General features: G+C 46.9%; 6 protein-coding genes, 2 long non-coding RNA genes and 5 pseudogenes across 34 annotated transcripts; 8 read left to right on the forward strand and 5 right to left on the reverse strand.

The window, feature by feature from the left end:
- Positions 1-3995: 3995 nt before the first annotated feature.
- On the reverse strand, positions 3996-16608 carry RGD1562683. Its single transcript, NM_001108314.1, has 4 exons — positions 16488-16608; positions 14453-14578; positions 4451-4643; positions 3996-4114 (listed from the first exon to the last, which is right to left on the reverse strand). The coding sequence occupies exons 2-4, from the start codon at positions 14551-14553 to the stop codon at positions 4103-4105; spliced, it is 306 nt and encodes a 101-aa protein (NP_001101784.1). The 5' UTR covers positions 14554-14578; positions 16488-16608; the 3' UTR covers positions 3996-4102.
- A 14041-nt stretch (positions 16609-30649) lies between these two features.
- Setd4 (SET domain containing 4) lies at positions 30650-58603 on the reverse strand. Of its 16 annotated transcripts, none has more exons than XR_015632598.1 (13): positions 58381-58603; positions 56296-56421; positions 53805-53903; positions 51079-51116; positions 47769-47857; positions 45809-46238; positions 44929-45050; positions 44282-44431; positions 43434-43515; positions 42008-42088; positions 40165-40288; positions 38415-38607; positions 37367-37630 (listed from the first exon to the last, which is right to left on the reverse strand). XR_015632598.1 is itself a non-coding variant. In XM_087575448.1 (11 exons), exons 4-11 carry the CDS (start codon positions 51097-51099, stop codon positions 38473-38475), a joined length of 1137 nt encoding a protein of 378 aa, XP_087431574.1. In that variant the 5' UTR covers positions 51100-51116; positions 53805-53903; positions 56296-56421; positions 58381-58603; the 3' UTR covers positions 38387-38472.
- LOC120095803 (U4 spliceosomal RNA) lies at positions 46429-46581 on the forward strand (annotated as a pseudogene).
- A 1860-nt stretch (positions 58604-60463) lies between the features above and the next one.
- On the reverse strand, positions 60464-86632 carry LOC148002541 (uncharacterized). Of its 5 annotated transcripts, none has more exons than XR_015633332.1 (6): positions 86501-86632; positions 83818-83916; positions 82791-83089; positions 80223-80448; positions 67639-67737; positions 66660-66946 (listed from the first exon to the last, which is right to left on the reverse strand). It is a non-coding gene; the product is annotated as an uncharacterized LOC148002541 (long non-coding RNA). The 5 variants fall into 5 exon arrangements; XR_015633333.1 differs by lacking the exon at positions 86501-86632 and adding an exon at positions 84066-84109; XR_015633335.1 differs by lacking the exons at positions 66660-66946; positions 67639-67737; positions 86501-86632 and adding an exon at positions 84066-84121 and having other exon boundaries at positions 80254-80786; positions 82793-83089.
- Positions 60934-63382, forward strand: Cbr1 (carbonyl reductase 1). Of its 2 annotated transcripts, none has more exons than XM_087575969.1 (3): positions 60934-61339; positions 61824-61931; positions 62431-62575. In XM_087575969.1, the coding sequence occupies exons 1-3, from the start codon at positions 61051-61053 to the stop codon at positions 62526-62528; spliced, it is 495 nt and encodes a 164-aa protein (XP_087432095.1). In that variant the 5' UTR covers positions 60934-61050; the 3' UTR covers positions 62529-62575. The 2 variants fall into 2 exon arrangements, with proteins under 2 accessions (XP_087432095.1, NP_062043.2); NM_019170.3 differs by lacking the exon at positions 62431-62575 and adding an exon at positions 62837-63382 and having other exon boundaries at positions 60958-61339.
- Positions 72402-73656, forward strand: Trub2-ps1 (TruB pseudouridine synthase family member 2, pseudogene 1; annotated as a pseudogene).
- Cbr1l1 (carbonyl reductase 1 like 1) lies at positions 77243-79691 on the forward strand. 2 transcript variants are annotated; one of them, XM_087575280.1, is made up of 3 exons: positions 77243-77648; positions 78133-78240; positions 78740-78882. In XM_087575280.1, the coding sequence occupies exons 1-3, from the start codon at positions 77360-77362 to the stop codon at positions 78835-78837; spliced, it is 495 nt and encodes a 164-aa protein (XP_087431406.1). In that variant the 5' UTR covers positions 77243-77359; the 3' UTR covers positions 78838-78882. The 2 variants fall into 2 exon arrangements, with proteins under 2 accessions (XP_087431406.1, NP_001396145.1); NM_001409216.2 differs by lacking the exon at positions 78740-78882 and adding an exon at positions 79146-79691 and having other exon boundaries at positions 77267-77648.
- LOC148002542 (uncharacterized) lies at positions 77513-79238 on the reverse strand. Its single transcript, XR_015633337.1, has 2 exons — positions 79091-79238; positions 77513-77897 (listed from the first exon to the last, which is right to left on the reverse strand). It is a non-coding gene; the product is annotated as an uncharacterized LOC148002542 (long non-coding RNA).
- On the forward strand, positions 88476-89730 carry Trub2-ps3 (TruB pseudouridine synthase family member 2, pseudogene 3; annotated as a pseudogene).
- On the forward strand, positions 93312-110648 carry Cbr1l2 (carbonyl reductase 1 like 2). Of its 6 annotated transcripts, none has more exons than NM_001432615.1 (3): positions 93312-93717; positions 94202-94309; positions 110501-110648. In NM_001432615.1, exons 1-3 carry the CDS (start codon positions 93429-93431, stop codon positions 110584-110586), a joined length of 483 nt encoding a protein of 160 aa, NP_001419544.1. In that variant the 5' UTR covers positions 93312-93428; the 3' UTR covers positions 110587-110648.
- Positions 96032-120603, reverse strand: LOC148002543 (uncharacterized). Its single transcript, XM_087577270.1, has 5 exons — positions 120438-120603; positions 115466-115564; positions 110484-110582; positions 99873-99971; positions 96032-96857 (listed from the first exon to the last, which is right to left on the reverse strand). The coding sequence occupies exons 1-5, from the start codon at positions 120586-120588 to the stop codon at positions 96811-96813; spliced, it is 495 nt and encodes a 164-aa protein (XP_087433396.1). The 5' UTR covers positions 120589-120603; the 3' UTR covers positions 96032-96810.
- On the forward strand, positions 104545-105515 carry LOC148002544 (pseudouridylate synthase TRUB2, mitochondrial pseudogene; annotated as a pseudogene).
- Trub2-ps6 (TruB pseudouridine synthase family member 2, pseudogene 6) lies at positions 125971-126910 on the forward strand (annotated as a pseudogene).

Raw genomic sequence — 141356 nt, forward strand, 5'->3', positions numbered from 1 at the left:
CCCATCCTCCCCAACCCAAGACTGCCCGTGCTCCCCAACCCAAGACTGCCCATGCTCCCCAACCCAAGACTGCCTGTGCTCCCCAACCCAAGACTGCCCATGCTCCCCAACCCAAGACTGCCCATGCTCCCCAACCCAAGACTCCCATGCTCCCCAACCCAAGACTGCCCATGCTCCCCAACCCAAGACTGCCCGTGCTCCCCAACCCAAGACTGCCCATGCTCCCCAACCCAAGACTCCCATGCTCCCCAACCCAAGACTGCCCATGCTCCCCAACCCAAGACTTCCCATGCTCCCCAACCCAAGACTGCCCATGCTCCCCAACCCAAGACTGCCCGTGCTCCTCAACCCAAGACTGCCTGTCACAAACACCCAGACCAATGATCTTGGATAGCCTCGCAGTGCAAGTCACTGATTAGGCCAACTCTGCCAAGCATTTCCTGGCAAAGCTTTGCTTCTACTTCTGGTCTGAGATGCATTGTTTGCTTGGTGAAATCCAGAGACATGAGACCCTCCTATGGTAAATGTTGATATTAGAAAAATATCCTAGGTGACCAGCCATATCTATCAAGGTATTATATCCACCACCTGCATGGAGTTTACCAAGTAGGTGGGGTAGGGTTGCTATCTTGTGTGCGTTCAGCTTGAGTTGCCTGGATACCATGTCTTGTGCTCAACAGGGCACATAAATCTAATTGGGCCTCTCTTCACTTCAGCCATAGGAATTCCAAATTAGATCACGTCACCGGGCCATGGGAACAGGCCCCGTGCATTCTAACTCTCCGTGTGGCTTGCCCAAGCTGCCCTCTGCAACCAAAGGCAGGAAGCATTCCAATTAAAAAGATGTCTTAGAGTCTCATCATACATGGCCAGCTTTCAAGACTCCCTCCCTTCTCAGGCCTCCATCTGAGGTTCATCACTTCTAATTGCTGGTAATAGAAAGGAACTGACTGCTGGTTCCCTCTCTGCAGCTAAATTGCGGGCGCACGTTAATAACATCCTCATAGAGTTCCATTTGTGGTCGACCATCAGGGCCCATTAATTCTAAGATATGTTTGGCTTCCATAAACCAAAACAGAGAGGGAATTTGGAAAGATCAGCCTAGAAAGGGGTGTGGCTATACATTCCATGGTAGAGGCAAAACTTGACAGTTGTTACTACTGAGACAACTTAGAATACTACTAAACACCGTGGAGAAAAAGTGTGTGTGTGTGTGTGTGTGTGTGTGTGTGTGTGTGCATGCATGTGTGTGTACATGTGTGTGTGTGCATGTGTGGGCATGTCTACCTATGTGTATATTCACTTAGAGGGATCTGTTGTTGCCTATTTCTGCCCTTGGGTAGAGTGGGCAGAGATGGTAAGGGAGTGTGTGTGTGTGTGTGTGTGTGTGTGTGTACATGCATGTGTGTGTGTGCGTGTGTGTGCATGTGCACCTGTGTATGTATTCATCTAGAGGGAACTGTTGTTGCCCATTTCTTCCCTTGGGTAGAATGGGCAGAGATGGTAAGAGAGTATATACATGTGCGTGTGTGTGTGTGTGTGTGTGTGTGTGTGTGTGTGTACATGCATGTGTGTATATGCATGTGTGTATGCATGCATGTGTGTGCATGTGCACCTGTGTGTGTATTCACTTAGAGGGATCTGTTGTTACTCGTTTCTGCCCTTGGGTAGAGTGGGCAGAAATGGTAGGAGAGTGGTGGCTGCCACAGCAGATCATTAGCACACTCAGTCACAGAGAGCAGTTGAGGGCAGGCGGAACGGCAGGGAACAGAGGCACCTGGGCTAAAAGAGGAGAGCAGGGCAGTTGAGACAACAGAGTCAGGCTGTGGAAGGCAGAAGGTTGTGAAGACTCAAAGATGGGAGGCAGTAGCCTCCGGTCACCACAAGAGTTCGACACCATCCAGCCTCTAACAAATGCCAGAGAGCCTTGATGCCAGCTGCTGCTGTGAGCTAAGGGTCCCAACATCCAGAGCTTAAGAGATAGGACCTGAACCACTGAATCCTGCGGCTATGAGCCATACATGAGGGTGGCACCACTGTCCGGGCCCAGGGCACTAAGCCTCTCGACCTGAGCCTCTGAGGCTTGGGCCTACATGCCCAGTCATGGTAACGCAGATCCAGGACTCAGAGCTAAACGCCTCTGGGTCTGTTAGTCCAGCCCACATTTGGGACGAAGAGACCCAGAACTGCCACTGCCACCATTTGCTTACTTGCAATTTAATCCAACGGAAACAAAGGAGCCCAGACTGTAACAGAAGGGAAAGTCCACTCACCCCTGTACATTTTTTGTAATTTCTTACGAACCTATGATTATTTCCTAACATAAGATTAAAGGCAAAAAAGAACAAGTTTCCTGGAACCCACTTTGTAGCTTCACGGAGGTGGTGGGGACCGGTACTTACACCGTTCTTCATACCCACCTTTCTGATCTCACCAGAAAGATGGGTCTACCCAGAGCCACTTCGGGAATCTAATTATGACTGCATGCTCCTCTCGGCTCCCTTCTAACCATTCACAAGCCAGTTCACTGTGCCTCCCCTCCAGAGACAGCTGCTCAGAATGTCGAGTATGGTGGCAGCTTGCAGTTTCTCCCTGTCTCCCACACACAGAATTCCCCACCCCAAGTTGTCACAACACCTAGCTGGAACATGGATGAGGAGGAAATGATCCCCTCAAGCCAGTGATCCCCTCAAGACTTCTGGTCAGCAGTAAAGCCCAGGGCATGCACACCCAAGTTCACAGGTGAAGAACCACAAGCCAACATTTTCTTTCACCTCATCCAAAGTATCTTACTATTAGACAAAGAACCAAGCCACCACACCACTGCCACCACCACACCACTGCCACCACCACACCACTGCCACCACCACACCACTGCCACCACCACACCACTGCCACCACCACACCACTGCCACCACCACACCACTGCCACCACCACACCACTGCCACCACCACACCACTGCCACCACCACACCACTGCCACCACCACACCACTGCCACCACCACACCACTGACACCACCACACCACTGCCACCACCACACCACTGCCACCACACCACTGCCACCACCACACCACTGCCACCACCACACCACTGACACCATACCACTGCCACCACCACACCACTGCCACCACCACACCACTGCCACCACCACACCACCGCCACCACCACACCACTGCCACCACACCACTGCCACCACCACACCACTGCCACCACCACACCACTGCCACCACTACACCACTGCCACCACCACACCACTGCCACCACACCACTGCCACCACCACACCACTGACAACCACACTGCCAGGACTGAACAAAGAGCACTAAACCAGCAGAAAATCTTTTTGCGTTGTAACGCCAGGATAATTTCTCATCCCTCTAAACTGTCCCCACGCCCAGAGAAAAGTCTGACAGGACTGGTTTGAGTCCAACAAGCAGATTCAGGTTTTCAAACAAATGGCCGAGCAGTCACTCAGCTTCCTGAGAATCTAAGTGGACGCTGCACACCACTGAGCAAGAGGAGGCTCTGCACCTCGAGGTGGGACTGAGTCAGGACTTCGAAGCAGAACAGTGAGGTGTGTGTACTCCAATCCTGCTCCATCATGCTTGTGCCAGACGTCCTGCTCGAGATACCATTCCCCACAGAGAAAGAAAATCTTTAAGACGTTTTTAAAAAGAAGAACCCTCCAATTCCCACCGCTCCACTCTTAGCGCCTTCAGTGAGTACAGTAAAGACAAGTGAAGGGTAGATAATCAGGAGGACCATCCTGAGGGGCCTCTCCTAATACCCAACTCCCAGGAAAGAAAGAAGCAGAAACCAGTTTTCACTGCCTCCTGAACACAGTGCCCAAGAGGAAAGGAGAGAGAATTCATTGTTGTTTGTCTTAAGTATGACACGGCCAGACTGTCTGATCCCTGGGCAGCTGGGGGTGTTGAGGGAGACACAGGAGACACAGAGAGAGCCGATCCATCCTGTCTCCATGTTTTGTTTTATTTGGTTTGGTTTGGTTTTTTAGCAGAAAGAGCATGCGTGTTGGCAGAACATTTCCAAATCAAACTCAAGACTTAGGCTCCAAGCTGGTAATTGGGTAACAGTAAGACCGTCAGGTCCGCAGCTGGATAGAGATAAAAGAAGCAGGTGAGAGATGTTGTTCTTTTGGAGAAGGCAACAGACTTCAGGGGCTGAGCGTGTGGGAGGACGCACCTCTATCTTTAATACAGACCCAGACTACTGAAACGGGCCCTCAGATGGCTACACTTATCCTGACCCTAAGCCGATAAATTCTCATTTCAAAGGTGACTCATAGGATGTCGTCTCCGGAAAGAAATTCACTCGGAAACGTGAGCCAATCATAAACAAAGGGCCCAGCTGGCACTTGAATTGGTCGGCACCTCAAATGGGACATAGGCTTTCGTCAGAGTATCAAAGGGCTTTAAAGCAAGCAGCCCACCTTGAAGTGGCGGTGGATATGACCTGAATCCCAGGCGGGTGTCAGAGACTGGGCCCACAGCAGCAGGAGGGCAAGTCTTCCAGAAAGCTCAGCACAGGCCTCTCTCTCAAACTTCAGCCACAAAGAAGGAAAACAGAGGCATCTCTCCATTGCTGAAATAGAAGTTTCTGGTCCTCGGGCTTCTGAAAGTACGCTGCACAGAGAGGTGGGGGAGGGGCAGAGGGAGAGACGGGAAGAGACAAAGACAGCGAATTTCTGCAGTGCAAACACTGGCTTTAGGGGGCACAGCGGGTGGGAGGATGGGCAGGAGCAAGCTGCAGGCCATGGGTGGGAGTCAGGGCTCTACCTGCTGCTCTCCATCTCTCCACCTCATCACTGGGAATAAAAACCAGGTAACCTCACTGCCTCCGGAAGCCGCTACACAAAGCTAGCTTTCACTGTGGCTCTTAAAACACAGAAAGGAAAGCTTCAACTCAGCCTACCCTTTGGTCCTTGTTTTGTTTTACAAAGGCTTGTGGAATTTACATCCTAATCTTACGTGGTTTTTTTGTTTCTTTCTTGCTCTTGTTTTAAGAGCTCATCTGGCTTACGTAGCCTAGGTTGGCCTTGAACTCTCAATCCTCCTGCTTCAGCCTCTTGGAGATGGACCGTGCACCTTGAGACTGCTAAGGAGCACCTGCTGCTCCTCCCAGCACCGAGGTCACGTGGTTCACAACCTACGGCTCCCGCTCCAGCAGACCTGAGGCCTCTGACCATCACAGGCCCCTGCGGCCCACTCACTCACAAGCAGACACACACACACACACCTATTTAAAAATAATAAAAATATTTAGGTGTGCCTTTCTACCAAGCCTCTAACCATTTTCCATGTGCCCCTCTGTAGTGTTGGGTACGTGCCATTCCTGTACGGCCATTGACACACTCCGTATCCAGGGCCCTTCTTGTTTTGCCAAACTGAAATTATGATCCATCAAAGAGCACACACCTCACACACCCACCCACAACACCCAGACCCCATCATAAAACCCAAGCACCCACACCCAGCACACAAATCTCACATGTACCCTAACACTCATAACACACACCCCAATTTATGTGGACCCCACAACTCTCCAATCCCCTATATTCACTCGACCCAACTCTCCCACCCCAACATGCTCTCACATAAGTTCATATGTGCCTGATACCCCGACTCTTCGCAGCACCCCAGCTCCTAAACACTTCAACTCTCACACACGCCAGCTCCCATAACCCAGCTGTCACATGACAACATGCCAGCTCACATAACCCAGCTGTCACATGACAACATGCCAGCTCACATAACCCCACTGTCACATGACAACATGCCAGCTCACATAACCCAGCTGTCACATGACAACATGCCAGCTCACATAACCCCACTGTCACATGACAACATGCCAGCTCACATAACCCCACTGTCACATGACAACATGCCAGTTCACATAACCCCACTGTCACATGACAACATGCCAGCTCACATAACCCCACTGTCACATGACAACATGCCAGCTCACATAACCCCACTGTCACATGACAACATGCCAGTTCACATAACCCCACTGTCACATGACAACATGCCAGTTCACATAACCCCACTGTCACATGACAACATGCCAGCTCACATAACCCCACTGTCACATGACAACATGCCAGCTCACACACACTCCAAGATGCTCCTACCATGTCTGAGGACTCCTTTACAGAACAGCTCCCCTGCCTCACACAAGTACTCACCACCACTCCCCAGTCTCCAGGAATGACCATCATCCCATTCCTGTTCCCTACCTCTCTGTGCTCTTGAAAATAGAATGCTTCCTGACTCTGCCATGTAAGCAAGGGAAGCTCTAAGCCTTCTGAACAGGAAGCCTGTTTTTCCCTTAGACGTGGGAAACAGGGTGGGAACGTCTCAAAACTCATCCGGCATCATAAAATGTAATGCTTACTCTAAATCCCGCTTTCACTGGGGGGGGGGGGTCCCATTTTTTACTACAACATGTTCACTTTGCATTCAAAAAGAAGAATCTGCTTAAAACATATTTAGGCATCCTAAATCAGATCATCCTGTCATGACCCAAGTTCTTGAATAATAAAGGGGACAGAGAGAATATGAAGGGAGGGAAGTGTGTCTACAGGATGCCTGCAGCCTGGAGGAAGCCATCTATATGGCTGGTGCTCTTGGAATAGTTGAAGGAGTAAAGAGTGAGGGACAAGAACAGAAAGAGGAACGGAAAGAGCAAGGGTCTTATCAGGTGCCCATGTGCCGTGACTCAGTCAGGACAAGCTCAAGGCAGGAAGACACTAGAAAAACCTGGTGTGGGTGACTCCAGTGGACCTCGCCTCCTGGCTTTCCTCAAAGTAAAGAATGAGGAGGAAACCTGCAAGCAGAAGACGCTAAGACCCAGCTTCCTCTGACTCCAGGGGCAAATGAAGTCTACCTTCTGTCAGCACTGACCAGATAGGAGGACCACAGCAGGGAGGACTACACAGGTGCCGGGTAACCAATGGGACAGATTCACCTTCATCGCCTGTCCTGAGTGCATGCAGTAAGCACAGGAGGAAACTGGCCCCAGATCAGAAAAGAGTCCTTAGGCCCAGGTCATATATACATGGACAAGCTCCACCAAGCCTGTGAGAGGTTACAAACCACACACACAAGGAGCACAAAACAAAACAGACCAGCCTTCAAAGACCATCATGCTTCTCAGCAGCCTAGGAGGAAGGAAATCTGCAGACCAGTCATTACAGGCTTCTCCTGGAGAAAGCCAATCAGTGACAACTCAGTAGATCATCCCTCCACTACCTCAACCAAACATGGCTTCTTCCGTGGCAGGCCTGCGGTTCTGCACTGGTGTGGGCAAGTGCAACTCCACCAGCTTCCAGCTCTGCTTCCTAGCTTGCGTGAACTTGAGGCCATAGACTGAAAACCACGTACCACAAACCAAAGCTTACCTACACGGTGCTTGAGGCTGTTGACCTCCCTCCTGAAGGAAAGGTTGTTATCAACTTTCATTAGGGAAGTCTAGCAACTGGGCTGGGGAGATATCTCAGTCCGTAAAGTGCTTGCCACACAAGTATGAAAACCTAAGTTCAACTCTCACAACCCAGATAAAAGTCCAGAAGTGATGGTGTACAACTGTAATCCCAGAACTGGGGAGGCTGAGACAGTAGGACCTCTGGGACTCGCCAGACAGCTAGTCTAGCCAAAGATGTGAGTTCTAAGCCTACCAGAGACAGTTATAAAAGTAAGATGTGCAACACCTGGCAAATAGCGCCCAAAGTTGGTCTCTAGCCTGTATAGGCACTTGTGCACACACCCATGCATACACACCACATACCCATATCACACACACACACACACACAGAGAGAGAGAGAGAGAGAGAGAGAGAGAGAGAGAGAGAGTATAGCAACTACAGAAATACTGACAAGCAACAAGCACCCTACTCCCCTCTTCCAGCCATCTCTCCACAGCAACCAAGACCAGGGAAGAGTCATTAAAGTCCACAAACAAAATTGTGTCAGCACCGAGGGTTTTGTGGTAAGCCAGGATGAGGTCCCTGGAGTTTCTGCTGTTCTGCTGGGCTACTCCCTCCCAATGTGGCTGTGGTTTGGTCCTCAAGCAAGTTGAAAGAGAAGCAAATACTCTTCCTCCCAGGGTTCATTTGCCTGCCTGCCCTCTGCACCAGCCTGTGAACGCCAGAAGTAGAAGAGAAAGCCACAGCGCAGCTACCCCGACCACAGAGCCTCAGCTACTGGAAGCCAAAACTGCAACAGAGTTGCCCAACCAAAAGAACAATGAGGAATTTGATTTCAAAGAGCCAGCCTCTCAACCACTGGCCTTTTTGAAGTGGGAGATGTCAGAATTAGGGATATGTGATCAGTAACTCAAACCACCATAAAACCTCAACAGTGCCAACATCAACGATTATAGTGTGTTTATCATCTGCTCTGACTGTCAGATTCCGTAGTCACACCATGTGTACCATGTGTAATCAAAAGGGTCCAAAGCTTACAATTTGGCTGTTTGGTCATGCGAGGCACACATTCTGGGTGCTGCCTTGACGTGTGTGGCCAGCGGGTGTCATGTAGGAAACAGAAGATCTAGAAACTCTGCCATCACAGACAGCTCCCCTTGTAAACCAGGATGGCTGATTCCCAGGTGTTTGCTCCCTGGCCCTGGCCTTTGGCTACAAAATGTGTGGTCTCGGTTGTCGATTTGTCTGGATTTTAGAAATGTCTAAGAGTGGCGAAGCATCTATGTAGGAGTGTTTCCACAGAAAACTGTCCGGAGGAACAGTGGTGAGGAACTCAAATGTGAGTAGCACTATTCCGTGGACTGAGGAACAGAGGGATGGGGAACGGCAGGAGGGAGCCACCTCTGAGTATGCACATGGCTCCTGCCCTCGTCCTCTAAGGTCAGGCTGCAACAGTATCAGACTTCTAGTGGGGACACCAGGATCAAGGGATCAGTCAGTGTTTTGGCCCCAGACTGGACTAGGACTACTGCAGTGGCCTGTTTATTTAACTGGATAGCTAAAGGGCTGTGGGTCTTTGTGGTACACGGATGTCCACTTTGAGGTTGTATAAGTCAAGCTAATAAATCCTATTATATATTAGATATCATGCTGTATTAACACATGTGTTCGTTGATTCTATGTTCCTAAGCTACCTGTAGATAACAGTAGATACAAGGTTGTGCTTTCCCACCTGTGGGATTACATCCACAAATCGGATTGGCTCAGAACCTAAAACATGGAGCTAGAGTATATACTGACAGGTTATTTTCTTGTCATGATTTCCAAAACACTTATTCTAGTTTCATTTCTGTTGCTACGGTAAAATATCCTGATGGAAAGCAACTTAAGAGAGAATGGGGTTACTTGACTTACAATTCCACATTACAGCCTATCTCTGAAGGGAAGTGAGGCAGAACTCAAACAGCTACTCACATCACATCCAAAGGCAAGAGAGGAGAGAGAAATGAATGCAGGCCTATCTGCTTGCTTGATCTCAACTAACCTTCCCCTCCCCGGAACTGTTTAGGACCCTCTGCTTAGGGAATGGTACCACCCACAATGGACTGTATCTTCCTACAGCAGTTAACAAAGTCAATCCCCGGCTGACATGCCCATAGGCCAACCTGACCTAAATCATTCTTCAAAGGGCTCTCTCCCCAGGTGATTCTAGGTTGTGTGCAGTTGACAGTTAAAACTAACCAGCACAAGGATACAATGTAACAACTTTCACATGGAATTGACATTAACTTGAGTCCTACAAAAGGTATACAAAAGACATATATGGAAAAGAGTCTGGAAAGTCAACAGATTTTGGTAATCATTGGTGTGTCTTGGTGCCAATACTCCTCAGGTATAGAGAAACTAATGAGCTAAGAAAAGGAGAGAGAATCCACATTCCTGCAATACCAGTGCTTAGGGGGGCTAAGAAAGGGAAATCATGAGTTTGAAGCTGCTCCACTCAGCAGAGGGAAAGGGGGATAAAATAGAAGGCTCTGAAGAGGCTCCACTGCCTGAGTCATTGTGTGGCGCTCTGAGGACCTGTCTATAGGTTTACACAAACACTAAACACCAGGCTGATCTGTTACGAGACCCTGAGGCCACGACGATCAGTGTCATTCCACAAGGGGTGGCTGACACCGTGATGATATTATCACAGCGTTCAATTGGGTGACAGCAATGTCCTTTGGCAGAAGCTGCCCAATGGCCTTGAGCTCTCTTTGGTCATCCATTTACTGAGGGGACCTTCTTAGATGTCCCTGAAAGGGAACAAGCAAACATTCCGCTTCCACTTCAAGCATACCTAGCTTGATTTATCGGACCTTTCCTCTCTGTAAATGTTCATAACTGTTACAGTGTGGATCGCAAGTGCTCCCCCAAAGGCAGTGTCTTATGCCTTTGTCCACTGTTGGAACTATGGGAGGGTGGGGACATTGGGAGGAAGCAGGTTACTGTAGACATGACATAGAAATGTATGTTGGGACACAGACTCCTTTCTCTTTGTCTCTTGGCCACGGCAAAGAGAACTGCTTGGCTCTGCATATGGTTCTGCCTCACCATTGGCCCAGAAACCACAGTCACATGACCACAGACTGAGACAAACCTTTCCTCCTTTTAGGTGTCTGCTTCAGGTATTTTGTCACAGCGATCAAAAGCTGATCAACAACCAGATTTGGGGGAAGGGGTTATACTTCTTAGCACAAGCATTTGTCCCAGCACCGGCCTAACTCTGGATTCCAGTTGTGGAACTAGAGATTGTCTCAGTCAAGGTTCATCATATGAAAAATACTACAAATTAATTTGTGCTGCCTTAGTCACAAAAGGAACTTGGTAAGAAGGTTACCGTTGTCCCTGGTGGAAGGCACGGATGAGGAGACTGGAGGACCTGGGACCTCACAGTTTCTCCGCCCCTCGTGTCTGTGCCTGTGTCTAACTGTCTGATTCTCCCAGATCTTCAGAACATTGGTCCCTGCTTCCACATTCACAGAGCAAGAGAGCAGTGTCCTCGCAGCATCCCAGAAACATGAGGTCATTCCCAAGCCCCTTAAACTCAGAATCCCTGAGACCCAGCTCCTAAAGGTCCAAACGACCATGGGGGAGAGTTGACCACATTTGTGTAAGATGTCCACAGAAGCCACAGTGTGTAAGACAGCAGGAAGAGACAGGTTCAGGGGAAGGAATCATGCTGTGGACAGTGATATGAAACCAAAAGGGTAAGGGCAAAGTGTAACTTTAAAAAAATAAAAGGGCCATCTTGCATCTAACCCAAAATATAATTGAGTGTCTGCAAAATGAAAACACACTGATATTAATCTCCGGGTTGAGGAGGTCCCTCAGATGAGCCTACTTGTCTGTTTCCAAACTCCACGGGCACCTGCGTATGACATGCTCACCCTAAGGCTGAACCTCCCACTACCGTGTTCGATGTGTTCTAAAGCAGAAAGTTCTAGCAGCCACACTTCTCACAGTATCCGTGACAGGCTGAGGTCCATCTTATGCCTATATTTCTGGATATGTGTTGTTTCCCTACAAAAAAGTAAACTAATCTGTGGAAACCATGGCCATTTCCCACAGTTTTAAGTTAGTGTTTCTGTACCCGCCTCTATTTTAAGACTTCTCCAGGGAGTGAACCTAGCCAGGGGCTTCCTGCACACTAGGCTAGGACTCGGCCCCTAGCACATCAAGCCCTTCAGATGAAGTTGACTTCGTTATGAGTTGCTTCTCTGCATATTTGGTTTTTCAAACATTAAATATTGACATTCTTGAAGGAGATGGAAACAAAACAATAAAAGTCAAATTACCGTCTTTATACTTTTTGTCACCCCCAGTGAAAACACTCTGACAGTGTGTACAGTTTATAAAAAGAGGGGGTACACTGTGCAGTCCTCAGGAGGCAGCCCTTAAAGAAGAGCCTGGGAAGGAGACCTGGAGAAGCTGGACAAGGTTCCAAGGCGCCAGGGAACTTGAGACTCCAGCACAGCCAGAGACCAGACAGCGGCAGACAGTGCCCTCTTTCCACTCCCCAACCCCAGGCCAGGGCAGATGGCAAGTCTTCAAGCCCACAGGACTTGGCACTCCTGACGTCAAGTCCAGCTCTGGCTTCACATATCTAACGTGAGAAACTAGAAAGTCACTAACTGGCTTTGCTTTTGCTATGTGACAGCTTCCGTGGGGCGATTTGCCTGCCAAGAGGGATGTGACACCAAATTCATGTGGTGCCATAATGGATACCTGAGTCAAGTCCACTATGCTCACATGCCAGACCCAAATGCCAAAGCAACAGACACTCAGCTGAGGGATCCAGCCTGAAAAGGTCAAGAAGTCTCATAAGAAGATCAACAGTGTAAACTAACCTGGACCCCAGGAGCTCCCAGAGACTAAGCCACCAACCAGAGAGCATACCCTAGCACATATGTAGCAGAAAACTGCCTTGTCTGGCCTCCGTGGAAAGGAGGCACCTAATCCTATAGAGACTTGATGCCCAGGGGAGAGAGAGGGAGAGCCACCCTCTCAGAGGTGAAGGGGAGAGAGAATGGGGTGAAGAACTCTGGGTGAGGGGACTTGGAGGAGGCCAACATTTGGAATGTAAATAAATAAAATATTAATTTTAAAAAGCCTCAATGTGCTGATATCATTTTAAAGAGGAGTATGGGGGGTGGGCAGTGCTTCTAACGGTTAACTGAAGAGATGCTACGGAGAAAGATAAGGAGCAAGCAGGACATGGGCAGGAGCAAGGATGAAGAAAAATGACCACACTGGAGAGGCTCCTGGCCCTGCATGTGTGACACACGGCATCCCCCAGAGCAGTACTGTCTGAGAGACTGTCACCCCAGCCAGACATGAAAGCCCTGGAACTTCAAAAGGTCAAATAACCCACCCAAGGCCATCCGTCTGCTCTAAGGGGAACTGAAATCCAAACTAGGTTCAATTCACCTCAGTCTCTCCCACATCTTCATGCTCCCAGGGCCTGCAGTTCCAAAGGCAATTGGGAACTTACAGCTTGCAAGCATTTTGTGGGGATGGGTGCATGGTTTTGAGCATGCCTGTAAACACACGCATGCCAAGGGAGGGAGGGAGGTGCCAAAGGTCAGCTGCGGGCGTCAGTTCTCACCTTCCACCTTGTTTGAAACAGTATCTCCTGCTAGCAGCTGACTATCCAGGCGATATGGAAGTCCATGAGCCCCACCCCTATCTTGCTATGGTGCTATTACAGGCTCATCACTATACCCTGCTTTACCTGGGCTCTGAGTATCCAAAGTCGGATCCTCAAACACGCACAGCAAGTACTTAACCACTGAGCCACCTCCCCAGCCCTCTGAACTAGGAGAAAACACCTCAAGTTAACAGGAGCTCACTTCAGGAAGGCGTGAGCAGCAGCTTCTCAGGCTGACACTGTTAGCCTCTCTGGTTAAAACTGCACCTTCCACAACCTCCTCTCCAGAGAGCCCAAGTCTTCGGGCCTGGGGTGAGGCCCCAGGGTCCCAGCTTAACAGACACCAGTTCTGGGACAGCTCTTCAGAAACTCTGGTGGGAAACAAGGGCACGGACAGTGGCGGGGTGTGGAGAGGAACCGGAAGAAGTTTAGGTTGTAACATGGATGGACAGACGGAGGCTGGAATGAAAGATCCTGGCTAACTGCTCCACCCACTTCTCTGCTTTTGCAGAGGCCTTGTCTCAGGAAGAGAACATTCTGGAATCGCTGAGCAAACATAGAGGGAAACGGGAGGAGTCTCCAGCATCACCAAGTGCCAAAGTACCAAACCTAAGCCAAGGCTTAAAGTAATCATGAATGCTTGATCTAAGGTTATAGATGAATAAGGAATGAAAATAAGGGAAGGAACGTACCGAGTCGATGTTATTGACTTACACGATGAGAGGAATGCCAGAGCTATTATTCAGATGTCAAAATAACTCCAAGAAGAGTACAAGGCTGTTTTGATAATTTGAAACCCAATACCTGCCCGCTTTGAGACAGGGCTCTCAGACACCCAGCCTCCGTAAATCCCGCTGCACCGCTCTGAGCAGGTCACATTTCGTCTTCCAAGGTTATACCGTGTTAAATTATATGCAATTTCAAAAAGAGCAAACCCTTGTCCTGCACTAGAGTCCCTCCTCTTAAAAGCATGCTTTGGATCAAATTAATTTATAGCCCGAGGGGATTTGGGGAGAGAGAAAGCTCAAAATTCCAAGTGAAAATAGCCCAGAATCCGGTTGCTTCTTAAATATCAGGAGATGTTGTCTGGGGGCTGGGAAGGGCTGTGCAGAGAGATACAGGTAAACGGACCAACCGGGGACTGTCAGGGTCTGGTAGACGCTTCATAGGGAAAAGGTCCAGTTGGATGTCAGAGAGCATGAAGTAGGGGCCCAGCACCCACAAAACGCTAAACACAGCAGAGGCGCTGAAGCAGGATAGACAAGGGCAGGGAGTATCATGGGGATGATCTCGATGCCTGTTCCCAAAGCCCTTACCAGTCAGCCGGTAGCTCCAGCCGGTGGCTCCAGTCAGCTTTCATGAGGGGCTTGCTCAGAGTAGCTGCTTTCTCTGTGTCCTCTCTCCTCTCTCCCACCATTGAGATGCAGCCTAACTGGAGGCCCCTCATGGTTAGAATCACAGTATTAATTCAGAATAATCCTCTCAATGAGTAACCTCCTGGTCTGAAGTCTTATCCAGCTCTCTCCTAAGTAAAAGGACTTAGTTTCCTCCAACTCTGCCATAGAAAAGTAAACACAGAGGGATTCCCAAAAAGAAATCCAGTGGGGTTGGGGATTTAGCTCAGTGGTAGAGTGCTTGCCTAGCAACCACAAGGCCCTGGGTTCGGTCCCCAGCTCCAAAAAAAAAAAGAAAAGAAAAGAAAAGAAATCCAGTGTTAAGGGCTGTGTTTGAAGTAACTCCTTTCGTCACCCGTGAAGTTTAACGAAGGTCACTAAAACGTATACAACTTTTAAGGATACCAAAAGTGAAAATCTAGAGCAATGGTCCTCAACCCGTGGGGTACGACCCTTTTAGGGGTCAATCAACCTTTTCACAAGGGTCACCTAAGACCGCTGGAAAGCACAGATGTTCACATCACAATCCGCAACAGTAGCAGACTACAGTTACAATGTAGCAACTAAACAATTTTACCGACGGGGTCACCACAACATGAGGAACTGTATTAAAGGGTCTCACACAGCATTGGGGAGGTAGAGAATGCTGCTTGAGAACAGTCATTTGCGGGGTAATTGAACGCACACACCAAAGCATGCTGTGTGCTAGAGTACCAAGCCATGTGCTACCTTCGAACAGTGGAGAGATGTTCTCTGGCATTTAAAAAAAAAAAAGCATGACTATAAATTTCCATTATAATCACCAAATATCTGTTTTCTGACTAGAACCATGGAGTCTTGAGGCAGCCCCATGGCAAAGGTCCTGAAATAGCCCTGACTGTATAAAATCTCAAGAACGTGGCATGTGAGAAAGGTTTCATTCACCTTCACTTATAGATTTTTCTACATCTCCGAGCTTTTCTAAGGCACTCACAGTACTGCTCTCACCTGACCCACAGCTTACACTCTCAGTAAGAACATACCTGTGCCTTCTTGATTTAACCAATCCCTTAAGTTCGGAGTTCCCATGCATCTTTCCGGTCTTTGTTACTTTCTCCTTGTTTCTAATACTGGACTAGTTTTGAATCTATAGTTTGGCACACTAGGTACTCTTGGTGGTTTGAATAAAAATGGCCACCATGGGCCCAAAGGGAGTGGCACTGTTAGGAGCTGTGGCCTTGTGGAAGTGGGAGTGGTTTCGTTGGAGGAAGTGCATCACTAGGGGGTGGGCCTTGAGGTCTCAGAAGCTCCTGCCTGGCCAGCGTGTCACTGTCGCTTCCTGCTGCCTACTGACCTGGATGTAGAACTCTCAGCTACCTCTCCTGCACCAAATCTGCCTACACGCCACCATGCTTCCTGCCATGATGATAATGGACTGAACCTCTGACCTGTAAGCCAGCCCCAATTAAATGTTTTTTTCTTTATAAGAGTTGCTGTGGTCATGGTGTCTCTTCGCAGCAATAAAGCCCTAAGACCCTACTCAAGGTGTACTCCCATTCCATGGACATTTCCTCCACCATGGAAAGGTATGATATCCTCAGGAAAAGCAAACCTGTGCCTGTGGTGTATTTTACACACCTGTGTCCGATAACAGCATCTGGGTTAGGAAGGCACTCTTGACTAACACCCTTGGGTGGGCAGGACCATATTCAAGGACTTCCTGTCACCAACACCAAGACCCTAGCGAATGGCAAGAACCATCCTCTTTCCTGGTGGCTGACCCAGACGGCCGACCTACCAAACGAAATGGACACTAGCTGTATTCTCCTATTGCTGCCTCAGAGACACTTTACACTGAGGAGGCTGTCCAGTGAGCTTTATAAAACATGATGCTCTCACCGAATCCCTGAGGAAACCACCTGCCCTTTGCTTTGTGGTTTTCCCAGCTTTACTCAACTTAAGACCATCTTATACCTACCTCTAGGGGCCTATCTTTGCTTCTTTTAGAAAGTCTGTCATGGTTAATTCTATCTTAGTCACTTCAAAACTCATAGCTATGTGCCTGATATGTTGGTGTGTATACAGGTCTGTAGTCAAACACTTGGGAGGCAGAGGCTGGAGGAATGTGAGTTCAAGGCCAGCCTGAGCTAGATAGCAAAATAAAAGTGATTTTATGAAATGTATTAAAAAATGTTTCTAGTTTGACAACTCGCAAATGTCTTTCTGAAGGACCTGGGAGCCATCCCTTTGAAACAGAGTCATTGTGACAATTCCCCCTCTCCGAGTCTCACTTGAAAGTAGCAGCCTACTTGGACAGGCATCAGAAAGACTAACTCTGTGTCATTGTCCTCAACCTCTGGCCTTTCTCCTTCACTAAGGCTCCCTGAATGAAGTCTCCCTTATGTATTTGGCTTTGTTCGGCACGGTTTTCTCTTTAACAGGAGCTTATTATTCCTATGACATTGTACTTCACGGAGAAAGGAGAAAGCTTTTCTCTTGCTGCTCCAAGGAGTTATTTCTCCGAGAACACAGGATTCTTAAGTTCTTCATGGCAAAGTGCCCATGCCAGTTATGAGCCATTTGGGAAACAGTGAGATGTGACTCAGTGATGTTGGGTGTGAGAGCCATGATATTAACAATTTCGCTGTCACATGAACATGACAGAGACCGCTTAGGCACACTGAAGACTCCAGTGTCACCAGGTGGCAGAATCCTGTGAAGAGAACAGAAAGGAGATTTATCCCATGTGGCCACTTTGGGAGGAGAACCCATAAAGAGGTCTAGTGACCCCAAGTTCAGCACTGGGACACTGACATGAAGTTCAGGTTTAATCGGAAGGAAGGAAACATATACACCTGAGAGGTCTTGGTCATAGCATGGACCTGTCCACCACTGATTCTCTGTCTCATCTCTGGTCTGGCCTGCAAGATAATCCAGTCAGTTACTGGAATGGGGTAAAATCTCTTCCAGGGGATCAAGTTCTCTCTCTGGCTAGCAACAAGGCTCAGCCTGTTCCTTGTTTCTGCAAGAATTCTTAGGTGAATTCCAATTCCTTCGGAGCCATTGTTTCTTACATCAAGAGTCTGACAGCCAAATGGACTGTGTAAGTGTCTGTCTTTAGAATTGCCAGGGTGGATATATGTCTGTACAAGTTTGTGTAGAGAACTAGTCATCCTTATCACCCATTCATGCACTCATCAAATACTCACTGTGTGGGGTGGATTGAATGAAAATGGCCCCCATAGTTGTATAAGGGTGGCACTATAGGAGGTGTGACCTTGTTGGAGAAAAATGTGTCACTGGTGGTGGTGGGCCTTGACATTTCATATGCTCAAGCCAAGCCCCCCTCCTTCCCCTCCCCCACCCCCTCCCCCCTATCTCCCTCCCCCCTCCCCTGCTTTGGATTTGGATAGAGAATGCTCAGCCACTTCTCCAGCACCATGTCTGTGTGTGCCGGTATGCCACCATGCTCCCTGCCCTGATGACAATGGACTGAACCTCTGAACTGTGAGCCAACCCCCAATTAAATGTTGTCCTTTATGAGAGTAGCCGTGGCCACTGTGTCTCTTCACAGTGACAGAAATCAAGAAACCAAATTAAGACACTGTGTTTTGACAAGAGGCTGTTCTGGCATCAGGGTAGATTAGATTACAAAGAGAGAAGTATGCAGAGTATTGGCGTGCTTTTTGCCCTTGCCTTTCTTTGCTTGATCTTAGAGGTTTGCCCTTGCCAAGGGCAAGGAAGATGACGAGATACATAGGAGTTAATGGAGGGCACATCCACATCTGTACACTGAAACAGATGGTTTCTGCTGTAGTAGTTCATTAGTATTCTTGGGGTTGCTGCACCCTTTGTTGACTTTGAATATCTGCTAGGGGTTTCTACCCCACTTCAGACCATATTATTCCCAGATAAAAGACACAGAAACCTTTAGATTTATTTTTAAAAGAAAACCAAAACAAAAAACAAAGACAAAAAATGTAAAAGCACCAGAGTTGGGCAGATATCAACCCTCTATGCTATTTTGTCTACCTCCCTGTGGTGATTCCCGAAATATCACTCACCATGTTGCATCTGGGCAGTTCCTATCCCATCAAGTCAGCCCTCACGGCCATGAACAAGTTCCTGGTCCATCTACCCCATGGTGACTTCCTTCTCTCTCACTCTTATGACCCAAGCCCAGGAACCCCTGCCCAGCCTCCTTTCTTCTGCCCAGCGCAGGCTGTAGGCATCTTTATTAACCAATCAGGGATAACTTGAGGGACAATGTTTGTACAACAAAAGCTGGTGTGCAAGAGAACTGACTGGTCTTGAGCAGTCAGGTCGTGGGAAAGAGTGTTTAGCATTTGGATACACAGCAACGCAGCAGATGAACCCCAGCACTCTGCAGACTGATGCACTGCGCTGCCGACCTCAGAAAGACCGCCCTTGCTCGTCCCCTGTGCAGCATATAAAGAGCCAGGTATAGGGGACTAAACTGTGCAGTATTTGGAAGGGAAGATCCGCCCCTTCCTGGCCCTGAGTGAAGTGTGGTAAGGAGAAGAAAACACAGAGCCAGGAGGTCAAGAGAAGCCAGCAGTTGCCCCACTTTCAAATAGGGATATCCAGACAGACACACCCATCCGAGCATGAATATGTGCTGGTGATTCTGACAGCTCCCAAAACATGATCATTCTAATGGAATGCCTTAAGATTCAGCTGCAACAGGGGTCACTGCAGCCAGCCCCCCAACCCCCTAGGGCCAAGAGCCAGCAGACAAAGTAACTCTCCACTAGTGTGTGTTCCCAGCCTGGGGCTAGGTGAGAGACAGTTTCAGAGGTCTGCAGGCAACAAAATACTAGCAAGGGAGAGATGGCACAGGGAGAGATAGCACAGGTACCTTAGAGGTGATTACTATCTGAACTGAGAGAGAAAGAGAGAGAGAGAGAGAGAGAGAGAGAGAGAGAGAGAGAGAGAGAGACTCCAGTGATCCCTCCTCACCCATGATCTTGACTTATACAGTTACCTGTGATCAGTCACAGCCTGAGGATATTAAATGAAACATTTCCGAAATAGGTAGTTCATACCTGTTAAGCTGTACATGAATTGGGAGTAGCATAAATAAATCTGATATCCCATTCTGACCCACCCAGGACATGAATTGTCTAGTATGTCCACACAGGACACAGTAGTTGTCCATCAGTCATTTAGTTCCCAGTTCAGTTATCAGATCAGCTGTAGCAGCTACAGCAAAGCAGATATCCAGGCAACCCCATCATCCTTCATAAGGGCCCCACAGTAAAGAGGATTGACACTGGCATTGGAAGTGCCAGGGGGAACCATGAAGTACCAGGCAAGGGCAGATGGTAGAGTACTTCTCATGCCAGCATGGGGACTTGGGACTGGATTTCTAAGACTCACCTAAAAGTGACTGTGCATGCCTACAATCTGGGTGCTGAGGAGATGGGGACGGGGTCCCAGGGCGTTGCTAGCCGGTATAGTTGGCTATTGAGTTCCAGGTGCAGAGAGAGACTCTGTCTCAAAAAGTAGAGAAGCAGTTGAAGAAAACATAAACATCAACGTCTAACCTCCACACACTTGCACATGCACACACCTGCACATGTACACATATATGTGCACATACCTGCATGTGTACACACATATGCACCACACACACCTGCACATATACAAAAATACACACACATACCTGCACATGCACACACATATACACATACCTGCATGTGTGCACACATATGCACACACACACACACCTGCACATGCAACACATACACACACACACCTACATGTGCATATGAGCATACACAACCAGCATGTGTGCACACATATGCCCACAGCTGCACAATCACATGCACATACAAACACGCAAACTTACACATAGGCGCATGTATCCACACACACCTGCACATGCACACACACACACACATGCACACACACGCACATGCACACTTGCACACACCTGCACATTTACTCACATATGCACACACACCTGAACGTGTGCACATGTAGATTTGTACACACAAAACAGCTTTTCTAGCAATATACTAATTGGTTTTATTTTGACAGAAACCACATTACCATAAATTCTCTCACAGTGTGTATGATAACTGTCCTCTCTTTCTGTTAGTCTCTGCTGATAATCTTACAGTGCTTAACTTATAAAATAAATTTCATCTTAGGTATGGATGTAAGAAACAAAACAGAGCACATGGAGTTGGCATGCATAATTCCAGGATAGTGGAATGGGCAGTTGGGGAGGGAGAACAGCTGGAGGCAGGGAAGCCAGCATGGGACATAAGACACATGGATACCAACGTCCTTCTCACACCAGAACCCAGGTAGGGAAAAATACACTGGAAGGCTATTTAAGCCTACTTCTCCTTAGACAGCTGCCTACAGGTATTATTTTAGTTAAGCCAAGGTTTTTAATATAAACTGGATGGTACAGGAGTCATAGATAACCCAGAAACCTGGGGGATGGACACAGAGAGAGAGAGACCAAAATTAAAGGAGTGCATCTTCTCTCTAGTGTGAGTTCAGCTGATAATTCCACACGGTATTGGCCCTACGGCATGGCTCTGGCATGGGTGCTCTGTGGGTCCCCATTTACACAGGAGGAAGGGACACAGGATAGAAACGTCCAGCAGAACTAGTACCAAGGGCACTCAGAGTTAAACCCAGAGGAGCATCTCTAACCATTCCTCACCAGTCCTGAGCAGAACAGAGCTAAGGCTTGAAGTACCTGAGCCGCTGAGCTGCCCCGGATGAAGATGCCCTCTGGAATGTTCAGTATACACCGGTGTCCCTCAGCAGTAAACAAAATACATGATGTCTGCGTATGGTGGGCTCATTGACACAGTCTCCCTTAAAAGAAAATGAAAATTTGTAAAGCGGCAAATAAAGATGAGGCGGGAATGAGAAAGGGAAAGGCCCGGCAGAGGAGGCTCCTGTGAGAGGTATACATTTAGGGGAACAAAGAAGGATGCGAAATGCTCTTCTCTGTGTCCAACTGTGAAGTTTGGTTAAAGACGTGCCCTTGAACTGGAATGATCAAAGACAGCTTCCAGTAAGTACAGCTTGGCGGACGTGCGATTTACTTTTTATTTTTAAACTGAATTCAGTAGAGACCTGCATGCATTAGGTTAAGATGATTAACAGCTGAAGTTTGACCTTGAAATAATCTTTACATTGTAAATTCTTAATGATCAAAACCGTGTTCTCAGTGATTAATACATATTAGTGATTAATTATTAAAGAAGAGTAATTACAAATACATATTCTTAAAATCTTGAGGCTTTTAAGCCATTTGTAGAAGTGACTGGACATTTTTTTCAAATTTGCAGGGAAAAAAAAGGATCCCATCTGGTTCTCACGTTCATTGCCAGTGTGTCGACAACCAGAGATGGTATTTCTCTACCTCTTGTTCTCCGTTGTCTCATAAGCAGGAATTCACAGCAATTGCATCCCATCAAAGCCAAAGAAAGAAAATGGCTCTACAGAAACCCATAACATTACAAAGTAATCCTGGGTTAAGGAAAAACAAAGCAAACTGGCAAATATGTACCAACATGGTATAATGAAATGTGTTATTTTGTATACTGACTTAATAAAAATAAATAAACAGAATAACACATACATATATACATACACACATACACACACACACACACACACACACACACACACACACACACAGGGGTCTGGGAGATGGCTCAGTCAGAAATGTGCTTACCATACAAGTGCAAAGGTCTTAGTTCAGTTCCCTGCACCGACATGAAAAAGAAGGTTTTGGTGTCATGTGCCTGTAATCCTGGAGCTGGGGAGACAGAAACAGCATTTCTGGCCAAACAGGTGATCTCCGGTTCAGTGAGAGATCTTATCACACAAAAAAGTATAAGCCAGCAATTCCAGGTTAGCATACAACACTGAGAAGTCAGGCAGGAAGGTCAGATGGTCACATCATGCCCACAGACGAGAGCAGCATCGGTGACATGTGGAGAAAGCAGACGCCCGTACACCACCGAGGGGGAAATGTGATGGGGCCAGATGCAGTCACTCTTTAATACAGCCTGAGGTTCCTCAACACACCACGCTAGCTATGTTCCCCAGAGAACTGAAAACACGTGGCCACGCAAAGCTGGTATAGAAGTGCTCAGCAATGCCCAATAAAGGATAAGAAATAAAAAACAGTGTGAGGGGCCATCAGTTCGTGAGCTGAATAAAGTGTGGTGTGTGTGCGTATACAATGGAAAACCGTCCCACACAGAAATAAACCAAGTACTGAAATAGACCAACCTGTGAATGAACTTGAAACCGTCACATCAAGCACAAGAGTCAGTCAGGAAGGACTCTTGGTGCAGAACAGAACAGAAAAGGTCATGGGACAAGATCAGCCATCACCGGACACTGAGGGATGGTGCAGTGGGTCATGATTCCTAATGGGAAGGTTCTTTGGGTGTGGGTGTTCTGGTTTCATTTCTGCTTCTATGATAAATAGTAGCTAGAGACAGGGTCTGCTCCTGAGAGCACTGGCTGCCCCTGCACGTAAGGAAAACTAGAGACAAGCTCAGCTGTTGTGAGCACTGGCTTCTCATGCAGAGAACCTGGGTTTGTGTCCCGGCACCCACATGGTGGCTCACAACCATCTGTAACTCCAGTTGAGGGAGATCTGATATCTTCTTCTGGCCTCTGTAGGCACACAGACATATGCATAAAATAAAAAATAAATGGATTTTAAAGCAACGGAGCAGAGGAAAGGACTTACATGGTTTACAATCCCAGGCCACAGTCCATCACTGGGGCTTGAAAGTCAAGGCATCCAGTTAGACCACGTCCATTCTAATGGCCACAGCCAGTCAAGAGCAGAGAGAAACATTTACAACCACGCTGCCTGTGTGATTGCTTTCAGCTAGCAGGCTTCACTGTGTTTAGAGCCCAGCCTAGGTAATAACATCCAGGGTGGGTGTTCCCACACTCAATTAACTATCAAAACAATTACCTGAAGATGTGTACACAGGCTAAACTGATCTGCTAACTGCTTGACAAGACTCTAGGCATTGATTCTAGGTTGTGTCAAACAGACAGCTGGAACTATCCAACACAGGGGAAGATGCCTGAAGAACCTCCTAAGTGTACGAAAAACACAACTACTTTCTCTTGGGGGTGGAGGTTTTTTGAAACAGGATTTCTCTGTGTAGCCCTAGTTATCCTGGAATTCACTCTGCAGATTATGCTGTCCTCAAACTCATAGAGATCTACCTGCCTCTGCTTCCTGAGCCTGCACCGCCACTGCCCAGAATAAGTATCTATTTATAAATGATAATTTTTATGAGATGTGGGTTGTATCTCTCAACCTTTGAGGATCTGGAGTTCCCAAGGATATTCTCAAATTAATATTGTGAGGATAAACAAGTAGGAGATGTATGGAGCACAGACTCATGGGTTGAAGCCAGAACTAGATAATGTACACCTTCGGGGTGTGTAGAAGAGGTTCTCCTTTGGGACTGAAAAGCTAAGCCAAAGGGCAGCTGGGAGCCCTTAGTCACCACAAGAAGAAAGGCGTGGTCTCTTAGTGACATTGAAGGGACACACTAACAGTCTGTGTCTTAGTATCCATTGCTGTGAACAGACTCCATGACCAAGGCAACTCTTAAAAAGACAACAATTCATTGGGGCTGGCTTTCAGACTCAGAAGTTTAGTCCATTATCATCATGGTGGGAAGCATGGCAGCGTGTTGGCAGACATGGTGCTGGAAAAGCTGAGAGTTCTGTATCTGGTTAAGCAGGCAGCCAGGAGAAGACTATATTCCTCCTTGGGCGGAGCTTGAGCATATATATAACACCTTAAGGCGAGCCCCCACAGTGACACACTTCCTCCAACAAGGCTACGCCTCCTAATAGTACCACTCCCTATGGCCAAGCATCCAAACACATGAGTCTATGAGGCCCAAACCTATGCAAACCACCACAGTCTACTAGTGATGTTGGCAGTGTGAAAGCTTTTTAACATGGATGCATGTGGTAGATGTTTGTGTACATGCTTATGTGCATGTGTCTTCTTCAATCATTTCCCAATTTATTTTTTGTGACAAGATGTCTCAGTAACCAGGAGCTCACTGACTTTGTTGGCATGAGGATCCAGTAAGCCCCAGAGCTCCTCCAGTCTCTGCTTCCACAGAACTGGGGTTACAGACGTGCACAGCCCTCCCGGGCCATTGAGATGGATGCTTGGCACCCAAAAATTGGGTCCTCAGGCGTGTGCAGGAAGTATTGCATTAACTGATCCATTTTCCCTGCCCAGAAATGTAAAAAGAAAAAATCTCAGCAACGGAGATTTACCATGAACAGACCAAGGAACTGATTCCCACCTCTGCCTCTCCACCATCTTTAGACATCTGAACTTCTCTCCAACTCTGTAATTTTTATGAAGTAAAGACAGAATTTGGGGGTGGGATGGGCAGGATAAATCAAGGAAAAGAAAAGATGGGGGCCAAGGATAAATAGGGAAGGGTACCCTCAAGGAATAGAGGAGGAGGGGAGTTTAACAGAAATAAGAAATCTGTGGTGAAGGAGGGAGACCCTGTGACCTCTCAGAGGGAGAAGGATGTGAGGAGATGTTGTGGGCCAAGAGACATAAGTCAGATAGAAAGGCACGGCTTGTCCCCAGCTCCGAAAAAAAGAACCAAAAAAAAAAAAAAAAGAAAGAAAAAGAAAGGCACGGCTTGGGAGAGCGTTCTTTCAGGGCAGAAGTATGACTGCCACCATGAAGTACTTTATGTCACTTACCGACAGGTGCATGTCCTGACAAACACAATTAAGTCATTGTCTGAAGATCACAGAGTGCATTTACACAAGACTATAGTGTCACCAGGTGATGTAAGGACAGACTCCAGGGCTCTGCATGCTGTGTGAATGCTCTACCACTGAGCTACACCCCCAGCCCTCAATACAGTCATATGGGTCCACAGTCTATACATGATCTGATATTGATAAAAAAGGTCTTTATGTTATACATGACTTTATAGTCCTGGGTTTGCTCACTTTATTTCAAAATCCTCTGTGGGCAAGGGTGTTCGGCTCAGTGGCAAGACACTTGCCCAGCATGCACGAGGCTCTGGGTTAAGTTTTTAACAGAGAAAAACAAAAATTCAAGTAAAGAGTGAAAGTCCACTTGGGCTGTGCCTCTGAACCAGTACATTGCTCCAAAGTGCCCCACCTTGCATCAGGAGTGAGAGAACTATGTACCCAGGAGCCTCCTATTCCTAAGCCATCATGGCTGAAAGGTTTGCATTTGCTTGCAGGACATATCAGGTATCTACCACCACACACACACAAACATGAGAGTGGAGGGCTGTGGCTCAGTGGGATGGCATTTGCCTAGCATGTACCAGGCCCTGGGTTCTAACCAGAGTACTTTGAGATTGGGGTTCAGGGAACAGGGGGACAAATGAGAAAAGTTGCTGACAGGCTGAATGAATATGAATCTACTGAATCTTAAATACAATGTGTTTAGGTCTACAATTTCTTTTTTTTTTTCTTTTTTTTTTTTTTCCGGAGCTGGGGACTGAACCCAGGGCCTTGCGCTTGCTAGGCAAGCGCTCTACCACTGAGCTAAATCCCCAACCCCACAATTTCTTTAATATTACACCGTAAATGGACAGGAGAGAAGGTCTGATGGTTAAGAGCATTCACTGTTCTTTTGGAAAACTGGAATTCAGTTCCCAGCACCCACATCCACCTATAACTCCAGCTCTATGATATGTGACAACCTCTTCTGGCCTGTGTAGGCACCTGAATACATGTACATGGACATACACACAGAGACAGAGAGACAGAAAGAGAGATGTACAGAGAGAGACAGAGAAAGTCAGAGAGAGAGAGAGAGAGAGATCAGAAAATCTTGTTTTTATTTGCTGAGTAAAATATTGGCTGCAACTCTTGGGCATTCTAAAACATTCACAGACCTTCCGGTTCAAAGGTAATTTAAAGGTGATACAAGATACTGAACTTTTGCCTGCGGTCAAAATACGAGCTCCACATCATTAAAATGTGAGTGTGGCATTGTTTTAAAGTCATGGAATCTGTGATGAGAATTCACAAGATTTGTGTGCAGCACGGCCCTTCATAATTGATGAATGACTTCATTATTATGTGTCACTGATTGCTTTTCAAAAACATTGAGACTGAGGGAAACATCCATTAGTCAGTATTTATCAACATTTTAGGGACAGATTAAAGTGAATCAATGCTCGGGTATCAAAGAGAAATAAGGGATGTGACCTCAAATGTGATGACACCCACCCATGAAAGAATACAGTAAGTCAAAGCTATGTACCATCTACTCAATACCGTGTACTTTGGGCAGGTTGACCAGTTAGCTCTCACTGTCCCCTAGGAGTAGAGTGGGGTTGGGGAATGTAGTGCTATCTACTGTTACATGAGACCACATTTACACTGTGCTGACATCGTTTTCAGTGTGTCCATAATTTATGGCTTACCTTTAGCTTCCATCTCTGTTTATGGGCACTGAGGCCAGGGTCATGTTAGGCAAGGGTTCTACCATAAACTATATTCCCAGCACTCTTTGGACTTTTTATATCTGAAACAGGGTCTCATTACATTGACCAGGCTAACCTTAAACACAGTCTGTACCCTACCAGGCCTTGAACTTGTTGCGATCCTTCTGCCTCAGTGTTCCAAGCACCTGAGATTACAAGCTTGTATCACCAAGCCAGATCTCTTTTCATCGAAATATGTTTTGTAAAAATATCCATTCCTTAGCCAGATGTGTGGAAAGTCAGATGTTCTCTGTATCAGACTTCATTGCTGCCTTTGTGAAAACAATCAGACAATGGATGGATGAGTAAGTGTAGCTGTATTTCCATCAAGCTTAGTAACAAGGAAAGGCATCAGGCTAGACCCAGCCCATGAGGTCAGTTTATCTTGTCTGCACAGGAAAGGGATCAGGCTAGACCCAGTCCATGAGCACAGTTCATCTTGTCTGCACAGGAAAGGCATCAGGCTAGACCCAGCCCATGAGGCCAGTTCGTCTTGTCTGCACAGGTTCCAGAATTGCCACAGCTCGGCTCACACATTACACCTCTGTGTCTTTGTCGTAGATGGGTTTTGTGGTTGTCAGACATGCATTGTGACGAATCATCTCTTTCCTTTTCTCTTGTACATTGGCAAATGGAAATGGCACGTTTTAATGAGACACAAATATACATCTGTCCCCAAGCATCTCTGGGGTTGTGCCCTGTGAAAATGAAATGGCTGAAAGGCAGCAGAAAACTTTGAGGCTGAAGTTATAAAAATAATAAAAATCTCTGCTCCTCAAACAAGATCCTTCAGCTCCTTCCTTCCCGTCCAGACTATGTGTTTTGTTGTGTTTTTTTTTTTTTAAGTTAGAATGTGAGGAAACACGTTTTGAAATTTGATGTGGTTGAGATGGGGGTTTGTATTAGTGTCCTGTCTTGTAGTGAAGAGCCACCCCACAAGAAACAACTGAAGGGAGGGTTCATCCTGGCTACTGCTGAGAGTGTGCAGCCCATTGTGATGGGGAAGGCACGGCTGCAAGAGTGGCTGCAGGAGTGTAAGCATTGAGCACATTGGACCTGCAGTCAGGAAGCAAAGAAAAGACAGGAAGTCGGGGCAGGCTATACAACTGCAACACCCCTATGACCTACCTCCTCCAAGAAAGCTCCACCTCCTAAAGGTTCCATAACCTTCCAAAACAATGCCACCAGCTGAGGACCAAATGTTCAAGCACATGATCCTATGGGAGTCTGCGCTGGCTGGCTTTATGACAACTTGACTCAAGCTGAAGTTATCTGAGAGGAGGGAACCCCAATTAAGAAAATGCCTCTGTAAGATCAGGCTGTAGGCAAGCCTGTAGGACATTTTCTTAATTTGTGATCATTGGGGTAGGATGGGAAAGGATAAGGCTGTCCTCTGGTGAGGAGTGACCCATGACCATCACCTGTCTTGACATCCATTGTGTTGTGAATGTGAAATGCCTCTGTCTTAGTTAGAGGTTCTATTGCTGTGATGCAACACTATGGCCAAAAGCAACTCAGGGAGGAAAAAGTTTGTTCAGCTCATGCTTTTTCAGCCATTGTGGATGGAGTTATCCCTTGGCTGGTGGTTCTGGGGTCAACAAAAAAAGCAAGCTGAGCAAGGCAGTAAGCAGCACCCTCTATGGTCTCTGCATCAGCTCCTGCCTCCAGGTTCCTGTCCTGCTTGAATTCCTATCCTGATGTCCTTTGATGATGAACAGTGATGTGGAAGTGTAAGCTGAATAAACTCTTTCTCCCTGAGCTGCTTTTGGCCATAGTGTTCTATCACAGCCATAGAAACCCTAACTAAGACAGAAAAGCATTTCACATTCACAACACAACAGATGTCAAGACAGGTGACGACAGGTCCTTGCCTGAGGACAGCTTTGTCCTTCCCTGTCCTCTATTTCTCAGTAGATTGCTCCAGCAAGCCCAGCTCTAATGATGGGGTGCTATTGGTTCCCTCACCTTCCTCTGGGTACCTCCTTTCTCTCCTCCATAACCAAAGAATGCTGGAGCTGGCACGTGCTCTGTGACCTTCCACATGGGACACGCCCCATTACTTTATCTTTTCTGATCCCTTTCTAGAAAACACAGCTGAGGCCCCTGTTTCTGCTGCTATGCACACTGCTATGCACAGAGGTCCCATCCGCTACACTGACAGCAACCACATCCAATCACGTCCTCCCAGGCAGCTTGGAGGTACATCCAAACGAACTGGGAAGTACATATGTGTTGGCTAGAAACAGAGAATGGATGCCACTTCACGTAGGGGCAAGAGTTTGCCAATGGCTGGAGTGTGCTCCAATGGGATAGTCTAGTAGGTACTCAGTGCAGGTAAAGAAAGATAACACCTGACTCAAGCCCACCCAAAGGAAGAGATCTCCAATAAAGCCATTCCAGAGAGTGCATAGCATTCTAATTCTAGCTGAGGCCAGCAAGCTTTTCCTGTGAAGGGCCAGAGGATAAACCACCCTACCTCCGCCACAACTATCCGACTCTATTGCAAAATGAAAGCAAATGCTGGCAAACAAACAAGTGTGTGCAATCCTTCATAGTCCTGGGTGCACACTGAGAACTATTCACAAGAACTCGGATGCTAGCAATGCCACCCTGGTGTCTATCAGTCAATGGACAAGCATAATGTGTGTCCAAACACCCTGCTCTTACTCAGCCTTAGTGATCTGGCCGTCCAGGTTACAAACATATGTTAAGATCATTACTCAGAAAGAGGGATGTCTACTCAAAGGGACAAATTGTGTGAGAGGCATAGAAATGGATTTCTTTTTTTTTTTTTTTTTGGTTCTTTTTTTTTTTTTCGGAGCTGGGGACCGAACCCAGGGCCTTGCACTTCCTAGGCAAGCGCTCTACCACTGAGCTAAATCCCCAGCCTAGAAATGGATTTCTAAAGATGAAATTGTACCCCTCAAACTGACTACCACATTATTCAAACAATGGATCCCAAGAGAGTGGAATTCCTCTCTAGAACTTAGAAGGACAAGGTCGGATCTCTTTGTTTCTCTTCCAAAGGTGGCCACATTGAATGTATCTCTCTTTTCTGCTTTTTTACTATTAGTTTGGCTATCTTCATTGGCTTCTCAAGCATACATGTTTGAACCTGGCTGCTTAGGGTGCGGACTTTGGTAACAACTGTACTGATGTGATATCACAAAGACAGATACAAGAGGGGATGGGATTGCCACTGTGGGGTTGGGGTTACTGGTGAATGAAGGGTACTAGTCCCTGTAGGAAAAAACAGACATGGGGAGGGAGGATTACTGATGAATGGAGAGTACCAGCACCTGTGGGAATAAGGGATTGGGGTGTCAGTTACTGATGAATGGAGAGTACCAGCACCTGTGGGAATAAGGGATTGGGGTGTCAGTTACTGATGAATAGAGAGTACCAGCACCTGTAGAAACAGGGGACTGGAGGTTACTGGAGATGGGTGCAGAGCTTCTGCTTGGAGAATACAAACATCTTGAAAGGAGACAGAGTAGCAACCCGCTGTGGAAGTACTCAGAGCGCTGACTGTACAGTCTCAAATGGCAAATCTGGTACTATGCATACTCTATCATGGTGAAAAAAATTGTCCATTAGGGGGTACTTTATTTGTAAAAACAGGTCTAGTGCTTTCTATAACATCAAAGAATTATTCCAACCATAGGAGACACAAGGTGGCAAGTGCAGTCCTCTAGTGTCCTTGGCCACTAAACTATTTCAACTTCAAGCAAACATCCACACACATAAGCACACACACATACATAGATATCCAAGCACACAAACACTCATACACATAAACACTCGTGCACATAAACACCCACACACACAATCACATACACAAATACCCATGCACATAAACACATGCACATAAGCACACATGCACATAAACACACATGTACATAAGCATACATGCACTAGGATATGGAAGATGACACATTTACACTGCTTGTGTGAACTTCCACCTCAGGTTTCTGACTTGAACCATACTCCAGTCCTGAGCAGAGGAAACTCTCCATACAATGGATCACGTGACCACAGGTTTCAGGGGCCCAGTCCTGACTCAACCCACAGTCTCAGTCCCTGTGCATGAATACAGGCAACTTGAGGAAAAGGCTTATTTCGACTTACAGCTGACAGACATTGTAAATGGGAAGTGGGCCTGAACCTGGCCAGGAGCTGAAGCAGGAGCCACAGGCACGCTGACTATTGGCCTACTCCCCCAGCTTGCTGGGCTACCTTGCTTATACAACTAAGGAGCCCCTGCTCAGGAGTGGCGCTACTCAGTGGGCAGGACTCCCACATCCATTATACATGGAGAAAACAACAGCTCCACAAACTTGCCTATTGGTCAATCTGATGGAGCCAACAATTCTTCAACTGGGGTTCCTCTTCCAAAATGATTCTACCCTGTTTCAGCTAGATGAAAAAGAAATACTGAAACAAGAACAGTAGAGTCGCATTTTGCCCAGTTGCATCGATGGGTCCCCCTGGCTGTCTGTATCCTGGATGCCGTGCATCTGAGAGGTGGGTAGTCTACAGAGGGCGCCAAGTGTAGGCGAGACACCGTCTCATGAATGGCTGCAGCCGTCCTTATATCTACCTCATCCAGGGGGATAAATATCCCTGTAGACACAGTGAAGCATGAGCTTGCCGTTCAACGTTTAACAACCTGCACACCTGTTCAGGTTCGTCAGTCGGCTAATAAAAACAAACCTTGGTTGTGTTTCAGATGGCTTCTCATTGCCCTGGTTTCTGCAGACGTACTGTAAAATTAACTGCGAACTGCCATTTCCTGCGGGCCCCACCCCCACCCCAGGTAGAAAGGGCTTAGAAGGCTAAAGAGCGCAGACACACACGGTGTCTGCAGAAATCATTTTCCAGGAAGATCAAATGTAATGTTTTCTTTCAACATGGACAACTGCTTTGAGATACTCCATCTAGGCAGCCTTGAACACAGCCTCCGGGGCTGGCCGATTACCCCTGACAAACGCCATTTGTGCTTGAGCGATGTCGTAGATGAAGTAAAAGAGTTGGGAGGCAGGGAGACAGAACGTGATGAAAGGGTTTTCAGTCTGCTGAGAACTTACTGTAACTTACACGTTCCCAGTGAGGCCTCACTTCCTGCCTGGGACGGGTCCCGTGTGATCTGGGGTTCTGAGCTGACTTTTGTTTGACGGTGTTCTCTCTTCCCCTTTTGCAGAGCAAAAAGAGGTTCACAAACAAAGAGGGCCACCAAGCCCTCATTCTGCACCATGAGCTAATAGCTGAAAACAATACCCTGAGGTTGGCCAGCCAGCGTGTCTGCAGCTGTCTGCAGCTCCCCTTGCAAGCTGTGGACATGTCAGAACACGCAGAGTGGACTGAAGCCCAGAGAAAGAAAAGGCCCAACAGTGTTGGAGGTGCGTCTGTCTGGTTCCTCAGAGTGCTCAGGCCCTCTCTCCTCCCTTCCCTCCCTCCCTCCCTCCTTCCCAGAAGCCCCAGTACCTACAGACAGAACAAAGACAAAGCCAGCCCCACTCCTGGCTCTCACCATCTTCCCTGTCCCTCACTCTTAAAGAATCCAGTGAAACTTGACCACAAGCACCGAAGGGCAGCAGAGAGCAGCCAGGGGAAAGACTGGATGAACAAGAAGCCTGTGCATCTCCTTCCACTCAGTGGCTGTGGGCAAAGAAGGGACAGCTTTGTGAGAGGATGGAGGTAAAACTCAAGTGTTGTGTTAGGCAGTCCGTGAACCTGCAGCCCAACTTCCTGAGCACGTGCATGGTAGGGTGATGGCCCAGAGGCCTCAGCCCATCCTACCAGCCATATTTGGGATCAGTTATGCCCCAAGACATAACTGTTACCACTCGGAGTCCTCTAAGCAGAGCTGCCCCTCCCCCTTTAGGGGAGCCACAGTATGTCTGAATGGATTACTGATGGACACACGGACCGACCCACAAGGCTGGTAAAGCTACTTCCCAGCATCCATGGGATCCCCTTGCAGATACTAAGCCCCTCACACAAAATGGCAAACAATTTGCAAATCGCCCACACGTGTGTGTTTTAAATCGTCTTTGCTATTTAAAGCTTAGTGCAGCGTTAACGCTGTATAAATAGGTGTGCTGTTGACTTAGTTACCACTCACTGCTGACCTGACACATCTCACAGTCATCTGAGAGGAAAGCGGGGATTGAGGCATTGCCTAGATCAGACTGACCTGTGTAGACTGTCGTGGTTATTGATTGGTGTAGGAAGGCCCAGGTCACTACAAGCTGTACCGCCCCTAGGTAGGTAATTCTGTGTGTACAAGAAAGTTATCAGGGCATAAGCCAGACAGGAAGCCAGCATACAGCATGCTTCCCTGTGTCCTGCTGTGCGTCCTTGGATGGGAGTGAGCTCCCAGTTTGGAGACAATGCTTGTGAATGGCAAGCAGTTCGGCCTCAGGTTCCTGTCCTGATGTCCCTCAGTGATCCTGTGACCTGACAGTATAAGGTGGAGTAAAACCCTTGCCCCCCATACGTTGCTTTTGGTTAGTGTTTTTACCACAGTGGCAGAAAGCAAAACAAAATAATTTTCGATGCAAGGTTGATTGAATCTCAGATGCAGAAACTATAGATTCAGTTGGGCACTACATACAATACACACAAACCCCTGGGGCCAGTCACTCGCCTGCAGCTCAGACTTTTACCTCTCCTGGGCATGGCAGGTTGTATAGACACAAGAGCCTTCTGTGGTACACTCAAAGGACAAAGACAGGGCCAGCAGTGTCCACTGACTGTACCGCGTCCCTCCTACCGGTATCAGAAATACTGTCTTCTTTCAAAGAGCTCCCTTGAAAACTGCCCACCAATTGTGTGTGGGTGAGCCAGGACTCCCAACCCGGGCTAAGGAGTGCTAGAATGAAAGCAGTCAAAACCACTGGCTTCACCAACTGAATGCCATTAAAGTAAGAGCTGACTCCCAGACGCAACCAGCAAGGCTGCTCCAATCAGGAAGAGGTAATGTACACTTTTCTAGTTAGGATCCCAGTGCTGTGAAAAGGGCCTCATCAGATCACTGTGCCTTTAAACAAACCATACGGAAAGCCCAAGGACCAAAATCAACAGGAGAGAGGGAAGGGAGAGGACCAAGAGGGAAAAAACATGACAGTAGCTCCCCATTCAGCACAGTAAATCCAGGACATGACAGCAGGTAACAACAGAAGTTCAGGAAGCTCGGCCAGCCATGGGGTTTTTTTTGTTTGTTTGTTTGTTTTTTTCTGAGGCCAATGGTATGAAGCCGGGGTGAGGTAGGACTAAGTCAGCCCACAGTGATCTGCAGTCTGTCAGCTGCCTATAGACAGAAAAGACAAGAACACCTTGAAGGTCGGTCCTCAGATCTAGCACACCCCTAACTAAGGCCAAGTCATCTGTCTGCAGAAACAGATTCTTTCCAGCTCTCCACAAAATGCATCCTTCTAGGAACATCTACCGGATGAGGCCCTCTGAGGCCCTGAGGACTTTGTGTGGGTGGTCCAGTCAGCCCCTTAAAGGCAGCTCTTATGTTTGCCTGTCCTTCGAGTAGTGTCTAAATTCTCAGTTAGGAAGTTAGTGTCTGCCTGGTCCTTCTCTGCAGGCTGAAGACATCATTCATTTACTTAAGGCTCATCTTTAGAGCAACAAGGTTGGCCCCTTCCCCACCCTGAACTCACCCCACATACTGGCCAAGCCCCTGCTTCATATCGGTGAATTGAACTTCATCTGCTCCCACACATCGCTGGTCAAATAGTTACTGCTTCCCAAAAGGAACGTAACCATCTGACTTTTGTCCCAAAAGCAAAACGGAACCGTATTGCCTCATTTGCGTCCTGCTAATATGGGGAGCACTAGGAGGAAAACCTTTGGTGACTTGAATTGGTAAGAGCCCAAAAGCTCTAGCGGCTTTCTTAGTGCAACAGTCCTCTGGCGCCACCTCGTGTACGAAGATGGAATGACTCAAGACTGCATCCGTGAACTTCGAGAGGTAGTCTCCTGAGAAAATATCAAGTATATTATTTGTATACTGGAAGCCTCTTTACCCAGCACCAAATGCTACTAGTTAAGAGATTGTGTAATAATAGCCTCTCTCTTCTCTCATCCAAAACTATTATAGTTGAAGGTCTTTGAAACCAGGACGGTCCAGCTGGGAAAGTTACAGCAGCTTGCTCCTGTATCCCAGAGGCTCAGAGAGGACACTGCAGACAGCTAAACACTGGGAGCTTTAATGGCCCCCACACCCTAGCACTCCTCTTCAGGACTGATCTACGTCACCTTAGAGGATGCTAGTGGGAATCTGATGTACAGATAAGATCTTGGAGGCAAAATAACAAAACAGGTTTCAGAGACTGACCAAAGATGCCTCTGCAGTCAGAGCACCCCCTTGGGGTTGACCTTCGTCTGCAGCCACATTCTGACCTCCCTCTGAAGGAGTTTAGAGCCTCCCTGAGTTGGACTGAAATTGTTTACTGTCCCAGTAACTGTGAGGAAGGCTCTGTGTGGCCCATTATACCACACACACACACACACACACACACACGAGAGAGAGAGAGAGAGAGAGAGAGAGAGAGAGAGAACACACTAGACATTTCTGGGTTTTGATCTCGGAGTATGATGTGAGAACCAGGTCACTTGTGACTTTATGCTGTGTTTTGATCTCGGAGTGTGATGTAGACCAGGTCACTTGTGACTTTATGCCTGAGCTTGTATCACTAAAAGAAGCTGCTTGGTCCTTCATACTGTGAAAACTGAGAGACGGCACAGACTGACAGCCCCCTTTCTTGGGTGGAGGGCACCACTTCTCTTTCTCCTCCCACAGCTTCCTGGCTCCAGATGGTCCCAGGGACTCCTGAAGAAGGGCATCTAGACCATACAGTCTGAAGGTGGGTGCAGGAAGGGGGAAACCCATCAAAACTGGCAAAGACATGGATTCTGAGCCTAAACCTACGGATGCCCAGAGAGTGTTTCTCAAACTCTTGAGGCTTCCACCACAAATGAGGGCTCTGAAAGATAATGCCAAGGTCCCATTTAGCCCTGGTCCTCGCAAGCAGAATCCACCGAGAAGACTTGCTTCATATCACTCTCAAGGCAAATTACACAGGGATCTGAGGTGGAGTTTGCTGGATGTCACTTGTCAATAGTTCAGAAAAGGACTCGGAAGCATGCAGGACTCCTCCAGAATTCCACATCACTAGTCTTCAAACTCAGCACAGGCAGAGATCACCTGGGAGCTCCTTCGAACTCTGCACTCTGCACACACACATGCGTACGTGCGACAACTGCGGACAAATGCGACCCAGCTTGTAGCATTCCTGACAAAGGTCCCAGGTGTAGCTCCCGGCCAAGAAACCAACATGTGTTTGTTCTACTTTCTCTCTAGGGACAAAGTGACCAGACATTAACCTGCCATGTAAGGCAGGATTCCTGCTGGCCAACTACAGACCTTCTAGCCTGAGACTGGCGACCTTCAGACTCAGAACCACAGGCCTAGACAGCCACCTCTACCCTGAGCAAGAGCACCCAGAGGCCCAGCCTGCAAGGCAGCCCTACCCTCAACCAGAAGTTAAAAATAACAATACAAGTAGAAATAAAACAAGTAAAACCACATGGTGTCTATGAAAGTTTTGAGGTTTGAGGGGCTTTCATTTTGAATGGTGTAAAAAAAATATTACTAAGTTACCAAGGGGGATCGGAAGAAGAAATTCTCAAGTAGCACAGAGGCAAACTATAGCCCACTACCTGTCCTTGAAAACAAAGCTAGGTGACTTGCTATGGCCTTGATTCTGTCTACAACACACCCAGGGCAAGGATTAAGAGCCTGAAAACTTAAAATATTTCATATTTGGTCCACTACAGAAATTTTGCCCAACTCTGGCCTAGTCTATCATGAGATACACTGCAGGTGTTAAAAACAGAACCATGTGTTAGGGGGCCAGACAACCAGGTGCTGTGGAAGCACAAGGACCTGGGGTCCATCCTCAGCACTCATGGGTGGGGGTGGGGTGGAGTGCAGGCTGAATAGTATGGCTATGGAGGAGGGCTCAATGGGGGATGGCACTTGCCACCAAGCCTCTCATCCTGAGCTTAATCTCAGGGACCACATGTCAGAAGGACAGACACAATGCCCACCAGTTGTCCTCTGACCGCCATAAGCACATATGGAACATACAGACACAGGCATGCACACACAGGTAAGAACACACACAGCATGCATGCACATGCACACACACACAGGCATGAACACACACATTCACATTCATGCACACGTTGCACACACGAATGTATTTAAAAGGCGAGCCAACACAAACTATTTTCGTGTTAGCTTCTACATCTAATGTACGAGGAAAGAGGGTCAAATATTGTTTGAACCCCGCCTGCTTTGCACCCACTGTCTTGCTGGGCTCCATGGAGAGAGAGAACTCAAGCTCTTGGGAAGAAGGGACATCAAAGAGAGTGAGGACTCCAGGCAGCAGCACTGGCTGCCTGAGGAACCCCAAAGCTCTGTCAGTCTTAATTCCATTCGGGGTCCTTGAAGGTCGCAGACTGCTAAAATGTCTGCCTCTTTTCTTGAACCCTAAAGGGACAAAGGGAGAAAAGACAAAAATGAGGCACGGGACAAAATGTGGCTTTAGCTGTCCTGGACCGACAAAGTGTCAGCAGTTGCCTAGGGGGTTGCCCAGTTCCCTCCCTGGAATGAACACAGAACTGAACCACCAGGAAAGACAAGAGGCCAAGCTACAGGGAGCAGAAGACATTTTATACAGGGAATGGGAGAAGCCTGAGGCCAGAAGTTCCCTAAACAAACTGGCTGGGGTATTTATAGCCCTGGGTCCCCACCTTCCACATGGATCCGTCTACCTGCCCCTGCGCCTTCCTGACTTTCTCCTCCCAGAGTCTCTGGGAGCAAGGGGCTGGCCACCATCTCAGGAAGCCTGCTCTAACCCTGCTTTAGAATCATGAAATAAACAGGGTCTGCGTCCCACATGGAAAGGCCACCCAGGAAAGGGACTTGTGTGGCTCAGGGTCCTTCCCTGCCTCTAGCTTGACAACCAAGGAGTGAACTGAAAAGGAAGATGGCGGGAAACCCTACAGCTTCCCACTCCACAGCCATCACTGACACCCATTCCTTCCCACTGCTGTTTATCCCTGAGTGACCAGTGTCACTCAGACTGCATGTCTGTCCAAGGCTCCTCACTGCCTAGAAGCCACCTCTGCTCCCCGTGCTGGGCTGGGAACATGGAGACGCTCCCATAGTTCACTAGTGTAAGAGAAGCAGGGCAGAAACACTAACCACGTCGCCCTTTAACAGAAACCGTCCGAAGCCTGCAAATGATGTCATATAATCCATTTATTCCAACCTCAGTGAAAATGCAGCTGGAGCACCCTCCATGGGAGGGGCCACGTGATCCCGAGAACTCAGGACAAGGGGGCCAGCGAACTACTCAGGATCTCAGCAGAAGCCTGAAGAATCCGCAGCTCTTCCATCCGCAAAGCTTCCACCAAACAGAGCTGACTTATCAGCGATCCTTTCCTTTCCTTCATGTCAGAAACCTGCAAGTTATTTTCAAAGTTTTATTATAATAGAAATGTATTATAATATTTACCATGTATACTGCTTTGAGGTAGTCAGTGGCCATAAGACTGAAAGTCCATAAGTCCCCTGCCCCCGCCCCCCCCCCAAGTGGGATTCCCCACCCCTACAGGGAGTAACCATGGCTGCAATTCACCTCCAGATTACAAGATTATTTGTTCAATGAAAACAACTCTCTGAGGATGAGTGTACCAGCCAGGTGCCCCACCACACACACACGCCCTGGGAGTAGCCTGCTCTGGGAAACCCTGTGTGGACAGCACCCATCCTCCCCTGTGTGGACAGCACCTGTTCTTTTGTATTTTTATTTTCACTTAGCATAAAAGTGCACTAAAATTTTTAATTTTAATAATCATATTTCTTATAAATGATTTCTCATTAAAACAAAAAATTATGAAATTAAAACACACATAGAAAAAATTCTTGAAACGCTATTACTAAGAGATCAGACAATGATTTCTATCTCCTAGAACATGAGGCTAAAATTAATAATGAATCTAAGTACCAGATGATGAGTGAATAAAGAAAATGTGCGTATACTTACACAAGGGGTACAGTCTAAAACAGAGTCAAGGGCTGGTGATGGAGCTCGGGTTTGGAGCATGTGCATAGGTGTGAGGCCCTGGGTTCAAATCCCAATGTCTCACACACACACACACACACACACACACACACACACACACACACACACACACACACACACACAAAGCAGGAAACCCTACGTGTGACATCAGGAACAAGCCAGGAGGACACGAAGTTAAATGAAATTAGCCAGAGCCTCCGTGTTCTTACTTAGGACTGTAGAAAGAATGGTGGGCACCACAAAAAGGAGGTGAGACTGTGGAGATGTCTGTCAGGAGACAGAACTTAGCTAGAGGGGAGCGATCTCTCTGGACAGCAGCATGTGACCTCAGGTTGACGTACGCTGTGTGTCTTGTTCTAACATACTCTAAGAGCTCTCGTTCTTGGTTAAGCAATCCACAGTGTACATGCACGGAAACATCATTGCTGTACACTGTCTGTAAAACCTGCAGTGGGGTGTGCTGGTCGGGGCGTGCACACGGAGAAGCCAGAGGGGGGTGCTGACCCCCAGCTTCTATTGCTGTCCACCTCTACTGCTTTGAGTCAAGGTCTCTCACTGCACCTGGAACTCAGCACTTGGACTAGGCCAGCGAGCCAATGAGCCTTCATAATTCTCCTGGTTCCACTAAATCCGCGGTCTCTGCCTATCCCCAGCCCCAGGCACAGGCATGCAGGCTGCCATTCCAGCTTGCACATGGGTGCTGGGGATCTGAACTCATGTCCTCACACCTGCACAGCAAGTGTGTCACCATCAAGGCCAGCTCCCCAGCACCAGTTACCTAACTTGTAAAATGTAAATCTGTTAGCACAGATTATAATCTGATAACGAGACTCTAAGGCATTTGCTCACTGGGGGTTCCTCAGACTCCCACAGCATGCGTGATGAGTGGCTTCAGGACTGGGGCCTTGTGCCCAGGGGGCATTAGGACACACACCTTGCGCAGCTCGGAGTGAATCTCCGCAATGAAATCAGAGCATATTTTCTGGGCCACGCCCAAGCTTGCCTTCTCATTCCTATCGGAGATTACGTCACCAATGAGCACCTTCTTCCAGGACGTACTGGAACAGAGATGTTTGACAGGGTCATTTCAGCGGGTCCCCAGGTCCCCAGGGATAGCATTGACTGTGCAGCATGACACACAAGCACGTCCCGTCTTCCTGAGCACAGTGAAGCGCATCTCCCAACCCTGTGCCGTCGCTCAGCTCAGCTCCTGAGTGGACGCCACCAGCACAGGAGAAGAGGAGCCAAGAGCAGACAGAGGGCCAGCTAGTCCGCTCCTGGCTAGCAAGGACTGGACTCTACTTTCATGACAACCCTGGGTCTGGTGTACAGGTGACTGAAGAGGCAGAAACACAGATCAGGAAGCCGGGCTCTGGCCGCAGCCAAGGCACTGCAAGCACCTTTAAGGGGAAGTTCTTCCTAAACGGTGACAACAGGGACACAGATCACTGCCAAATGCCCTGAAAATGGAAGGAGTCTGCAGCCAGGCCATTCTTCACACCCAAGTGAGTCACTTATGGTGCCTCAGCTTGCAGAAGTGAGGGCTTTGGGAAGATGAAGTCAGTATTCTGCAGTTGAAAGACCACAGGACTGTCAAGACAACAACCAGGGAGACAAAGACTTTGGAACAAGAAGGGGATCAATGCCAAGTCCCTCTACTTGGAAGAAAGGACGGAGGAGCGACTGGAGGCAGGAAATCTGGGTGGGCACGGAAGTGGCTTAGAAGCAGGAGGTCAAACAGCTGCTGAATATGCAAATTAAGGGTACACGGCAAACAGATATCCCCAACGGGACACCTCCGGTAACAGTCAAACATCTGCCCCAAAACTGACAGCACAAATGTCAGGATGTGACTTATCACACAAGAAAGTCAAGGGTTACAGTTTACTTGAGTGTGTCATCTATAATGAATATCTAATTTAGTCTTCATAATTCCCTACAAATAAAACACACCATCCCTTTCAAAAAAACAAAACTGGGAAGGTAAAGGTCCCGGTCACAAGGCAAAGCAGAGGCAAAGGTGCCACACACACCCGTCAGCTAGGACCCACCATGTCACTCACATGAGTCTAGGGTGACCTCCATAAGCAGTGGCTGCTTTAGCCTGAAAAGGAGATGCACATCTCGTTCCCACAGGGCCCACACAGAGCAAGCCAAACGAACAGTGAGTGACTGGGACAGCAGGGTGAAGAGAAGTGGGAGGAAGATAAGAATGGTGAGGAGCCACGCCCTTCCTGCCCCCATGCTGTGCGCTAGGCTGGCCACAGACCTTCCTGGGCTCTCTAGGGAACAGTATGAGGAAGGAGGCACAGTACACTATTCTATCATGGGCAATTCTCTTTTAAAAATCTAATTCCCAAGTAAGTGACCCTTGGTGCAAATCTGTGCTGTCCAAGAGTAAAGTCCATTTCTGGTATTAGGACAGGGAGAAACTTTGCTTCTAAGTCCCCAGAGGCAATGGTGAGAAATGCTGTAAGGACAGCAGGTATCTCGAGGGGGTGGCGTGCTGGGCCTGTTCATACACACTGCAGGACACTTGCCCAGCATACCTAGCAGCAGCAAGCTGGAAGCTTCTGTCCTAATCCATCCTGGGCCTGGAGGAGCCCTGGACTGACCAGAGCAGTCTGACAGGCAGCTTAGAGACATACGTGATTGGCAGCCCCTCAGCAAAATTCACGCCCACACTGGGGTTCTTCTACCCCACTTATCTTACAGAAAAGCCCTTCAGTTTTATCAAGAAGCAGGTACAGCTTGTATGTAACTCGGGGGAAACTTACAACCGCTCGGCTTCCAGACACAACAACTTGAGAGCTGTGAGCAACCTCCAAGATGGTCCATCCCATCCAAACGTCAAATTTCTACAGGAGAAAAGCAGGCAACACCAAATGTGTCACTTAGAAATGACTCCGCGGCAAACACCTAAGAAACCTAGCAGTGGCTTTGAACAGGTACAATGTTAGGTCACCTCCACACAGGGGTGAGAAAAGTAGACTGAGGCTACTACAAGTGAAGCTAAGGTAACAACAGTCTTTGTGCTACACAAATGTTATCTATCTGCTCTGACTGTCAAGGCTCTGATGGCTAGTTTATGTCAATTTGACACAAGCTAGAGTCACCCGAAAGGAGGGAATCTCATTGAGGAAATGCCTCCCTAAGATCCAGCTGCAGGGCATTTTCTTAATGAATGAACAATGGGGGAGGGCCCAGCCCATGTGGGTGGAGTCATCCCTGGGATGGAGGTCCTGGGTTCTATAAGAAGCAGGCAGAGCAAGCCGCAAGGAGCAGGCCATGAGCAGCACCCTCCACGGCCTCTGCATCAGCTCCTGCCAGCAGGTTGCTGCCCTGCTTGAGTCCCTGTCCTGACTCCTCCAATAATGGGCTAAGACGTGGAAGTGCAAGCCAAACAAACCCTCTCCTCCCAGACTTGATTTTTTTTTTTTTAAGATTTATTCATTTATTATATATAAGTACACTGTAGGTGTCTTCAGACACACCAGAAGAGGGCATCGGATCTCTTTACAGACGGTTGTGAGCCACCATGTGGGTGCTGGGACTTGAACTCAGGACCTCTGGAAGAGCAGTTAGTGCTCTTAACTGCTGAGCCATCTCTCCAGCCCCAGACTTGCTTTTAAAGGCCACCGTGTTTCACCGCAGCACTAGTAACCCTAACTAGACAAGGTTAAAAGCCATTTCCAATCACTTTCAGTAAGACACTGAACTTGGTTTAGGGGACCACAGCAAGAGGCCTGGTAACAACTACATCACACATTTACAGTGAAATGAACGAGGAGAGCAAGCAAACGCAGCCACTGTCGCTCTTACCCAAACGGATTTTATCATCCAGAAAAGAAGACGTGAAAGGGTGAGTGTGGGAGTCTTGTCTAGCTCGCCCCTCATGTGTACCATGATGCCTGCCGATGGGTTCTGCTAGGGACCAGCATGGCCTGTGACTGTGCGGCACCATCCCACCTGACCCTGGCCTGGGTCACGCACAGGACTGTATGAGGCTTGACTCTCACAAGCTCAAGCAAGTGTACTCCGCCCCTTCAGTGTCTAGGACAATAGACACAACTTTACTACAGCCTAAGATCTTAAACACTCACCTGTCAGCCAATACAGAGGCAGGAGGATCACAGAAACCGGAGCAGGAGCATTCCCATGGAAAGTCCCTGACGGGACAACTCTAGACAGAACAGCACTTACCCTGTGAAGCCATGATCCTCCAAGATGGACAGCTTCTTGTGCACCTGCTTATCGGCTGGCGGGAGGTACTTGAGCAGCATCTCTACATTAAAGAGAGAGAAACAGCAGAGACTTAGGATATGATCCAGATGAAGCCCACGCCCCTCTTCTTCAGCCCACTTTCCCTCCCACCAGCCTCCCAGGGTAATCAGTGTCTCCTAGTTCACACCAAGTGTCCTCTTAAGGGCGACCCGCTGAGATCTCAGGTCCCGGAAAAGCAATGAGGTTCCCAAGGCTGAAGACTGAAGCGAGGCTCCAGCTGCCGATAGGCACCTCAGCAGCCTATGAGGAAGAGGTCAGAGCCCCCGCTGGGAAACAGCCAGGAACAGGCTGCCTCAGAATGTGGGGAGGATGGCAATACTGCTCTACAAGCCAGATTCAGCATGCACCAGTGACCGCAGCCACAACCTGAACCGGGAAGACTGGCCAACAGTTTTGGAGAAAGCAATGGATCTTTTGTTTTTGAGGTGATAGAAGGTGTTTTGAGGTGTTTTTGTGTCTTATAAAGAAAAAGTAGCAGGGATTTGGGGTGTAATTCTGACAAGAGCAAGCCTTCCTTTTCTTTCAGGGAGGGCCTGCACATGCTAGACACCCCAGGCCCTACCCCATTTTTAAATATAGTAGTTGTTCGATGGGTTCACCCGGCAACTGCTTACAGTGAGAGCCACCGTATGGCAGCTACAGGGACTCTGAATAAGGCCAATCTCAAAGCCGGCTTTCTAACTCACTGGATAAGCCCCCACTCTCACTTTTCTTTACAGAGATGTCACTACATATGTTGATGTGCTAGGAGTGTGCCACATACGTACGGAAGGTCAGAGGACAAAGTGCAGAAGCCAGCTCTCTCCTTCCACCCCGTAGGGTCCTCACGCTCTGTGGTGAGCACCTTTCCACTGAAGCACATCACTGCCCCAGTCTGGCCCTTCTATCTCTACTCTCAAGCACAGTTGGTATTCTGCCTACAAAGGTAGAGAGCATCTCATCAGAGTGCCTACACTCATCCTAGCCTATACAAATGCCTCGAATACACGCTGGGCAATGAAATCTCTCACAAACGGCTTGCTCAAGGCTTAGCTGCTTCTGCATAAGTGCTTAGGACGTTTCTACTCCTTTTGACAGGCGTATTCCACCTGCAGCAACAATGACACCTCAGAACAAAGATTCCTCCCAGCATGCTCATCAGCTAAGCAGCAATCTTCCACTCCACCGTCCTGGTTCATCACTCTGATGATCAATCTGATCATCACCCAATGATCTGATCAATCAGTATCAATCAGTTGTGCTGATTTTACTTCAACAGAAATTCCAATCAGGAAGGCCAGGCGGGCTCTGCCTGAGAAAAGTGAATGTTGCCTATGAGGGCACTCCCATTACAATAGGAAATAACCATCGGCCACTCCAACCTCCTGAGACAGGAACACATGCGTGAGGATTGCCAAAGGCAACAAAGCCATACTCCAGGAGCAGCCGCTGGTTGTCATGGGGACCGTAGCAGATGAACGCCTCCTGGTGCTTCCTACAGCGAGAGGCTGTTCTAATCTCATAGCACCTGGTCTTCTCGTTGAATGCTGCTTTCACCTGCAGGGAAAGGTATGTGATTTCTCTTTTAACACAGGTCTAAAAGGCTCACCAAGTTACCACAGTAATTTCAATCTGAGGCAGTTGTGATGCGCTTGGCCATGAGTCTCCTGTGGGTAGGGAATCTGACTCCTGCACTTCCGCCTGTTCCCTCCTTCATTCCTGGTAAGGGAGGACTCTAGTCACGAACTCTAAAAATGACCAGGCATGACATCTGACTCTGGTCACATAAGATCAACAGGAGTTGATCTGTCACAGACAGCCTAAGGGAAGAAACTACGACAGTCTAAGACTCACTTCTAACTGTGCAGTCCTGACCACAGGATTTGTTTGTTTATAGTCCTTTAAGACAATAAAGGTCTTTTGTAGCTCAGGACCCTCAGGCTCCCCCCAACTGTAGCTGTGGTTCTTTATGGTCATCTTTAGATCACTGAGTTACAAACGCCCACAAACACACCAATAAAATCAAAGTGGAAAGGCGGGTGAGGGGGGATGATGATGACACTGACTGAGTCCCAGTGTCCAGCTTCACATGTCCTCTATGTGCCCTGTGTCACTGCCTGGGTCGATGAAAGACAGCGATCAGCACAGGGGCCACAGGCCTGGGAGGTAGCGCCGTGCAGACATGCAGTGGCCCGGCACATTTACCTGACCCAGGTTACACCTCCACTACCATTCATTCCACCCTTGACTAAAACCCTTGTTTCTACATGGCGGGATCCTGTAACAACGGACACCTCTCCAAGCCAGCCTCTCACCTGGACATGTGGGCTGTGATTCAGCAGATCCAGGAACGGAGCAAGGGCACACGTGTCCGGCTCTGAGGAAAGGCACTCCTGCCTCCTAGACTTCAGGTACACAGCTCTGGTGTTCACTGTGCACCAGGCCCAGAGGAAGGCATGGTAGCTGAAAATGCTGTCCACAGACTCTGCAAACAGAGGCTGCAGGGTAGAGAAGAAGTCTCTAGAGGAGGCAAACAAATCCTGCACGCGGGCTCTCTGCTCTTCCGCCTTCGCCCTCAAAGGTCCCGGAAGAAGATCCACCACTTCTGGCTCCAAGCACACCGGGCAGGTATATGACTTGGGTAAAATGTCCAGGTAAGACTTCCAGAGGGAATGACTGCCTGCATGTCTTTCTGAGACCAAAAAGGTACACAAAGCCAGCAGAGGAGACACCGGAGGCTTCCACCTTGTAAAATAAAAAGACAAATTGGGGGAATTAAAGTGTGGACTCCAATGGTCTGATTTGCATCAGAGAGGCTGTGTTCAATCTGTCAACTCTCCAACCAAGACACAGGCACCTTTCCTGGGCTGCACCTCTCCAGAGCCACCCCTTCTGGGACTAGTAGGTAAGAGTCACTTTGGTTAAAAAAAAAAACAGCTTTGCACAGTGGCAGTATCATAGCCAGTGAGGTTTATCCAAGGTGCGATTGTTGCTAATTGGAAAAAAAAATCCAACTTGTTTCCAGCCTGGTTCTCCTATTGGAAGGAAGCCTCTGGGTTTCCCCTTGTAAAGATAAGTAACACAGGGGTACAGAGGGTAGAAAGACAGAGCGCTGTACCATCCAATACACAACTATTTAAATTTAAACTCTTTACAGCTAAGCAGTGCTTAAGACACATTCTTTAGTAGCACAAGGCGAGTTCCAGTTACTCCATGCGTCTGTGACTCCTGAATACAGGAGGAGGCATCCCCACCGCTGCTGGATGTCCTGCTGGACAACGCCACCACGACAGAACTGTGTCTGCTTAGTATGAACTGAGGGAATCCTCAAGCTTCTATCCCTAAACTCCCAGGTTCTAATGCAGATTATGTAGCTGCTGAATAATTACTCACAATTCAGTCCCTATGCACAGACAGACTTGGATACATGACCGTTAGTTCTTCAAAGCCCAAATCCCATGTTACCACACACATTGTACTTGCAATCTCAAGCATCCTCACATCTGCACAGGCACACAGGGAGCCAGGGAGAGGGAGTTCACAGGGAGCCAGGGGGAGGGGTTCATAAAGAGCAGGGGGGTTCACAGAGAGATGGGGGAGGGGGTTCATAAAGCTGGGGGAGGGGCACACAGAGAGCTGAGAGAAGGGGGTTCATAGAGAGCAGGGGGAGGGGTTCATAGAGAGTCAGGGGGAGGGGGCTCATAGAGAGCCGGGGGAGGGGTACACAGAGAGCTGGGAGAAGGGGGTTCATAGAGAGCTGGGGGAGGGGTGTCCACTTGAGTTGAGGATCAGCACCACCTCTGAGCCAAATGTAGAAAGCACTTCCCCTGAGGCGCTCCCTCACTCTGCCCTCAGGACACTACCATGCCCAGAACATGGCTCTCAACGTACAGCACCTGCTCTCTTCCATCCCTAACTAACTCTCTTCCCTAGTGTCAAATCCGCTCAAAGTTGAAGAAGCCAAGCTGGTACGATAGGGTGAACCTGGGGTGGTGAACTAGCATCTGCCAGGCTTTCTAGGGTAGAAGGAAATGGCTACACTGTTGTCACGAACACCACCCCATTCCATGCTTACTTTCTAGTAAATAGGGGACAGGGCTCACACCCAGGCAGCCTAGAAAACCTTGGCAATACAGATCACACCAAACCAAGAACAAACCTGGAAGAGAATAAGCCTTTCAATCGTACTAAGTATTTCTCGGCTAGCCAAGAGCTGGGTCCTCCTGCCCTGTGCACAGCACTGACAGGAACCAGGTGCAAGGAGTGGTCACTTACTTCTTAATGTAGGGCCCTACGGAGCTTCGGATCACAGTGTCCGTGGTGAGCAGACAGCTCTCAGGCAGTGAGATAATCACCTGGCCCTCCTTGCCAAAGAGAAAGTAGAGTTTAGGACACCTCAGCTTTGCAAACGACCTGAGACTGGATCCCATCATTATATATACCGAGAACCCCGCAGTGCAGACAATGCAGCTCTGGCTTGCAACACTGCAGAGAGAAGCAAAGACTGTACTAGGTCCATTCACATGAGAGATATTAAGAATCTGTGGAAGTGAAACCTCTGCTTTACCAGAACAGTCAATGATGATTAGTACGGGCTTAAAAATTAGCTCTGATTATGAAAGGCCAGCATCAGGAGATGAAAACTTCTGGGACTTAAGTCCAGTGGGGGAACCAAGCTGCACACCGAGCTGGCAGCAGAACATGGTTAACAATGTGTCAGGTCTGAAGGGATCATGAAGAACAGTTGAGGGTTGGCACTGTGAGACTCAGGAGAGCCACTGGTGCAGCCTCTGTTGCAATGGAAATGCCAGGACTGAAGGGGCCATGAAGAGAAACTGAGGTTTGGCAATGTCAGAGGCCAGGAGAGGTCACTGGTGAAGGTGCAGCCTCAACTGCAGAGGAGATCCCGGTATCCTGGAGATGTCAGGACCATGAGGTGACCACCAAGAACAGCAGCAGGTGTAGAGTGGAGCTGCCTCAGCCTACAAGACAAGCTGTGTGTTACGGATGCCAGAGCCCAGAAGATCACGAGTGAGCTCCAGATGCCAGACAAGGATGCAGAATTGGGAGGTACAATGCAAGACAGGTTGGATTAAGTATGATGTGTTTTTATGCCTTGGTTCTTCTCTTTTGGAATAAGAAAACATTTAACTTGTTTTTCTCAGTCTCAAAAATGCTGTTTACTGTAACAAAGATTTAAACTAAATCAGCCAGCATAAAGTACTTTAAAAAAATAATTCACACCACCAAAAGATACACTTTATATATTCACAACAAATATAAAAATGGAAGTCTACGAAAAAGGACAACTAAGTAACAGTCGGAAGAACTCTCTGGATCTACCACATTCTCCTTTCCTTACTGCACACCTCAAACAGGTCTGCAGAGTCAGAATAGTCTTGCAAGGCTTACCTAGAAGCTAAAGAAAATTATTGACGATGTGTTTAAATGTCTTATACTATTAGCAAACATGTCTCATAGTCTGCCTCGCTTCACCCTCTCCTCAGCTCTTCATCACACGGACGCCTGCAGACTGTCTGAAGTTGCACTCCCACTTATAACACTATGATCTATAGCAGTGTTGCCTGAAGGAAAAGAAAGAGCTCAGCATGATGGGTAGAGTCCCTCAGCTCATTAGCCTACACACCATTGCTGTACTTTGATAATCCACCTTTACAAGGGTCATTTCAAATGAGATTCTACCTCAGTGAGGTTTCTAATGCACAGTAGAAGTGCTCACCTCGTGCATGAGGCGCCATTTCCTTGAATGGATTTCTCCTGAATAGAGCTGCTCCAGGGAAGGGTCATTTCTTACCTAAAGTGTCCAGACCCTAAAAGAAACTATTATTTTCTGTGAAAAGACAGAAATACCAAGTAATCTGAAGGATTTATTTATTTAATTACTTATTTTTCTGATTGAGTCTCACTATGTAGATAGCATTGGCTGACCTAAAACTCACTGTGTGGATCAGACTGGCCTTTAACTCCTGAATCACCTGCCTCTGCCTCCACGGAACACCTAGCCTGGAAGCTTCCTGAACTTGCCATCAGAGACACTGTCATCCTCCACAGAAAGGCAGATCTGAACTAAGAATGTTCAGCAACTCTGAGCACCTGGGACGTGATGTTCAGCTTTGGTAGGCCACACTCCTCACAAGTATGCCAGCTCTGAAGAGAGTCCCGCAGTGCTTCTTCACACCCTCACATGAAGCACCAGGTTCTCATGAGCCAGTCAAGGGTAACACTTCTTCATTCCACAGCAGCTGTACTTGAATTCTTTGCCAGTGTTAGCATTCTCACCATGGGAAAGCATAATATTAGGTCTGAGGCATAAGGTCTGTGAGACCATGGAGAAGTTGTGAAGGACTCACCACTCACAATACAAGCTGTCGGGCTAGTTGTCTTTGCCCAGAGCACTGGAAGAAGGGTCTGCACTTGAGCAAGCTGGAGAAAGCCTACAGAAGCTTTTGCTTCTGCTCAGCTGCTGAGTCCAAGGGCTGTTAGGTATCCTTCAGCAGGGAGCAGCTGGAAGGGCTCTAACCACGCACCCATAACGTAACACTGCTGCACACCATTTAACTATCCCGGCACCTCTGCGTGGTCTGTGTGGACACAGCACACCAGGGAGGCCCAGCACCCTTAGCTGGCAGGTGTGGTAGACAATTGAAGAGCTGCAGCCAGGCTCAGGGCCAGCTGTCACGTCGTCCTGCTGTCCTTCTCCACCAGCTCTCACATGGTCCTGCCATCCTTCTCCACCAACTGTCCAGCCATCTAGTCCTCTTATCACAGCCTGGTGCTGCCCTGTCCACCCCTGCTTCTGCAGCTGCCTCAGAGTATGGACCCGCTTCACAGTCAGGAACCAGAGTGCCACAAGCAGATGAGGATGACCACCAGTCAAGGTTCCATAGGGTAAGGGCCACCAGAGACTAGAGATGACATCTCTGTGGAGGGTCTTCATGCCCAGAGTCGAGGCTGCACACCAAGGCCACAGAGTCCCTGCACTCAGGGAGAAGAGCGCCAAGGCCGAGAGGCAGCCGGGGAACAGGGGAGCACACACCTGGAGGTGGGATCTTAACTAGACTTCAAACTTTCAAAGTGTCAAAGGCTGTGAACGTTGCACTAGTTTGTACGGTGGCAAACAGCCTGTAAAGCCACTGAGGCTGGCCCATCCTTAGGAGAGGCAGGAAGCCTGTGCCCCTGCTTGGCTCCCTCAGAGGCTTTGGGAGTGACAGGAAGCTGGAAGCACACAGGCTCTCTGAGGAGAGGTCGTCTGTCCTCTCCATGCTTGTCTAATGTCCCATCAACTGCAAACTGTGTCAGCAGCAGTGTCTGTCACACAGAAAACTCAAGGTTCCTAGGCATAATCCTAACCAAACACACCTGTTTGTCAAGTGAGAAATGGCTACAGGTTTAATTCACTTGATGTGATCAAGCTTGTGCATATGCACACACGAGCATACGCATGCATGTGCGCACACACACACCCAGCAGCACACACACACACACACACACACACACCACACACACGCACACACACAGCAGCAGGATCCATCTTGGGCCTCCGGGATGAAGGAAAAGTCCTCACCTGCAGCGACGCTTTGCTCATCAGCCCTCTTCCTGTTCCTAGAAGAACCAAACCATGGAGGGTAAACACACTGCACCTTGCAGACCCTGGAGACCCCCTTACACACTCAACAGCGTCTCTTGGCCTCTCCCAGGGGAGCAGAAGGCTATTCTGGACAGTGACCTGGCCTCTGTGTGGTTTACACTCCTTGAGTAAAGATGGGTCCGGTCACGACCTAAAGACCTTGACACAGGATGCTCGCATTATTCTCCCAATGGCTGGTGGAGAACTCCATGTGCTGACCTAGGAACGTAACTTATGCTCACCCTTTGGTACGTGGAGACACAAAGAAGATCCCGCCCTTGGCTGGCATTCCAGGTGACATTCCTGTGAATGTCCTCAGAAACAAAATGGGTGTTGGGCCTGACAAGTGGAGCCAGGGAAGAGGAGATTCTTCATAGTAACTGTCTTACGATAGGAACAAACACAGAAAACTCCTCAGAAACATCATGGGAGGATGCCCAGCAGTCATCTGCCGAGCTCTAGATGCACACTCTTCCTCTTGTCCTGGGGATACTGTCCAGAGCAACGGTGCAACTCTTCCTTGTCACCTGTAAGCCCTCTGCCTCCCTGAATGCATCCACAGTTCACGCTGGCCAAACATTCTGCCCCTATAAACCCTCTGTCGATCAATGTTCAGCCTGCAGCTCAGTCACCACGTGTGACTAACTCATCCTCATGAGTACCATCTCACGTCGCCAGAGACACTGGGAAGCCATTTACCTTGAGAGCTGTAAGAAGTTAATGTCTTCCAAATGAAGCTACCGAGTGGCCAGAGGGAGGAGCCAACAGCATGTACTTCTAGGGCTATGGTTGCACGCGGCATGCCCTGCTGTGCCCCAGTCCTCTGGAAAAGCATCTTGGTGTGTTCTGTAGTTACCTTCAACCCACCCGTGGCCTTGTCTGCCACACATGTCCTTGGTACACTGCCCAAGTCCTAAGAAACTGATTCAGAACTAATGCCAACTTAGCCCCCACAAGAAGCTATCAAATTCCAGAGGGAAATGTTAACCTGCTTCTGTGCGGATGACAGGAAGCCCACAGAGCTGCTCCTCCATGAGTAAAGCAGATCCAAACTACCTAAGGGACAGTGTTTACTGACGCCCCCACTAAGAGTTCCTCTCCTGGAGCCACACACTCTACAGAAAAAGTAACTCAACTGGTTGGTTGCCACATGACTCATCCTCAGAAAACTACATGCTGTGCCTGAGACAGACCCACCTGTGCACACAGTCCCCCAAATCCGACCACTTCAAGGGATGTGGTGGAACATCCGACCAGTACACAGTGCTTGATGGGAGGCCTCAGGCAAGGTCTTTCCCTCAGGCCGAGGTTCCAGGGATAGCCAAACTTCTGCTAAGCTGTTAACACAGGCTTCTGTAACTTCTTTACCTCTTGTACTGGCTACGCAGTAAGGAAGCTCATCCTTGGGAGAGGCAATGTCTCCTCCCAGCATCTTTAGCTGCCTGTAGTTCTTTGTCTAGAGTGGGACCCGCGACATTCCACCCCTTCCTTGTTAACACGTACGCTGGCATTGCTGTTCCAGTCTTGTTTATGCAGCCATCTCTAGGAGAGACTTTCACCGCAGATATCCTGGTCTACTAGCTCCTACACTCCTCCTTCAGGGATGTTCCTGAGCGCAGATGCTGTGACGTAGATGCTCCTGTAGGGCTGGGCTGTCCTGATCTGTCAACCTCTGCACTGTGTCCGGCTGCGGGGTTCTGTGGTGGCTGCTGTGAAGAGTGGCCTCTTCTATGAGGGAGGATTTTGAGGCTGGGGACCACAGATGAGAAGAGCACACACCGTTTATCCTTCCAGGTCAGGGTCACCTCACCGGGTCTCTTCAGGGTCATCCATGTCCCTGCACATTTCACACGTTCCATTTCCTTCCCAGCTGAGTGGAATCCCACTGTGCGCACGCCCACACCTCATTGCCCGCTCCTCCGAGAAGGACATTTGTTTTCATTCCCTGGCTCCTGTGAATGGAGCAGTGGTGAACAAGGCTGAGTCCTGTTCTGTTGAGTCCTTTGGACATATGCCAAGCGCTATATACAGCTCAGTGACATGGGGGATTCACTGTTAGCTTTCTGAGGAGTCTCCCTGCTGCTTTCCAGAGTAGCTGGCGGATCTGCATTCCCGCCAGCAGTAAACCAGGGAATCCGTTCCTCAAGGTCATCACTAGCAGTCGTGCCAGGTGTTTTGCTGATGGTGGCCATCCTAATCGGGATGAGTGCAGATGAAGATGAACACTTTCCAAGGTTTGTTCACAGACCCTGATTGTTACGTACGATCCTGCCGATCGTGTGGGCTCAGATGACACCCACCATGCATAAGACTTTATGTCTTTCCCTCATTATTTTCCCTTTCTGTTTTTTTATTTATTTATATTTTTTGAAACAAGGTCTCTTTACATAGCCCTGGCTTGCCTGAAACTCACAGACTGGCCTGCCTCTGCCTCCCAAGTGTCGGGGACAAGGGTGTCCGCTGCTACACCTGGCCCGTGGCTTCCCCTTATTTTATCTTCCTCCTTCTTCACGTCGATTTTTTCTTTCTCGTTTGCCATGTCTTTCCATGCACCCCCTCTCTTCAGACAGTCAGGTAGAGTACACACAAATGGTGACTTAGGAATCCCAATATACAGATGTGTTTCCCGAAATGACCCACCCCTCCTTCCCCATGACTCTCACCTGGAAAGCAGGCAGGTACTAATAAGCCTGTATCTTCAAACTTCCTCTCTTTCAGCCATTTTCTTAGCTCTATAAATTCAGATCTGCAGCTCTCATTCACTGATCAGGAGAGAAGAGGATATAGCACGATTAACACCACTGGATCAGCAGGCCAGCATTTCAAGGTATAAATCTGCTGAAGCGGTTCAGACAGGCAGATCATAAAGGGAACAAATCTCGCTAAAACTGAAGATGATACAAGCTAAACAGAAACTCCATTCCCTAAACCATTACTTCAATGCATGCACAAAACATCTGATAAAATCTAATATCGGTCTGGTAAACATTACCAGCAAATGAAGAGAGAAGGAAACTTCCATACTCATATAAAAACATGTAACAGAAAACCCAGGGGGCATGACAGACCGGAGCAGGATGGGGTTGGGTGGGGAATGGCAGGGCATGGTGGGCGGGGCAGGGTGAGGTGAGGTGAGGCAAGGCAGTTGGGTGGGTCGGGGTGGGGCAGGGCGGGGTAGGGGGGGCTATAACCCAGGGCTAGAATGTCTGTAGCTGTATGTTCAAATCCCAGCACTGTTCCAATCCACATCAACTGTGAAAGTTAAGTGACTTCCTCCTAAGATCGAGAGCAGGGCAAGGTATAACAACTATTTAACCAGCATAATACAGGAAATAAATCAAAACACCAAATAGGAAGAAAAGAAAAATTATTTTCAGAAGACGTTAAGCACAATCATGAACTGAGAAGACATCAAAACAACTACTAAGACGACAAATGGGCTTAGCAAATAAGATACAAATCAATATGGAAAAAGTTAACTGTATTTCCACATACTAGTAATAACCAAAAACTCAAATTCCAAAAATGCTATTACTGTGAAATTCTTCACAGATCCAAACATTTATTTGTATGTTTAGGGATATGATGCATGTATATCCATAATGTACACATACATCTAAAGCTATAAGCACTGCTGAAAACAAGGGACACATCATAAACATGACACAGAGATTTTATGTTTTCTCGTTATACGTCGAGGCTCTGGGGATATTTGGAAATGGACCCTGAGGTACATAACCTGGGTTAAAGTCACAAGGGTGGTCCTTCCATGATGGGACTGGTGGCCTTAGGAGGGGGTATTTCTCAGTGATGCAGCATGCACTTATGGTGCATGAGGCCACAGACCTGACCACTGGCACCCCTTTCCAACAAAAGTGGAAAGAACAGAGACTTCCTTGCCACCTGAGGACAGGGTAAGAACCAAGCTAGCCACAAGCTGGGCAGACAGCCCCTTCCAGGAACCAAGTTATTCAGACCTTGATGTTACATTTCTCAACCTTTCTACCACAAGTCATTCTATTTAAGCTAGTCAGTACACGCCATTCAGTGAAGGTAACTCAAGCTCAAACTGAAACAACAGATTCTGATCAAGATGGATGAACTCGGCATGGTGGCACACACCTTCATCCCCAACACTTGGGAAACAGGAGGACCAGGAGTTCAAGGCTAGCCAGCTACTAGTAAATTCAGGGCTTGGGCTATAGTGAGACCATGGTTCAAACTAATAAAGAATGGATAGCTAAGACTTGAAACTATCAGGGTTGGGGATTTAGCTCAGTGGTAGAGCGCTTGCCCAGCTCCGAAAAAAAAAAAAAAAAAAAAAAAAGACTTGAAACTATCAATATGTTAGTAATTGGGTGTGTGTGCGTGTATATTTATTAACACAGGCGTGGTAGCATGCCTTTAACCCCAGCACTCAGGAGGCAGAGGCAGGTAGACATCTGTGAATTTAAGACTAGCCTGGTCTATATAATGAGTAGAAGCCCAGCCAAGGCTACACAATGAAACTCTGTCTCCAGAAAATATATAAAAATATATAGTGAACGGGTTAGAGAGATGGCTTAGTGGTTGAGAGCACTGACTGCCCTTCTAGAGGTTGGTTCAATTCCCAGCACCCACAGGGCAACTCACAACTGTCTATAACTACAATTTCAGGGGACCCAACACCCTCATACAGGCATACATGCAGGCATAACACCAGTATACATAAGATAAAAATAAATTAATTAATATTGATTAAACATATAGTGAAAAAACAACTAGAAATTAAAATACCAATTTAATATAAAAGAGAACACTAAAGGAGAACCAGAACAAAAAGCAGATATTCGACACAGAGAAAACAAGGCATAAAAAGGCAGCATCCACCAGGCCGAGGACAAGACCATCAATCGGAGATGCTTTATACTCAGAGAGAGAGGCCAGAGCAAAGGGATGGACAAACAGAAGCAGGCAAAGGGATGGACAAACAGAAGCATAAACCCAGGGAAGAGCCACAGAGGATGCAGTAGAAACAATGAGGCAAACACATTGATCCTCTCACAGCATGCAAGGACTCCATTAAGTGCTGTGAGGAGTGCCTCCTCCACACAGAGCTCCTCCCAGGCAGCCTGTACCTCCTCTTGAGCCAGAGCTTCGACGTCGCCTCCTCACCCTCTCTGTTCTTCCCCTCCGTCTCTGCATGCTAACCCAGGACGGAGCCTCTTGTGTCCCGCTCAACGGAGAGTAATGAGAAGCTGCCTCACTTTCCAGCTGGATAAGAATTGAAGACCTTGGCACCTTTGAATGCACAAGTACTTATTTTGGTGAATGTTTTCAGGGTTGTTTTAAAATATCTCTTTATTTTACACACACACACACACACACACACACACACACACACACACACACACTCACACACACAATGTACACTGTCACTGTCTTCAGCCACACCTTCTTCTAAGCAACAGATCCCATTACAGATGGTGGTGAGCCACCATGTTGTTGCTGGGAATTGAACTCAGGATCTGTGGAAGAGCAGTAAGTGTTCTTAACCGCTGAGCCATCTCTCCAGCCCCACGTTTTCATTTTTAAAAAGAAAAAAAACTCCTTTTCTTTTTTTTTTTTTCTTTTCTTTTTTTCAGAGCTGGGGACCAAACCCAAGCGCTCTACCACTGAGTCAAATCCCCAACCTTAAAAAATCCTTTTCTTAAACGCTTTGAATGCTAAACGTTTTTATCTAGTGTTCAATCGGGATCCCTGAAGTAACAAGTCCCCCACTGGGGTAGGGATGGGGTTCTAAAACAGTGGTTCTCAACCTGTGGGTCACAACCTCTTTGGGATCACCTATCAGATATTCTTTTATCAAATATGTACACTATGATTCATAATGTAGCAAAAATACTAGTTATGAAACAGCAAAATGATTTTATGGCTGGGGTCGCTATATCATCAGGAACTGTATTTAAGGATCCCATCATCAGGAAAGTTGAGAATCACTGCTCTAAAAAAACCAAAGAAAACCAACTGGAGGCCCTACCGACTAAATTCTCACAGCTGATTTCCTAGACATATCCTCTGGTGACTTGCACAGCTCAATGCTAGTCACCATTTAGTACATTGCTACTTGACAGTGCTTAATAACATGCAGGGACTGGAGACACAGCTCAGTGGGTGAGGCCACAGTACACATACAGTACACAGAAGAAAATGAAGGCAAGACATTCAAACAGATAAAATAACCTTAAATACAAAAAATACACGGTCATTATAAAGCACCAATCAGCTCAGAAGTGCTAGGAAAAAAAAAAAGGCCCCACCCAGTGAAACTGGATTTTTAGACACCAGTATCCAAAGGTCAGTATAAATGAGCATTTGCAGTTGACTAAAGAGAGCGCAAGCCAGAGATGACCAGAAGACGTAAAATGACTGCTCCATTGCAAGTTAGCCTCTCAAAGGCCAAAAAGGAAAGATCCAGAGAACAGACAGCAGTGTAGACCAACTGTAGAAATTAACAGAAGCAAATTTGAGCGTTCTTGGAAGATACATGTTAACATTTAAAACGATACAAGACATACTGAGTAAAACTAAAGTTGAAGAAAATTCAAATTTAAAAGATGGAGATGTCTTTCTTCGTGGTTAAGAGCGCATGGGACTCCTGGGGAAGATCAGGGTTCAGTTCCTAGCACCCACATGTGTAACTCCGCTGCCAGGGGATCCAAAGCCTTATTCTAGCCTCCCACCACTGCACGCATGCGGTGGTCAGACATACAGGTAGGCAACACGCCTATATACATAACGTAAGATAAAACCCTTTGGGCCCTGTCTCTGAGCAAAAAAGAATAGCATGACTCTGTAACAAAACGACCTAAAAAACATTATTTGAAAGCATTCCTAAGGGGCTGGGGATTTAGCTCAGTGGTAGAGCGCTTGCCTAGGAAGTGCAAGGCCCTGGGTTCGGTCCCCAGCTCCGGAAAAAAAAAAAAAAAAAAAAAAAAGCGCTTGCCTAGGAAAGCATTCCTAAAAGGAGCCTTTATTATTTGCATCCTACCCTGTACCGTATAGACGAATACTAAAGTGACATAAGTAACTTACACCTATTTAACATGAGCTACACCAATGGAAATGATTTAAAAATACACACACACACACACACACACACAGATATATATATATATATATATATATATATATATATATATATATATATCGAGGGCAGAAAAGGACCGCCGCCAAGCCGCCCAGGCAGTTTTAATCTACCTCGGCAGGAAGACTTGCTTTATGAGTCAGTCTGGAGCGGGACACCAAGTCCGTTCAGGAGCCCACGAGTGGCACACGAGGACGCGCAGTTCCACTACAGCCCTGTCCCCTGCTCGCCACCGGACCCCAGTGATGGCCGCACGCCACAGAGCGGCCCAGGGTCTCGGCCCAGGACCAAGCCGATATCATTCACTCCACATCTTCCGCAGCAGCTAACAAACCCGGGCCTCCAGGCCACACACCACGCCTGCGCAGTAGTCGCCCTGCCCTGACTTCCGGTCAGGGAGAGGTTACTCGCCCGCACAGGAAATTGGGGTCTGAATCCAGACAGAACTCAGAAAAGCCAACGGAACTCCTCTCCTGTTACCCGGGCAACGCCAGGCCCACCGGAAGTGCTCTGTTTAACTTAGGTACGGTGGCGAACAGGAGTGCAGATGCAGGCGGTTCCCCAAGCGGTGGAGAAAACGACTGCGTGCGGCGAGCCTGCGCCTCTGCCACGCGCATGCGCAGTTCTAAGGTCTCCACACCAAAACCGTAAGGCTATGAGTATAGCTGCTGACCGTTGCTCCAAAGAGCCAAAGGGAATTCTTTCCTCACCGTGTCCTTTCTTTCTCTGACTTCCCTGTGTGTGCCCCCTCCACCAGGCTGGCTGGCTTACCTGGTCCCCACTTTGCCCTGCCCTCCAGCTACCAGACCCAGGCGCACCGTTATCGTCATTCACTACTCTTTAGGTTCCTTATACATCCTGAACTACCCCTGAATGGCTCTTGTACTGAAATAATTCAATGAGCATCTGTCTCACTGCAGCCACAGAGAAAGTATCTGGAGGTATGGAAATTGCAGACCAAACAGTCACTGGTATAAAAGAGAAAAACACAAACTGCTGAATCATCCTGAATGACAAAGCAGTTACCCAATCAGGCACTGTATGACCTCACCTGTGTAACAATGCGGAGTACCAAGAGAATGGAAGGCTGTTTACTCAAGAAAGACCAACAAGAAGGATACTCGTGCTGATGGAGTGTTTTGTGTCTTAACTGTGATGGGCACAAAACCTAAAACGCCAATAAAATCATATAGAATAAATACAATTACCTGGGATCACAAAAGGGAAGTGCGAATAGAATTGGAAGCTTGTCTTGCTGTTGATATGTGATATTTTGCTATAGCTTTGTGAATACATGTAATTTCTGGATTACTTCGTACAATACATGTGATTCTCCAAGCACCTCCATAAAATGTCAAGGGTGGGATGCTAGGGATTTCTCAACAGTTAGGAGCAATGCTCTGGTGCCCAGCACCTACATGGCAGCTCACAACCTCGTGTGACTCCAGTCTGTGGGATCTGATGCCTGATGCCCTCTTCTGGCCTCTAGGCATGCACATGGTACACAGACGTACGTTCAATCAGAACACACATACGTGGTTTTTGCCTCCAGTGATTACATGGGTTCCAAAGATTGAACTCAGGTTACAAGGTTGTCGAGGTGCTTGCCCTCACCTGCTGAACCATCCCACCCTGGGCAGCACTTCCTGATTATTAAGGCTTGTGAAACACCTGCCTAGGTGTTCAAATGGCGCTTTACAAGCAATCTATATGAGGCGATAGAATCTTTTGAAATAGAAATGACCTGTTTCCTTTATTTTACTGTATTCCTAATATACGTCTTATTTTAATCTAAATAGCCACTTGTGTCTAATAGCAATAGGAAATGAAACTTGACCTCAAGAAGCCTATTTCCAGAATGTCAGGAACCAGTGACAAAACTTGTTTCCCAAATGTAATTTTCTGAGCCTGCGGCATCATGTTATCTTTAAAAAGGACTAAAGGGTGCATCATACTGCTATTTTGAGCACAAAAGAGCAGCCTTCTCTGAAGGCCCACACCTCTGTACACTTCGATACTAACATTCCGGTAAGGCAAAGCTCTTAGAAGTATCTAAAGGGATACCCCAGGCTAGTAAGGAATGTTTCCTGCCCAAAGATTACCCAATAGCTTCGTTTTGGTGTCCTAAGAGGGAAATTCAATACAAATTCCGATTCATCAGCAATTTCTTCCAGTTTCTCCTACAATTCAAGTTCCTACGACTTAAGTGAAAGCTTTATTTTTTTAAACACCAGAAAGAGTTCCAATTTGCAAGTTGGGGAAAATGGTGCAAAATTTATACAAACACTGAAGAAGACCGTGTCGCATGGGCAAGCTAAATGCATGATTACCGGTCCGACAGCTGAGCACCCTCCCACCAGCCTTCTCCTGCAGTCTTCCTGGCTGCTGGCTTCAAAACTCCCTAGGAAAAAGCCTGAGATGTCAATCTTATGACCTTGACATTTTCCTGGCTGGTTTTTAACCACCATCACCGGCCTACATACTCAGAAATAACAGACAATCTGACAACTTACTTTTCATGCTAAACTTTGATAAAAACAGCCACAGTCCTGGGAAGGTGAGCCACTTCCAAGATATACATCAATTTGACCAGAGACAACACAACCAGTCCCCGGCAAGCCACGCCCATGAGGGAGGGGCTTGGACTGCGCGTGCGTGCTGGTTCCATTCCAAATCCTGGCCCCCTGGAAAACCGGACTAGAAAAGCTGTCCCGCTGCCTCCCAGCTGCAGAGTTTACCCCAGGTTCTTTGGTCTCCGACGGCCTTTCTACGCACACGCAGCCATGTCTTCCGACAGACCCGTGGCACTGGTGACTGGTGCTAACAAAGGAATCGGATTCGCGATCGTACGTGATCTCTGTCGTAAATTCTTGGGGGACGTGGTCCTCACGGCGCGGGACGAGTCACGGGGCCACGAGGCGGTGAAGCAGCTGCAGACCGAGGGCCTGAGCCCACGCTTCCACCAGCTGGACATCGACAACCCGCAGAGCATCCGCGCGCTGCGTGACTTTCTGCTTCAGGAGTACGGAGGACTGAACGTGCTGGTCAACAATGCGGGCATCGCCTTCAAAGGTAAGCCACAGGGTGTGGTGACTTGCCCAAAGCCTGGGACCAGAGTGGACTGTGCCTCTCTGGGGAGCATTACTAGGATCAGAAGTACTATGATGTAGGACTCTGAAACAGATCCCCTAGGAGAAACGCGGCAGGGTAGCGGCTGCAGGCCTCCAGGAAAGCAGAGCCTTAATGGTCGCCATCATTTCCAGGTTCCCCTCAAGCGGTTGTTGAGTAATTGGGCTTAGCAATACTTAAGTGGAATTATATCTAGTAAATAAACAAGAGATTGAGGGGAGAGACAGGGGGAAAAGTGTTACATTACGATCCTGATACACAACCTTCACTCAGCCTCCCCCAGTGGTGGTGTGTTTCAAAAACAATAGAACATTGTCAGATACACAATGGGGCAGTGCTGCAACTAAACACAGAAGTACTTGGAAGTGGATTTCTAGTGCTCTGGAACTGTCTGCCCAGCTAACTCTGTTCTCTTTCCCTCTGAAAGTTGTTGACCCCACCCCCTTCCACATTCAAGCAGAGGTGACAATGAAAACCAACTTTTTTGGTACCCAAGATGTCTGCAAGGAGCTACTCCCTATAATAAAACCCCAAGGTGAGTCTGGCCCAGCTCCTCTCCCTCTCTGCACCTGCCTCTCTGCCACTTGGAGGTGTGGCTCTGCTCCTTGGGGTCTGATCTTTTGTAGCCATTGTCGCTATCTTTGCATACCCAGCTCTTCTTTAACCTTTCAGTATGATTCCAAGGTCCCTTGGTTCCACCTCCTCACCCCTGAGGGGGTTTTAGGATTCCAATTATCTCAATACACTTCACATACATACTGACATCACACTGCTCACAATAGCCTGTCCCCACAAGTCCCCAGGTTGGACCCAAGTGCCTCCCTCAGCTCAGTCTCACAGCAGGTCTCAGCTGTCAAGCTGCACTCCTGCAAACCCTGAGGGGGCCTCCTTTCTGCAGCAGCCTTTTTTCCTGGGCTTCTACACCTCTTACAGAACCCTTCCCCTCCTAAAAATCTTTTAGGAAGTAGATCAGGTCTTTAGCTTGGTTCACAGGACTCTGTAATCTGACCTTCCTTCCTCTGGGCTCATGTTAGCGCCCCATCAACAAGCTTCACCTTTCTGCAAAACAAGCTATCACATGACTTTCGTCGTAAAGTGCTGTAACACCCCCAAATCTCTGGATAGCATATGAACCACTGCTCATTAAATACACACCAGTAAAGACAAGTGAGCTGCTTTGGAAATGTGAATCTCTGGTACAGAGGTGACTAAATGTAGCTCTCTCAGGACTCCTCTCTCCAGAATGCCCTCTGGACCAGACCTCATGGTCATCTGGCTTCGCTACCCACCCAAACCTTGACGGCGAGACAGCAGATTCTGTGCTATTTGAGTCCTTTTCTGTGCATCCCTGTCTCAACTGAAATCTTGGGGATCTAATGTCTCACCGTTTGTAAAGTGTTGCTCCTGTGTCCGCATCTCTACATGATGATGTGTTTTCAGGCAGAGTGGTGAATGTATCAAGCAGCGTGAGTCTCAGGGCCCTGAAAAGCTGCAGCCCGGAGCTGCAGCAGAAGTTTCGAAGTGAGACCATCACTGAGGAAGAGCTGGTGGGGCTCATGAACAAGTTTGTAGAGGATGCAAAGAAAGGAGTCCATGCGAAAGAAGGCTGGCCCAATAGTGCATATGGGGTCACCAAGATAGGGGTGACAGTCCTGTCCAGAATCTATGCCAGGAAACTCACTGAGGAGAGGAGAGAGGACAAGATCCTCCTGAATGCCTGCTGCCCTGGGTGGGTCAGAACCGACATGGCAGGACCAAAAGCCACCAAAAGCCCAGAAGAAGGAGCAGAGACCCCCGTGTACTTGGCCCTTTTGCCTCCAGGTGCAGAGGGGCCTCACGGGCAGTTTGTTCAAGATAAAAAAGTTGAACCATGGTGAATCCAACTCTCACCCCCACCCCTTCTATCCTGACTTGGTGAAAGCCAAGGGACATTTATAATATACCATCACTTCTGGAAAAATAAACATAACTAAGTCTTTAAGCACATAACAGGTGTTTGCAAATGTTTTTTAAGTTGTCCTTTAATGTGTGCATATGATGTCTTTAGAGTATGTGTCTGGAAGGGTACCACACCCATAGAGTGCTCTTAGGCGCCAAGAGAGGCAGAGATTTCCAGGAACTGAAGTTAAAGATGGTCGTAAGCCTGGCGATGGGTGTTGGAAACGGAGCCCTGTCCTCTACAAGAGCAGCCACTGCTCTTCCCTGCTGACCCATGCCTTCTGTCCTCATTTCTACAGATACCTTCCAGGCAAAACTGGGTTTACCCAGGCATTTAATTGGAGTAAAACTCAGGCCAGGGGAAGGTACAGTGTGACTCCAGTCAGTTATCATCAAAGGAGCCAAGTCAGATTGACCTTGCAGTCTGTGCCAACAGCTCAGGGGTGTCCTTGATAGACACTGTGGGGAAAGCCTGAGTCATGACAGTGGGGACACAAAACAAAGCTCTCAAAGGGTAAGAGATCCTTTGTCCTGGGGGCATTCAAGGGACCACGGCCTGGGAAACATATTTAGGTGACCCCATTCCATGTTCTGACTTGGAAGCACTTTGATGAAGGTTTTAGAGTTTTACAGAACTAAGACATTCATAAATCAAGGCCACTTTGAAATGCATTGAGGGGCGCCACAGAGGCAGGTACAATGAGATGGACCTGTCCTATATCCCAAAATGCCACCTCATGACACTCTTAGATCCTGGGTTGGTGGAAGCTAGTGTTCCACAGATTCGGTAGCTTCTAAGAGGTTCTTATTCGTTGTCACGAGGTGTTAGTTAACAAGGAATAACTGTTCTAGAAGCTAAACATTGTCCATTACAAAGTCATTAACCTCTGATCCTACAGATTTCCAGTCTCTCCAAAGTAGCCTGACCTTTGGTCTCCTCAGGCATATACCTCCTTCCAGGATTCTGGTTCACGGCCAGACACAGCTGCTTTTCAGGAATTCTCATTCACAGATTCCCTCTTGGCCAAGGGTCACATTCCGTGCAGGCAGAGGCCACAGTGACAATGTTAAAAGTCTCATAGCTAGGACTCGTTCCTAGGATCTGATACTGAGGGGGGCTGGGTAGTGGGCAGGACAGCAGTCTGCAGGAGAGGAATACTGATAAAGCCACATCTGACATGTTATATTTACACTCTATATCTAACATTACGTTTATGTGGGGCATAGGTTAGTAAAATTAAATAACCAAGAATATAGAGTCTAAAATGAGCAAAGTTTATGGGACCCACCGCATATCTCTGTTTTCTTTTTAGTTGATGAATTTTACTCACTTTTTTAAAAGGTTAGAAATGGAACTGTCGGGGCTGGGGATTTAGCTCAGTGGTAGAGCGCTTACCTAGGAAGCGCAAGGCCCTGCATTCGGTCCCCAGCTCTGAAAAAAAGAACCAAAAAAAAAAAAAAAAAAAAAGAAGTGGAACTGTCAACTCAGTTACTCTAATGTTGGCTCTTTTACTGCTGAAGCATTGATTAAGTGATTTTTTTTAAATTCCAGCGAATTGAACTATAGAACATTTTAGACAGTAATTAAAGCGAGAAACGTCAGTATTTGAAGTATAAAATGTCAAGAATGCAAGGATCCATTCATGTCTTTTGTGCAATTTCCATAGTAAGAATTAACCAAAATCTTTGGGTGTCTCTAGCCAGAGTAAATATTTTATTCACTGTTCTCTTGAGTAACAGAATTTATAGAACGAATGAACATGTGTGTGTGTGTGTATGTGTGTGTATGTGTGTGTGTGTGTGTGTGTGTGTATGTGTGTGTATGTGTGTGTGTGTGTGTGTGTGTGTGTGTGTGTGTGTGTGTTCCCATGGCTATCTATGTATAAAAATTCCAAGAATCCAGAAGCTGATCTTGAGTAAATGCCGGAATCCCAAGGAAGGAGGCTAAACATACCGGTAAGTTAGTGCACTTCCTAGTGAACCTGGAGGAAGCCAGCAACAGAGGAAGCCTCCCTCTTCCATGTCTCTCTGGAAGCCTCCAGCAGCAGAAGGCTTGGCTCAGGTTGGAGGTGTGTCTTCCCATCACAAGGACCTGGACTAGAAGTGGATCTTCCCACGTCAGAGAGTTCAAGTAAAACTCTCACGGGTGTGCCTAGCCATTGGGGGTTTGGTCGATTCCAGATGTAGTCAAGTTGACCACCAACAGTAGCTGTCCCATAGAGTTAAAGTTGAATTTAAAAACTTTGTTTTACCCAAATTATACTGGATAGTGAGATATACGAACATGTCTGTAAAGACAATGTAAAACACTTGAATCTTTCCAACATCTGTTTGAAGCAAATAGTCAAAAGAAAAGGGCATGGGCTGCGAAAGTGCATTCTGTACTCATTTGTCCCTTCATTAAAACCAACAGAGTGTTTTGTTAATCATTTAGACTGCAGAGTCTCCCCCAGGATCTCTGCCCTGGAAGCAGAGACTTCTATCAGGGATGAGACCCAACCCTCAGCTAAGACACATCACACTGAGGAGTGGCCTGGGGAGATAGGCTTAGGACTGTAGTTAGGAGCTTAGAGTCTGAACAGCCCGTGATGACCCTCAGCATAGCAAAAATGTAACTTCTGTTGTACTAACTGCACTAACTACCTTCATGCACTTTAAAAACAGGCTGGCTGTGAATTCTAGGTGTCCTCCTGCCTCTGCCTCATGAGTGCTGGGCTTAAAGGAGTTTTCAGTTATCATCCGGTGTTCCTAAAACTCCTTGGCTAGAGACTTGGCAGGGTCATAAGACAAGCAACATAAAAACGTAGAATCAAGCATTTGAGGAGGGAAGTCAGGAGACAAAACCAAATGAGAGTAGATTAAAACATTATAAAGACGAGGAAAACCAAAACGAACAAAACCAAACCCAAATGTCTTCAAAGTTTCAAAGCACAATGCACTGAAAACAGCTACCAGCCAGATTCCTCCTCAATGCCTTTAGAGATCCAAAAGCAAGCCAGCAAACAAAACAAACGCCTAGACCAAAGCTCTTTCAAAGCCAACATTCAAACCAGATACTAAATCCAAATGCTTCAAAAACAGACAGAAATGGTGTCTACTGAAGTAGGATCCTTCTTAGCAAGCTCATAATAAACCCAATGTGCTATATCGGAACCAAAGACGATGGGGAGCCCCAGACAGAAGAAACAACACCCAATGGCCCGGACTCAGTGCCTCCAAGCAGGCATCTGGCAGCCAGACTTGATTCCTCCATTCAAAACGGATCTTTCTTGGAGCCCCAGGTTGTGGTGCCATGATGGTCTACGTAAAAGACGCAGCTCTCATCTTCAAGAGAATAAGATAATTTATTCTGAAGCCATTCTGAGTGGCTGTGGTGCAAGAATACAGAATCAGGTTACCTCGATCCCGTGTTCCAACTCAGAAGCACTTCCAGGAAAGTGTTCTAGTCTTCCAGATCTAAGAACACCGTAAAGGAAGGCAACTTTACATCCACTGATGGGCACGGCAGAGGCAGGTACAAGATGGAGCTGTTCTGTAGGCCCAAGATGCTGCCTCATGATAATCTCAGATCAAGGGTTGATGGAAGCTAGTCGTCCGCTGAGTTAGATGCTTCTGAAAAGTTTTTATTCATTACTTCAGAGTTTGGCAAGGGGGAGCTGTTCCAGAAGTTAAACCAAGTTCAACATAAAGTCCTTAACCTCTGACCTTAGAGAATTCCAGTCTGTCCATAGCAGCCTGTCCTTCAGTCCCTTCAGGCACAGACCTCCTACAGGAGTCTGCTTCACAGCCAGACACAGCTGCTTGTCACGAACTTTGTTCACAATGAAAAGCCACACAAGGATTGGAAAGTAAGTGAGCTCACACAGGAAGCAAACACATAGTGTGTGTGTGTGTGTGACGGTTTTTCTTTTGTGTAATGTGTATGTGCTGTCATGTGCATGTACAGTGTGTATGTGTTTTGACATACATGACAGCCTCAGGGGTCACCCCTCCGGTGCTGGACCCTGCTCTGATCCATTTCGGCTTCTCATTCTGTTTCAAAGATAGGTTAGTTGCTGGACTAGCTGGCCAACCAGATCCAGGGATCTGCGGTCTCTGCCTCCTTAGTGTGGGGGTTAAAGCCTATGCCATGGGTCCTGGGCTCTGACTCACGCTCCTAAGGCAAGCAGTTCGCTGGCTGACCTAACCCACTCCTCAGCCTGCAGGACGCCTTCTAGATTACTTTTATTCTTTCACTTTTAAACCTATTGAAATCTTTGCAACCATGGGAGAGGCTAGGAGGCAGCTACTAATTTTATATTTACCTTTTATCTGTTGAAAGCTTTCCAACCAGGGCAAAAGGCTTGGATCCTGCTCAGCTCTGACGTGTCTGCCAGCATGCCGGAGGCCCCGGGCTTGGGTTTCTAGAACAAAGAGGGGCAGGAAGAAATTCTCAGCTTTACCAACGTAATACATGAGCTGAAACTGAATGAGTAAGCCTCACTGTGCGTCTTTCACACTGACTATCAAGTCAGCGTGGTAAGATACACGTCGACATGTGGGTGTGCAAACCTCACCGGCTGTGTGGACATGCATAGTCTATGCTGTCATCCCACACAATGAAGAAAAGTGCAAGCTCACTTTCTTGCTCAAGGGAGCTTGCAATATCTGGAACCATCCATGACCCTTCCTCTCTCAGGAACCCTGAATATTACTCAAGGCCTCTGATATGATCTCCCTGTGGACCAGTGATTTCTGGGCTGGAGGAGGGATGATCACCCCTGAACAGAAAGCCAGGCCTTTCATAGTTCATTGCACAAGGCTTCTCTCCCAACAGGGATGTTCATTTCCTCTTAGTTATTTTGGTTTTTGTAAACAGACACCAGAACATCAAGATCAAACTCATGGCCATAGAGTTCCAAGTGATAGTCTGAAAATGTATACTCCGATCCAGAGATATTTTTCCTTCACACCTTAATAACAGCTAGCATTGCAAAGGTTTTAAAGAATGGATTCCAAGTGGATATCCTTGACTAACCATCTCATCTTGGAGTTTAATTATTCAATATTCCTAAAGGTCTGTTTCTTAGGCCGGAGGGTAAGGTACATAATGCTAAAATAAGAGTTTTGGAAAAGCGTAAAATTATGACTCATGCATAGAGGATTGAGCTTCTATTAAACACATGTACGATTATTTGTATGATAAGGGGTTCCAGACAGATGTGGAATAAAGGCACTATTAAAGAATAAACAGGGACAAAAACCAGTGTGTCCACGGTGTAGAGAATGTAGCTTAAATCCCTCATAAATAGGACAGCATTTACATGTCTGTCAGGCCCTACAACCCAAAAGCAGTTGCAAACAGAATGAATAGGGTCAAGGTGCAGTGCTATGATCTTCCTGGGAAACAGTCACCACCCTTGAATGAGCCTGATAAGGATCCACCATGCCCAATACAGACCAGGAGGAAGGAAACTCACACGGGGTTTGGGGAAAGGTGGAGGGGGATGGGGGTGGAGAATTACAGTCCCAGTTGGCCTGCTCGCCATTGCTAACTACTTCACAAAGTCACTTCCTCAGATTCCCTAAAGTAATTCCTCTAACTGAGGACTTCAACTTCCTTCTGAACTTCGTAGAGCTATGCATGCTACAACGGAATACAAGCAGGCAGGCACACAGCACACCTATACACATGCGGACACACACATATACATGTGGGCATGCAGGGGACACATATATGACCACATGTGTGCATGTACACAAACACACACACCACACACACCACACCACACACACACACACATCTTGAAATAAATCCTTAATAAGCAGGGAAAATGAAGTATTTTTTTAACTACATCATTTCACAGTAAATCCAGGGATGGCACTGGAGAAGTAATTACAAACTTACACAAACTGATACCTCTTAGGAGGAAGAGAGAACCATCTCAAATCAAGCACCAGTGATCTCCCAGCAATAGTAACAACAGAGGAGAAGGGAAGAGAAAGGACATTGCCATGTTTGGAAAAGACCCCAACACAACTACAGGAGAACACAGAGAGAACACCTATGAAACCAAGAGCCTATTCCTTCAGAAAACATAGGTGACCTGCAGCCAGTTTGTCAGGGAAATACAGCAAAGGCAGACATTCTCAATACCAACACTATAGAGACCACAGCTCTACAAGTCATGGAGGAACGAGGAAGGCATTGTGTGAGCAACTTCACCTCACAGGACAAGCAACTAAGGGAGAAACCCAAAACTTTGAACAACACTCAAGAAAACTGAGAAGCATAAGGACTCTCCTCTAAAATGAACTGCTTCTTTCACTGAACCAAGGTGAGCAGAGAGTCACAGCTATTCAAAGAATAAGTGGGCGTGTGGTACCAGCCCCAAGCCATAAATGTACAGCACCATCTGTACTCCTAGGAGGCAGACTGTTCCAGCCGGAGGCCCAGATGCCTGCACACAGATGTAACATGTAGACCAGGACATGGGTACTGAACATGCAAAATCTCAACAAATGACTGTCTAAATGACCCCTGCCTGAGGTAAGCATCAGTTGACATGTCAACACAGATGTAGAAATTTCACAAGGTCCAACATCTGGATAAAGAGCTACAGGCATTCAATGGACAGAAACAGGCTTGTCTGCCTCAGGGACAAGGCCATGATGGGATACCCAACCCAAAGTCATCAGCCCTAAACATATGTGCAGGTGCACAACACCAGTGAGAGGTCAGTAGTCTGTGAATGTATGTTACTTGTGTGGTGTGTGTGTGTGTGTGTGTGTATGTGTGTGTGTGTGTGTGTGTGTGTGTGTGTGTAAAATGATAATTATAGAAGGAGAGATGAAAAACCTGAGAAAGAATGGGGCAGCAGGAGGAATAGGGAGCAGTTGGGGCAGAAATGGTATAAACACGGTACTCATATGTGAAATTCTCATAATAATAAATATTAAAATGAAGACAGCCACACACAGATGCCCGCCTTCCTCACCTCACCATTGACTTGATTTTACAGGATGACACAAGCAGAGGCAGGTGGACAAACTCCTTTGGAAAAGCCTGCATTGGGGCTGGGGATTTAGCTCAGTGGTAGAGCGCTTACCTAGGAAGCGCAAGGCCCTGGGTTCGATCCCCAGCTCCGAAAAAAAGAACCAAAAAAAAAAAAAAGAAAAGCCTGCATCACAGTGACACTGAAGTTGTCCTTGGGACACACCCTTGGCTTAATCCTCAGAATGGGTGGAGGAGTCTAATTGCACCCAGACTCCTGGAAACATCTTTGGGAGGTCCCATCCAGTAGGGATTTGATTAGTGGACACACTATGCATAGGAGAACCCCATACATAACTTATCAACTGAACTTGGGCAAACACGATTACCCACCAGAGTCCAGAAAACTCTTTCACACAGGTGAAACTTGATAAACACACTTTCCCCGCAGAAGAATGCTGAGAATCACGCCAAGAAATGTGTCCTGTCCACGGACTGTAGTTTGACTTTGATGAAGACTATTTGATTCTGCAGATCCCAGTGCTGAGGTCGCTCCCCACTCCCAATACTTTTGGGTGATGTGAGCCATTAGCTACCCAAGGGGAACATATCTGGAACTCTCCTCAGAAGGCTGAGAGGACCTGCCCAGTCCGATGACAGCGCTAAGGGTGGCCAGCAGAGGGCGCAGGAACAGGAAGAAAAACTTCCAGGGGCAGCAGACTTTTCACCAATAGGAATCCTAGGGCGCTGCATCTGGCCCTTCCCTCCTCCGTGCAGAAGTTGCCTCAATATCTTCTGGATTTGTTATGCCTAAGTCTCTTTTTTTCCCCATTTATTTGCACTTGATTTTGATCTTAGCAGTACTTTTTTAACTTTAGTGTATTTTTTAAATGTTTTATTTGTCATTTCTCTTCAGTGTTGGTGAATGTTCTTCAGATGGACTTTTCCAGTTTCTTTCTTTTAAGAAAATGTTTAATTACACGTGCTTTATTTTGTTTGCATGTGTGTGCACGTGCACGTGGGTCCCATGTTGAAATCTGAGGTCTACCTGCGAGAGTTTGTTTTTCTCCTTCCACCATGTGGGTCCCAGGAATCGAACTCAGCTCTTCAGACTTGGCAGCAAGCTCTTGCACCTGCTGAGCCTTCTCGTCGGCCCTCTTCTCTCTTTCACTTCCTGTGTTTCCTCCTCTCCCAGTCTTCTCCGTTCATTAGTATTGTGGATTTTACTAATTGGTTTAGAAACAAGACCACCCTCGTGTTTCTACTTCTTGTTTTCTGTACGTTTGTCCTTGAGCTGTTTTGCTCCTGGACACCTTTCCCTGGTTTCTTTTCCTTATACTCTTTCTAACCTCTAGCTCTTTCTCCATGGTACTCCTGTCCCTCCTTGTTTTCCCTTCTTTGTTTTTTCTCTTTTCTCTCCCTTCTCCCTCCTCCATGCCTCTTTTTCCTTTATTATCTTCACACTCACCCTAAATAGTTCTGAGTTCCTTTCTGCTTATGTGTATGTTGAAATACCACATTTGTGTGAGGGAGAGGGCAGACCAGAAGCGAGCACTGAGTTCTCTGGGTCTGGAGCTTCAGGCGGTTGTGTGCCTTCCAAAATGAGTGCTGGGAACCGAGCCCAGGTCCTCTGGACCACCAGGAAGTGCTCGGTGCTGAGCTTCCCTGCCTGTTCCACTGACTTTTAACCTCATGGCATATTTCAGGGCTGGTTTTCCAGTCTCAGGTAACAGCCACTAGCGCCATGTTAGCAGGCAGAGTTCACGCCTTGCTGTGTATCTGGTATGCTCGGCTGAAGTGGACGTCCAGAAGCAGAAGAAAGACTGTAGAGACGGAAGACTAGGTGACAAGGTCAGCGGAGCTTTGTCCCCCAACACCAGTGAGGAATAGTGATTAAAATACCACACCCTAGACCTCTCTGGAATGCAAGCAAAACCTCAAACCTCTCTATTCAAAAAGGAGCTGGGGTGGACACTGAAATCATACAGAATCTGGTCAGTGAAATTACACCGTAAGATTTCCCAAATCTAGATACATTTCCAAACAGAAGAGTCATCGAGAACCCAGTAGACACCATCAGAGAAGAATCTCTCGCTGGACGATGCAGTACTGCAGAGTTCCAGCCATGGGTTCTTCTGACCCAGGTCGACTGCAGGGGCTCTTCGCTGTCTATAAACCTTCGGGGTTGAAATGGCTGCATGTGTGTCAGACCGTAGAGTTGCAACTGCTTAACGGTCTTAGTGCACAGCAGCCTTCTGCACCCGAACAGCGTGTTCGCTTCTCACTAGGCCCCGTGGAAGGCAGTGAAGAGAAGAGGTTGACTCTCACAGCCACCAGTGTGCCCTCCCTCACCACCCACAGACTTGTATGTGTTCCAGCGTTCAGAAACCTGAAGATCGGTGTGGGGCATCGCTTGGATGTCCAGGTTTCTGGTGTGCTTGTTCTCGCAGTGGGACATGGACGCAGTCTCCTCACTGACATGCATGATGCTCACCTCACCAAGGATTACACGGTTCAAGGCCTCCTGGGCAAAGCTACAGACAACTTCTGTGAAGATGGGCAGTTGATAGAGAAGACCACAGAGTGGCTGGACCAGATCCTGGGTATGATCCAAGGCTCGCACCAAAAAGCCCTAGTGATGTACTCCAACCTGAACCTGAAGTCCCAGGATGCCTACGAGAGGGCTGTGTAAGGCGTGATCCGGCCCATGAACAAGTCCCCAATGCTCATCGCTGGCAACCGATTCCTGCACTTTGCACCTCCCGACTTTCTTTTGAGGGTGCAGTGTATGCATGACAGAGAGCAGCAGCCGAGGAGGCTGGTGCATGAAATCGGCCTGGAGCTGAAGACCACCCCTGTCCGGTGCACTCGGGATGGCTTCTTCAGGCAGGACAATGCCCTTCTGAGAACCCAGTGGGACCTGCACAACATCCAGGATGCTGTTCAGGCGGCAGCCCCCTGGGTAGCCAGAGAACTGAGAAAGAACTTGAGCCTAACGTCGGGCCAACAACAGCAGCTCCCCAGTGCCAGGCAGCCTTGGACTCAAGGGCCCAAGCTCCACTTTGAAAGTGGGAGCCATGCAGGGTGGTAAGGCCAGGCAGGCGCTTGGACGTAGGGGCAAACAGGCTTTCACAAGGCAGAACTGGTCACCCTGCAGGGAGTGAGATCAAGGTGGGCCCTGAGCTGTCATCTCAGCAAAACAAAAGTACAGGAGGGAGCCTTCTTCCTGTCACATACAAACTAACCGCAGAGGTGAGTGGGTAAGCTATCATCCCAGCTAGTTGGGAGGCCCAGGTTAGAATCTCGACAGTTCAAGGCCAGTCTAGGGTGACTTAGTGAAACCTTGGCTCAAAAAGAAAAAAAGAATCCAGTCAGGCTTGATGTCTAAGCCCTCCAGAGAGAGAAAGAAACTAGGGAGTTTACGGCCAGCCTGGGCTACTTCCAGAGTTCAGCTTTTCACAGAGATGGGAAATGATACCTCGACTTTCCTTGTCCATCGTTGATTTATTTAGATTCACACGACTGATGATCTGAATCTGTTTTCACACGGGGAGAAAGTCTTTTCACTCTTTCAAGGTGGTGCCTCACGTCTGTGATCTCAGTACTACTCAGCTGAGGCAGGAGGACAGCTCAGACTTTGAGGCCAGCCTGAACTAGTCTTCTGGAGTACTTTGTAGAGTGTGTCAGCATTTAATCCTGCCAGTCACGGTGTAAACCTGTAATTTGCCTGGGTGGTGGAAACAGGAGGATCAGGAGTTCAAGGTCATCTTGGGCTGCCTAAGGTTGAGGCTACACAAACCTTGTCTCTAAGACAATATAAAAAGCCCAGAATTATTTTTAAAAGGTTGTATTCTTAATGTGTGTGTTTGCACGTGTGTTGTACGTATGCACCCTGTGCATCATGGGGGCTAGAAAAGGATGTAAAAGCCCTATGGCTGGGCTTAAAAGGCAGTTGTGAGCCACCATGGAGATGCTGCGCATGGACACTGGTCCTCTGGAAGAGCAGCCTTAACCTCTGACCCATTTCTCCAGAGTTCAGTTGCCTGTGCTTTGATGCAGCAGCAGGGACCAGCACCCTGGCTGTGAGCAGTTACAGGCTGGTAAGAGTTTGTCTACAGTGTGAAAACTCACAGGAAAGCAGGATTTTGTTTTCTGCATGGTGCTGGTGGAAGGAGTAGTTTTGAGAAGACACAACAGGTTTATAAAATACACAGTGTTTTCATTCTTTGAAAAAAAAGAAATGAAAAGAAAAGAATCTCTCCATGGCATACTACACAAGCACTAACTGTAGTTGAGACACTGCTGTGGAAGAAGCTTAAAAGGGTTCAAGGAGAAAGCAAAGTAATCTCCAGCAGGAGAGCATGGGAAAGAACAGACTTCCTGAGACACATAGCTGGAAGGATAAAGAACACATCATGTCCAGCACAGGAAGCTCCTGAAACTAATGAGGGGAAAGATAAAGATGAAGAGCAAACAATGATCCACCCCACAGACAAAAGTCTAGGAGCTGGGGAGCATCACTCAGCAACAGCCCTAATGTAACTGCGTCAGCTCATCTGTAAAGGATGCAGGCCGAATGATAGGTTAGAAAAATAAAACAGGCAAAACCCACAAGGCATAAGTATGCATTGACTCCAAGAAGCACACATCACCGGTAAAGACAGAGCAGGGAATCAAAGGATCCACCAGTAACTGGAGGCAGAGAACAGGGCGACATAGATATCTTTTCATCAAATAACCTAGACTTCAGCCCAAACGAGTCAGAGGAGATCAAGAGCATTACGTATTAATCAAGGAAGTTCTTCAAGATGAAATAATGATTGCACACGTATGTGTATGGAATGTTGAGTCTCTAAATCTAATGAAACAAAACTGGTGAGTACACAGGGACAGAGGGGTCCTGATACCATCACAGCAGATAAGGTTAATGTCCACCCTCACCTCTACCTAGGACATCTGAACTAAAAATCAACCAAGAGACCTCAGAGGACAGATCATGTGTGAGAATATGCCATCCAGAGACAGAAGCCCTACCCCTAGCAAGGAGGTGATGACCGGGGATAGCTGCTGAGGGAGAGGATTCGAGGATCTTTAGAGGTGTCGAGACACCTGTCCAGAGACAGACAGACAGGCAGACACACAAAGACACAGACACAGACACAGACACAGACACACACACACACACACACACACACACACACACACACACACACACACGGGGTTGGGGGGGGGGAGGCAAGGAATGACCTCAAGCACAGAAGACACAGCAAGGCCTGTCTAGACTCTTCTCCCAGCATCCTGTGGGCTAACAAGGCAGCACCAAAATTCCCAAGATGCCATGCCATGGAGAGTCTGGTGTGACAAGACAGGCTTAGATTCTGTGTCTCCTTCATTGCATACCCTAAGGGTGTGTCAGAACCAGGTGACAAATGAATTTTTCTCTTCTCTCCAAAGGAGTCCTACCCACTAACCTATCCTGCAAATACACTCCCTGTGCAAGCCCTACCAGAAAGGCTAGGAAGTGGCTGCTGGCCGTCTCCCGAGGGAGGATTCTTCAACCATCATCCAAACTCTTTTTTCCACACACTCTCTATAATATATCCGTCAGTAAGTATGTATTAAATACAAACTGTGTGTCAGGCCCTGTCCTGCACACTGGTATTGCAAAGAGGAATGAGACTCAGGTCTCCTCAGGGATGTCAGAACTCAGGGTAGGAAGGAGAGAGATCCCTATTGGAGCAAAGCCCAGCCCTGCCATCTCCTGGACAGCAGCGGGATAGAAGAGCCAGGCCAAGCCTCACCCCAGCCCAAGAGCACACAGCACTCTGTGCTCCCAAAAGCTGCTCAGGGCTTTCCCAAACTGGAGCGGAAAGGAGAGAAACAAAAGAACAAAGGAAAAGAAAGCATGCTAAGAGAAGTTGGGGAAGGGAAGGATGGAGAGAACTGACGGTTCTTACACAGAGATCTTTAACTCCGTGTATACACTTCTCTTCCCTGTTTTAGAAATAGCATCTGGCTCCATTACCCATGGGGCTTTAAAATCTCAAGGGTTCTCTGTAAGACATCAGTGAGATGGAGGGGCACTTGCTTGACCTCCTGGGATTGAGCAAAGCTCTTAGAAGTATCCAAAGGGACACCCCACACTAGCAAAGATCGTTTCCTGCCCAAGGATCAAGCAATAAAGTTGTGTTAGAATCCTAATGTGAAATTCAACATGAATTTCAATTCCTTGTCATTTTCTGTCAGCTCCTCCAACAATTCAGGTTCAAAAGCATTAGTTTTTTTAAAACACCATAAAGAATATGTACACAGGGGGCTGGAGAGATGGCTCAGAGTTTAAGGGCAGTGACTGCTCTTCCAGAGGTCCTGAGTTCAATTCCCAGCAACCACATGGTGGCTCACAGCCATCTGTAGTGGGATCTGGTGCCCTCTTCTGGCCTGCAGGCATGCATGCATGTAGAATGCGGTAAACAAATCTTTAAAAAAAAAAAAAAAGAATATGTACACAGGTACAATTTGAAAATATGGGAATACAATGAAAAACTTATGGAAACGCTGAAGAAGACCGTGTTGAATGGGCAAGCTGAATGCATGATTACCGTCAGACAGCTGTGCACCCTCCCACCAGCCTTCTCCTGCAGTCTTCCTGGCTGCTGGCTTCAAAACTCCCTGGGAAAAAGCCTGAGATGTCAATCTTATGACCTTGCCATTTTCCTGGCTGGTTTTTAACCACCATCACCGGCCTACATACTCAGAGATAACAGACCATCTGACACCTTTCTTTTCATGGTAAACTTTGATAAAAACAGCCGGAGTTCTGGGAAGGTGAGCCACTTCCAAGATATACATCAATTTGACAAGAGACCACACAACCAGTCTCCCGCCGAGCCACGCCCATGGGGGAGGGGCTTGGACTGGGCGTGCATGCTGGTTCCATTCCAAATCCTGGCCCCCTGGAAAACCGGACTAGAAAAGCTGTCCCGCTGCCTCCCAGCTGCAGAGTTTACCCCAGGTTCTTTGGTCTCCGACGGCCTTTCTACGCACACGCAGCCATGTCTTCCGACAGACCCGTGGCACTGGTGACTGGTGCTAACAAAGGAATCGGATTCGCGATCGTACGTGATCTCTGTCGTAAATTCTTGGGGGACGTGGTCCTCACGGCGCGGGACGAGTCACGGGGCCACGAGGCGGTGAAGCAGCTGCAGACCGAGGGCCTGAGCCCACGCTTCCACCAGCTGGACATCGACAACCCGCAGAGCATCCGCGCGCTGCGTGACTTTCTGCTTCAGGAGTACGGAGGACTGAACGTGCTGGTCAACAATGCGGGCATCGCCTTCAAAGGTAAGCCACAGGGTGTGGTGACTTGCCCAAAGCCTGGGACCAGAGTGGACTGTGCCTCTCTGGGGAGCATTACTAGGATCAGAAGTACTATGATGTAGGACTCTGAAACAGATCCCCTAGGAGAAACGCGGCAGGGTAGCGGCTGCAGGCCTCCAGGAAAGCAGAGCCTTAATGGTCGCCATCATTTCCAGGTTCCCCTCAAGCGGTTGTTGAGTAATTGGGCTTAGCAATACTTAAGTGGAATTATATCTAGTAAATAAACAAGAGATTGAGGGGAGAGACAGGGGGAAAAGTGTTACATTACGATCCTGATACACAACCTTCACTCAGCCTCCCCCAGTGGTGGTGTGTTTCAAAAACAATAGAACATTGTCAGATACACAATGGGGCAGTGCTGCAACTAAACACAGAAGTACTTGGAAGTGGATTTCTAATGCTCTGGAACTGTCCGCCCAGCTAACTCTGTTCTCTTTCCCTCTGAAAGTTGTTGACCCCACCCCCTTCCACATTCAAGCAGAGGTGACAATGAAAACCAACTTTTTTGGTACCCAAGATGTCTGCAAGGAGCTACTCCCTATAATAAAACCCCAAGGTGAGTCTGGCCCAGCTCCTCTCCCTCTCTGCACCTGCCTCTCTGCCACTTGGAGGTGTGGCTCTGCTCCTTGGGGTCTGATCTTTTGTAGCCATTGTCGCTATCTTTGCATACCCAGCTCTTCTTTAACCTTTCAGTATGATTCCAAGGTCCCTTGGTTCCACCTCCTCACCCCTGAGGGGGTTTTAGGATTCCAATTATCTCAATACACTTCACATACATACTGACATCACACTGCTCACAATAGCCTGTCCCCACAAGTCCCCAGGTTGGACCCAAGTGCCTCCCTCAGCTCAGTCTCACAGCAGGTCTCAGCTGTCAAGCTGCACTCCTGCAAACCCTGAGGGGGCCTCCTTTCTGGAGCAGCCTTTTTTCCTGGGCTTCTACACCTCTTACAGAACCCTTCCCCTCCTAAAAATCTTTTAGGAAATAGATCAGGTCTTTAGCTTGGTTCACAGGACTCTGTAATCTGACCTTCCTTCCTCTGGGCTCATGTTAGCGCCCCATCAACAAGCTTCACCTTTCTGCAAAACAAGCTATCACATGACTTTCGTCGTGAAGTGCTGTAACACCCCCAAATCTCTGGATAGCATATGAACCACTGCTCATTAAATACACACCAGTAAAGACAAGTGAGCTGCTTTGGAAATGTGAGTCTCTGGTACAGAGTTGACTAAGTGTAGCTCTCTCAAGACTCCTCTCTCCAGAATGCCCTCTGGACCAGACCTCATGGTCATCTGGCTTCGCTACCCACCCAAACCTTGATGGCGAGACAGCAGATTCTGTGCTATTTGAGTCCTTTTCTGTGCATCCCTGTCTCAACTGAAATCTTGGGGATCTAATGTCTCACCGTTTGTAAAGTGTTGCTCCCGTGTCCACATCTCTACATGATGATGTGTTTTCAGGCAGAGTGGTGAATGTATCAAGCGGCATGAGTCGCAGGGCCCTGAAAAGCTGCAGCCCGGAGCTGCAGCAGAAGTTTCGAAGTGAGACCATCACTGAGGAAGAGCTGGTGGGGCTCATGAACAAGTTTATAGAGGATGCAAAGAAAGGAGTCCATGCGAAAGAAGGCTGGCCCAATAGTGCATATGGGGTCACCAAGATAGGGGTGACAGTCCTGTCCAGAATCTATGCCAGGAAACTCAATGAGGAGAGGAGAGAGGACAAGATCCTCCTGAATGCCTGCTGCCCTGGGTGGGTCAGAACCGACATGACAGGACCAGAAGCCACCAAAAGCCCAGAAGAAGGAGCAGAGACCCCCGTGTACTTGGCCCTTTTGCCTCCAGGTGCAGAGGGGCCTCACGGGCAGTTTGTTCAAGATAAAAAAGTTGAACCATGGTGAATCCAACTCTCACCCCCACCCCTTCTATCCTGACTTGGTGAAAGCCAAGGGACATTTATAATATACCATCACTTCTGGAAAAATAAACATAACTAAGTCTTTAAGCACACAACAGGTGTTTGCAAATGTTTTTTAAGTTGTCCTTTAATGTGTGCATATGATGTCTTTAGAGTATGTGTCTGGAAGGGTACCACACCCATAGAGTGCTCTTAGGCGCCAAGAGAGGCAGAGATTTCCAGGAACTGAAGTTAAAGATGGTCGTAAGCCTGGCGATGGGTGTTGGAAACGGAGCCCCGTCCTCTACAAGAGCAGCCAGTGCTCTTCCCTGCTGACCCATGCCTTCTGTCCTCATTTCTACAGATACCTTCCAGGCAAAACTGGGTTTACCCAGGCATTTAATTAGAGTAAAACTCAGGCCCGGGGAATGTACAGTGTGACTCCAGTCAGTTATCATCAAAGGAGCCAAGTCAGATTGACCTTGCAGTCTGTGCCAACAGCTCAGGGGTGTCCTTGATAGACACTGTGGGGAAAGCCTGAGTCATGACATTGGGAACACAAAACAAAGCTCTCAAAAGGGTAAGGGATCCTTTGTCCTGGGGGCATACAAGGGACCTCGGCCTGGGAAACATATTTAGGTGACCCCATTCCATGTTCCGACTTGGAAGCACTTTGATGAAGGTTTTAGAGTTTTATAGAACTAAGACATTCATAAATCAAGGCCACTTTGAAATGCATTGAGGGGCACAGCAGAGGCAGGTACAATGAGATGGAGCTGTCCTATATCCCAAAATGCCACCTCATGACACTCTTAGATCCTGGGTTGGTGGAAGCTAGTGTTCCACAGATTCGGTAGCTTCTAAGAGGTTCTTATTCATTGTCACGAGGTGTTAGTTAACAAGGAATAACTGTTCTAGAAGCTAAACATTGTCCATTACAAAGTCATTAACCTCTGATCCTACAGATTTCCAGTCTCTCCACAGTAGCCTGTCCTTCGGTCTCCTCAGGCATATACCTCCTTCCAGGATTCTGGTTCACGGCCAGACACAGCTGCTTTTCAGGAATTCTCATTCACAGATTCCCTCTTGGCCAAGGGTCACATTCCATGCAGGCAGAGGCCACAGTGACGATGTTAAAAGTCTCATAGCTAGGACTCGTTCCTAGGATCTGATACTGAGGGGGACTGGGTAGTGGGCAGGACAGCAGTCTGCAGGAGAGGAATACTGATAAAGCCACATCTGACATGTTATATTTACACTCTATATCTAACATTACATTTATATGGGGCATAGGTTACTAAAATTAAATAACCAAGAATATAGATGTCTAAAATGAGCAAAGTTTATGGGACCCACCGCATATCCCTGTTTTCTTTTTAGTTGATGAATTTTACTCACTTTTATAAAAGGTTAGAAATGGAACTGTCAACTCAGTTACTCTAATGTTGGCTCTTTTACTGCTGAAGCATTGATTAATTGATTTTTTTTAAATTCCAGCGAATTGAACTATAGAACCTTTTAGACAGTAATTAAAGCGAGAAACGTCAGTATTTGAAGTATAAAATGTCAAGAATGCAAGGATCCATTCATGTCTTTTGTGCAATTTCCATAGTAAGAATTAACCAAAATCTTTGGGTGTCTCTAGCCAGAGTAAATATTTTATTCACTGTTCTCTTGAGTAACAGAATTTATAGAACGAATGAACAGGTGTGTGTGTGTGTGTGTGTGTGTGTGTGTGTGTGTGTGTGTGTGTGTGTGTGTGTTCCCATGGCTATCTACGTATGAAAATTCCAAGAATCCAGAAGCTGATCTTGAGTAAATGCCGGAATCCCAAGGAAGGAGGCTAAACATACCGGTAAGTTAGTGCACTTCCTAGTGAACCTGGAGGAAGCCAGCAACAGAGGAAGCCTCCCTCTTCCATGTCTCTCTGGAAGCCTCCAGCAGCAGAAGGCTTGGCTCAGGTTGGAGGTGTGTCTTCCCATCACAAGGACCTGGACTAGAAGTGGATCTTCCCACGTCAGAGAGTTCAAGTAAAACTCTCACGGGTGTGCCTAGCCATTGGGGGTTTGGTCGATTCCAGATGTAGTCAAGTTGACCACCAACAGTAGCTGTCCCATAGAGTTAAAGTTGAATATAAAAACTTTGTTTTACCCAAATTATACTGGATAGTGAGATATACGAACATGTCTGTAAAGACAATGTAAAACACTTGAATCTTTCCAACATCTGTTTGAAGCAAATAGTCAAAAGAAAAGGGCATGGGCTGCGAAAGTGCATTCTGTACTCATTTGTCCCTTCATTAAAACCAACAGAGTATTTTTTTAATCATTTAGACTGCAGAGTCTCCCCCAGGATCTCTGCCCTGGAAGCAGAGACTTCTATCAGGGATGAGACCCAACCCTCAGCTAAGACACATCACACTGAGGAGCGGCCTGGGGAGATAGGCTTAGGACTGTAGTTAGGAGCTTAGAGTCTGAACAGCCCATGATGACCCTCAGCATAGCAAAAATGTAACTTCTGTTGTACTAACTGCACTAACTACCTTCATGCACTTTAAAAACAGGCTGGCTGTGAATTCTAGGTGTCCTCCTGCCTCTGCCTCATGAGTGCTGGGCTTAAAGGAGTTTTCAGTTATCATCCGGTGTTCCTAAAACTCCTTGGCTAGAGACTTGGCAGGGTCATAAGACAAGCAACATAAAAACGTAGAATCAAGCATTTGAGGAGGGAAGTCAGGAGACAAAACCAAATGAGAGTAGATTAAAACATTATAAAGACGAGGAAAACCAAAACGAACAAAACCAAACCCAAATGTCTTCAAAGTTTCAAAGCACAATGCACTGAAAACAGCTACCAGCCAGATTCCTCCTCAATGCCTTTAGAGATCCAAAAGCAAGCCAGCAAACAAAACAAACGCCTAGACCAAAGCTCTTTCAAAGCCAACATTCAAACCAGATACTAAATCCAAATGCTTCAAAAACAGACAGAAATGGTGTCTACTGAAGTAGGATCCTTCTTAGCAAGCTCATAATAAACCCAATGTGCTATATCGGAACCAAAGACGATGGGGAGCCCCAGACAGAAGAAACAACACCCAATGGCCCGGACTCAGTGCCTCCAAGCAGGCATCTGGCAGCCAGACTTGATTCCTCCATTCAAAACGGATCTTTCTTGGAGCCCCAGGTTGTGGTGCCATGATGGTCTACGTAAAAGACGCAGCTCTCATCTTCAAGAGAATAAGATAATTTATTCTGAAGCCATTCTGAGTGGCTGTGGTGCAAGAATACAGAATCAGGTTACCTCGATCCCATGTTCCAACTCAGAAGCACTTCCAGGAAAGTGTTCTAGTCTTCCAGATCTAAGAACACCGTAAAGGAAGGCAACTTTACATCCACTGATGGGCACGGCAGAGGCAGGTACAAGATGGAGCTGTTCTGTAGGCCCAAGATGCTGCCTCATGATAATCTCAGATCAAGGGTTGATGGAAGCTAGTCGTCCGCTGAGTTAGATGCTTCTGAAAAGTTTTTATTCATTACTTCAGAGTTTGGCAAGGGGGAGCTGTTCCAGAAGTTAAACCAAGTTCAACATAAAGTCCTTAACCTCTGACCTTAGAGAATTCCAGTCTGTCCATAACAGCCTGTCCTTCAGTCCCTTCAGGCACAGACCTCCTACAGGAGTCTGCTTCACAGCCAGACACAGCTGCTTGTCACGAACTTTGTTCACAATGAAAAGCTACACAAGGATTGAAAAGTGAGTGAGCTCACACAGGAAGCAAACACACAGTGTGTGTGTGTGTGACGGTTTTTCTTTTGTGTAATGTGTATGTGCTGTCATGTGCATGTACAGTGTGTATGTGTTTTGATGCTCATATACATGATATGTATGTGTGCTTTCATGCACACATACATGACAGCCTCAGGGGTCACCCCTCCGGTGCTGGACCCTGCTCTGATCCATTTCGGCTTCTCATTCTGTTTCAAAGATAGGTTAGTTGCTGGACTAGCTGGCCAACCAGATCCAGGGATCTGCGGTCTCTGCCTCCTTAGTGTGGTGGTTAAAGCCTATGCCATGGGTCCTGAGCTCTGACTCACGCTCCTAAGGCAAGCATTCGCTGGCTGACCTAACCCACTCCTCAGCCTGCAGGACGCCTTCTAGATTACTTTTATTCTTTCACTTTTAAACCTATTGAAATCTTTGCAACCATGGGAGAGGCTAGGGGGCAGCTACTAATTTTATATTTACCTTTTATCTGTTGAAAGCTTTCCAACCAGGGCAAAAGGCTTGGATCCTGCTCAGCTCTGAAGTGTCTGCCAGCATGCCTGAGACCCTGGGCTTGGGTTTCTAGAACAAAGAGGGGCAGGAAGAAATTCTCAGCTTTACCAACGTAATGCATGAGCTGAAACTGAATGAGTAAGCCTCACTGTGCGTCTTTCACACTATCAAGTCAGCGTGGTAAGATACACGTCGACATGTGGGTGTGCAAACCTCACCGGCTGTGTGGACATGCATAGTCTATGCTGTCATCCCACACAATGAAGAAAAGTGCAAGCTCACTTTCTTGCTCAAGGGAGCTTGCAATATCTGGAACCATCCATGACCCTTCCTCTCTCAGGAACCCTGAATATTACCCAAGGCCTCTGATATGATCTCCCTGTGGACCAGTGATTTCTGGGCTGGAGGAGGGATGATCACCCCTGAACAGAAAGCCAGGCCTTTCATAGTTCATTGCACAAGGCTTCTCTCCCAACAGGGATGTTCATTTCCTCTTAGTTATTTTGGTTTTTGTAAACAGACACCAGAACATCAAGATCAAACTCATGGCCATAGAGTTCCAAGTGATAGTCTGAAAATGTATACTCCGATCCAGAGATATTTTTCCTTCACACCTTAATAACAGCTAGCATTGCAAAGGTTTTAAAGAATGGATTCCAAGTGGATATCCTTGACTAACCATCTCATCTTGGAGTTTAATTATTCAATATTCCTAAAGGTCTGTTTCTTAGGCCGGAGGGTAAGGTACATAATGCTAAAATAAGAGTTTTGGAAAAGCGTAAAATTATGACTCATGCATAGAGGATTGAGCTTCTATTAAACACATGTACGATTATTTGTATGATAAGGGGTTCCAGACAGATGTGGAATAAAAGCACTATTAAAGAATAAACAGGGACAAAAACCAGTGTGTCCACGGTGTAGAGAATGTAGCTTAAATCCCTCATAAATAGGACAGCATTTACATGTCTGTCAGGCCCTACAACCCAAAAGCAGTTGCAAACAGAATGAATAGGGTCAAGGTGCAGTGCTATGATCTTCCTGGGAAACAGTCACCACCCTTGAATGAGCCTGATAAGGATCCACCATGCCCAATACAGACCAGGAGGAAGGAAACTCACACGGGGTTGGGGAAAGGTGGACGGGGATGGGTGTGTGGAGAATTACAGTCCCAGTTGGCCTGCTCGCCATTGCTAACTACTTCACAAAGTCACTTCCTCAGATTCCCTAAAGTAATTCCTCTAACTGAGGACTTCAACTTCCTTCTGAACTTCGTAGGCCTATGCATGCTACAACGGAATACAAGCAGGCATGCACACAGCACACCCACACACATGCGGACACACACATATACATGTGGGCATGCAGGGGACACATATATGACCAAATGTGTGCATGTACACAAACACACACACCACACACACCACACTGCACACACACACACACACACACACACACACACACACACACACCTCTTGAAATAAATCCTTAATAAGCAGGGAAAATGAAGTATTTTTTTAACTACATCATTTCACAGTAAATCCAGGGATGGCACTGGAGAAGTAATTACAAACTTACACAAACTGATACCTCTTAGGAGGAAGAGAGAACCATCTCAAATCAAGCACCAGTGATCTCCCAGCAATAGTAACAACAGAGGAGAAGGGAAGAGAAAGGACATTGCCATGTTTGGAAAAGAACCCAACACAACTACAGAAGAACACAGAGAGAACACCTATGAAACCAAGAGCCTATTCCTTCAGAAAACATAGGTGACCTGCAGCCAGTTTGTCAGGGAAATACAGCAAAGGCAGACATTCTCAATACCAACACTATAGAGACCGAAACTCTACAAGTCATGGAGGAACGAGGAAGGCATTGTGTGAGCAACTTCACCTCACAGGACAAGCAATTAAGGGAGAAACCCAAAACTTTGAACAACACTCAAGAAAACTAGAAGCATAAGGACTCTCCTCTAAAATGAACTGCTTCTTGCACTGAACCAAGGTGAGCAGAGAGTCACAGCTATTTAAAGAATAAGTGGGCGTGTGGTACCAGCCCCAAGCCATAAATGTACAGCACCATCTGTACTCCTAGGAGGCAGACTGTTCCAGCCGGAGGCCCAGATGCCTGCACACAGATGTAACATGTAGACCAGGACATGGGTACTGAACATGCAAAATTTCAACAAATGACTGTCTAAATGACCCCTGCCTGAGGTAAGCATCAGTTGACATGTCAACACAGATGTGGAAATTTCACAAGGTCCAACATCTGGATAAAGAGCTATAGGCATTCAATGGACAGAAACAGGCTTGTCTGCCTCAGGGACAAGGCCATGATGGGATACCCAACCCAAAGTCATCAGCCCTAAACATATGTGCACGTGCACAACACCAGTGAGAGGTCAGTAGTCTGTGAATGTATGTTACTTGTGGTGTGTGTGTGTGTGTGTGTGTGTGTGTGTGTGTGTGTGTGTTTAAAATGATAATTATAGAAGGAGAGATGATAAACCTGAGAAAGAATGGGGCAGCAGGAGGAATAGGGAGCAGTTGGGGCAGAAATGGTATAAACACGGTACTCATATGTGAAATTCTCATAATAATAAATATTAAAATGAAGACAGCCACACACAGATGCCCGCCTTCCTCACCTCACCATTGACTTGATTTTACAGGATGACACAAGCAGAGGCAGGTGGACAAACTCCTTTGGAAAAGCCTGCATCACAGTGACACTGAAGTTGTCCTTGGGACACACCCTTGGCTTAATCCTCAGAATGGGTGGAGGAGTCTAATTGCACCCAGACTCCTGGAAACATCTTTGGGAGGTCCCATCCAGTAGGGATTGGATTAGTGGACACACGATCCATGGGAGAACCCCATACATAACTTATCAACTGAACTTGGGCAAACACGATTACCCACCACAGTCCAGAAAACTCTTTCACACAGGTGAAACTTGGTAAACACACTTTCCCCGCAGAAGAATGCTGAGAATCACGCCAAGAAATGTGTCCTGTCCACGGACTGTAGTTTGACTTCGATGAAGACTATTTGATTCTGCAGATCCCAGTGTTGAGGTCGCTCCCCACTCCCAATGCTTTTGGGTGATGTGAGCCATTAGCTACCCAAGGGGAACATATCTGGAACTCTCCTCAGAAGGCTGAGAGGACCTGCCCAGTCCGATGACAGCGCTAAGGGTGGCCAGCAGAGGGCGCAGGGACAGGAAGAAAAACTTCCAGGGGCAGCAGACATTTCACCAATAGGAATCCTAGGGCGCTGCATCTGGCCCTTCCCTCCTCTGTGCAGAAGTTGCCTCAATATCTTCTGGATTTGTTATGCCTAAGTCTCTTTTTTTCCCCATTTATTTGCACTTGATTTTGATCTTAGCAGTACTTTTTTAACTTTAGTGTATTTTTTAAATGTTTTATTTGTCATTTCTCTTCAGTGTTGGTGAATGTTCTTCAGATGGACTTTTCCAGTTTCTTTCTTTTAAGAAAATGTTTAATTACACGTGCTTTATTTTGTTTGCATGTGTGTGCACGTGCACGTGGGTCCCATGTTGAAATCTGAGGTCTATCTGCGAGAGTTTGTTTTTCTCCTTCCACCATGTGGGTCCCAGGAATCGAACTCAGCTCTTCAGACTTGGCAGCAAGCTCTTGCACCTGCTGAGCCTTCTCGTCGGCCCTCTTCTCTCTTTCACTTCCTGTGTTTCCTCCTCTCCCAGTCTTCTCCGTTCATTAGTATTGTGGATTTTACTAATTGGTTTAGAAACAAGACCACCCTCGTGTTTCTACTTCTTGTTTTCTGTACGTTTGTCCTTGAGCTGTTTTGCTCCTGGACACCCTTCCCTGGTTTCTTTTCCTTATACTCTTTCTAACCTCTAGCTCTTTCTCCATGGTACTCCTGTCCCTCCTTGTTTTCCCTTCTTTGTTTTTTCTCTTTTCTCTCCCTTCTCCCTCCTCCATGCCTCTTTTTCCTTTATTATCTTCACACTCACCCTAAATAGTTCTGAGTTCCTTTCTGCTTATGTGTATGTGGAAATACCACATTTGTGTGAGGGAGAGGGCAGACCAGAAGCGAGCACTGAGTTCTCTGGGTCTGGAGCTTCAGGCGGTTGTGTGCCTTCCAAAATGAGTGCTGGGAACCGAGCCCAGGTCCTCTGGACCACCAGGAAGTGCTCGGTGCTGAGCTTCCCTGCCTGTTCCACTGACTTTTAACCTAATGGCATATTTCAGGGCTGGTTTTCCAGTCTCAGGTAACAGCCACTAGCGCCATGTTAGCAGGCAGAGTTCATGCCTTGCTGTGTATCTGGTATGCTCGGCTGAAGTGGACGTCCAGAAGCAGAAGAAAGACTGTAGAGACGGAAGACTAGGTGACAAGGTCAGCGGAGCTTTGTCCCCCAACACCAGTGAGGAATAGTGATTAAAATACCACACCCTAGACCTCTCTGGAATGCAAGCAAAACCTCAAACCTCTCTATTCAAAAAGGAGCTGGGGTGGACACTGAAATCATACAGAATCTGGTCAGTGAAATTACACCGTAAGATTTCCCAAATCTAGATACATTTCCAAACAGAAGAGTCATCGAGAACCCAGTAGACACCATCAGAGAAGAATCTCTCGCTGGACGATGCAGTACTGCAGAGTTCCAGCCATGGGTTCTTCTGACCCAGGTCGACTGCAGGGGCTCTTCGCTGTCTATAAACCTTCGGGGTTGAAATGGCTGCATGTGTGTCAGACCGTAGAGTTGCAACTGCTTAACGGTCTCAGTGCACAGCAGCCTTCTGCACCCGAACAGCGTGTTCGCTTCTCACTAGGCCCCGTGGAAGGCAGTGAAGAGAAGAGGTTGACTCTCACAGCCACCAGTGTGCCCTCCCTCACCACCCACAGACTTGTATGTGTTCCAGCGTTCAGAAACCTGAAGATTGGTGTGGGGCATCGCTTGGATGTCCAGGTTTCTGGTGTGCTTGTTCTCGCAGTGGGACATGGACGCAGTCTCCTCACTGACATGCATGATGCTCACCTCACCAAGGATTACACGGTTCAAGGCCTCCTGGGCAAAGCTACAGACAACTTCTGTGAAGATGGGCAGTTGATAGAGAAGACCACAGAGTGGCTGGACCAGATCCTGGGTATGATCCAAGGCTCGCACCAAAAAGCCCTAGTGATGTACTCCAACCTGAACCTGAAGTCCCAGGATGCCTACGAGAGGGCTGTGTAAGGCATGATCCGGCCCATGAACGAGTCCCCAATGCTCATCGCTGGCAACCGATTCCTGCACTTTGCACCTCCCGACTTTTTTTGAGGGTGCAGTGTATGCATGACAGAGAGCAGCAGCTGAGGAGGCTGGTGCATGAAATCGGCCTGGAGCTGAAGACCACCCCTGTCCGGTGCACTCGGGATGGATTCTTCAGGCAGGACAATGCCCTTCTGAGAACCCAGTGGGACCTGCACAGCATCCAGGATGCTGTTCAGGCGGCAGCCCCCTGGGTAGCCAGAGAACTGAGAAAGAACTTGAGCCTAACGTCGGGCCAACAACAGCAGCTCCCCAGTGCCAGGCAGCCTTGGACTTCAAGGGCCCAAGCTCCACTTTGAAAGTGGGAGCCATGCAGGGTGGTAAGGCCAGGCAGGCGCTTGGACGTAGGGGCAAACAGGCTTTCACAAGGCAGAACTGGTCACCCTGCAGGGAGTGAGATCAAGGTGGGCCCTGAGCTGTCATCTCAGCAAAACAAAAGTACAGGAGGGAGCCTTCTTCCTGTCACATACAAACTAACCGCAGAGGTGAGTGGGTAAGCTATCATCCCAGCTAGTTGGGAGGCCCAGGTTAGAATCTCGACAGTTCAAGGCCAGTCTAGGGTGACTTAGTGAAACCTTGGCTCAAAAAGAAAAAAAGAATCCAGTCAGGCTTGATGTCTAAGCCCTCCAGAGAGAGAAAGAAACTAGGGAGTTTACGGCCAGCCTGGGCTACTTCCAGAGTTCAGCTTTTCACAGAGATGGGAAATGATACCTCGACTTTCCTTGTCCATCGTTGATTTATTTAGATTCACACGACTGATGATCTGAATCTGTTTTCACACGGGGAGAAAGTCTTTTCACTCTTTCAAGGTGGTGCCTCACGTCTGTGATCTCAGTACTACTCAGCTGAGGCAGGAGGACAGCTCAGACTTTGAGGCCAGCCTGAACTAGTCTTCTGGAGTACTTTGTAGAGTGTGTCAGCATTTAATCCTGCCAGTCACGGTGTAAACCTGTAATTTGCCTGGGTGGTGGAAACAGGAGGATCAGGAGTTCAAGGTCATCTTGGGCTGCCTAAGGTTGAGGCTACACAAACCTTGTCTCTAAGACAATATAAAAAGCCCAGAATTATTTTTAAAAGGTTGTATTCTTAATGTGTGTGTTTGCACGTGTGTTGTACGTATGCACCCTGTGCATCATGGGGGCTAGAAAAGGATGTAAAAGCCCTATGGCTGGGCTTAAAAGGCAGTTGTGAGCCACCATGGAGATGCTGCGCATGGACACTGGTCCTCTGGAAGAGCAGCCTTAACCTCTGACCCATTTCTCCAGAGTTCAGTTGCCTGTGCTTTGATGCAGCAGCAGGGACCAGCACCCTGGCTGTGAGCAGTTACAGGCTGGTAAGAGTTTGTCTACAGTGTGAAAACTCACAGGAAAGCAGGATTTTGTTTTCTGCGTGGTGCTGGTGGAAGGAGTAGTTTTGAGAAGACACAACAGGTTTATAAAATACACAGTGTTTTCATTCTTTGAAAAAAAAGAAATGAAAAGAAAAGAATCTCTCCATGGCATACTACACAAGCACTAACTGTAGTTGAGACACTGCTGTGGAAGAAGCTTAAAAGGGTTCAAGGAGAAAGCAAAGTAATCTCCAGCAGGAGAGCATGGGAAAGAACAGACTTCCTGAGACACATAGCTGGAAGGATAAAGAACACATCATGTCCAGCACAGGAAGCTCCTGAAACTAATGAGGGGAAAGATAAAGATGAAGAGCAAACAATGATCCACCCCACAGACAAAAGTCTAGGAGCTGGGGAGCATCACTCAGCAACAGCCCTAATGTAACTGCGTCAGCTCATCTGTAAAGGATGCAGGCCGAATGATAGGTTAGAAAAATAAAACAGGCAAAACCCACAAGGCATAAGTATGCATTGACTCCAAGAAGCACACATCACCGGTAAAGACAGAGCAGGGAATCAAAGGATCCACCAGTAACTGGAGGCAGAGAACAGGGCGACATAGATATCTTTTCATCAAATAACCTAGAATTCAGCCCAAACGAGTCAGAGGAGATCAAGAGCATTACGTATTAATCAAGGAAGTTCTTCAAGATGAAATAATGATTGCACACGTATGTGTATGGAATGTTGAGTCTCTAAATCTAATGAAACAAAACTGGTGAGTACACAGGGACAGAGGGGTCCTGATACCATCACAGCAGATAAGGTTAATGTCCACCCTCACCTCTACCTAGGACATCTGAACTAAAAATCAACCAAGAGACCTCAGAGGACAGATCATGTGTGAGAATATGCCATCCAGAGACAGAAGCCCTACCCCTAGCAAGGAGGTGATGACCGGGGATAGCTGCTGAGGGAGAGGATTCGAGGATCTTTAGAGGTGTCGAGACACCTGTCCAGAGACAGACAGACAGGCAGACACACAAAGACACAGACACAGACACAGACACAGACACACACACACACACACACACACACACACACACACACACACGGGGTTGGGGGGGGGGAGGCAAGGAATGACCTCAAGCACAGAAGACACAGCAAGGCCTGTCTAGACTCTTCTCCCAGCATCCTGTGGGCTAACAAGGCAGCACCAAAATTCCCAAGATGCCATGCCATGGAGAGTCTGGTGTGACAAGACAGGCTTAGATTCTGTGTCTCCTTCATTGCATACCCTAAGGGTGTGTCAGAACCAGGTGACAAATGAATTTTTCTCTTCTCTCCAAAGGAGTCCTACCCACTAACCTATCCTGCAAATACACTCCCTGTGCAAGCCCTACCAGAAAGGCTAGGAAGTGGCTGCTGGCCGTCTCCCGAGGGAGGATTCTTCAACCATCATCCAAACTCTTTTTTCCACACACTCTCTATAATATATCCGTCAGTAAGTATGTATTAAATACAAACTGTGTGTCAGGCCCTGTCCTGCACACTGGTATTGCAAAGAGGAATGAGACTCAGGTCTCCTCAGGGATGTCAGAACTCAGGGTAGGAAGGAGAGAGATCCCTATTGGAGCAAAGCCCAGCCCTGCCATCTCCTGGACAGCAGCGGGATAGAAGAGCCAGGCCAAGCCTCACCCCAGCCCAAGAGCACACAGCACTCTGTGCTCCCAAAAGCTGCTCAGGGCTTTCCCAAACTGGAGCGGAAAGGAGAGAAACAAAAGAACAAAGGAAAAGAAAGCATGCTAAGAGAAGTTGGGGAAGGGAAGGATGGAGAGAACTGACGGTTCTTACACAGAGATCTTTAACTCCGTGTATACACTTCTCTTCCCTGTTTTAGAAATAGCATCTGGCTCCATTACCCATGGGGCTTTAAAATCTCAAGGGTTCTCTGTAAGACATCAGTGAGATGGAGGGGCACTTGCTTGACCTCCTGGGATTGAGCAAAGCTCTTAGAAGTATCCAAAGGGACACCCCACACTAGCAAAGATCGTTTCCTGCCCAAGGATCAAGCAATAAAGTTGTGTTAGAATCCTAATGTGAAATTCAACATGAATTTCAATTCCTTGTCATTTTCTGTCAGCTCCTCCAACAATTCAGGTTCAAAAGCATTAGTTTTTTTAAAACACCATAAAGAATATGTACACAGGGGGCTGGAGAGATGGCTCAGAGTTTAAGGGCAGTGACTGCTCTTCCAGAGGTCCTGAGTTCAATTCCCAGCAACCACATGGTGGCTCACAGCCATCTGTAGTGGGATCTGGTGCCCTCTTCTGGCCTGCAGGCATGCATGCATGTAGAACGCGGTAAACAAATCTTTAAAAAAAAAAAAAAAAGAATATGTACACAGGTACAATTTGAAAATATGGGAATACAATGAAAAACTTATGGAAACGCTGAAGAAGACCGTGTTGAATGGGCAAGCTGAATGCATGATTACCGTCAGACAGCTGTGCACCCTCCCACTAGCCTTCTCCTGCAGTCTTCCTGGCTGCTGGCTTCAAAACTCCCTGGGAAAAAGCCTGAGATGTCAATCTTATGACCTTGCCATTTTCCTGGCTGGTTTTTAACCACCATCACCGGCCTACATACTCAGAGATAACAGACCATCTGACACCTTTCTTTTCATGGTAAACTTTGATAAAAACAGCCGGAGTTCTGGGAAGGTGAGCCACTTCCAAGATATACATCAATTTGACAAGAGACCACACAACCAGTCTCCCGCCGAGCCACGCCCATGGGGGAGGGGCTTGGACTGGGCGTGCATGCTGGTTCCATTCCAAATCCTGGCCCCCTGGAAAACCGGACTAGAAAAGCTGTCCCGCTGCCTCCCAGCTGCAGAGTTTACCCCAGGTTCTTTGGTCTCCGACGGCCTTTCTACGCACACGCAGCCATGTCTTCCGACAGACCCGTGGCACTGGTGACTGGTGCTAACAAAGGAATCGGATTCGCGATCGTACGTGATCTCTGTCGTAAATTCTTGGGGGACGTGGTCCTCACGGCGCGGGACGAGTCACGGGGCCACGAGGCGGTGAAGCAGCTGCAGACCGAGGGCCTGAGCCCACGCTTCCACCAGCTGGACATCGACAACCCGCAGAGCATCCGCGCGCTGCGTGACTTTCTGCTTCAGGAGTACGGAGGACTGAACGTGCTGGTCAACAATGCGGGCATCGCCTTCAAAGGTAAGCCACAGGGTGTGGTGACTTGCCCAAAGCCTGGGACCAGAGTGGACTGTGCCTCTCTGGGGAGCATTACTAGGATCAGAAGTACTATGATGTAGGACTCTGAAACAGATCCCCTAGGAGAAACGCTGCAGGGTAGCGGCTGCAGGCCTCCAGGAAAGCAGAGCCTTAATGGTCGCCATCATTTCCAGGTTCCCCTCAAGCGGTTGTTGAGTAATTGGGCTTAGCAATACTTAAGTGGAATTATATCTAGTAAATAAACAAGAGATTGAGGGGAGAGACAGGGGGAAAAGTGTTACATTACGATCCTGATACACAACCTTCACTCAGCCTCCCCCAGTGGTGGTGTGTTTCAAAAACAATAGAACATTGTCAGATACACAATGGGGCAGTGCTGCAACTAAACACAGAAGTACTTGGAAGTGGATTTCTAATGCTCTGGAACTGTCCGCCCAGCTAACTCTGTTCTCTTTCCCTCTGAAAGTTGTTGACCCCACCCCCTTCCACATTCAAGCAGAGGTGACAATGAAAACCAACTTTTTTGGTACCCAAGATGTCTGCAAGGAGCTACTCCCTATAATAAAACCCCAAGGTGAGTCTGGCCCAGCTCCTCTCCCTCTCTGCACCTGCCTCTCTGCCACTTGGAGGTGTGGCTCTGCTCCTTGGGGTCTGATCTTTTGTAGCCATTGTCGCTATCTTTGCATACCCAGCTCTTCTTTAACCTTTCAGTATGATTCCAAGGTCCCTTGGTTCCACCTCCTCACCCCTGAGGGGGTTTTAGGATTCCAATTATCTCAATACACTTCACATACATACTGACATCACACTGCTCACAATAGCCTGTCCCCACAAGTCCCCAGGTTGGACCCAAGTGCCTCCCTCAGCTCAGTCTCACAGCAGGTCTCAGCTGTCAAGCTGCACTCCTGCAAACCCTGAGGGGGCCTCCTTTCTGCAGCAGCCTTTTTTCCTGGGCTTCTACACCTCTTACAGAACCCTTCCCCTCCTAAAAATCTTTTAGGAAATAGATCAGGTCTTTAGCTTGGTTCACAGGACTCTGTAATCTGACCTTCCTTCCTCTGGGCTCATGTTAGCGCCCCATCAACAAGCTTCACCTTTCTGCAAAACAAGCTATCACATGACTTTCGTCGTGAAGTGCTGTAACACCCCCAAATCTCTGGATAGCATATGAACCACTGCTCATTAAATACACACCAGTAAAGACAAGTGAGCTGCTTTGGAAATGTGAGTCTCTGGTACAGAGTTGACTAAGTGTAGCTCTCTCAAGACTCCTCTCTCCAGAATGCCCTCTGGACCAGACCTCATGGTCATCTGGCTTCGCTACCCACCCAAACCTTGACGGCGAGACAGCAGATTCTGTGCTATTTGAGTCCTTTTCTGTGCATCCCTGTCTCAACTGAAATCTTGGGGATCTAATGTCTCACCGTTTGTAAAGTGTTGCTCCCGTGTCCACATCTCTACATGATGATGTGTTTTCAGGCAGAGTGGTGAATGTATCAAGCGGCATGAGTCTCAGGGCCCTGAAAAGCTGCAGCCCGGAGCTGCAGCAGAAGTTTCGAAGTGAGACCATCACTGAGGAAGAGCTGGTGGGGCTCATGAACAAGTTTATAGAGGATGCAAAGAAAGGAGTCCATGCGAAAGAAGGCTGGCCCAATAGTGCATATGGGGTCACCAAGATAGGGGTGACAGTCCTGTCCAGAATCTATGCCAGGAAACTCAATGAGGAGAGGAGAGAGGACAAGATCCTCCTGAATGCCTGCTGCCCTGGGTGGGTCAGAACCGACATGACAGGACCAGAAGCCACCAAAAGCCCAGAAGAAGGAGCAGAGACCCCCGTGTACTTGGCCCTTTTGCCTCCAGGTGCAGAGGGGCCTCACGGGCAGTTTGTTCAAGATAAAAAAGTTGAACCATGGTGAATCCAACTCTCACCCCCACCCCTTCTATCCTGACTTGGTGAAAGCCAAGGGACATTTATAATATACCATCACTTCTGGAAAAATAAACATAACTAAGTCTTTAAGCACACAACAGGTGTTTGCAAATGTTTTTTAAGTTGTCCTTTAATGTGTGCATATGAGTGTCTTTAGAGTATGTGTCTGGAAGGGTACCACACCCATAGAGTGCTCTTAGGCGCCAAGAGAGGCAGAGATTTCCAGGAACTGAAGTTAAAGATGGTCGTAAGCCTGGCGATGGGTGTTGGAAACGGAGCCCCGTCCTCTACAAGAGCAGCCAGTGCTCTTCCCTGCTGACCCATGCCTTCTGTCCTCATTTCTACAGATACCTTCCAGGCAAAACTGGGTTTACCCAGGCATTTAATTGGAGTAAAACTCAGGCCAGGGGAATGTACAGTGTGACTCCAGTCAGTTATCATCAAAGGAGCCAAGTCAGATTGACCTTGCAGTCTGTGCCAACAGCTCAGGGGTGTCCTTGATAGACACTGTGGGGAAAGCCTGAGTCATGACATTGGGAACACAAAACAAAGCTCTCAAAAGGGTAAGGGATCCTTTGTCCTGGGGGCATACAAGGGACCTCGGCCTGGGAAACATATTTAGGTGACCCCATTCCATGTTCCGACTTGGAAGCACTTTGATGAAGGTTTTAGAGTTTTATAGAACTAAGACATTCATAAATCAAGGCCACTTTGAAATGCATTGAGGGGCACAGCAGAGGCAGGTACAATGAGATGGAGCTGTCCTATATGCCCAAAATGCCACCTCATGACACTCTTAGATCCTGGGTTGGTGGAAGCTAGTGTTCCACAGATTCGGTAGCTTCTAAGAGGTTCTTATTCATTGTCACGAGGTGTTAGTTAACAAGGAATAACTGTTCTAGAAGCTAAACATTGTCCATTACAAAGTCATTAACCTCTGATCCTACAGATTTCCAGTCTCTCCACAGTAGCCTGTCCTTCGGTCTCCTCAGGCATATACCTCCTTCCAGGATTCTGGTTCACGGCCAGACACAGCTGCTTTTCAGGAATTCTCATTCACAGATTCCCTCTTGGCCAAGGGTCACATTCCATGCAGGCAGAGGCCACAGTGACGATGTTAAAAGTCTCATAGCTAGGACTCGTTCCTAGGATCTGATACTGAGGGGGACTGGGTAGTGGGCAGGACAGCAGTCTGCAGGAGAGGAATACTGATAAAGCCACATCTGACATGTTATATTTACACTCTATATCTAACATTACATTTATATGGGGCATAGGTTACTAAAATTAAATAACCAAGAATATAGATGTCTAAAATGAGCAAAGTTTATGGGACCCACCGCATATCCCTGTTTTCTTTTTAGTTGATGAATTTTACTCACTTTTTTAAAAGGTTAGAAATGGAACTGTCAACTCAGTTACTCTAATGTTGGCTCTTTTACTGCTGAAGCATTGATTAATTGATTTTTTTTAAATTCCAGCGAATTGAACTATAGAACCTTTTAGACAGTAATTAAAGCGAGAAATGTCAGTATTTGAAGTATAAAATGTCAAGAATGCAAGGATCCATTCATGTCTTTTGTGCAATTTCCATAGTAAGAATTAACCAAAATCTTTGGGTGTCTCTAGCCAGAGTAAATATTTTATTCACTGTTCTCTTGAGTAACAGAATTTATAGAACGAATGAACAGGTGTGTGTGTGTGTGTGTGTGTGTGTGTGTGTGTGTGTGTTCCCATGGCTATCTACGTATGAAAATTCCAAGAATCCAGAAGCTGATCTTGAGTAAATGCCGGAATCCCACGGAAGGAGGCTAAACATACCGGTAAGTTAGTGCACTTCCTAGTGAACCTGGAGGAAGCCAGCAACAGAGGAAGCCTCCCTCTTCCATGTCTCTCTGGAAGCCTCCAGCAGCAGAAGGCTTGGCTCAGGTTGGAGGTGTGTCTTCCCATCACAAGGACCTGGACTAGAAGTGGATCTTCCCACGTCAGAGAGTTCAAGTAAAACTCTCACGGGTGTGCCTAGCCATTGGGGGTTTGGTCGATTCCAGATGTAGTCAAGTTGACCACCAACAGTATCTGTCCCATAGAGTTAAAGTTGAATATAAAAACTTTGTTTTACCCAAATTATACTGGATAGTGAGATATACGAACATGTCTGTAAAGACAATGTAAAACACTTGAATCTTTCCAACATCTGTTTGAAGCAAATAGTCAAAAGAAAAGGGCATGGGCTGCGAAAGTGCATTCTGTACTCATTTGTCCCTTCATTAAAACCAACAGAGTATTTTTTTAATCATTTAGACTGCAGAGTCTCCCCCAGGATCTCTGCCCTGGAAGCAGAGACTTCTATCAGGGATGAGACCCAACCCTCAGCTAAGACACATCACACTGAGGAGCGGCCTGGGGAGATAGGCTTAGGACTGTAGTTAGGAGCTTAGAGTCTGAACAGCCCGTGATGACCCTCAGCATAGCAAAAATGTAACTTCTGTTGTACTAACTGCACTAACTACCTTCATGCACTTTAAAAACAGGCTGGCTGTGAATTCTAGGTGTCCTCCTGCCTCTGCCTCATGAGTGCTGGGCTTAAAGGAGTTTTCAATTATCATCTGGTGTTCCTAAAACTCCTTGGCTAGAGACTTGGCAGGGTCATAAGACAAGCAACATAAAAACGTAGAATCAAGCATTTGAGGAGGGAAGTCAGGAGACAAAACCAAATGAGAGTAGATTAAAACATTATAAAGACGAGGAAAACCAAAACGAACAAAACCAAACCCAAATGTCTTCAAAGTTTCAAAGCACAATGCACTGAAAACAGCTACCAGCCAGATTCCTCCTCAATGCCTTTAGAGATCCAAAAGCAAGCCAGCAAACAAAACAAACGCCTAGACCAAAGCTCTTTCAAAGCCAACATTCAAACCAGATACTAAATCCAAATGCTTCAAAAACAGACAGAAATGGTGTCTACTGAAGTAGGATCCTTCTTAGCAAGCTCATAATAAACCCAATGTGCTATATCGGAACCAAAGACGATGGGGAGCCCCAGACAGAAGAAACAACACCCAATGGCCCGGACTCAGTGCCTCCAAGCAGGCATCTGGCAGCCAGACTTGATTCCTCCATTCAAAACGGATCTTTCTTGGAGCCCCAGGTTGTGGTGCCATGATGGTCTACGTAAAAGACGCAGCTCTCATCTTCAAGAGAATAAGATAATTTATTCTGAAGCCATTCTGAGTGGCTGTGGTGCAAGAATACAGAATCAGGTTACCTCGATCCTGTGTTCCAACTCAGAAGCACTTCCAGGAAAGTGTTCTAGTCTTCCAGATCTAAGAACACCGTAAAGGAAGGCAACTTTACATCCACTGATGGGCACGGCAGAGGCAGGTACAAGATGGAGCTGTTCTGTAGGCCCAAGATGCTGCCTCATGATAATCTCAGATCAAGGGTTGATGGAAGCTAGTCGTCCGCTGAGTTAGATGCTTCTGAAAAGTTTTTATTCATTACTTCAGAGTTTGGCAAGGGGGAGCTGTTCCAGAAGTTAAACCAAGTTCAACATAAAGTCCTTAACCTCTGACCTTAGAGAATTCCAGTCTGTCCATAGCAGCCTGTCCTTCAGTCCCTTCAGGCACAGACCTCCTACAGGAGTCTGCTTCACAGCCAGACACAGCTGCTTGTCACGAACTTTGTTCACAATGAAAAGCTACACAAGGATTGAAAAGTGAGTGAGCTCACACAGGAAGCAAACACACAGTGTGTGTGTGTGTGACGGTTTTTCTTTTGTGTAATGTGTATGTGCTGTCATGTGCATGTACAGTGTTTATGTGTTTTGATGCTCATATACATGATATGTATGTGTGCTTTCATGCACACATACATGACAGCCTCAGGGGTCACCCCTCCGGTGCTGGACCCTGCTCTGATCCATTTCGGCTTCTCATTCTGTTTCAAAGATAGGTTAGTTGCTGGACTAGCTGGCCAACCAGATCCAGGGATCTGCGGTCTCTGCCTCCTTAGTGTGGTGGTTTAAGCCTATGCCATGGGTCCTGAGCTCTGACTCACGCTCCTAAGGCAAGCATTCGCTGGCTGACCTAACCCACTCCTCAGCCTGCAGGACGCCTTCTAGATTACTTTTATTCTTTCACTTTTAAACCTATTGAAATCTTTGCAACCATGGGAGAGGCTAGGGGGCAGCTACTAATTTTATATTTACCTTTTATCTGTTGAAAGCTTTCCAACCAGGGCAAAAGGCTTGGATCCTGCTCAGCTCTGAAGTGTCTGCCAGCATGCCTGAGACCCTGGGCTTGGGTTTCTAGAACAAAGAGGGGCAGGAAGAAATTCTCAGCTTTACCAACGTAATGCATGAGCTGAAACTGAATGAGTAAGCCTCACTGTGCGTCTTTCACACTATCAAGTCAGCGTGGTAAGATACACGTCGACATGTGGGTGTGCAAACCTCACCGGCTGTGTGGACATGCATAGTCTATGCTGTCATCCCACACAATGAAGAAAAGTGCAAGCTCACTTTCTTGCTCAAGGGAGCTTGCAATATCTGGAACCATCCATGACCCTTCCTCTCTCAGGAACCCTGAATATTACTCAAGGCCTCTGATATGATCTCCCTGTGGACCAGTGATTTCTGGGCTGGAGGAGGGATGATCACCCCTGAACAGAAAGCCAGGCCTTTCATAGTTCATTGCACAAGGCTTCTCTCCCAACAGGGATGTTCATTTCCTCTTAGTTATTTTGGTTTTTGTAAACAGACACCAGAACATCAAGATCAAACTCATGGCCATAGAGTTCCAAGTGATAGTCTGAAAATGTATACTCCGATCCAGAGATATTTTTCCTTCACACCTTAATAACAGCTAGCATTGCAAAGGTTTTAAAGAATGGATTCCAAGTGGATATCCTTGACTAACCATCTCATCTTGGAGTTTAATTATTCAATATTCCTAAAGGTCTGTTTCTTAGGCCGGAGGGTAAGGTACATAATGCTAAAATAAGAGTTTTGGAAAAGCGTAAAATTATGACTCATGCATAGAGGATTGAGCTTCTATTAAACACATGTACGATTATTTGTATGATAAGGGGTTCCAGACAGATGTGGAATAAAAGCACTATTAAAGAATAAACAGGGACAAAAACCAGTGTGTCCACGGTGTAGAGAATGTAGCTTAAATCCCTCATAAATAGGACAGCATTTACATGTCTGTCAGGCCCTACAACCCAAAAGCAGTTGCAAACAGAATGAATAGGGTCAAGGTGCAGTGCTATGATCTTCCTGGGAAACAGTCACCACCCTTGAATGAGCCTGATAAGGATCCACCATGCCCAATACAGACCAGGAGGAAGGAAACTCACACGGGGTTGGGGAAAGGTGGACGGGGATGGGTGTGTGGAGAATTACAGTCCCAGTTGGCCTGCTCGCCATTGCTAACTACTTCACAAAGTCACTTCCTCAGATTCCCTAAAGTAATTCCTCTAACTGAGGACTTCAACTTCCTTCTGAACTTCGTAGGCCTATGCATGCTACAACGGAATACAAGCAGGCATGCACACAGCACACCCACACACATGCGGACACACACATATACATGTGGGCATGCAGGGGACACATATATGACCAAATGTGTGCATGTACACAAACACACACACCACACACACCACACTGCACACACACACACACACACACACACACACACACACACACACACACACACCTCTTGAAATAAATCCTTAATAAGCAGGGAAAATGAAGTATTTTTTTAACTACATCATTTCACAGTAAATCCAGGGATGGCACTGGAGAAGTAATTACAAACTTACACAAACTGATACCTCTTAGGAGGAAGAGAGAACCATCTCAAATCAAGCACCAGTGATCTCCCAGCAATAGTAACAACAGAGGAGAAGGGAAGAGAAAGGACATTGCCATGTTTGGAAAAGAACCCAACACAACTACAGAAGAACACAGAGAGAACACCTATGAAACCAAGAGCCTATTCCTTCAGAAAACATAGGTGACCTGCAGCCAGTTTGTCAGGGAAATACAGCAAAGGCAGACATTCTCAATACCAACACTATAGAGACCGAAACTCTACAAGTCATGGAGGAACGAGGAAGGCATTGTGTGAGCAACTTCACCTCACAGGACAAGCAATTAAGGGAGAAACCCAAAACTTTGAACAACACTCAAGAAAACTAGAAGCATAAGGACTCTCCTCTAAAATGAACTGCTTCTTGCACTGAACCAAGGTGAGCAGAGAGTCACAGCTATTTAAAGAATAAGTGGGCGTGTGGTACCAGCCCCAAGCCATAAATGTACAGCACCATCTGTACTCCTAGGAGGCAGACTGTTCCAGCCGGAGGCCCAGATGCCTGCACACAGATGTAACATGTAGACCAGGACATGGGTACTGAACATGCAAAATTTCAACAAATGACTGTCTAAATGACCCCTGCCTGAGGTAAGCATCAGTTGACATGTCAACACAGATGTGGAAATTTCACAAGGTCCAACATCTGGATAAAGAGCTACAGGCATTCAATGGACAGAAACAGGCTTGTCTGCCTCAGGGACAAGGCCATGATGGGATACCCAACCCAAAGTCATCAGCCCTAAACATATGTGCACGTGCACAACACCAGTGAGAGGTCAGTAGTCTGTGAATGTATGTTACTTGTGTGGTGTGTGTGTGTGTGTGTGTGTGTGTGTGTGTGTGTGTGTGTGTGTGTAAAATGATAATTATAGAAGGAGAGATGATAAACCTGAGAAAGAATGGGGCAGCAGGAGGAATAGGGAGCAGTTGGGGCAGAAATGGTATAAACACGGTACTCATATGTGAAATTCTCATAATAATAAATATTAAAATGAAGACAGCCACACACAGATGCCCGCCTTCCTCACCTCACCATTGACTTGATTTTACAGGATGACACAAGCAGAGGCAGGTGGACAAACTCCTTTGGAAAAGCCTGCATCACAGTGACACTGAAGTTGTCCTTGGGACACACCCTTGGCTTAATCCTCAGAATGGGTGGAGGAGTCTAATTGCACCCAGACTCCTGGAAACATCTTTGGGAGGTCCCATCCAGTAGGGATTGGATTAGTGGACACACGATCCATGGGAGAACCCCATACATAACTTATCAACTGAACTTGGGCAAACACGATTACCCACCACAGTCCAGAAAACTCTTTCACACAGGTGAAACTTGGTAAACACACTTTCCCCGCAGAAGAATGCTGAGAATCACGCCAAGAAATGTGTCCTGTCCACGGACTGTAGTTTGACTTCGATGAAGACTATTTGATTCTGCAGATCCCAGTGTTGAGGTCGCTCCCCACTCCCAATGCTTTTGGGTGATGTGAGCCATTAGCTACCCAAGGGGAACATATCTGGAACTCTCCTCAGAAGGCTGAGAGGACCTGCCCAGTCCGATGACAGCGCTAAGGGTGGCCAGCAGAGGGCGCAGGGACAGGAAGAAAAACTTCCAGGGGCAGCAGACATTTCACCAATAGGAATCCTAGGGCGCTGCATCTGGCCCTTCCCTCCTCTGTGCAGAAGTTGCCTCAATATCTTCTGGATTTGTTATGCCTAAGTCTCTTTTTTTCCCCATTTATTTGCACTTGATTTTGATCTTAGCAGTACTTTTTTAACTTTAGTGTATTTTTTAAATGTTTTATTTGTCATTTCTCTTCAGTGTTGGTGAATGTTCTTCAGATGGACTTTTCCAGTTTCTTTCTTTTAAGAAAATGTTTAATTACACGTGCTTTATTTTGTTTGCATGTGTGTGCACGTGCACGTGGGTCCCATGTTGAAATCTGAGGTCTACCTGCGAGAGTTTGTTTTTCTCCTTCCACCATGTGGGTCCCAGGAATCGAACTCAGCTCTTCAGACTTGGCAGCAAGCTCTTGCACCTGCTGAGCCTTCTCGTCGGCCCTCTTCTCTCTTTCACTTCCTGTGTTTCCTCCTCTCCCAGTCTTCTCCGTTCATTAGTATTGTGTATTTTACTAATTGGTTTAGAAACAAGACCACCCTCGTGTTTCTACTTCTTGTTTTCTGTACGTTTGTCCTTGAGCTGTTTTGCTCCTGGACACCCTTCCCTGGTTTCTTTTCCTTATACTCTTTCTAACCTCTAGCTCTTTCTCCATGGTACTCCTGTCCCTCCTTGTTTTCCCTTCTTTGTTTTTTCTCTTTTCTCTCCCTTCTCCCTCCTCCATGCCTCTTTTTCCTTTATTATCTTCACACTCACCCTAAATAGTTCTGAGTTCCTTTCTGCTTATGTGTATGTGGAAATACCACATTTGTGTGAGGGAGAGGGCAGACCAGAAGCGAGCACTGAGTTCTCTGGGTCTGGAGCTTCAGGCGGTTGTGTGCCTTCCAAAATGAGTGCTGGGAACCGAGCCCAGGTCCTCTGGACCACCAGGAAGTGCTCGGTGCTGAGCTTCCCTGCCTGTTCCACTGACTTTTAACCTCATGGCATATTTCAGGGCTGGTTTTCCAGTCTCAGGTAACAGCCACTAGCGCCATGTTAGCAGGCAGAGTTCACGCCTTGCTGTGTATCTGGTATGCTCGGCTGAAGTGGACGTCCAGAAGCAGAAGAAAGACTGTAGAGACGGAAGACTAGGTGACAAGGTCAGCGGAGCTTTGTCCCCCAACACCAGTGAGGAATAGTGATTAAAATACCACACCCTAGACCTCTCTGGAATGCAAGCAAAACCTCAAACCTCTCTATTCAAAAAGGAGCTGGGGTGGACACTGAAATCATACAGAATCTGGTCAGTGAAATTACACCGTAAGATTTCCCAAATCTAGATACATTTCCAAACAGAAGAGTCATCGAGAACCCAGTAGACACCATCAGAGAAGAATCTCTCGCTGGACGATGCAGTACTGCAGAGTTCCAGCCATGGGTTCTTCTGACCCAGGTCGACTGCAGGGGCTCTTCGCTGTCTATAAACCTTCGGGGTTGAAATGGCTGCATGTGTGTCAGACCGTAGAGTTGCAACTGCTTAACGGTCTCAGTGCACAGCAGCCTTCTGCACCCGAACAGCGTGTTCGCTTCTCACTAGGCCCCGTGGAAGGCAGTGAAGAGAAGAGGTTGACTCTCACAGCCACCAGTGTGCCCTCCCTCACCACCCACAGACTTGTATGTGTTCCAGCGTTCAGAAACCTGAAGATCGGTGTGGGGCATCGCTTGGATGTCCAGGTTTCTGGTGTGCTTGTTCTCGCAGTGGGACATGGACGCAGTCTCCTCACTGACATGCATGATGCTCACCTCACCAAGGATTACACGGTTCAAGGCCTCCTGGGCAAAGCTACAGACAACTTCTGTGAAGATGGGCAGTTGATAGAGAAGACCACAGAGTGGCTGGACCAGATCCTGGGTATGATCCAAGGCTCGCACCAAAAAGCCCTAGTGATGTACTCCAACCTGAACCTGAAGTCCCAGGATGCCTACGAGAGGGCTGTGTAAGGCATGATCCGGCCCATGAACGAGTCCCCAATGCTCATCGCTGGCAACCGATTCCTGCACTTTGCACCTCCCGACTTTTTTTGAGGGTGCAGTGTATGCATGACAGAGAGCAGCAGCTGAGGAGGCTGGTGCATGAAATCGGCCTGGAGCTGAAGACCACCCCTGTCCGGTGCACTCGGGATGGATTCTTCAGGCAGGACAATGCCCTTCTGAGAACCCAGTGGGACCTGCACAGCATCCAGGATGCTGTTCAGGCGGCAGCCCCCTGGGTAGCCAGAGAACTGAGAAAGAACTTGAGCCTAACGTCGGGCCAACAACAGCAGCTCCCCAGTGCCAGGCAGCCTTGGACTCAAGGGCCCAAGCTCCACTTTGAAAGTGGGAGCCATGCAGGGTGGTAAGACCAGGAAGGCGCTTGGATGTAGGGGCAAACAGGCTTTCACAAGGCAGAACTGGTCACCCTGCAGGGAGTGAGATCAAGGTGGGCCCTGAGCTGTCATCTCAGCAAAACAAAAGTACAGGAGGGAGCCTTCTTCCTGTCACATACAAACTAACCGCAGAGGTGAGTGGGTAAGCTATCATCCCAGCTAGTTGGGAGGCCCAGGTTAGAATCTCGACAGTTCAAGGCCAGTCTAGGGTGACTTAGTGAAACCTTGACTTAAAAAGAAAAAAAGAATCCAGTCAGGCTTGATGTCTAAGCCCTCCAGAGAGAGAAAGAAACTAGGGAGTTTACGGCCAGCCTGGGCTACTTCCAGAGTTCAGCTTTTCACAGAGATGGGAAATGATACCTCGACTTTCCTTGTCCATCGTTGATTTATTTAGATTCACACGACTGATGATCTGAATCTGTTTTCACACGGGGAGAAAGTCTTTTCACTCTTTCAAGGTGGTGCCTCACGTCTGTGATCTCAGTACTACTCAGCTGAGGCAGGAGGACAGCTCAGAGTTTGAGGCCAGCCTGAACTAGTCTTCTGGAGTACTTTGTAGAGTGTGTCAGCATTTAATCCTGCCAGTCACGGTGTAAACCTGTAATTTGCCTGGGTGGTGGAAACAGGAGGATCAGGAGTTCAAGGTCATCTTGGGCTGCATAAGTTTGAGGCTACACAAAACCTTGTCTCTAAGACAATATAAAACGCCCAGAATTATTTTTAAAAGGTTGTATTCTTAATGTGTGTGTTTGCACGTGTGTTGTACGTATGCACCCTGTGCATCATGGGGGCTAGAAAAGGATGTAAAAGCCCTATGGCTGGGCTTAAAAGGCAGTTGTGAGCCACCATGGAGATGCTGAGCATAGACACTGGTCCTCTGGAAGAGCAACCTTAACCTCTGACCCATTTCTCCAGATTTTAATTGCCTGTGCTTTGATGCAGCAGCAGCGACGACCAGAACCCTGGCTGTGAGCAGTTACAGGCTGGTAAGAGTTTGTCTACAGTGTGAAAACTCACAGGAAAGCAGGATTTTGTTTTCTGCATGGTGCTGGTGGAAGGAGTAGTTTTGAGAAGACACAACAGGTTTATAAAATACACAGTGTTTTCATTCTTTGAAAAAAAAAAAGAAAAGAAAAGAATCTTTCCATGGCATACTACACAAGCACTAACTGTAGTTGAGACACTGCTGTGGAAGAAGCTTAAAAGGGTTCAAGGAGAAAGCAAAGTAATCTCCAGCAGGAGAGCATGGGAAAGAACAGACTTCCTGAGACACATAGCTGGAAGGATAAAGAACACATCATGTCCAGCACAGGAAGCTCCTGAAACTAATGAGGGGAAAGATAAAGATGAAGAGCAAACAATGATCCACCCCACAGACAAAAGTCTAGGAGCTGGGGAGCATCACTCAGCAACAGCCCTAATGTAACTGCGTTAGCTCATCTGTAAAGGATGCAGGCCGAATGATAGGTTAGAAAAACGAAACAAGCAAAACCCACAAGGCATAAGTATGCATTGACTCCAAGAAGCACACATCACCGGTAAAGACACAGCAGGGAGTCAAAGGATCCACCAGGCAGACAACAGGGCGACATAGATATCTTTTCATCAAATAACCTAGACTTCAGCCCAAACGAGTCAGAGGAGATCAAGAGCACTACGTATTAATCAAGGAAGCTCTTCAAGATGAAATAATGTTTGCAAACATTTGTGCATGAAATGTTGAGTCCCTAAATCTAATGAAACAAAACTGGTGAGTACACAGGGACAGAGGGGTCCTGATCCCATCACAGCAGATAAGGTTAATGTCCACCCTCACCTCTACCTAGGACATCTGAACTAAAAATCAACCAAGAGACCTCAGAGCACAGATCATGTGTGAGAATATGCCATCCAGAGACAGAAGCCCTACCCCTAGCAAGGAGCTGATGACCAGGGATAGCTGCTGAGGGAGAGGATTCGAGGATCTTTAGAGGTGTCGAGACACCTGTCCAGAGACAGACAGACAGGCAGACACACAAAGACACAGACACAGACACAGACAGACACACACACACACGGGGTTGGGAGGGGGGGAGGCAAGGAATGACCTCAAGCACAGAAGACACAGCAAGGCTGGTCTAGGCTCTTCTCCCAGCATCCTGTGGGCTAACAAGGCAGCACCAAAATTCCCAAGATGCCATGCCATGGAGAGTCTGGTGTGACAAGACAGGCTTAGATTCTGTGTCTCCTTCATTGCATACCCTAAGGGTGTTTCAGAACCAGGTGACAAATGAATTTTTCTCTGCTCTCCAAAGGAGTCCTACCCACTAACCTATCCTGCAAATACACTCCCTGTGCAAGCCCTACCAGAAAGGCTAGGAAGTGGCTGCTGGCCATCTCCCGAGGGAGGATTCTTCAACCATCATCCAAACTCTTTTTTCCACACACTCTCTATAATATATCCGTCAGTAAGTATGTATTAAATACAAACTGTGTGTCAGGCCCTGTTCTGCACACTGGTATTGCAAAGAGGAATGAGACTCAGGTCTCCTCAGGGATGTCAGAATCCCAAGGAAGGAGGCTAAACATACCGGTAACTTCCTAGTGAAGCTGGAGGAAGCCAGCAACAGAGGAAGCCTCCCTCTTCCATGTCTCTCTGGAGGCCTCCAGCAGCAGAAGGCTTGGCTCAGGTTGGAGGTGTGTCTTCCCATCACAAGGACCTGGACTAGAAGTGGATCTTCCCACGTCAGAGAGTTCAAGTAAAACTCTCACGGGTGTGCCTAGCCATTGGGGGTTTGGTCGATTCCAGATGTAGTCAAGTTGACCACCAACAGTAGCTGTCCCATAGAGTTAAAGTTGAATTTAAAAACTTTGTTTTACCCAAATTATACTGGATAGTGAGATATACGAACATGTCTGTAAAGACAATGTAAAACACTTGAATCTTTCCAACATCTGTTTGAAGCAAATAGTCAAAAGAAAAGGGCATGGGCTGCGAAAGTGCATTCTGTACTCATTTGTCCCTTCATTAAAACCAACAGAGTATTTTTTTAATCATTTAGACTGCAGAGTCTCCCCCAGGATCTCTGCCCTGGAAGCAGAGACTTCTATCAGGGATGAGACCCAACCCTCAGCTAAGACACATCACACTGAGGAGCGGCCTGGGGAGATAGGCTTAGGACTGTAGTTAGGAGCTTAGAGTCTGAACAGCCCGTGATGACCCTCAGCATAGCAAAAATGTAACTTCTGTTGTACTAACTGCACTAACTACCTTCATGCACTTTAAAAACAGGCTGGCTGTGAATTCTAGGTGTCCTCCTGCCTCTGCCTCATGAGTGCTGGGCTTAAAGGAGTTTTCAGTTATCATCCGGTGTTCCTAAAACTCCTTGGCTAGAGACTTGGCAGGGTCATAAGACAAGCAACATAAAAACGTAGAATCAAGCATTTGAGGAGGGAAGTCAGGAGACAAAACCAAATGAGAGTAGATTAAAACATTATAAAGACGAGGAAAACCAAAACGAACAAAACCAAACCCAAATGTCTTCAAAGTTTCAAAGCACAATGCACTGAAAACAGCTACCAGCCAGATTCCTCCTCAATGCCTTTAGAGATCCAAAAGCAAGCCAGCAAACAAAACAAACGCCTAGACCAAAGCTCTTTCAAAGCCAACATTCAAACCAGATACTAAATCCAAATGCTTCAAAAACAGACAGAAATGGTGTCTACTGAAGTAGGATCCTTCTTAGCAAGCTCATAATAAACCCAATGTGCTATATCGGAACCAAAGACGATGGGGAGCCCCAGACAGAAGAAACAACACCCAATGGCCCGGACTCAGTGCCTCCAAGCAGGCATCTGGCAGCCAGACTTGATTCCTCCATTCAAAACGGATCTTTCTTGGAGCCCCAGGTTGTGGTGCCATGATGGTCTACGTAAAAGACGCAGCTCTCATCTTCAAGAGAATAAGATAATTTATTCTGAAGCCATTCTGAGTGGCTGTGGTGCAAGAATACAGAATCAGGTTACCTCGATCCTGTGTTCCAACTCAGAAGCACTTCCAGGAAAGTGTTCTAGTCTTCCAGATCTAAGAACACCGTAAAGGAAGGCAACTTTACATCCACTGATGGGCACGGCAGAGGCAGGTACAAGATGGAGCTGTTCTGTAGGCCCAAGATGCTGCCTCATGATAATCTCAGATCAAGGGTTGATGGAAGCTAGTCGTCCGCTGAGTTAGATGCTTCTGAAAAGTTTTTATTCATTACTTCAGAGTTTGGCAAGGGGGAGCTGTTCCAGAAGTTAAACCAAGTTCAACATAAAGTCCTTAACCTCTGACCTTAGAGAATTCCAGTCTGTCCATAGCAGCCTGTCCTTCAGTCCCTTCAGGCACAGACCTCCTACAGGAGTCTGCTTCACAGCCAGACACAGCTGCTTGTCACGAATTTTTGTTCACAATGAAAAGCCACACAAGGATTGAAAAGTGAGTGAGCTCACACAGGAAGCAAACACACAGTGTGTGTGTGTGTGACGGTTTTTCTTTTGTGTAATGTGTATGTGCTGTCATGTGCATGTACAGTGTATATGTGTTTTGATGCTCATATGCATGACAGCCTCAGGGGTCACCCCTCCGGTGCTGGACCCTGCTCTGATCCATTTCGGCTTCTCATTCTGTTTCAAAGATAGGTTAGTTGCTGGACTAGCTGGCCAACCAGATCCAGGGATCTGCGGTCTCTGCCTCCTTAGTGTGGGGGTTAAAGCCTATGCCATGGGTCCTGGGCTCTGACTCACGCTCCTAAGGCAAGCAGTTCGCTGGCTGACCTAACCCACTCCTCAGCCTGCAGGACGCCTTCTAGATTACTTTTATTCTTTCACTTTTAAACCTATTGAAATCTTTGCAACCATGGGAGAGGCTAGGAGGCAGCTACTAATTTTATATTTACCTTTTATCTGTTGAAAGCTTTCCAACCAGGGCGAAAGGCTTGGATCCTGCTCAGCTCTGACGTGTCTGCCAGCATGCCGGAGGCCCCGGGCTTGGGTTTCTAGAACAAAGAGGGGCAGGAAGAAATTCTCAGCTTTACCAACGTAATACATGAGCTGAAACTGAATGAGTAAGCCTCACTGTGTGTCTTTCACACTGACTATCAAGTCAGCGTGGTAAGATACACGTCGATATGTGGGTGTGCAAACCTCACCGGCTGTGTGGACATGCATAGTCTATGCTGTCATCCCACACAATGAAGAAAAGTGCAAGCTCACTTTCTATCTCAAGGGAGCTTGCAATATCTGGAACCATCCATGACCCTTCCTCTCTCAGGAACCCTGAATATTACTCAAGGCCTCTGATATGATCTCCCTGTGGACCAGTGATTTCTGGGCTGGAGGAGGGATGATCACCCCTGAACAGAAGGCCAGGCCTTTCATAGTTCATTGCACAAGGCTTCTCTCCCAACAGGGATGTTCATTTCCTCTTAGTTATTTTGGTTTTTGTAAACAGACACCAGAACATCAAGATCAAACTCATGGCCATAGAGTTCCAAGTGATAGTCTGAAAATGTATACTCCGATCCAGAGATATTTTTCCTTCACACCTTAATAACAGCTAGCATTGCAAAGGTTTTAAAGAATGGATTCCAAGTGGATATCCTTGACTAACCATCTCATCTTGGAGTTTAATTATTCAATATTCCTAAAGGTCTGTTTCTTAGGCCGGAGGGTAAGGTACATAATGCTAAAATAAGAGTTTTGGAAAAGCGTAAAATTATGACTCATGCATAGAGGATTGAGCTTCTATTAAACACATGTACGATTATTTGTATGATAAGGGGTTCCAGACAGATGTGGAATAAAAGCACTATTAAAGAATAAACAGGGACAAAAACCAGTGTGTCCACGGTGTAGAGAATGTAGCTTAAATCCCTCATAAATAGGACAGCATTTACATGTCTGTCAGGCCCTACAACCCAAAAGCAGTTGCAAACAGAATGAATAGGGTCAAGGTGCAGTGCTATGATCTTCCTGGGAAACAGTCACCACCCTTGAATGAGCCTGATAAGGATCCACCATGCCCAATACAGACCAGGAGGAAGGAAACTCACACGGGGTTGGGGAAAGGTGGACGGGGATGGGTGTGTGGAGAATTACAGTCCCAGTTGGCCTGCTCGCCATTGCTAACTACTTCACAAAGTCACTTCCTCAGATTCCCTAAAGTAATTCCTCTAACTGAGGACTTCAACTTCCTTCTGAACTTCGTAGGCCTATGCATGCTACAACGGAATACAAGCAGGCATGCACACAGCACACCCACACACATGCGGACACACACATATACATGTGGGCATGCAGGGGACACATATATGACCAAATGTGTGCATGTACACAAACACACACACCACACACACCACACTGCACACACACACACACACACACACACACACACACACACACACACACACACACACACCTCTTGAAATAAATCCTTAATAAGCAGGGAAAATGAAGTATTTTTTTAACTACATCATTTCACAGTAAATCCAGGGATGGCACTGGAGAAGTAATTACAAACTTACACAAACTGATACCTCTTAGGAGGAAGAGAGAACCATCTCAAATCAAGCACCAGTGATCTCCCAGCAATAGTAACAACAGAGGAGAAGGGAAGAGAAAGGACATTGCCATGTTTGGAAAAGAACCCAACACAACTACAGAAGAACACAGAGAGAACACCTATGAAACCAAGAGCCTATTCCTTCAGAAAACATAGGTGACCTGCAGCCAGTTTGTCAGGGAAATACAGCAAAGGCAGACATTCTCAATACCAACACTATAGAGACCGAAACTCTACAAGTCATGGAGGAACGAGGAAGGCATTGTGTGAGCAACTTCACCTCACAGGACAAGCAATTAAGGGAGAAACCCAAAACTTTGAACAACACTCAAGAAAACTAGAAGCATAAGGACTCTCCTCTAAAATGAACTGCTTCTTGCACTGAACCAAGGTGAGCAGAGTGTCACAGCTATTTAAAGAATAAGTGGGCGTGTGGTACCAGCCCCAAGCCATAAATGTACAGCACCATCTGTACTCCTAGGAGGCAGACTGTTCCAGCCGGAGGCCCAGATGCCTGCACACAGATGTAACATGTAGACCAGGACATGGGTACTGAACATGCAAAATTTCAACAAATGATTGTCTAAATGACCCCTGCCTGAGGTAAGCATCAGTTGACATGTCAACACAGATGTGGAAATTTCACAAGGTCCAACATCTGGATAAAGAGCTACAGGCGTTCAGTGGACAGAAACAGGCTTGTCTGCCTCAGGGACAAGGCCATGATGGGATACCCAACCCAAAGTCATCGGCCCTAAACATATGTGCACGTGCACAACACCAGTGAGAGGTCAGTAGTCTGTGCATGTATGTTACTTGTGTCTGGTGTGTGTGTGTGTGTGTGTGTGTGTGTGTGTGTGTGTGTGTGTGTGTTCCCATGGCTATCTACGTATGAAAATTCCAAGAATCCAGAAGCTGATCTTGAGTAAATGCCGGAATCCCAAGGAAGGAGGCTAAACATACCGGTAAGTTAGTGCACTTCCTAGTGAACCTGGAGGAAGCCAGCAACAGAGGAAGCCTCCCTCTTCCATGTCTCTCTGGAAGCCTCCAGCAGCAGAAGGCTTGGCTCAGGTTGGAGGTGTGTCTTCCCATCACAAGGACCTGGACTAGAAGTGGATCTTCCCACGTCAGAGAGTTCAAGTAAAACTCTCACGGGTGTGCCTAGCCATTGGGGGTTTGGTCGATTCCAGATGTAGTCAAGTTGACCACCAACAGTAGCTGTCCCATAGAGTTAAAGTTGAATATAAAAACTTTGTTTTACCCAAATTATACTGGATAGTGAGATATACGAACATGTCTGTAAAGACAATGTAAAACACTTGAATCTTTCCAACATCTGTTTGAAGCAAATAGTCAAAAGAAAAGGGCATGGGCTGCGAAAGTGCATTCTGTACTCATTTGTCCCTTCATTAAAACCAACAGAGTATTTTTTTAATCATTTAGACTGCAGAGTCTCCCCCAGGATCTCTGCCCTGGAAGCAGAGACTTCTATCAGGGATGAGACCCAACCCTCAGCTAAGACACATCACACTGAGGAGCGGCCTGGGGAGATAGGCTTGGGACTGTAGTTAGGAGCTTAGAGTCTGAACAGCCCGTGATGACCCTCAGCATAGCAAAAATGTAACTTCTGTTGTACTAACTGCACTAACTACCTTCATGCACTTTAAAAACAGGCTGGCTGTGAATTCTAGGTGTCCTCCTGCCTCTGCCTCATGAGTGCTGGGCTTAAAGGAGTTTTCAGTTATCATCCGGTGTTCCTAAAACTCCTTGGCTAGAGACTTGGCAGGGTCATAAGACAAGCAACATAAAAACGTAGAATCAAGCATTTGAGGAGGGAAGTCAGGAGACAAAACCAAATGAGAGTAGATTAAAACATTATAAAGACGAGGAAAACCAAAACGAACAAAACCAAACCCAAATGTCTTCAAAGTTTCAAAGCACAATGCACTGAAAACAGCTACCAGCCAGATTCCTCCTCAATGCCTTTAGAGATCCAAAAGCAAGCCAGCAAACAAAACAAACGCCTAGACCAAAGCTCTTTCAAAGCCAACATTCAAACCAGATACTAAATCCAAATGCTTCAAAAACAGACAGAAATGGTGTCTACTGAAGTAGGATCCTTCTTAGCAAGCTCATAATAAACCCAATGTGCTATATCGGAACCAAAGACGATGGGGAGCCCCAGACAGAAGAAACAACACCCAATGGCCCGGACTCAGTGCCTCCAAGCAGGCATCTGGCAGCCAGACTTGATTCCTCCATTCAAAACGGATCTTTCTTGGAGCCCCAGGTTGTGGTGCCATGATGGTCTACGTAAAAGACGCAGCTCTCATCTTCAAGAGAATAAGATAATTTATTCTGAAGCCATTCTGAGTGGCTGTGGTGCAAGAATACAGAATCAGGTTACCTCGATCCTGTGTTCCAACTCAGAAGCACTTCCAGGAAAGTGTTCTAGTCTTCCAGATCTAAGAACACCGTAAAGGAAGGCAACTTTACATCCACTGATGGGCACGGCAGAGGCAGGTACAAGATGGAGCTGTTCTGTAGGCCCAAGATGCTGCCTCATGATAATCTCAGATCAAGGGTTGATGGAAGCTAGTCGTCCGCTGAGTTAGATGCTTCTGAAAAGTTTTTATTCATTACTTCAGAGTTTGGCAAGGGGGAGCTGTTCCAGAAGTTAAACCAAGTTCAACATAAAGTCCTTAACCTCTGACCTTAGAGAATTCCAGTCTGTCCATAGCAGCCTGTCCTTCAGTCCCTTCAGGCACAGACCTCCTACAGGAGTCTGCTTCACAGCCAGACACAGCTGCTTGTCACGAATTTTTGTTCACAATGAAAAGCCACACAAGGATTGAAAAGTGAGTGAGCTCACACAGGAAGCAAACACACAGTGTGTGTGTGTGTGACGGTTTTTCTTTTGTGTAATGTGTATGTGCTGTCATGTGCATGTACAGTGTATATGTGTTTTGATGCTCATATGCATGACAGCCTCAGGGGTCACCCCTCCGGTGCTGGACCCTGCTCTGATCCATTTCGGCTTCTCATTCTGTTTCAAAGATAGGTTAGTTGCTGGACTAGCTGGCCAACCAGATCCAGGGATCTGCGGTCTCTGCCTCCTTAGTGTGGGGGTTAAAGCCTATGCCATGGGTCCTGGGCTCTGACTCACGCTCCTAAGGCAAGCAGTTCGCTGGCTGACCTAACCCACTCCTCAGCCTGCAGGACGCCTTCTAGATTACTTTTATTCTTTCACTTTTAAACCTATTGAAATCTTTGCAACCATGGGAGAGGCTAGGAGGCAGCTACTAATTTTATATTTACCTTTTATCTGTTGAAAGCTTTCCAACCAGGGCGAAAGGCTTGGATCCTGCTCAGCTCTGACGTGTCTGCCAGCATGCCGGAGGCCCCGGGCTTGGGTTTCTAGAACAAAGAGGGGCAGGAAGAAATTCTCAGCTTTACCAACGTAATACATGAGCTGAAACTGAATGAGTAAGCCTCACTGTGTGTCTTTCACACTGACTATCAAGTCAGCGTGGTAAGATACACGTCGATATGTGGGTGTGCAAACCTCACCGGCTGTGTGGACATGCATAGTCTATGCTGTCATCCCACACAATGAAGAAAAGTGCAAGCTCACTTTCTATCTCAAGGGAGCTTGCAATATCTGGAACCATCCATGACCCTTCCTCTCTCAGGAACCCTGAATATTACTCAAGGCCTCTGATATGATCTCCCTGTGGACCAGTGATTTCTGGGCTGGAGGAGGGATGATCACCCCTGAACAGAAGGCCAGGCCTTTCATAGTTCATTGCACAAGGCTTCTCTCCCAACAGGGATGTTCATTTCCTCTTAGTTATTTTGGTTTTTGTAAACAGACACCAGAACATCAAGATCAAACTCATGGCCATAGAGTTCCAAGTGATAGTCTGAAAATGTATACTCCGATCCAGAGATATTTTTCCTTCACACCTTAATAACAGCTAGCATTGCAAAGGTTTTAAAGAATGGATTCCAAGTGGATATCCTTGACTAACCATCTCATCTTGGAGTTTAATTATTCAATATTCCTAAAGGTCTGTTTCTTAGGCCGGAGGGTAAGGTACATAATGCTAAAATAAGAGTTTTGGAAAAGCGTAAAATTATGACTCATGCATAGAGGATTGAGCTTCTATTAAACACATGTACGATTATTTGTATGATAAGGGGTTCCAGACAGATGTGGAATAAAAGCACTATTAAAGAATAAACAGGGACAAAAACCAGTGTGTCCACGGTGTAGAGAATGTAGCTTAAATCCCTCATAAATAGGACAGCATTTACATGTCTGTCAGGCCCTACAACCCAAAAGCAGTTGCAAACAGAATGAATAGGGTCAAGGTGCAGTGCTATGATCTTCCTGGGAAACAGTCACCACCCTTGAATGAGCCTGATAAGGATCCACCATGCCCAATACAGACCAGGAGGAAGGAAACTCACACGGGGTTGGGGAAAGGTGGACGGGGATGGGTGTGTGGAGAATTACAGTCCCAGTTGGCCTGCTCGCCATTGCTAACTACTTCACAAAGTCACTTCCTCAGATTCCCTAAAGTAATTCCTCTAACTGAGGACTTCAACTTCCTTCTGAACTTCGTAGGCCTATGCATGCTACAACGGAATACAAGCAGGCATGCACACAGCACACCCACACACATGCGGACACACACATATACATGTGGGCATGCAGGGGACACATATATGACCAAATGTGTGCATGTACACAAACACACACACCACACACACCACACTGCACACACACACACACACACACACACACACACACACACACACACACACACCTCTTGAAATAAATCCTTAATAAGCAGGGAAAATGAAGTATTTTTTTAACTACATCATTTCACAGTAAATCCAGGGATGGCACTGGAGAAGTAATTACAAACTTACACAAACTGATACCTCTTAGGAGGAAGAGAGAACCATCTCAAATCAAGCACCAGTGATCTCCCAGCAATAGTAACAACAGAGGAGAAGGGAAGAGAAAGGACATTGCCATGTTTGGAAAAGAACCCAACACAACTACAGAAGAACACAGAGAGAACACCTATGAAACCAAGAGCCTATTCCTTCAGAAAACATAGGTGACCTGCAGCCAGTTTGTCAGGGAAATACAGCAAAGGCAGACATTCTCAATACCAACACTATAGAGACCGAAACTCTACAAGTCATGGAGGAACGAGGAAGGCATTGTGTGAGCAACTTCACCTCACAGGACAAGCAATTAAGGGAGAAACCCAAAACTTTGAACAACACTCAAGAAAACTAGAAGCATAAGGACTCTCCTCTAAAATGAACTGCTTCTTGCACTGAACCAAGGTGAGCAGAGTGTCACAGCTATTTAAAGAATAAGTGGGCGTGTGGTACCAGCCCCAAGCCATAAATGTACAGCACCATCTGTACTCCTAGGAGGCAGACTGTTCCAGCCGGAGGCCCAGATGCCTGCACACAGATGTAACATGTAGACCAGGACATGGGTACTGAACATGCAAAATTTCAACAAATGATTGTCTAAATGACCCCTGCCTGAGGTAAGCATCAGTTGACATGTCAACACAGATGTGGAAATTTCACAAGGTCCAACATCTGGATAAAGAGCTACAGGCGTTCAGTGGACAGAAACAGGCTTGTCTGCCTCAGGGACAAGGCCATGATGGGATACCCAACCCAAAGTCATCGGCCCTAAACATATGTGCACGTGCACAACACCAGTGAGAGGTCAGTAGTCTGTGCATGTATGTTACTTGTGTCTGGTGTGTGTGTGTGTGTGTGTGTGTGTGTGTGTGTGTGTGTGTGTTCCCATGGCTATCTACGTATGAAAATTCCAAGAATCCAGAAGCTGATCTTGAGTAAATGCCGGAATCCCAAGGAAGGAGGCTAAACATACCGGTAAGTTAGTGCACTTCCTAGTGAACCTGGAGGAAGCCAGCAACAGAGGAAGCCTCCCTCTTCCATGTCTCTCTGGAAGCCTCCAGCAGCAGAAGGCTTGGCTCAGGTTGGAGGTGTGTCTTCCCATCACAAGGACCTGGACTAGAAGTGGATCTTCCCACGTCAGAGAGTTCAAGTAAAACTCTCACGGGTGTGCCTAGCCATTGGGGGTTTGGTCGATTCCAGATGTAGTCAAGTTGACCACCAACAGTAGCTGTCCCATAGAGTTAAAGTTGAATATAAAAACTTTGTTTTACCCAAATTATACTGGATAGTGAGATATACGAACATGTCTGTAAAGACAATGTAAAACACTTGAATCTTTCCAACATCTGTTTGAAGCAAATAGTCAAAAGAAAAGGGCATGGGCTGCGAAAGTGCATTCTGTACTCATTTGTCCCTTCATTAAAACCAACAGAGTATTTTTTTAATCATTTAGACTGCAGAGTCTCCCCCAGGATCTCTGCCCTGGAAGCAGAGACTTCTATCAGGGATGAGACCCAACCCTCAGCTAAGACACATCACACTGAGGAGCGGCCTGGGGAGATAGGCTTGGGACTGTAGTTAGGAGCTTAGAGTCTGAACAGCCCGTGATGACCCTCAGCATAGCAAAAATGTAACTTCTGTTGTACTAACTGCACTAACTACCTTCATGCACTTTAAAAACAGGCTGGCTGTGAATTCTAGGTGTCCTCCTGCCTCTGCCTCATGAGTGCTGGGCTTAAAGGAGTTTTCAGTTATCATCCGGTGTTCCTAAAACTCCTTGGCTAGAGACTTGGCAGGGTCATAAGACAAGCAACATAAAAACGTAGAATCAAGCATTTGAGGAGGGAAGTCAGGAGACAAAACCAAATGAGAGTAGATTAAAACATTATAAAGACGAGGAAAACCAAAACGAACAAAACCAAACCCAAATGTCTTCAAAGTTTCAAAGCACAATGCACTGAAAACAGCTACCAGCCAGATTCCTCCTCAATGCCTTTAGAGATCCAAAAGCAAGCCAGCAAACAAAACAAACGCCTAGACCAAAGCTCTTTCAAAGCCAACATTCAAACCAGATACTAAATCCAAATGCTTCAAAAACAGACAGAAATGGTGTCTACTGAAGTAGGATCCTTCTTAGCAAGCTCATAATAAACCCAATGTGCTATATCGGAACCAAAGACGATGGGGAGCCCCAGACAGAAGAAACAACACCCAATGGCCCGGACTCAGTGCCTCCAAGCAGGCATCTGGCAGCCAGACTTGATTCCTCCATTCAAAACGGATCTTTCTTGGAGCCCCAGGTTGTGGTGCCATGATGGTCTACGTAAAAGACGCAGCTCTCATCTCCAAGAGAATAAGATAATTTATTCTGAAGCCATTCTGAGTGGCTGTGGTGCAAGAATACAGAATCAGGTTACCTCGATCCTGTGTTCCAACTCAGAAGCACTTCCAGGAAAGTGTTCTAGTCTTCCAGATCTAAGAACACCGTAAAGGAAGGCAACTTTACATCCACTGATGGGCACGGCAGAGGCAGGTACAAGATGGAGCTGTTCTGTAGGCCCAAGATGCTGCCTCATGATAATCTCAGATCAAGGGTTGATGGAAGCTAGTCGTCCGCTGAGTTAGATGCTTCTGAAAAGTTTTTATTCATTACTTCAGAGTTTGGCAAGGGGGAGCTGTTCCAGAAGTTAAACCAAGTTCAACATAAAGTCCTTAACCTCTGACCTTAGAGAATTCCAGTCTGTCCATAGCAGCCTGTCCTTCAGTCCCTTCAGGCACAGACCTCCTACAGGAGTCTGCTTCACAGCCAGACACAGCTGCTTGTCACGAATTTTTGTTCACAATGAAAAGCCACACAAGGATTGAAAAGTGAGTGAGCTCACACAGGAAGCAAACACACAGTGTGTGTGTGTGTGACGGTTTTTCTTTTGTGTAATGTGTATGTGCTGTCATGTGCATGTACAGTGTATATGTGTTTTGATGCTCATATGCATGACAGCCTCAGGGGTCACCCCTCCGGTGCTGGACCCTGCTCTGATCCATTTCGGCTTCTCATTCTGTTTCAAAGATAGGTTAGTTGCTGGACTAGCTGGCCAACCAGATCCAGGGATCTGCGGTCTCTGCCTCCTTAGTGTGGGGGTTAAAGCCTATGCCATGGGTCCTGGGCTCTGACTCACGCTCCTAAGGCAAGCAGTTCGCTGGCTGACCTAACCCACTCCTCAGCCTGCAGGACGCCTTCTAGATTACTTTTATTCTTTCACTTTTAAACCTATTGAAATCTTTGCAACCATGGGAGAGGCTAGGAGGCAGCTACTAATTTTATATTTACCTTTTATCTGTTGAAAGCTTTCCAACCAGGGCGAAAGGCTTGGATCCTGCTCAGCTCTGACGTGTCTGCCAGCATGCCGGAGGCCCCGGGCTTGGGTTTCTAGAACAAAGAGGGGCAGGAAGAAATTCTCAGCTTTACCAACGTAATACATGAGCTGAAACTGAATGAGTAAGCCTCACTGTGTGTCTTTCACACTGACTATCAAGTCAGCGTGGTAAGATACACGTCGATATGTGGGTGTGCAAACCTCACCGGCTGTGTGGACATGCATAGTCTATGCTGTCATCCCACACAATGAAGAAAAGTGCAAGCTCACTTTCTATCTCAAGGGAGCTTGCAATATCTGGAACCATCCATGACCCTTCCTCTCTCAGGAACCCTGAATATTACTCAAGGCCTCTGATATGATCTCCCTGTGGACCAGTGATTTCTGGGCTGGAGGAGGGATGATCACCCCTGAACAGAAGGCCAGGCCTTTCATAGTTCATTGCACAAGGCTTCTCTCCCAACAGGGATGTTCATTTCCTCTTAGTTATTTTGGTTTTTGTAAACAGACACCAGAACATCAAGATCAAACTCATGGCCATAGAGTTCCAAGTGATAGTCTGAAAATGTATACTCCGATCCAGAGATATTTTTCCTTCACACCTTAATAACAGCTAGCATTGCAAAGGTTTTAAAGAATGGATTCCAAGTGGATATCCTTGACTAACCATCTCATCTTGGAGTTTAATTATTCAATATTCCTAAAGGTCTGTTTCTTAGGCCGGAGGGTAAGGTACATAATGCTAAAATAAGAGTTTTGGAAAAGCGTAAAATTATGACTCATGCATAGAGGATTGAGCTTCTATTAAACACATGTACGATTATTTGTATGATAAGGGGTTCCAGACAGATGTGGAATAAAAGCACTATTAAAGAATAAACAGGGACAAAAACCAGTGTGTCCACGGTGTAGAGAATGTAGCTTAAATCCCTCATAAATAGGACAGCATTTACATGTCTGTCAGGCCCTACAACCCAAAAGCAGTTGCAAACAGAATGAATAGGGTCAAGGTGCAGTGCTATGATCTTCCTGGGAAACAGTCACCACCCTTGAATGAGCCTGATAAGGATCCACCATGCCCAATACAGACCAGGAGGAAGGAAACTCACACGGGGTTGGGGAAAGGTGGACGGGGATGGGTGTGTGGAGAATTACAGTCCCAGTTGGCCTGCTCGCCATTGCTAACTACTTCACAAAGTCACTTCCTCAGATTCCCTAAAGTAATTCCTCTAACTGAGGACTTCAACTTCCTTCTGAACTTCGTAGGCCTATGCATGCTACAACGGAATACAAGCAGGCATGCACACAGCACACCCACACACATGCGGACACACACATATACATGTGGGCATGCAGGGGACACATATATGACCAAATGTGTGCATGTACACAAACACACACACCACACACACCTCTTGAAATAAATCCTTAATAAGCAGGGAAAATGAAGTATTTTTTTAACTACATCATTTCACAGTAAATCCAGGGATGGCACTGGAGAAGTAATTACAAACTTACACAAACTGATACCTCTTAGGAGGAAGAGAGAACCATCTCAAATCAAGCACCAGTGATCTCCCAGCAATAGTAACAACAGAGGAGAAGGGAAGAGAAAGGACATTGCCATGTTTGGAAAAGAACCCAACACAACTACAGAAGAACACAGAGAGAACACCTATGAAACCAAGAGCCTATTCCTTCAGAAAACATAGGTGACCTGCAGCCAGTTTGTCAGGGAAATACAGCAAAGGCAGACATTCTCAATACCAACACTATAGAGACCGAAACTCTACAAGTCATGGAGGAACGAGGAAGGCATTGTGTGAGCAACTTCACCTCACAGGACAAGCAATTAAGGGAGAAACCCAAAACTTTGAACAACACTCAAGAAAACTAGAAGCATAAGGACTCTCCTCTAAAATGAACTGCTTCTTGCACTGAACCAAGGTGAGCAGAGTGTCACAGCTATTTAAAGAATAAGTGGGCGTGTGGTACCAGCCCCAAGCCATAAATGTACAGCACCATCTGTACTCCTAGGAGGCAGACTGTTCCAGCCGGAGGCCCAGATGCCTGCACACAGATGTAACATGTAGACCAGGACATGGGTACTGAACATGCAAAATTTCAACAAATGATTGTCTAAATGACCCCTGCCTGAGGTAAGCATCAGTTGACATGTCAACACAGATGTGGAAATTTCACAAGGTCCAACATCTGGATAAAGAGCTACAGGCGTTCAGTGGACAGAAACAGGCTTGTCTGCCTCAGGGACAAGGCCATGATGGGATACCCAACCCAAAGTCATCGGCCCTAAACATATGTGCACGTGCACAACACCAGTGAGAGGTCAGTAGTCTGTGCATGTATGTTACTTGTGTCTGGTGTGTGTGTGTGTGTGTGTGTGTGTGTGTGTGTGTGTAAAATGATAATTATAGAAGGAGAGATGATAAACCTGAGAAAGAATGGGGCAGCAGGAGGAATAGGGAGCGATTGGGGCAGAAATGGTATAAACACGGTACTCATATATGAAATTCTCATAATAATAAATATTAAAATGAAGACAGCCACACACAGATGCCCGCCTTCCTCACCTCACCATTGACTTGATTTTACAGGATGACACAAGCAGAGGCAGGTGGACAAACTCCTTTGGAAAAGCCTGCATCACAGTGACACTGAAGTTGTCCTTGGGACACACCCTTGGCTTAAACCTCAGAATGGGTGGAGGAGTCTAATTGCACCCAGACTCCTGGAAACATCTTTGGGAGGTCCCATCCAGTAGGGATTTGATTGGTGGACACACGATGCATGGGAGAACCCCATACATAACTTATTAACTGAACTTGGGCAAACACGATTACCTACCACAGTCCAGAAAACTCTTTCACACAGGTGAGACTTGGTAAACACACTCTCCCCGCAGAAGAATGCTCGGAATCACGCCAAGAAATGTGTCCTGTCCAAGGACTGTAGTTTGATTTCGATGAAGACTATTTGATTCGGCAGATCCCAGTGCTGAGGTCGCTCCCCACTCCCAATGCTTTTGGGTGATGTGAGCCATTAGCTACCCAAGGGGTACAGATCTGGAACTCTCCTCAGAAGGCTGAGAGGACCTGCCCAGTCCGATGACAGCGCTAAGGGTGGCCAGCAGAGGGCGCAGGGACAGGAAGAAAAACTTCCAGGGGCAGCAGACATTTCACCAATAGGAATCCTAGGGCGCTGCATCTGGCCCTTCCCTCCTCTGTGCAGAAGTTGCCTCAATATCTTCTGGATTTGTTATGCCTAAGTCTCTTTTTTTCCCCATTTATTTGCACTTGATTTTGATCTTAGCAGTACTTTTTTAACTTTAGTGTATTTTTTAAATGTTTTATTTGTCATTTCTCTTCAGTGTTGGTGAATGTTCTTCAGATGGACTTTTTTCCACTTTCTTTCTTTTAAGAAAATGTTTAATTACACATACTTTATTTTGTTTGCATGTGTGTGCACGTGCACGTGGGTCCCATGTTGAAATCTGAGGTCTACCTGCGAGAGTTTGTTTTTCTCCTTCCACCATGTGGGTCCCAGGAATCGAACTCAGCTCTTCAGACTTGGCAGCAAGCTCTTGCACCTGCTGAGCCTTCTCGTCGGCCCTCTTCTCTCTTTCACTTCCTGTGTTTCCTCCTCTCCCAGTCTTCTCCGTTCATTAGTATTGTGGATTTTACTAATTGGTTTAGAAACAAGACCACTCTCGTGTTTCTACTTCTTGTTTTCTGTACGTTTGTCCTTGAGCTGTTTTGCTCCTGGACACCCTTCCCTGGTTTCTTTTCCTTATACTCTTTCTAACCTCTAGCTCTTTCTCCATGGTACTCCTGTCCCTCCTTGTTTTCCCTTCTTTGTTTTTTCTCTTTTCTCTCCCTTCTCCCTCCTCCATGCCTCTTTTTCCTTTATTATCTTCACACTCACCCTAAATAGTTCTGAGTTCCTTTCTGCTTATGTGTATGTGGAAATACCACATTTGTGTGAGGGAGAGGGCAGACCAGAAGCGAGCACTGAGTTCTCTGGGTCTGGAGCTTCAGGTGGTTGTGTGCCTTCCAAAATGAGTGCTGGGAACCGAGCCCAGGTCCTCTGGACCACCAGGAAGTGCTCGGTGCTGAGCTTCCCTGCCTGTTCCACTGACTTTTAACCTCATGGCATATTTCAGGGCTGGTTTTCCAGTCTCAGGTAACAGCCACTAGCGCCATGTTAGCAGGCAGAGTTCACGCCTTGCTGTGTATCCGGTATGCTCGGCTGAAGCCACTACACCAGGCTATTCCTCCTTCCAGAACAACATGGGTTTGAGCTTTCAAGAGGGGCCTTGTAGGTTCATTCCTTCTGCTGAGATAAAGTACCCTGACCAAAAGCAGCATAAGGAAGGAAAGGTTTGTTGGGCTCACAGTCCTTCATCCAGGGGAAGTCAAGGCAGGGTGCATATGGCTGCTCAAGTCACATCCACAGTCAAGAGCAGAAAGAAATGAATGCCCCAGGCTACCTGTCTGCTGTCACAGGGCTTCCACTGTCCTACATGATCCAAGGCCCCCTGCCCAGGTAATGGTGCTGCCTACAGTGGGCCCTGTCTTCCAACATCAAGTAGCAACGAAGACAGGCCACCACAGACATACTCACCGGGAAACCTGGTGAGGATACTCTCTTACTGAGACTCTCTTCCCAGGTGATCCTAGACTGTGTCAATTTGACCCCCAAAGCTCACCATCACAGGAGCACACAACAGGAAGATTCCCAAACAAAACCACAAGAAACGCCCCAACAGTCAGATCTACAGATTGCAACATGAAGGCACAAGACAGTACAGGACACCTCCAGATCCTAACCCCTCAGGTTCTGAGCTAAAAATACTGACATAGGTAACCTTTTAGGGGATACTTTCAAAAGGTTTCTGGTCAAAATGACGATCGACCCAAAAAACAATCCCATGGGCATTTGGCTTGAACCCAAAATGGAAGAGTCAGCAAGACCAAGAAAAACTCAGAGACGAATAAAGAAGTCAGCAGTACCAAGGAAAACTCCAACATGACAGGCAATCTCACTAATAAAATTGAAATTCTACAGGAAAGAAAACGAACAAAAATATTAGCCATGAAATCTCAAAGAATCAAACTTTGGAGAACCGGAAATCGTCATCAGTGGACATCCCCAAGCAGAAGAAAGACTGTAGAGACGGAAGACTAGGTGACAAGGTCAGCGGAGCTTTGTCCCCCAACACCAGTGAGGAATAGTGATTAAAATACCACACCCAAGACCTCTCTGGAATGCAAGCAAAACCTCAAACCTCTCTATTCAAAAAGGAGCTGGGGTGAACACTGAAATCATACAGAATCTGGTCTGTGAAATTACACCGTAAGATTTCCCAAATCCAGATAGATTTCCAAACAGAAGAGTCATCGAGAACCCAGTAGACACCATCAGAGAAGAATCTCTCGCTGGACGATGCAGTACTGCAGAGTTCCAGCCATGGGTTCTTCTGACCCAGGTCGATTGCAGGGGCTCTTCGCTGTCTATAAACCTTCGGGGTTGAAATGGCTGCATGTGTGTCAGACCGTAGAGTTGCAACTGCTTAACGGTCTCAGTGCACAGCAGCCTTCTGCACCCGAACAGCGTGTTCGCTTCTCACTAGGCCCCGTGGAAGGCAGTGAAGAGAAGAGGTTGACTCTCACAGCCACCAGTGTGCCCTCCCTCACCACCCACAGACTTGTATGTGTTCCAGCGTTCAGAAACCTGAAGATCGGTGTGGGGCATCGCTTGGATGTCCAGGTTTCTGGTGTGCTTGTTCTCGCAGTGGGACATGGACGCAGTCTCCTCACTGACATGCATGATGCTCACCTCACCAAGGATTACACGGTTCAAGGCCTCCTGGGCAAAGCTACAGACAACTTCTGTGAAGATGGGCAGTTGATAGAGAAGACCACAGAGTGGCTGGACCAGATCCTGGGTATGATCCAAGGCTCGCACCAAAAAGCCCTAGTGATGTACTCCAACCTGAACCTGAAGTCCCAGGATGCCTACGAGAGGGCTGTGTAAGGCGTGATCCGGCCCATGAACAAGTCCCCAATGCTCATCGCTGGCAACCGATTCCTGCACTTTGCACCTCCCGACTTTTTTTGAGGGTGCAGTGTATGCATGACAGAGAGCAGCAGCTGAGGAGGCTGGTGCATGAAATCGGCCTGGAGCTGAAGACCACCCCTGTCCGGTGCACTCGGGATGGCTTCTTCAGGCTGGACAATGCCCTTCTGAGAACCCAGTGGGACCTGCACAGCATCCAGGATGCTGTTCAGGCGGCAGCCCCCGGGTAGCCAGAGAACTGAGAAAGAACTTGAGCCTAACGTCGGGCCAACAACAGCAGCTCCCCAGTGCCAGGCAGCCTTGGACTTCAAGGGCCCAAGCTCCACTTTGAAAGTGGGAGCCATGCAGGGTGGTAAGGCCAGGCAGGCGCTTGGACGTAGGGGCAAACAGGCTTTCACAAGGCAGAACTGGTCACCCTGCAGGGAGTGAGATCAAGGTGGGCCCTGAGCTGTCATCTCAGCAAAACAAAAGTACAGGAGGGAGCCTTCTTCCTGTCACATACAAACTAACCGCAGAGGTGAGTGGGTAAGCTATCATCCCAGCTAGTTGGGAGGCCCAGGTTAGAATCTCGACAGTTCAAGGCCAGTCTAGGGTGACTTAGTGAAACCTTGGCTTAAAAAGAAAAAAAAAGAATCCAGTCAGGCTTGATGTCTAAGCCCTCCAGAGAGAGAAAGAAACTAGGGAGTTTACGGCCAGCCTGGGCTACTTCCAGAGTTCAGCTTTTCACAGAGATGGGAAATGATACCTCGACTTTCCTTGTCCATCGTTGATTTATTTAGATTCACACGACTGATGATCTGAATCTGTTTTCACACGGGGAGAAAGTCTTTTCACTCTTTCAAGGTGGTGCCTCACGTCTGTGATCTCAGTACTACTCAGCTGAGGCAGGAGGACAACTCAGACTTTGAGGCCAGCCTGAACTAGTCTTCTGGAGTACTTTGTAGAGTGTGTCAGCATTTAATCCTGCCAGTCACGGTGTAAACCTGTAATTTGCCTGGGTGGTGGAAACAGGAGGATCAGGAGTTCAAGGTCATCTTGGGCTGCATAAGTTTGAGGCTACACAAAACCTTGTCTCTAAGACAATATAAAACGCCCAGAATTATTTTTAAAAGGTTGTATTCTTAATGTGTGTGTTTGCACGTGTGTTGTACGTATGCACCCTGTGCATCATGGGGGCTAGAAAAGGATGTAAAAGCCCTATGGCTGGGCTTAAAAGGCAGTTGTGAGCCACCATGGAGATGCTGAGCATAGACACTGGTCCTCTGGAAGAGCAGCCTTAACCTCTGACCCATTTCTCCAGATTTTAATTGCCTGTGCTTTGATGCAGCAGCAGCGACGACCAGAACCCTGGCTGTGAGCAGTTACAGGCTGGTAAGAGTTTGTCTACAGTGTGAAAACTCACAGGAAAGCAGGATTTTGTTTTCTGCATGGTGCTGGTGGAAGGAGTAGTTTTGAGAAGACACAACAGGTTTATAAAATACACAGTGTTTTCATTCTTTGAAAAAAAAAAGAAAAGAAAAGAATCTTTCCATGGCATACTACACAAGCACTAACTGTAGTTGAGACACTGCTGTGGAAGAAGCTTAAAAGGGTTCAAGGAGAAAGCAAAGTAATCTCCAGCAGGAGAGCATGGGAAAGAACAGACTTCCTGAGACACATAGCTGGAAGGATAAAGAACACATCATGTCCAGCACAGGAAGCTCCTGAAACTAATGAGGGGAAAGATAAAGATGAAGAGCAAACAATGATCCACCCCACAGACAAAAGTCTAGGAGCTGGGGAACATCACTCAGCAACAGCCCTAATGTAACTGCGTTAGCTCATCTGTAAAGGATGCAGGCCGAATGATAGGTTAGAAAAACGAAACAAGCAAAACCCACAAGGCATAAGTATGCATTGACTCCAAGAAGCACACATCACCGGTAAAGACACAGCAGGGAGTCAAAGGATCCACCAGGCAGACAACAGGGCGACATAGATATCTTTTCATCAAATAACCTAGACTTCAGCCCAAACGAGTCAGAGGAGATCAAGAGCACTACGTATTAATCAAGGAAGCTCTTCAAGATGAAATAATGTTTGCAAACATTTGTGCATGAAATGTTGAGTCCCTAAATCTAATGAAACAAAACTGGTGAGTACACAGGGACAGAAGGGTCCTGATCCCATCACAGCAGATAAGGTTAATGTCCACCCTCACCTCTACCTAGGACATCTGAACTAAAAATCAACCAAGAGACCTCAGAGCACAGATCATGTGTGAGAATATGCCATCCAGAGACAGAAGCCCTACCCCTAGCAAGGAGCTGATGACCAGGGATAGCTGCTGAGGGAGAGGATTCGAGGATCTTTAGAGGTGTCGAGACACCTGTCCAGAGACAGACAGACAGGCAGACACACAAAGACACAGACACAGACACAGACAGACACACACACACACGGGGTTGGGAGGGGGGGAGGCAAGGAATGACCTCAAGCACAGAAGACACAGCAAGGCTGGTCTAGGCTCTTCTCCCAGCATCCTGTGGGCTAACAAGGCAGCACCAAAATTCCCAAGATGCCATGCCATGGAGAGTCTGGTGTGACAAGACAGGCTTAGATTCTGTGTCTCCTTCATTGCATACCCTAAGGGTGTTTCAGAACCAGGTGACAAATGAATTTTTCTCTTCTCTCCAAAGGAGTCCTACCCACTAACCTATCCTGCAAATACACTCCCTGTGCAAGCCCTACCAGAAAGGCTAGGAAGTGGCTGCTGGCCATCTCCCGAGGGAGGATTCTTCAACCATCATCCAAACTCTTTTTTCCACACACTCTCTATAATATATCCGTCAGTAAGTATGTATTAAATACAAACTGTGTGTCAGGCCCTGTTCTGCACACTGGTATTGCAAAGAGGAATGAGACTCAGGTCTCCTCAGGGATGTCAGAATCCCAAGGAAGGAGGCTAAACATACCGGTAACTTCCTAGTGAAGCTGGAGGAAGCCAGCAACAGAGGAAGCCTCCCTCTTCCATGTCTCTCTGGAGGCCTCCAGCAGCAGAAGGCTTGGCTCAGGTTGGAGGTGTGTCTTCCCATCACAAGGACCTGGACTAGAAGTGGATCTTCCCACGTCAGAGAGTTCAAGTAAAACTCTCACGGGTGTGCCTAGCCATTGGGGGTTTGGTCGATTCCAGATGTAGTCAAGTTGACCACCAACAGTAGCTGTCCCATAGAGTTAAAGTTGAATTTAAAAACTTTGTTTTACCCAAATTATACTGGATAGTGAGATATACGAACATGTCTGTAAAGACAATGTAAAACACTTGAATCTTTCCAACATCTGTTTGAAGCAAATAGTCAAAAGAAAAGGGCATGGGCTGCGAAAGTGCATTCTGTACTCATTTGTCCCTTCATTAAAACCAACAGAGTATTTTTTTAATCATTTAGACTGCAGAGTCTCCCCCCAGGATCTCTGCCCTGGAAGCAGAGACTTCTATCAGGAATGAGACCCAACCCTCAGCTAAGACACATCACACTGAGGAGCGGCCTGAGGAGATAGGCTTAGGACTGTAGTTAGGAGCTTAGAGTCTGAACAGCCCATGATGACCCTCAGCATAGCAAAAATGTAACTTCTGTTGTACTAACTGCACTAACTACCTTCATGCACTTTAAAAACAGGCTGGCTGTGAATTCTAGGTGTCCTCCTGCCTCTGCCTCATGAGTGCTGGGCTTAAAGGAGTTTTCAGTTATCATCCGGTGTTCCTAAAACTCCTTGGCTAGAGACTTGGCAGGGTCATAAGACAAGCAACATAAAAACGTAGAATCAAGCATTTGAGGAGGGAAGTCAGGAGACAAAACCAAATGAGAGTAGATTAAAACATTATAAAGACGAGGAAAACCAAAACGAACAAAACCAAACCCAAATGTCTTCAAAGTTTCAAAGCACAATGCACTGAAAACAGCTACCAGCCAGATTCCTCCTCAATGCCTTTAGAGATCCAAAAGCAAGCCAGCAAACAAAACAAACGCCTAGACCAAAGCTCTTTCAAAGCCAACATTCAAACCAGATACTAAATCCAAATGCTTCAAAAACAGACAGAAATGGTGTCTACTGAAGTAGGATCCTTCTTAGCAAGCTCATAATAAACCCAATGTGCTATATCGGAACCAAAGACGATGGGGAGCCCCAGACAGAAGAAACAACACCCAATGGCCCGGACTCAGTGCCTCCAAGCAGGCATCTGGCAGCCAGACTTGATTCCTCCATTCAAAACGGATCTTTCTTGGAGCCCCAGGTTGTGGTGCCATGATGGTCTACGTAAAAGACGCAGCTCTCATCTCCAAGAGAATAAGATAATTTATTCTGAAGCCATTCTGAGTGGCTGTGGTGCAAGAATACAGAATCAGGTTACCTCGATCCTGTGTTCCAACTCAGAAGCACTTCCAGGAAAGTGTTCTAGTCTTCCAGATCTAAGAACACCGTAAAGGAAGGCAACTTTACATCCACTGATGGGCACGGCAGAGGCAGGTACAAGATGGAGCTGTTCTGTAGGCCCAAGATGCTGCCTCATGATAATCTCAGATCAAGGGTTGATGGAAGCTAGTCGTCCGCTGAGTTAGATGCTTCTGAAAAGTTTTTATTCATTACTTCAGAGTTTGGCAAGGGGGAGCTGTTCCAGAAGTTAAACCAAGTTCAACATAAAGTCCTTAACCTCTGACCTTAGAGAATTCCAGTCTGTCCATAGCAGCCTGTCCTTCAGTCCCTTCAGGCACAGACCTCCTACAGGAGTCTGCTTCACAGCCAGACACAGCTGCTTGTCACGAACTTTTGTTCACAATGAAAAGCCACACAAGGATTGAAAAGTGAGTGAGCTCACACAGGAAGCAAACACATAGTGTGTGTGTGTGACGGTTTTTCTTTCGTGTGATGTGTACGTGTGCTGTCATGTGCATATACAAATATACGTTTGTATTTTCATGTACACATATGATCTGTATGTGACTTTATGTGCATATGCAGATGTGTATATGTGGTTTTATGTTTACATACATGATGTGTGTGTTTTCATGTTCACATACATGATTTGTGTGTATGCTTTCATGGGCACATACATGATGTGTATACACATACACATGTGTGCTTTTGTGTACACATACATGACAGCCTCAATGGTCATTGCTCGGGTGCTGAACCCTGCTCTGATCGATTTTGGGTTTTTTATTTTGTTTCAAAGATAGGTTTCTTGCTAGACTAGCCAGCGAGCCAGCTCCAGGGATCTGCGGTCTCTGCCTCTCCAGAGTTTAGGTGTGATTGTTTGTATGCATGGGCCAGGCAGTGGCACTTTTAGAAGGTTTATCCTTTTTGGAATAGGTGTGTCACTGTGGGTGTGGGATTTAATACCCCAGTCCTAGTTGCCTGGAAGTGAGTCTTCCACTAGCTGCCTTCAGATGAAGATGTAGAACTCTCAGCTCCTCCTGCACCATGCCTGCCTGGATGCTGCCATGTTCCTGCCTTGATGATAATGGACTGAACCTCTAAATCCGTGAGCCAACCCCAATTAAATATTGTCTTTGCAAAACTTGGTCATGGTGTCTGTTCACAGCACTAAAACCCTAATAAGACAGGGGGTTAAAGCCTATGCCATGAGTCCTGGGCTCTGACTCAAGCTCATAAGGCAAGTACTTCGATGACTGACCTAAGCCACTTCTCAGTCTGCAGGACACCTTCTAAGCTACATTTTCCTCTCATTTTTAAATCTGCTGAAATCTTCCCAACCATGGGACAGGATAGGAGGCAGCTACTAATTTTATATCTAACTTTTTAATCTGTTGAAAGATTTCCAACCATGGCAAAGGGCTCAGCCCTAAAGTGTCTGCCAGCATGCCTGAAGCCCTGGGTTTGAGTCCCTAGAACAAAGATGGGCAGGAAGAAATTCTTGGCCCTACCTACTTAATGATCTGAAACAGGATGGCTAAGTGTCACTGTGTCTCTATCACACTGACTATCAGTTCACTGTAATAACAAGATACACATCGCCATTTAGGTGCAGAAACCAAGCCAGGTGTGTGGACATGCATAGTCTGTGCTGGCATCCTATGCTTCCATTGGGGATGACACAATCCCTAGTATTAAGAAAAGCACATATTCGCTAACATTCAAGCTTCCGTGAGCATCAAGAACCGCCCATGAGCTGCCCTCTGTCAGGAACACTTCATATTGCTCAAGGCCTCGACTTGATCTCCCTGTGGACCAGTGATTTCCAGGCTGGCAGAGGGATGATTATCCCTGAATGGAAAGCAAGGCCTTTCATAGGAATTCACTGCCCAAGGCTTCTCTTCCAACAGGGATGTTCATTTCCTCTTAGTTATTTTGGTTTTTGTAAACAGACACCAGAACATCAAGATCAAAATCATGGCCATAGAGTTCCTAGTGATAGTTTGAAAATGTATACTCCGATCCAGAGATATTTTTCCTTCACACCTTAATAACAGCTAGTATTGCAAAGGTTTTAAAGAATGGATTCCAAGTGGAAATCCTTGACTAACCATCTCATCTTGGAGTTTAATTATTCAATATTCCTAAAGGTCTGTTTCTTAGGCCGGAGGGTAAGGTACACAATGCTAAAATGAGAGTTTTGGAAAAGCGTAAAATTATGACTCATGCATACAAGATTGCGCTTCTATTAAACACATGTACGATTATTTGTATGATAAGGGGTTCCAGACAGATGTGGAAGTGGGTCAAAAATATAGATTAAAGGTTCAAGTTTACATGGAATAAAGGCACACTGACTTAAAGTATGAACCATTAGAAAAATCAGTGTGTCCATGGTGTAGACAAAGTGATAAATTCCTAGCACTTAGGGCAGCATTTACATGTCTTGTCAGAAGCAGTCGCAAACTGAATCAGACCGAAGTGCAGTGCTGAGATCTTCCTGGGAAAGTCACCACTCTGAATGAGCCTGATAAGGATCCAAGAAACCTCAGAGTTAAACTCTAGCACTGAACAAATGGACTTAACAGACATGTGAGAATATGCCATCCTGAGACTGAAGCCCTACCCCTAGCCAAGGAGCTGCTGACAGGGGATAGCTGCTAAGGGAGGGGAGTCAGGGTTCTTTAGAGGTGTTGATCATGCCTCAGTGTATAACCCCGTATTTGTGCCCATACGAGCAGCACTAACTCAATGTTAAAGAGAGGAAGGGAGGAGGAGGTGGAGAAGGAAGAAAAGGAGGAGAAAGAAGAGGAGGAGGAAAGAGGGAGGAAATTCTTAAACTTATAGAATCAAATGAGAATGAAATAAGGACTTGTAAAAACCTTTGAAATAAAGCTAAGGGAGTCCAAAGAGAAATGAGTATATATAAATGGCACTAAAATTATACAGATGTCAAATTAATAACCTAATGGTGTGCCACAAGACCCTATAAAGACCAGAACAATGCAAACCCAAAATAAAAAAACAACCACTTGCTTCAGCAGAAATTAATTAATGAAGACTAAAAGGACAAGAGATAGGATCAATCAAAGGTTTGGTTCATGAAGAAACTAAACAACTGAGAAAACGCAAGCCAGCTCCCAGAGAAAGAGAGATGGCACAGTAAGATTAGATGTAAGGAGCTGGGGATAGCTCCATAGACAAGAGCACTGAATGATGTTCCAGAGGACCCAGGTTCTATCCCTGGCACCCACGAGATGGCTCGCACCAGCTTGGGCATCTTGGGAACATGGTGCACAGACTTGCATGTCGGCAAACACCCACCCATAAGTCAGTAAATCTCAAACAAATTAAAAAAAAAAAACAGGGATCAAAGAAGAAGTATTACTATACATTCCAATTAAATACAAAGACTTATTATGGGATGCTATAACAACGTGTACGCCCAAACACTAGAAAATCCAGATGAAATAGACAGATCCCAATACCATTGTTGGAGTCCAGGAGTTGCCTCCCAAACCCCATGGGCACAGATCTGAGTCAGACAGAGACAGTTTGTTGAGCATCCACTCCAGGACTGATCAATCAGGGCCATGGTCTAGACTCAGAAACTGAACCATGACCCTGAGTTAAGATCCTACAAAGTTTTTAAGCCCAAACTTCACAAATATCTGTGCCTAGTTATTACACCAATCAGGATTTAGGGATAGGGGATTTCCTTAGGAAAGTGACTTAGTTGTACACTTATCTTGCTCCCTATGGTTGGGGTAATCAAAGGTGAACTGAGGACTTACCTTGTCTAATAATATTTATGTCCTAACTTATATAACAGACTAGGACTTGTCTAACGTTCATGTCTTAACTTGCCAACTAGGATGTCAGGTACACACATACATGTCTCTTTCTGCCAAGTAGGATGTCAGTTCCAGAAAGGTCTTGGGAACCTGAACTTTACTACTCAAATTGGAAGTCTTATTCCAAATAGTTTATCTCTCTCTTATGTTGGGGTCCAACCCAGGGACAGCTTATACCATAAAAGCTTTTACACAGGCACAGGTAGTGCTGTGCTGGCTGGCTTGCGTCCATCTTATTGTGAGGCACTAGACAGGACTATTCTACTGACTTGTACTGTGATTGGTCTCCAGGGGCACAGGACAGAACTGAATATGTAATCAATCTTGGCATTAGTAAGGTTCCTAGTAACAGCAAAGACATATGAGAAAATTTCTTTATAATGGCAGGCTATTCAGGTAATAGTTCCCTTGGCCTTAACATTTTACCTAGGCCTTAACACCCATGATCCTCCAACGGTAAACCAAAATGATTTAAACAGCTTAGCCAATCAACAAGGTAAGGAAGTAATTTTTCACAAAAACCTCCAACAAGGCAAAGACCAAGAACAAATGGATTCAAAGTTGAATTCTCCAAACCTTTAGAGATGCCACAGAGTTTAGGGTAAAAATGAAGGAAGGTGGCTCAGGTCATCCTGGACTTCCCCAAAAGACAAAACCAAAAACCGAAACAAACAAGCCAAAAACACCCACCACAGTTGATGTGGTTTCACACTTTTGCTATGCAATATAAAATCTGATTTTATCCACAAAAGAAATTGTAAAAGGATGAGTTTGCAGTCTTGTCTAACCCACCATCCCTGTACCCTGATTCCTGCTAACAGGTTCTGCTAGAGGCCAGTCTGGCCTGCAATAGCCCAGTGCCATCCCATCTGACTGCAAAGTAGAGACAGACTAGCTCTCGACCACCCATCGACAGGCACAGGGCTGGCATGAGCACATGCACATTTCTGCTCCAAGCTTCACTCTCACAACCCCAAACAAGTGTCTCCCCCTCTTTGAGTCTCTACAACATTGAGCACAGTGAGAACTTAATGTCTCCTAATCAGATAATGTAAGGTCAGAAGGTGTAGCACCTATGAAAACTGTGTGTGTGCATATGTGTGCACTTGTATGTATGGTGCGTGTGCACATATGTGTGTGTGTGCGTTTGTGCTGTCTGTGTGTACAAGTCTGTGTATACATGAGTGTGTGTGCTTGTGTGTCCACATGCTTGTGTTGTGTCTCTGTGTTGTGCACATACACTCATCTGTGTTAAGTGTGTGCTTGTACATGTGTCTGGGGGTACACTTGCCCACATGGGTACATGAGAAGACCAAAGATTGATCCTTGGTGTCTTCCTCAACTACTTCTCTAGTTTTTCAAAGGTTTATTTTTAATTTTTATATACATATATACATATGTGTGTGTTTGCATGTGTTTACATGCATGTGCAAACACATGACTTCTGATGCCCTTAAAGACTAGATGTGTCGGAAGCTGATGGAGCTGGAGTTACAGCTAGTTGTAAGCTGCCTGACGCGGAATCAAACCCTGGTCCTGTGGAAGAGCAGCCAGTGCACCTCACTGCCGAGCTGTCTCTCTGCCCCCTCCCCTCACTTTTTGTCAGTCAGGGTTTCTAAGTGGAGTTTGCCATTTCTGCTGCACTGTCCTCATTGCAAGAAGCCACAGTTGACAGGTACCTGGTTGCTGGGAGTCTGAACTAAGGTCCCCATACTTACATAACAAGCACTTAATCTACTGAGTCCTCTCCCCAGTTCATAGAAACTTTCTGAAGGGATAATTTCAACATAGAAAATCCCCCTGTCAAGTCAGGATGCTTTAAAGTGGAAATATCTTCTGTGCACTTGCGCATCTGATGATAGAGGATATTTAACAAAATTCTCCTCCCTAAGAAGAGGGAATGGTTAGGTGGCCCAGTGGGCAAAGGTGCTTACCTCCAGACTGACAACCTGAGTTCAGTCCCAGAACCTGTGCAGGAAAAGGAGAAATAACTTCCATAAGATGTTCTCTGCACTCCACACAAATGTACAATCGCACTCACAAACATACACATGAGTGAGCAAATAAGTGAATAACTGAGGAGAGGAAGCAGAGGTGAGCTAGGGATGTGGCTCAGTGCTAGAGCAATGGCCTAGCATTTACAAAGTCCTGGCTTTGATTCCCCATGCAGAAAAAAAGAGGGGGAGGGGAGACAGGGAGTTAAAAACAGACAGAATTTAGGAAACAATTCAGACAAGTCTCTCCTCTCTTTCTGTCCATTAACACCCTGTATAACCAACAGTGTCTCCTAATTCACACGCAGGGTCTCCTTCAGCACAGCACACTGAGATTGCTTGTGATTGCCTTTCCTAGTTGTCAACTTGACTGTACCTGGAATGAACTTCAATCCAACATTGGAGGGCTCACCTCTGATCCAGATCTTGAGGCTGGAAGACCCATGTTTTTGATCCAGATCTTGAGGCATAGAGATCTTGAGGCATAGTGTCAGACAGACAGACAGACAGACAGACAGACAGACAGGATGACCTCAGGCACAGAAGACCTTTAATCTGTGCCACACCCTCTGCTGGAGGCCTACATATGGACGTTGGAAGAAGGAAGAGTCACTCTTCTCTGTCTGCTTGTACTTACTCGTCAGCACATCTGTCGGAACCTACTTCTTCAGGATTCCAGCTTATACAGAAGGCCAGCTGAAACACCCAGCCTTGTGAGACTGAGCAACGGCTAGACTCTTGGACTCCCCTTTCACAGCTGCCCACTGTTGGGTTAGTTGGACTGCAGACTGTAAGTCATTCCAATAATTTCCCTTAATATCTAGAGAAACTCCATAAATTCTATGACTGTAGCTAAGCCTGACCATCTCGGGTTCCTGGAAAGCTGTGAGGTTTCCAAAGCTGAGGACAGAAATGAGATTCAGATTCCCACATCAACAGCCTACGAGGAACATGGGAAACAGCCAGGGACAGGCTGCCTAAGTATATGGTGGGGATGTTAAACAAGCAGATTCAAAGCTATCTAAGCCCCAGTGAAAACTGGCAACACTGTTTGGAAGGAAAAGAGCACTAAATTATTCTCCTGGGGCTGGAGTGAGGGCTTGATGTGCTTTGTGAGGCCCCAAGTACAGGTTGGAAGACGTAGCACATGGAAGGGAAGCCAAATAGAAGAAACCCAGGAAGCCCTGCAGCCTGCTAAACTGGCATACACAGCAGGAAAAACAAGGTGTGGGGTGGAGAGATGGTTTGGCAATTAAGAGCACAGGCTACTTTTCTAGAGGACTGGGTTCAAGTCTCAGCACCCACAGTAGCATAGGCCCTTTCAAGGAACCTGCACATGTGTTATACAAGCACATGTGGTATTCAAGCAAAATGACCACACATAAAGTAAATCTTAAAAAAAAAAAAAAACTAGGGGGTTGGGGATTTAGCTCAGTGGTAGAGCGCTTGCCTAGAAAGCGCAAGGCCCTGGGTTCGGTCCTCAGCTCTGGAAAAAAAAAAAGGAGAAAAAAAAAACAACTAAAGACAAAGTATACTGGCACATGTGTGTATTCACATATACCATACAAAAACACAGGGTTTCTTAAAGGATTTTTTCTGTCTTGTTTTAAATTGCAAAACAATTAAAATGAAATTTGTTTTCAGATTTATTTGACAACTTACATTTACGTACCCATTGATACTAAAGTTAATGAGATTCTGAAACTGAGGCCATGCCCTGGATAGAGCACTGCCATTCCAGGATGCTACACCTGGCTCAAACCTACTTTTCCAGAAGCTTCTAGAAGGCTCTATTTTGCTTTTCAGTTTTGCTTGAGGAAATTCTGTAGCCTGAAGTTGTGTCATCACAACCAAGTTCATTTAAACTCACACATAGCAACTCCAGCTACACACAGGAAATCTTAGACTGTTTCTTTGTGGAGTAGAGCAACAGGAAGAGAACTTTTGCCAGAAGTTTTATTTGAAGATATGTCTTATTTTTTAAATAAGGTCTTAGTTCAAGGCCCTGAGGTCACATGTCCATGGGTTATGTTTTATATTCTTCTGACAGTAGCCTATATGGCCACTGCTTTTTCTCCTGGATGCACAGAAGCACCAATAGGCATGATGTCAGGGGAACTGACTGTGTACTCATGCCCACAATTGTCCTGCACATGCCTGGTATCATTCACCAGTCTCAACCACAGACCTCTCAGCTAACTCTGGGCTGGCTCCCCAGCCATGTACTGGGGTAAAACCATCTTTTTATAAGAGTAAAAGATGTCTTTGATGGTGGGGGTGCATGCCTGTAATCACAACTCTCAAAGAGGCAGAGGCAGGCAGATCTCTGAATTTGAGGCCAGCCAGGGCTACACAGAAAAACCCTGTCAAGAGACAGAGAGATAGAGACAGACAGAGAGAGAGAGAGACAGACAGACAGACAGAGAGAGAGACACAGACAGAGAGAGAGACAGACAGAGACAGACAGACAGAGACAGACAGAGACAGACAGAGACAGACAGACAGACAGAGACAGAGACACAGAGAGAAGGAGACAGAGACGGAGAGACAGAGACAGAGAGAGACAGAGACAGAGAGACAGAGACAGAGAGAAACAGACAGAGACACAGACAGAGACAGACAGACAGACAGACACAGACAGACAGACAGACAGACAGACAGGATGACCTCAGCCACAGAAGACTCAAGACTGCCCTAGGCAGTATGAGTTCATGTGAGTATGTATGAGTGTGTGTGTGTGTGTGTGTGTGTGTGTGTGTTTGAGTATGCGTATGAGTGTGTGTGAATATGTGAGTGCAAATGTGTGTGAATATATGTGTGAAGAGACCAACAGACAGAGCACTCCCAACTGTCCCAGGAGCCTCATGCTGAAATGGTCTCCATTGCTAACACAGCCTACCTGAATTTCCATCTATCTGTCTGCCTATTTCCCATCTGGACCTGCATCCACTTGCCTTGTGGAACCTGACTGGCCCTTTGTACAGCTTCTATGGCTCTGAGCCTCACTTCTGCAGCTCAAGTTATCAGAGGCTCAGTTCAGCTTTGACCCTGAGACTTGACTCTGCATGGATGCAGAGTGTCGCCATTCTGTGAAGAAACATTTATGGCCCCTCTTTCACCCTTTAATGAGGCACCTATGTCCTTCTCTTTGGTCATCAGACCATTAAAAATCACCAAAAAATTGAGATTTCCCCTAGAAATTTCATTCAGAGAAAAGGAGCTGTCTGCAGCCTGGTGCCAGCCAAAGCAATGGGAAGAGACTTCATACATTCAGGGAATTGAACTCAGGTTGTTATTGTTAGCAACCAGGCATCTCCACTGCCTGCCTCCGGGAACCCAATGACAGCATGATATGTCATCCCTAGCTGCCAAGATGTGACACATTCCCACTGTTCCCACAGATGGTATATCCTCCCCCTGTGCACGTGCTACATCCCATAAAAGGCCAGTCCCTCTTCTCTGAACTCTCTGTATACCCCTCTCCAATAAACATGAGATCTGTTCCATTCTCTGGCTTTATGGCATTTATCGATTAAATCATAATGGCCGTCTCAGCAACAAGTGCCTTTACCAGCTGAGCCATCCCTCCTGCCTGGATTCTCTTTTCAAGTGAAAGATTTTCAAGTGAGTCTTCATTTTATACCCTGGGGCTTTCTCCATGGGCAAAGTTTTGTCATCAAGACCTTGTCTCTGTGCTTAGCTTCTCTTTAGTGTCACTGTTATAGGGACCCCACCAAAGATGACCACTCAGACACAGTCAATAGCCAATTGAAAGTCTATTCCAGCTGGCCGGGACTACACTCAGGTATCTGGGACCCACGTATAGCCCCAGGCATTCAAAGCAAGGGGCTTGTTGCCCAGTTCAACCACTGGAGGGGAAGTTCTACACATGCAATCAGTTGAGCAAAAGCTAAGTTATTAGCCAGTTTGGGGGCTTGTGCAAGGAGTCTAGTCCAGGCCTAGATAAGTTCTTAGCTGCAGGGAGAGATTCTGTGCCAACAGTTGAGCAGTACCTAAGTTAGCTAGAATAGAGTTGGGTAATGTCCACAGAACTGCCCATCCAGGACGTCACATCCTAATTAAACCTGAAATGACCTGAGCAAGAAATCAAAATGAAGAAACTGTACCGATTCTCTCCGTCGCATCACCAATCACTTTAACAGTTATGAGCCCTCCCTTGACACCCACCCTGGGACTTCGCATGACACACGCCTGCATCCAGCCACACATTTTTTTAATGTCTTTCTGTCATGCTTTTCCTCTGAATTCTTATTAGACACTGTGGTGGTGTGATATGCTTAGCCCATTGGAAGTGGTACTTTTAGGAGATGTGGCCTTGGAGGAAGTGAGTCACTGTGTAGGCGGGCTTTGAGGTGTCACATATATGCTCAAGTCTGGACCGTGTGATCCAGACCCACCTCCTAGCTACCTGTGGAAGACAGTCTTCTCCTGGCTGCCTTCAGATCAAGATCTAGAACTCTCAGCTTGTGCACTGCCATGATTTCCACCATGATGA

The sequence above is a fragment of the Rattus norvegicus genome, chromosome 11, assembly GCF_021556685.1.
Source record: "Rattus norvegicus strain SHRSP/BbbUtx chromosome 11, alternate assembly SHRSP_T2T, whole genome shotgun sequence".
NCBI lineage: Eukaryota > Metazoa > Chordata > Mammalia > Rodentia > Muridae > Rattus > Rattus norvegicus.

What these genes read in the sequence shown, in the direction of transcription:
- Setd4 (XM_087575447.1), bottom strand. Translation starts at nt 47,926, where the DNA reads ATGATGGGATCCAGTCTCAGGTCGTTTGCAAAGCTGAGGTGTCCTAAA. An exon ending in GTAGGGCCCTACATTAAGAA is followed by an intron (nt 46,239 to 47,768) that starts GTAAGTGACCAC and finishes TTATTTTACAAG; the next exon opens with GTGGAAGCCTCCGGTGTCTC. An exon ending in GAGGATCATGGCTTCACAGG is followed by an intron (nt 42,089 to 43,433) that starts GTAAGTGCTGTT and finishes TTTCTCCTGTAG; the next exon opens with AAATTTGACGTTTGGATGGG.
- RGD1562683 (NM_001108314.1), bottom strand. Translation starts at nt 14,553, where the DNA reads ATGGTGGGAGAGAGGAGAGAGGACACAGAGAAAGCAGCTACTCTGAGC. An exon ending in CTGGAGCTACCGGCTGACTG is followed by an intron (nt 4,644 to 14,452) that starts GTAAGGGCTTTG and finishes CTCTCTGTGCAG; the next exon opens with CGTACTTTCAGAAGCCCGAG.
- Cbr1l2 (NM_001432615.1), top strand. Translation starts at nt 93,429, where the DNA reads ATGTCTTCCGACAGACCCGTGGCACTGGTGACTGGTGCTAACAAAGGA. An exon ending in TGCGGGCATCGCCTTCAAAG is followed by an intron (nt 93,718 to 94,201) that starts GTAAGCCACAGG and finishes TCCCTCTGAAAG; the next exon opens with TTGTTGACCCCACCCCCTTC. An exon ending in CCCTATAATAAAACCCCAAG is followed by an intron (nt 94,310 to 110,500) that starts GTGAGTCTGGCC and finishes ATCTGTTGAAAG; the next exon opens with CTTTCCAACCAGGGCGAAAG.
- Cbr1l1 (NM_001409216.2), top strand. Translation starts at nt 77,360, where the DNA reads ATGTCTTCCGACAGACCCGTGGCACTGGTGACTGGTGCTAACAAAGGA. An exon ending in TGCGGGCATCGCCTTCAAAG is followed by an intron (nt 77,649 to 78,132) that starts GTAAGCCACAGG and finishes TCCCTCTGAAAG; the next exon opens with TTGTTGACCCCACCCCCTTC. An exon ending in CCCTATAATAAAACCCCAAG is followed by an intron (nt 78,241 to 79,145) that starts GTGAGTCTGGCC and finishes ATGTGTTTTCAG; the next exon opens with GCAGAGTGGTGAATGTATCA.
- LOC148002543 (XM_087577270.1), bottom strand. Translation starts at nt 120,588, where the DNA reads ATGTATTACGTTGGTAAAGCTGAGAATTTCTTCCTGCCCCTCTTTGTT. An exon ending in AAGCTTTCAACAGATAAAAG is followed by an intron (nt 115,565 to 120,437) that starts GTAAATATAAAA and finishes TCTTTGTTCTAG; the next exon opens with AAACCCAAGCCCGGGGCCTC. An exon ending in AAGCTTTCAACAGATAAAAG is followed by an intron (nt 99,972 to 110,483) that starts GTAAATATAAAA and finishes TCTTTGTTCTAG; the next exon opens with AAACCCAAGCCCAGGGTCTC.
- Cbr1 (NM_019170.3), top strand. Translation starts at nt 61,051, where the DNA reads ATGTCTTCCGACAGACCCGTGGCACTGGTGACTGGTGCTAACAAAGGA. An exon ending in TGCGGGCATCGCCTTCAAAG is followed by an intron (nt 61,340 to 61,823) that starts GTAAGCCACAGG and finishes TCCCTCTGAAAG; the next exon opens with TTGTTGACCCCACCCCCTTC. An exon ending in CCCTATAATAAAACCCCAAG is followed by an intron (nt 61,932 to 62,836) that starts GTGAGTCTGGCC and finishes ATGTGTTTTCAG; the next exon opens with GCAGAGTGGTGAATGTATCA.